The following is a 144,179-nucleotide window of genomic DNA, read 5'->3' on the forward strand; positions in this document are numbered from 1 at the left end:
AACTGTAAATGACAAAGAGTGACGTGACCAATGGTGTAACTAACACAGATTCCGGGGATGTGGCTGCCATGGGGCCTAAGGCCTGCAGCGCCTGCTGCTCTCCTGCACCCAGTACTGCTACAGCACAGTGTCACCTCTCAACTTTCAAACACAGAGTCACCCCCACTGCTGCAATCTCAGCTCAGCTCCAACTGGGCAGTGTTCACAAACAGCATCTGTGCATGTGTGGAAGCTCACTGAGGCTGGCAAAAGAGAAAAGGCCAACGGTGGGATCTGCTGTTTACGTCCAGTCTCAGTATCTCCTCTTATGGGCCTTTGTGGAGCTTATGAGTCTTGGAAAAGCAGAGACTCTGAGTGATGGAGGCTGCTCCCATTCATCTCCCTGCGCCTTGCTAGCTGCTACATGCGTTCCAGGGACCATTGGAAGATATTGCATTATACTTAATGAATGACACAAGACAGGTTTATGAAAATGAACTGATGTTTGCAGGGCTGCGACCGGATGTGTACGGGTACACAGTCGTTTGCATGTAGCCGTAGAGAGGAAAAATCATTCGATTTTTCACTCACTATCAAATGATTTTTCCTCTTGTCCCTGGTGTTCGCAGCTGTCGCGTAGCCCATGAGTCAGTCGGTGGCTGCGAGCAAAACAGCCGCTTCCGAGCGTGCACCAACGTCATTCTCCCACCCCTAGCAGGAATAAACATGCAACCATCGGCCAGCGTCTGAATTGGGACCAGGATACAAACGGCTCTGAATGGGGCACCGATTCCTATATGATTGATTGTAAGCTCTACCTTTCTATGACTGTTTTATTGTATCTTTAAAGATTGTAACTTCTTTACTTGTACTAAAAACATACATATAAAAAATAGAATAAAATGTAAAAATAAAGTACTATATCTAAGATAAAAACAGGTTGGTCATATACTATGTACTAAGTAAACACTATCCAACACATGCAGTTTTTAATTATGTTTGCATTCATTTACTGAAAGGTTCAGAATATTCAGAATAACACAAGCTTCCCTAACGATCCCTGGACGAAGGACAAACAGACTCACCAGTGTAATTATAGAATTATGGAGAGCCAGTATTACTTCCATGCAGTTCTATATCAATGAACATCACTTTTATATTTTCTAGGAGAGGAAAGAGGAGCGCTCCAAATAGTGCTTTATCTTTTTATTTTCAACACAATAAAATATCCGACAGGTACACTTTAAAATGGCATCACGTACCGCAACAGACGGTTAGGCACAACCGCGGGTGATCAACAGCATGAATTGGAGCTGCCAAGCAGCAGGATAGCAGGATGCAAGTGCTCTCACCACTCTCTCCAACACGGAGTTCAGACCGACGCCAGGCCACGCCCCTACGCGTTTCGTCACGAGGACTTCGTCAGAGGGCTGCCCTCTGATGAAGTCCTCGTGACGAAACGCGTCCTCTTTCCTCTCCTAGAAAATCCACTACCTGAGAATCCAGGTGCCCGCAAGGGTAATTTGAGGAAGCTGCCGGTCTCATTAGACCTGAAGTGCTGTGAATTTCTATTTGGAAGGAACTGATCTATTCCCGATACAAAGAAAATAGGACTTGCGCGCTAATTGGACTTTTGTTTGATCACTTTCATATTATATAAATAAACATACTTGCCTACTTTCGAAAACTAGCTTCAGGGAGATTATAGTTGGTAGTAGAATTTTGCACAGCGCCCTGTTGAGGGGGCATGTCATGCTCCTCCCAAAGCGCGTGTCTAGTTCCGTATATGGAGAGATTGTGAAAAGACATTGTGAATGTGGCACCTAGAAGCGTGGCTGTGTACTGCTACATCTGAGAGGAATCTTTTAAAATTACTGAGATCCATACCTAGATGAGCCCCAAAGCAGTTAGTAAGAGATACTATACTTGGTAAAGTGCTGGGAAATGCTGCTGATGATTCAATGTAAATGTATCTATCACTCATTCATTTTATCCCCAAAAATGTCACAGTGTAATGTGGGCTAGGTGAAATGAGGGAGATTGCTAGACTAATGAGGGAGAGAGGGAGATTGCTGTTATTTCAGGGAGTCTCCTGCAGAATGCAGGAGGGTAGGCAACTGTGTAAATAAATACTAAAGCATCCCATTAATTGTAAGGATATAAGAAGTTCCAGTGGAGTTCTGGGTTTATACACATGCATGATGAGAGTTAAATGTAAGAAAATGAAGAAAAAGAGGTAGAATATTATTATTATAAAACTAAATAAAAAATAAAATCTGGTCCATACAGACACATACTGATACACAGCATTACAGCGACACATAAACATGCCTGCAGGATATGACACAGACCGAAACACAGCATTACAGCAACACATGTTTATGTCATATCTCCCAACCTGTGAATAATGTGCGGCGGGACAAGGCCTGGCAAAAAAGGGGGCGGATCTAAAAGAAAATGACAGGGGCGCACCATAAAAGGGGAGGTGGGAGGGGGGTGTTAGTGGTGCCAGTGCGCCCGCTCAGAGAGCAGAGAGGGAGAGGAGGAGAGCAGAGAGAGGGCGGGAATGGGATTATAAATAGACCCTGGCATTTAAAGTACACAGGCCCACCTTGGTGTCAAAAGTAAAGAATGCAGTTGTGCACGTGCTAAAGACGCGCTTGATCCAGGAAAAGGGGGTGTGGCCACTCAAAAGGGGGCATTTCCTTGTGTGTAGTCTACCACACCATATACCACTTCTACACATTATGCAACAAAATACTAGACCCCATTATACTTGCCCCTTACACATGATGCCAAACGGAATGAGCCAAAATGCACATAATGTTACACGGATTTAGCAAAATTCACACAATGCCACACGGATTTAGCAAAATTTACAATAAATTCCACAAACAGGAACAAAAACTAACACTGTAATGTCCATTAAACGTTAAGCCACAAACCATAATGTCCATTACGTATTATGCCAAACACCGTAATGCCTACTGGTCTAAGCTACTGGTGTGAGAACAAGTGGAGGGCCACAGCATTACCTGGTCCACCACACCTAGTAGTAGTAGTACGTTTATTTATAAGGCGCCACAAAGTGTCCGCAGCGCCGTACATAGCAAAAAAAAAAAAAAACAAATTACAAGGTAACGTACAGGGTGTGTAGAAAGATACAGTATAAATAGGGGTATAGCTGGTAGAACTAAAATCAGCATCAGTTCAGAAGTAGGTGTCAAAATAGTCAAGGAGACCGAAGATGAAGTAGAGGAAGGGAAGAACAGGACAGGAGCACAGGTGAGGTAATGAGGTAGGGTGAGTACGTGAGGAAGGAGGGCCCTGCTCATAAGAGTTAACATACTAAAAATAGGTGGGTGGACGAACGAAATACAATAGGATAAGTAGGAACGGAGGGGAACGGAGGCAGGATAGGAGGATCAAAAGAGGTTAGGAGGAGGGATAGGCTAGTCGAAAAAAGTGGGTTTTGAGGGAGCGCTTGAAGGAGGTAAGGGAATCCGATAGCCTGATGGGTGGCGGGAGGTTGTTCCAGTGCAGGGGGGCAGCGCGAGAGAAATCTTGGACACGGGAGTGGGAGGAGGTGATTAGGTGAGAGGTCAGGCACCCAGGTCCGGCCAGTAGAAAGATACAGGGGTTATGGGCCCAGGCAGAGCGGCAGCAGTCAGAAGATGGTGGCAGAGACAGTTCCCTGAAAGTTCGCACCAGGCGTGACCGCAAGGCGGACACAGGAGCATAGAGCACCAGATTCAGGCACAGGAAGGAGAGCTGCGGGACCAAGCCGCCTACTTCAGTCACACACAGCGCCGGAGAGACAGCCGCAGCTGACCAGCAAGAGAACGGTCACAGCGTCCAAGATGGCGACCGCGGCCCAAGGACTCCTACAGCAGCACAGCAGGACCGCTGCACCCGGCCCCAGGCAGGATTCACCGATATTCAGGGCAGCTCAAAGAAGGCACCGAAGGCTTGGGGAGGAGGTACACCTTACAAAAACCATCTGCAGTAAGGGCAGGATGGTGTACAGGATAAGTGGCCGGAGAGCATGCAGGGCTGCCTCCTACTCCATTGCCACAGTGGCCATGCCCCCCCATGGGTTTAAAAATTAAATAAAGTCGGAAATGACAGTTGGGGAAAGTGCCCGGGTGCCCCCCCCCTAAATCCACCCATGACGTGGTCTACAAATCTCGTCACCCTGCAAGGCCACGCTCCATTATGCTCTGTGAGCTGCTGGCCATGCCCCTCCCCCCTCTGTCTGTGGGAATAGACACTTTGCGCATGTGCACAGTGTCTATTCACCCCTGCTCTGCTGGGGGACTCAAAACCACCCCCGCCCCCCCCCCCCCCCCACGCCAGCAGCGGAACATTGCTGGCACAGGGTGGGGTGCGGGAACGTCCCCAAAAAATTTGTGTTCCTGCAAAAATTGGGACAGTTGGGAGGTATGCTTATGTGTCACTACAATTCTGTGAGTCAGTCTGTCATATCCTGCCAGCAAGCACAGTATCTGTTCAAGTGTCACCAGGATAGTGAAGAAAATCATTGCCTCCAGCTACAGTTCTTTCCAATAGTCCAATATTTAGAGGTTAAAGCATATACAATTAATAATTAGCAAATATTTAGCTTTTATGTGGGAAGTCAAAAATAACTCACAGATATAATAATAGTAGTCACTATGTGAAAATGAGCCCCTACAGGAACTAATTCTTTGGTATGTTCCTGGCGGTATAGGCATGCAAGACATGCACAGACAAACCTCTCATTCATTCATTCATTCATTCATTCATTCAGCAAGAGAATACAATGATGTTAGAGAAACAGCAAGGGGTTCATTTACTAAGATGGGATTTCTAACAGCAGACCATTTTTAAGGATGATAATGGGTTTTCGGTAGGGATGTGCACCGGCACTTTTCGTGTTCCGTGAAACACATTTTGGGTCTGGATCTCGGGCAGTGTTTTGGATCTGGATCTGTTCCAAAACACCACAATTTTCGTTTTTCAGGTTTTGGGTTTCATGTTTTGGGTTCTGATTTTTAAAAAAAAGCGGTACTTATGTAGTATCTAGGCTGCCGATTTTTTGATTGTATGCCTTAAGTTAAGGCATACAATCAGATGCGATGCGATGCGATATCGCATCGCATCGCATCGCATCCGATATCGGATGCGATGACCCGATTTTTCCATAGGAATCAATGTTAAAATGATTCCTATGGAAAAATGGGTCCTTTTCATACCCCTACTATCCAAGTGGGCATGGAGTTGGATATAAACCTGTGGCGAGCGTAGCGAGCCACCGAGCCCGAAGCGTGGCGAGCGAACGGTATTCGTCCCCTCGCGGGGCTCGCTTCGCTCGCCACGCTTCGGGCTCGGTGGCTCGCTACGCTCGCCACAGGTTTATATCCAACTCCATGCCCACTTGGATAGTAGGGGTATGAAAAGGACCCATTTTTCCCATTGAATTCCATGTTAAAATGGACTCAGTCCATTTTAACATTGATTCCTATGGAAAAATCGGGTCATCGCATCGCATCGCATCGCATCGAATCGCATGGTCGCATGCGATGCGATGCGATCTTCCGATCCGACCCGATTTAGAAATCGGCAGCCCAGATACTACATAAGTACCAAAAAAGCTAATAAAATGCTAAATTTGCAGAATTTGGGGTTTATTTTGCTCCTACGCTATTATTAACCTCAATATCATTAATTTCCACTCAATATCAGTCTATTCTGAACACCTCACACCTCACAATATTGTTTTTAGGGCAAAAGGTTGTACCGAGGTAGCTGGATAACTACTGTATGCTAAGCCACACAAGTGGGCGGCACAAACATGTGGCTCATCTAGGAGAGGCACTGCAGCAGCAGACAGGATGGCTGTTTGAAAAACTAGGCCCCAAAAAGCACATAATGACAAAAAAAGAGGTGCAAGATGGAATTGTCCTTTGGATCTCCCACCCACCCATATCTTGCTTAAATAGGACATGCACACTTTAACAAACCAATCATTTCAGCGACAGGGTCTGCCACACGACTGTGGCTGAAATTATTGGTTTGTTTGGGCCCCACAAAAAAAGAAGCAAATCACCTCTCCCTGCACAAACTGGCTCTATAGAGGCATGATGTCGTCCTCATCCAATTAATTTTGATGAACATCATCTTCTCCACATTTTGCAGAAGCAACCTTCTACACTGCTCACTGACCTGGTTCCCCGCTGCACTAAAAACTCTTTCAGAGTACACACTGGAGGGGGACAACTCAGGTAAAATAGAGCCAGTTTGTATAGGGGCTTCCAAACTGCCTTTTTTGTCCTGCCAGTACAGGCAAGGACTGTCTGACATGTGTAATCCTCCACCACAGTGATGGGAAGGTCCGGCATCGCAAACACCAACACCCTTTGACTCTGAGTTGTTTGCTGTCTTTTTGTTGACAGCTTAACTCTCTTTTCATTTCTAGGGGGGGGGGGGGATGAGGAGGAGGTCTTAGATCGTCGTATAAAGCTGGACCACTAGTCAAGAACAAAGGCCAGGGCCTTAGCCGTACCTTGCCACTCCGTGTGGTAAATGGCATATTGGCAAGCTTACATTTCTCCTCCAAGGATTTACATTTATTTTTTTAAACGTATTCAACTTTGCCTTTTTGGATTTCACAAGCCCTCGACGATGACATTGGGCATCGGCATTGGCAGAAGACGTTGATGGCATTTCATCATCATGTTCTATGTCTTGACTAGTGGCAGCAGCTTCAGCACTTGGAGGAAGTGGTTCTTGTACTATTGGAGCCTCCATATTTTGGTTCTCCATTATCTTTCTGGAGTACAGCCACACAGCAACAGAGACACAGAAAAATGTAAAAGGATTATTATTTACGTCAGTAACCCTTATTGTAAAAAAAAAAAGAATGATTTCTTATTTTGCAGCACCGGTGTGCACACAGGTGAGGTGAGGTGAGACTTGTAGTACCCTGTCCCAGCTAACAGTCACACAGCGGCAGACACAGGAAATTTGAAACGGATTTTAAGGAATTTATTTAAGTTAGTAACCCTTATTGTCCAAAAAAATTGGATTGATTGTTTTGCAGCACCGATTATTTTGCAGCACCGGTGTACACACAGGTGAGGTGAGACCTGTAGTACCCTGTCCCAGCTATCAGTCATACAGCAGCAGACACAGGAAAATTGAAAAGGATTATTAAGAAGTCAGTAACCCCTTTATTATTGTAAAATAAAAATGATATTTTGCAATTTGCACCGACGTGTGGCCTGCACAGGTGAGGTGAGACTTGCAGTACCTTCTCCCGGCTTACACACAGCAGCAGACACAGCAACATTTTTAAAGGATTATTAATAAGTCAGAATTATTTATTAACCCCTTTATTCTAAAATAAAAATGATATTTTGCAATTTATTTTGCATTGACGTATGGCATACACAGGTGAAGTGAGACTTGTAGTACCCTGTTCCAGCTTAGTCACACAGCAGCGGACACAGAAAAATTTAAAAGGATTATTATTAAGGAATTTGGTGGTAGGGAGTGGGAATGGACACTGGAGGACAGATAAATCAATCAATCTATATGAGGCACAGGCACAGACTACAGGGATACATATATAATATACAGCACAGACTCTGTCAGTGTACCACCACACTACACTACACTACACTAACACAGTCAGACTCAGGTTTCTATGGGGGATGCAAAGCTGCCCGCAGTGCTTCGCATCCCTGGGCTAGCGCCATTCTGAGCTTGTAGCCCATGGGCCCTGATCACACTGCCGCCTCTCCAATGCTGATGTGAAGATGGCTCTTATCGGCAGGGAATTTATACAAATCCAAAACCCGCGATCTGGGATCTGAGTCTGGCAGGGAAATCGGAGTTGGACTCGGATCCCAGCTCATCCTTATTTCCCCACATTGAGTTGACAGCTGTAAATTAATTACCGCCAGTCTCTGAATCCAGCCTATTAATTGGACGATGCTGCAGCGGAACCATCCCTACTCTTACACAGGATGAATGATTGGCCATCTCTGCTCTTACACAAGCCATATTGAAAGTTCAGATTTTGGGCCTGATTCAGCCCTGATCGCACAGCCGCGCATTTGTATGGCCAGTGATCAGTTTAACCTCTGCGCAAATGAATTTTGCACGCTGTGTGAATGGATGTTTACGGCTGCGTCAGAGTGAAAATTTCCAAATCTCATCATAAGCCGCTCATCATCAAATGATTTTTCCACTGGGCACCAGCCATCGCAGCTGCCGAGTAGCCCCAGATTTACTGTACTAGCCTGGTCCTGGTTTCCAAAATATGGAGGACAAAAGGCATACCTCCCAACTTCTGTGATGTCGAAATAGGGAAAGGGGGAAAGGGGCGGGGCATATGCAAATGAGGGTGCGGCTTATGCTAATTAGCCGCAACCTCATTTTCATACGAGAATAGACGCTGCGCGCATGCGCACAGCGTCTATTCTATTAGATTGGGGGTCTCCCAACTGCCACCCCCCGCAGCGGGACAATGCCTGCCGTGGGTAGGACAGGGACTGTCCCGCTGTAATCGTGACAGTTGGGAGGTATGCAACAGGAGAACGGGTCCCCCGTATTTTGAAAATCAGCACCGGGCTCCAACAGCCAACAGTACTATGCCACAGCAGGGGGAAACTATTTATATTAGTTCCCCAGCCAAAACATGACACCCTGGCTGGTCTGCCCAGAATGGTATCTGGGGGGACTGTGGACCCTCTCAATAAAGGGGACCCCCCCCCCTCCAGGAGACACCCAGTCTGGGTGGTAGCCCAGTCCCTGGAAGGTGGACGCCGGAGTGGAGTGATGGCAAATAAAGAGTAAAATAAAGTGTAAAAAAAAGATATTGGGTTCTGCAGTAGAACTACAAGCCTCTCCTGCATGCTGGGACTTGGAGAACCACAAGTTTCAGCATGTTGGGCATTAATGAGCCCGCTGGGATTTATAATCCCACTACAAAATCAATATCAAAATAAATGACACACAAATAAAATATGAATTTATTACACCGTACACCAATGGTTCCCAAACTTTTTTGAATCACGGCGCCGTAAAGTATCAGAATTTTCTTTATGGCACCCCTAGGCTAAAATGTTTCTTACTAAGATATTTAGAAAAAAAAATAATTAAGTAAATTGTATTTATATGTCATCCTTACAGTCAGTTATGTGATTAGGGACAGGATTTGATTCTGTGCCAACAATTGTTATGCTTGGAAGCCACAAACACTTGTTTTGCCTATTTCATAGGCCATATATTGTTTGAATTGGTCCTGGATCACCAACCCAGGGCACCTCTGCAAGTGATCCGCGGCACCCCAGGGTGCCACAGTACACAGTTTGGGGGCTGCGGACATGGGGGTGCTCTGGGTACAGCTGTCCCGGGCCCCGGCCTCTGGAGGGGCCTGGGCAGCTGCCCACAGCACAGCAGCACAGTGCCACCCACACAGCCGCACACCGCCTACCCCACCCGGCGGCCCCCCAGCCAGGCACGCATAATACACAGTGCAACCTGAAGAGAGCCGAGCCTAGGATACAGAGGGGCTCGGCGCTCTGCAAGCTGCACTGTGCAGTGTGTGCTCCCGAGTGCGCCGCCGAGGAGATGTGCTGCCGCAGCCGGGTAAGTAATAGTACTCGGGGGGGGGGGGGGCGTAATGATACTGGGGGGGCGTAATGATACTGGGGGTGGCGGCTGTAATAGTACTGGGGGGGGGCGGACTGAAGGTCAGTCCCGGGCCCTGCAATTCCTAGTGGTGGCCCTGACAACTGCCCTACACACATACATACTTACCTAACTTGATCACGTAGGATGCAGTCCACTTGTCCATGTAGAATACAAAAGGATACTTGTGAAAAAAAAAAATTATACTCACCATCCATACTGCACATGACCTTCCTTCCCCGAATGCTGGGTCCCCCGTGACTCCTGTCACTGAAGGACCCGGCAGCCAATCAGGGAGCACTACAGCAGCAGCACTCCCTGGATTGGCTGAGCTCTGATGACCTGTAAATCAAGCTGAGCTCTATTTCTATTTAGAACTGGGGAGGGATACCCCGCTCTGCATAGCCGTGGGAACTTTGTGGTTTCCAAAACCACAACGTTTAATTTGGTCAAGCGTGTGTTGTGACCTAGTCAAACTTTGTGGTTTTGGAAACTGTTTAGCTGATGCTAATTTACCAGCCGTAATACATGCATTCGTACCCAATCGATCTTAAGGAGAGCATGTGGGGGCCCCTGTTGTGTGGGTACCAACTCTATCACCCCTCCTTGGATCTGGCCATAGTTTTCAGTGCACATAACCTTTGCTTATTGAACAGAATTATTACAAATATTGTATAATATGACGCTCAGATTGTGGGTGTGTAATGTGTATATGAAACCTAATGCATTCTGTGTTAGACCTGGGGCCCATTCTCTCATTATAGAAGGCAAATACTCCAAACTACGGAAACATCTGATATCCAGCATTCCTCTGGTCCCAGCCAGTGCCCAATCATCGGCCACATGGAGCTGAAATGTTTGTGTGGTGTTGCAGGTGGTGTGACGGGGTGCGGTTACCAGTATACTGATGCCGACATCCCAGCTGCCCTCACAACTGCGGCGCTGATACTCATATATCAGGATGCCAATTCTGGGATCCTGATGGGTAGTATGCAGGGCTAGCTAGCGTGGGGCCAGGGGTAGGGGGTCTAGGCACTAGTAGGGGGCTTAAGGGTAAAAGAGGTTCTGCATCAGCACCAACGTGCAGCACCTATCAGGGCAAATAGCTGTGTTTGTCCCATCAGATTGTACCCTGCTGTATGTGGGTGTGTGTGGCACTATGGCATCTATCTTCTGAGTAGATAACCCTATGTAACCCAGGGAGGAGACAAAGGGGCTCATTTATCATTTCATATTTGTGTCTAACTCCCCGAATATATCTGTTTTGGGGGTTAGTCGCAAATATTAATTACCTCCAAAATGTAAGATGGAGGGACCACAGGGGGAATCTCCTACACCTGCTGCGGTCCCTCCTGCCCTACCGGCAGTGGCATTCTCCATAGGTCTTCATATGTCTCTATAGGGGGATGCGATACTCCCCATTGCAGCCTATAAGTTACTTACCACAATGCTGGTGGGGCAGTGCACAGATTCCCCGACACCCGGCTGAGCAGTTTGCAGGGGCGGCTCCTTTTGGATACCATCGATAGGATTGCACAATGCAAGGCGATCCTGGGTGGTAAGATTGGGTCGACCTCACATCCCCCCCAGAAAGGTGGACAAGTCTCCTGCAATGCTGCCAGTCCCCCCCCCCCCCCCCCTCTGTGGCGGGTCCGTGGTGACCAAATTTGACAAATCGCATCATTGTAGCCCCCCATCCCCCCGCAGAGCAATGCCTGTATTACTGGCATTGCATGGCCAAGATGACGTGTTTGCACTGGCCACACCCCCAGTATAGGACATTACCATAAACCCCACCCCCATCATGCCCCTTTTATGTCCAGATGGTGCCCCCCAGTTTTCCAAACAATAGACAAATATGGTATAGCTGCACAGATCCTTATAGCCCACAGTACTGCACCGACCTACCATATACTTTTTATTACACATTACATTATCACAGCTGTTTAACCATTTGAGTGCCAACATCTCTGCGAGAGATGTGCAAAATACCCGCTAAAAATGCCAGAATTACTCACATTTGTTATATAGGTTCAAATAAAAAATGTTCAGTAAAAAAAGCTTCTGTTTCCTATATAAGGCAAAAATTACCGGTCATTATGATGGACAGAAATTTTTGGCAATTTTTACACCTATTTTGACAAATTCACTTGGCATTTAAAGGGTTAACACGTGAATATGGGTCAGACCAGTACAGTAGTACAACGGGAAACACTGACATTATTGGGAAATAACACATCAGACACTGATTGGCTTGTCAGGCTTTTTATTGTTGACAACAACAGATTCATATAGAGGCCGCTCAGCGACCAAAAGACTCCATAGACAGTGACAGCAAAATGATGTGTCAGACTTGCTGGATATGGAGAGAGGGAGTTGTGAAGACAGAGATTGGGGGTAGGGGGATTACCCGTCAACGGGACAGGTTGGGTAGGGGATGAGCTGTCAACGGGACAGGCTTAGGGGAATGAGCCGTCAACGGGACAGGCTTAGGGGGATGAGCCGTCAACGGGACTGGCTTAGGGGGATGAGCCGTCAACGGGACTGGCTTTAACAAAGTTACACAAACTTTAATGATTCGAGTTTGATGCAACATATTATAAACTGACTTAAGTCAAACAAACTTTTTAAAACAAGTTCCCAGGTTATGGGAAATGTGATGTTAGGGACTGAGTCCAATGTCCAGGTTATATATACATGCTGGGCATCCCGTCCTCCTCCTCCTCCTGCCATAGGAAGCTGACATCCACCCGCTTCTTGTAGATGATCTTCCTATAAAAACAAACGTTGATCAGTGACTGTTATTGTAAAGACACAAACGTTTGCCATGTACAAGTCATCTCATTATTCCCTAGCCTGCTGCTATCTGGCGCCTGCACCATGTTACTGGCCCTTACTGTGTAATTCCTCTTTGGACCAATAAGAGCGCTGATGCTGTGGGTGTGACACGACAAGGACGGCCCCATACAGGAAGCCCAGTGTACAGTGATGTGAGATTTCAGAGAGGAAATAAATCAGGGTTGCCTAGCCTCCCGAAATGGCCAGAAGGGTCCCGTGAACCACCCCTCAGAGGGGTGGGGTCCGTGGGTTAAATGATGCTAATCACGTAATTTTAGCCCCGCCCCCACAGTGCAATGCCTGAAATACCAGAATTGCACAGCGGGTGGCGTGGCTAAAATGACGCAATCACTCTCGTCAGCACTCCCATGGCTCCACCCCTACACCTACCATTTTCTCTCCGAGCAATGGCCCCACCTCTCTGCCTCACTGAGCTGGGTGCCCTCTCCCAGAGAGGACAGCCAGAAAGTCAGCAAGTATGAAATAAGTTCCTCTAATGGGGCCACACACGGAGCGATTTTGTCCTATTTTCTGATTGTATCCCATATAAATTGAGCACACATGGCTGTGTGTAGGGCCTATAGCGATAGTGATGTGTGGCCCCGTGCATCGCTATAGCCGGGAGATGTAGATATTCTCTATACGTGGACAGTGACAGATCGCTGTGTACTGAGAGATCTGTGCTGTGTGCTCTATACTGTGCGATCTGTGCTGAGCGGTCAGTGCTGAGCGATCTAGCATCGCTCAGATCACTGATAATATCGCTACATGTGTGTAGGCGGATTCAGTATTGAATCCCGGCGTTCAGAATCCCGACGCCGGAATCCCAACAGCCGAAACGTGGATCGCCCCCCCCTTGCGGGCTCGCTGCGCTCGCCACGCAGCGGGCCCGGTGCCTCGCTACCCTCGGCACACTAATTTATTCTCCCTCCAGGGGTGTCGTGGACACCCCAGGAGGGAGAATGTGTCGGCATTTCGGCAGTCGGGATTCCGGCGTCGGGATTCTGAACGCCGGGATCCCGACCACCGGGATTTTAACTGCATCCCGTGTAGGCCCTATATTTACATGACTTCATTTCTCCCTATGTAGCATTTCTCCTATTACATTGTTACACTCATTAGTATAATGATATATACATGTATGTAGGATACCAGCCCATCAGCGCTGTGTGAGAGAACTTGTGTAGCGGCCCCGGCTGCAGCAGATATGGAGATACCGGTTCTACATCACAGCAAGTGTGTAAGACAAGAGACCTGAAATCTACCCCAGCTCCAGAGCAGGGAGAACGCGTGTATTGTGTCGGCAACCTACCAGGGAGAGGAGTCACTGCTCGCAAAAGAGCTGGTGTCAGTGCTATGAAGAGACGATGTATCATCTGAAAATGAAAGACAGAATCCGATTGGTTGCTGTGGGCAACATCAACTCTTTTCATTGTAGTAATTGTATCCCTTAATATCTATGGGCTCTATGTAATAGGCTGTGAGTTCTATTACATATATATACTAGTTACCTGCCTGTCACAGAACTCCCAGCCTATTACATATATACTAGTTACCTACCTGTCACAGAACTCCCAGACTATTACATACATACTAGTTACCAGCCTGTCACAGAACTCCCAGCCTATTATATATATACTAGTTACCTGCCTGTCACAGAACTCCCAGCCTATTACAGGTATACCAGTTACCAGCCTGTCACAGAACTCCCAGCCTATTACATATATACTAGTTACCTGCCTGTAACAGAACTCCCAGCCTATTACATACATACTAGTTACCTGCCTGTCACAGATCTCCCAGCTTATTACATACATACTAGTTACCTGCCTGTCACAGAACTCCCAGCCTATTACATATATACTAGTTACCAGCCTGTCACAGAACTCCCAGCCTATCACATATATACTAGTTACCTGCCTGTCACAGAACTCCCAGATTATTACATACATACTAGTTACCTGCCTGTCACAGAACTCCCAGCTTATTACAAATATACTAGTTACCAGCCTGTCACAGAAATCCCAGCCTATTACATATATACTACTTACCAGCCTGTCACAGAACTCCCAGCTTACTACATATATACTACTTACCAGCCTGTCACAGAACTCCCAGCTTATTACATATATTATATACTAGTTACCAGCCTGTCACAGAACTCCCAGTCTATTATGTGCATACTAGTTACCAGCCTGTCACAGAACTCCCAGACTATTACATATATACTAGTTACCAGCCTGTCACAGAACTCCCAGCTTATTACATACAGTATATACCAGTTACCTGCCTGTCACAGAACTCCCAGCCTATTACATACATACTAGTTACCAGCCTGTCACAGAACTCCCAGCCTATTACATATATACTAGTTACCAGCCTGTCACAGAACTCCCAGCTTATTACATATATACTAGTTACCTGCCTGTCACAGAACTCCCAGCCTATTACATACATACTAGTTACCAGCCTGTCACAGAACTCCCAGCCTATTACATATATACTAGTTACCTGCCTGTCACAGAACTCCCAGCTTATTACATATATACTAGTTACCAGCCTGTCACAGAACTCCCAGCTTATTACATATATACTAGTTACCTGCCTGTCACAGAACTCCCAGCCTATTACATACATACTAGTTACCAGCCTGTCACAGAACTCCCAGCCTATTACATATATACTAGTTACCAGCCTGTCACAGATCTCCCAGCCTATTACATATATACTAGTTACCAGCCTGTCACAGAGCTCCCAGTTTATTACATATATACTAGTTACCAGCCTGTCACAGAACTCCCAGCTTATTACATATATACTAGTTACCAGCCTGTCACAGAACTCCCAGCTTATTACATATATACTAGTTACCTGTCTGTCACAGAACTCCCAGCTTATTACATATATACTAGTTACCTGCCTGTGACAGAACTCCCAGCTTATAACATACAGTATATACTAGTTACCTGCCTGTCACAGAACTCCCAGCTTATTACATATACTCCAGTTTACCAGCCTGTCACAGAACTCCCAGCTTATTACATATATACTAGTTACCAGCCTGTCACAGAACTCCCAGCCTATTACATATATACCAGTTACCAGCCTGTCACAGAACTCACAGCCTATTACATATATACTAGTTACCAGCCTGTCACAGAACTCCCAGCCTATTACATATATACTAGTTACCTGCCTGTCACAGAACTCCCAGCCTATTACATATATACTAGTTACCTGCCTGTCACAGAACTCCCAGCTTATTACATATATACTAGTTACCTGCCTGTGACAGAACTCCCAGCTTATAACATACAGTATATACTAGTTACCTGCCTGTCACAGAACTCCCAGCTTATTACATATATTCCAGTTTACCAGCCTGTCACAGAACTCCCAGCTTATCACATATATACTAGTTACCAGCCTGTCACAGAACTCCCAGCCTATTACATATATACCAGTTACCAGCCTGTCACAGAACTCACAGCCTATTACATATATACTAGTTACCAGCCTGTCACAGAACTCCCAGCCGATTACATACATACTAGTTACCTGCCTGTCACAGAACTCCCAGCTTATTACATACATACTAGTTACCTGTCTGTCACAGAACTCCCAGCTTATTACATATATACTAGTTACCTGCCTGTGACAGAACTCCCAGCTTATAACATACAGTATATACTAGTTACCTGCCTGTCACAGAACTCCCAGCCTATCACATATATACTAGTTACCAGCCTGTCACAGAACTCCCAGCCTATTACATATATACCAGTTACCAGCCTGTCACAGAACTCACAGCCTATTACATATATACTAGTTACCAGCCTGTCACAGAACTCCCAGCCGATTACATACATACTAGTTACCTGCCTGTCACAGAACTCCCAGCTTATTACATACATACTAGTTACCTGTCTGTCACAGAACTCCCAGCTTATTACATACATACTAGTTACCTGTCTGTCACAGAACTCCCAGCTTATTACATATATACTAGTTACCTGCCTGTGACAGAACTCCCAGCTTATAACATACAGTATATACTAGTTACCTGCCTGTCACAGAACTCCCAGCCTATTACATATATACTAGTTACCAGCCTGTCACAGAACTCCCAGCTTATTACATATATTCCAGTTTACCAGCCTGTCACAGAACTCCCAGCTTATTACATATATACTAGTTACCAGCCTGTCACAGAACTCCCAGCCTATTACATATATACCAGTTACCAGCCTGTCACTGAACTCACAGCCTATTACATATATACTAGTTACCAGCCTGTCACAGAACTCCCAGCCTATTACATATATACTAGTTACCTGCCTGTCACAGAACTCCCAGCCTATTACATATATACTAGTTACCTGCCTGTCACAGAACTCCCAGCTTATTACATATATACTAGTACAGTACTCGCACAGAACTCCCAGCCTATGGGGGAGATTCTCTAAAGCAAGAATTCGGTAAAAACCCTGTTATCTGGGTTTTTACCGCATTTTCATATGCAGCAAAACCCGCATGGCGGGTTTTCGCTGCGAGGGGTATCGCCAGCAAAAGTGGGCTTCTTAACGCAACCCACGCCGCCCCGAAGGAACCCTCGCGCCGACACACACCCCCCCCCCCCCCTTCTCACCTGCTGTGTCCAGCCAGCACAGAGCTGTGCTGCCTGGACATGTGACCTCCTCCCTGCACTGTATCCTCTTCCGGGTGCAGTGAGGAGAGGCCACCCGGCAGCAGCAGCCCCGGGTAATGGAGGGAGGGGGGAGCCGCCGGGACCCGCAGCACATCGCCGGCAAGATTGCAAAGGACAGCTCTTAACGCAAGAGCTGTCCTTTGCCATAATTATCGCATATGTTACAGCATATGCGATAATTAGGTCTGTGCGGCGGACAGGAGGCGCGGATGTTACAGCATCCCGCTCTATTACATATATACTAGTTACCGGCCTGTCACAGAACTCCCAGCTTATTACATATATACTAGTTACCTGCCTGTCACAGAACTCCCAGCCTATTACATATATACTAGTTACCTGCCTGTCACAGAACTCCCAGCTTATTACATATATACTAGTTACCTGCCTGTCACAGAACTCCCAGCCTATTACATATATACTAGTTACCTGCCTGTCACAGAACTCCCAGCTTATTACATATATACCAGTTGCTAGCCTGTCACAGAACTCCCAGCTTATTACATATATACTAGTTACCTGCCTGTCACAGAACTCCCAGCCTATTACATATATACTAGTTACCTGCCTGTCACAGAACTCCCAGCTTATTACATATATACTAGTTACCTGCCTGTCACAGAACTCCCAGCCTATTACATATATACTAGTTACCTGCCTGTCACAGAACTCCCAGCTTATTACATATATACCAGTTGCTAGCCTGTCACAGAACTCCCAGCTTATTACATATATACTAGTTACCTGCCTGTCACAGAACTCCCAGCCTATTACATATATACTAGTTACCTGCCTGTCACAGAACTCCCAGCTTATTACATATATACTAGTTACCTGCCTGTCACAGAACTCCCAGCTTATTACATACATACTAGTTACCAGCCTGTCACAATGACGGTACAACATAACAGTAATGTTGGCACCACCGGTGCGTGCGCCCAAACAAAGCAACACCAGAATGAGAAAAGTGATCAGTAACAAGCAGCCCATACATAACACCTGGGGGGATGCGGTCATCTATTAGAATGAACTTAGGTCTACAGTCATTAGGTCTACCCCACTAGGTCGACTGGCAGGAAGGTCGACCTGACTTAAGGTCGACATGGGCCAAGGTCGACATGACTTAAGGTCGAATTTGCATAAAGGTCGACATGAGGAAGGTCGACTGGTCATAAGGTCGACATGGGTTTTTCACTGTTTTTTGAGCCGACATGTGCCGACAGGCGGTATTTCATGCCCTACCATCCACTAGGGCGTGGTGGGAGAATAAAATAGTGTGCCGAGCGCAGCGAGGCACCGTGCCTGAAGCATTGCGAGCGAAGCGAGCGATGCGAGGGTCCGATTCTCATTGCCAACTGTGTCCATGTCGACTGTGTCGACATTCGGATCCAAAAACAGTGAAAAACCCATGTCGACCTAATGACCAGTCGACCTTCATCATGTCGACCTTTATGCAAATTCGACCTTAAGTCATGTCGACCTTGGCCCATGTCGACCTTAAGTCATGTCGACCTTCCTGCCAGTCGACCTAGTGGGGTAGACCTAATGACTGTAGACCTAAATGCAGTCTGACGAATGATCCCATTCCCACCTGGGGGAATCTTACCATCAAAGGGCAGGTAGGAGGCCACGCCCTCAGAGATGGCTGCTGATACTGCTGCTGCCACATCCGTCGCTTGCGCCAGTTTGGTGTCCGGCTTGGCTGGCACTTTGCCGGGCAATGGGGGCCGCGCACTGGTGGGGGGCATATACATCAGCCCAGAATAGCCACTGCTGCTGCTCACACTGCTCGTATCATCTGGAAATGAGAGACAGAATCCGATTGGTTGCTATGGGCAACATTACCTTGTTTCATTGTAGTATTTGTACCCCGTACTGTGTATGGCCTCTATGTAATACGGTGTGAGTTCTGTGCGGAGGCGCAATCTCCTCTGTAGTGGGCCCGAACATAGCAACACTAGAATTAGAAAAGTGATCAGAAACAAGCAGCCCATACATGACACCTGGGAGACGCTTACCATCAATGGGGAAGTAGGAGGCCACCACTTCATGTATGGCTGCTGCCACCGCTGCTTCCACATAAGCCTCTCGCGCCAGGTCGGGCTTAGCTGGGAGATCGCCGGACACATTGCTGCAGGGCACGGCAGGCTGCACACTGGTGGGGGGATGCACGCAGGTCGGAGGCTGCACGCTGGTGGGGGGCTGCATGCAGGTCGGAGGCTGCACGCTGGTGGGGGGATGCACGCAGGTCGGAGGCTGCACGCTGGTGGGGGGATGCACGCAGGTCGGAGGCTGCACGCTGTTTGGGTGCTGCACACAGGTCGGAGGCTGCACGCTGGTGCGGTGCTTGGCCTCTCCATTATTAAGCCTCGCAGACTTGCTTGGCTGTAAGGAGCAGAGGAAGAGACATCATGAGCTGTGACTACAGAACTCTCCGCAGTACAAGCACTTTCTACCATGGAAGCAATAGAACAGATCAGGGCGGTGGAACCAGCTGTAACATCACCACTGTGGCTTATAATGTATTGTTATAACTATTAGTACCGGCGTCAGCAGTTATAATAATATTATAGCAATGTACAGTAGCGCATGCAGGGGGGGTTTCTGAGTACCCAGAAACCCCCCCCCCCATGAGTCTTAGGACCCTAGGCTGAAAGCTGAGGGTCCCCTCTTTCCATGGGTATAAGAATTTAAAAAATCGGCCCTTGGAAACCGGAGATATCTGACTTCAAAGCAGTGGTCCCCATCCAAGCCTGTTAATTGCTCTTCTCAGTCAGATATTTCAGGTTCTGTCTGACTTAGGGCGGGATGTATTAAAATACATCGCCGCCCTTCGCCGCCCCCCCCCCGCCGCGATGCTGCCGCATATGTACTAACATATGCGGCTGGCATTGCGGTGCGGTGACGGAGGCCCCCCGCGATACCTGTACACTGGTGTGCGGGGGGGTCTCCGTCACCTCCCTGCCGCCACGCTCTCCCCTCACGCCGGGGACAGCTATGCATGCTGTCCCCGGCGCTTCCTCCTCCCCCCAGCACCCGGAAGGATGTCCGGCTGCTTCACTAGGTGGAGGCAGGGCTTACATTCCGGGGTCCAGGAGGACCCTTCAGAAAGGTAAGCCAGAGGGGGGTCGGCATCGGTGGGCGGCGAAAAGAAGCCCATAGGCTTCTATAGGGTATCGCCACCCAAAGGTGACGATACCCTTCAGTGCGGTATCATTTTTGATACATTGGAAAATGCGGTAAAACCGGGGTTTTACCGCATTTTTGATTTGATACATCTCGCCCCTAGTGTTTTTCTGAGGGTATATTCCAAAAGCTGGGACTCTCCCCCTTTAATGGACACTAGCAGCTTGTCTCTACTGTTCCCACAACAAGCAGCTGGTTACTGCTCCAGCTCCACACACCTGGTATGTAGTATTATATACTCGTGGGCAGATTGCTCTGCCTCCTGAACTCTTATCCCCTAGTCCCCAATACTATTTGGTAGGTGGGATTATCTAGTTTTTAATTCCATTAAAATCTTAGAAATATATTTCCGGGAACTGGAGATATCTGCAGTCAAGCAAGCTGTCCTCCCACCAGAAAATTATGAATAATAATAAGCCCACTCCACTATACACCCCTCCTCTGCATATTAAACATCCTCTACCACCCTGGAAGTTATGTATCAGGGCCCCTTCATTCAGCCCAATGCCCCCTTCTCCCACCTCATCTCCCACCATCTGTGCAGTAAAGGGGTAATTAGTGGAAATCAGTGATCCAGGCCCTACATGCTGAGCGTTTGATATAATACCCCCTACCACCCGCGGGACATGAAAGCTTCCCCCACCCCTACCGCTGGAGGATCAGTAGGGGCCCCAATACATTGCTATGCCCAGGGGTCTACACTGCAGTTGACGCCCCTGTATGTATATATATATGTACAGTATGTATATGTATGTATATATATATTTATTATTATTTATATACATTTGGTCTATCTATAATACTTTAACTGACCCGGCATATACTGGGTCACCTAAGTGTCCATCTCTGTGCTTTGCTCCGCCCCTCTGGAAACTCCCTTCTGAAAATCCTGCGTTTGCCCCTGATGTATAATGACTGAGAGAAGGTCCGCTCAGCTTTCTTACAGTATATTCACTAAGTTTCATATACTGTCAGTAATATGTAACCATTGTTAGGGTAACACTCGCTGGAGAGACCAAATGACCAGGTCCCTGTGCACCAAGGGGTACGCGCTAGCACACAAAGGAGGGGTACCCAGTAACTAGAACCCCCCCCCAGATTTTCCTTTAAACATCTGTGCTCGCTTCGGCAATCAAAGCCCTGCCCGTCACAGCATAATTTCATGAGTAGCGGGTCTGTGGTCATTATCTCCAATAGGACTCAAGGCACTTATCAGAACCCCTCCCACTGTGCAGGGGAGTGACAGTCATAGATTCAGAGCAGCGCTGCTAATTGGACGACCACTAGATGAATATGTGTACAGTATATGCGTATATGTATAAAATATATAATTAAATACCTTACAACTTGGACAAAATGCTCTGTTCTTGGACTAGCTTAATTATATATGACCATCGGTGTGGTTGCTATCGATGGTGATATAGCATGTGGTCATCAATGGTAGAAATCTACAGTATGTATTTGTGGTTTCAACAACCAATGGTCATCCCTTTTATGTGATTGACTGGCTCGTGATCCAATCAGTACCACGGGCACGGCAGCACAGGTTTTATGTTGCACCATCGATGAAGGCAAACCATCTGATTCTCCATCGATAGCAAAAATGTTTTATTCTACATCAGTCATAAACCATCAATCACTATGAATCATCGATGGTGGTTGTAGATCCCTACTCTTATTTTATGATTACTATCACCTTTCTTCACAAGTATCTAGTATAACACAGGTGACAGCAATCATAATATCAGAGGGAAGCCCAGGAACAGAACATTGTGTCCCTCCTGGAATTGGTCATGTTGGGAGAAACCCCCCTCTAAATGTGACTGCTCATTGGACATAATGAGAGTTGATATTAACTCTGACTCCTGGGACCTGTGTATTTCATATGTGCGCATATTACAGGGATGGTCTGACAACACTGGTCACCAGGGCGCATGGGCAGTTAGTGGCAGTTAGTGGCAGGCAGGAGGAGAACGGGCAGGAGGCATCTACTGGCAGGAGAAGGAGCACACTGCACACAGCCAAAAATGGGACACGAGATCTCCAGGGGGAACCTACATGTACGACAGCAGCAGAAGTGCTGCCGAACTACATAGCCCAGCAAGGTTTTGAGATGACGCTTCAGTGCTGTTAATGTGAGATCCTGTGAGGCTAATGGTAAAACGTGAGTGTTACTACACAACATGCCCACATTATGTGACACTGCTGCCTAGGAATTGTGCAGGGGAGGGTACAGGAGAGGTACATAATGTCACCCCCCCATCTACCCCCTAATGCTACATACAGGGATCGTCACCCACCCATGTACCACCTAATGCTACATACAGGGAGCATCACCCGCCCATGTACCCCTAATGTTACATAACTATAATGGTCCATCTAGTGGTCCTTGGCATGTAAAACACTTGAATTGCCCCCATTTTTGTTACATGGATGTTCAATACATGTAAAAAAAAAACGTAATTAAAAGTGTGGAAATTTGTGCAGATCGAGAATAACAATACAATATACCTATCCCCCCATCTAGGCTACAGAACTGGACAAATCACCCCCATATCTTGCCCAGATACACCCAATATTGGGTGAGCTCCCCCTATTGCGGCCTGTGATAATCCTCTATATGCAATGTACAATCCAAAAATATAACAGCGCGCTTACCTCCCTCCTGGGTGCAGGGATGCACATTTTGCTGCAAAGACAGCCCATTATATCACAGGTAATGCTGAAATTTAAGCGATAAATCAAGAGAGCATATAATGCACGTCTTGTCCTGACAACTCCAGAGTCTCAGGTGATGAAGTCCCTGTGTCACAGAGCACTTGTGATGTCATAATGATATCATGGGACAAGATGGCCGCCATGCAGAAAAAAATTAAAGCAAAAGAGTCTCAAATTGTGTTTAGGGATAAGTGGGGGCAGAACAGCGCACATCCCAACTGTCCTGATTCACAGGCCTCAAAGGGGAACAGGGAAAAGTACAAATAATCACCTTTGACTGCGATTTTACCTCAAACCTATGGATTTACTATTCAGCGGTTTGGAGAGTAATTGGCGGGTGGATGAAGGGGATAGGTAACAATTTTTTTTTTTGATGGAGGAAAGTTTTATTTCCTATTGACATGAATGTTATTGTACATGTTGGTAATTTACATATATATTTTGTGTATAAAAGGTTATGTCTTCCTTCAGTGTTAGTGGGTATTACTGTATATACCTCAATATCTTCTAACCAAAACATAACACCGTCATACACTCACCTCTATATACTGATAAAACATTGGGATATGTGCAGCAGTTTTACAGTTGGCAAAAGCAGCACAAAAGTAGGGATAATACAGTTACTATAAGGCGACAGAGAATGGGGGCGTAGCGCGAGGCTTAGACCCCGTGACTGTCTCCATGAGCCGTGACCCCACCCCTATTACTCATGACCCCACCCCTATGAGCCGTGACCCCACCCCTTTTATGTGCGCAATTATATGCTGTTAAGGAGGCAACAAACATTATTAGTTATACCATGGGGGCAATATTATTTAATTAATATATTGGGGGGCAAATAAATGTATAATCAGAGGTAGCAATACTTTATTAAATTGAAGGGCAATATTAAATGATCACTAATGTGGGCAAAAAAATTTAATTACGATAAGGCAATCATTATTATTTTACAGAAATATAATTGTTGCTCCCATTATAAAGACTTTTATTTCCCTGTTAGCAAAAACATAACATTGTCCCTTAGTTATTTTTTGATAAACAATACTGTTCTCTTAAGGCGCCAATCAGACCCGATTTACCCAGCAGCTCCCTGGGAGAGGTCACACAGGATTAGGCAGTTGATGTGCCAATTTGTACATGTGATAAATTCCTATGTGCAGCATATATGGGGTGACATTTAATAGAATGCGATTTTTTCGCACTTTCAAAATCGCCCATTATCGCACTTATTTGAAATCGCATTTTTGCAGCGAATTTGCATATTTAATGAGGTGCATATTCCGAAAAGAAAAGTGCGATTAAGTGCGATAATGGGGGAATTTTAGGCATGAAAAGGTGCGAATTTGAGGTAATGTGCGATTTTGTGTTTGTAAAAAAAAAAAAAAAAAGGGCATGAGGTCCCCCCTCCTGAGCATAACCAACCCCGGGCTCATTGAGCCGGACCTGGTTCCAAAAATACAGGGGACAAAAAGCGTAGGGGTCCCCCGTATTTCTGAAACCAGCCCCGGACTCTTGGAACGGTCCTGGTTCCAACAATATGGGGGACCAAAAATCTGGGGGTCTCCCGTATTTTGAAACCAGCACCAGGCTCCAACAGCCCGCGGTGTCATGCCACAGCCGGGGGACACTTTTTACATAAGATCCCCCGGCCGAAACATGAGCACCGTGGCTGGTCAGCCTTGGACGTGGTACCTGGAGGAGTGGGGACCCCCCCAATAAAGGCCCCCCCCCCCAGGCTTCACTCGTCCAGGGCTGAAGCCCGGGGCTGTTACCAGTGTCCGTGGCCAGTGGACGCCGGCCTGATAGGGTTAAATCTCACATACGTAACATTGCTTTATGCAGGAGAACTACAAATGCCAGCAGACCTCCCACACATGCTGGGACTTGGAGAACCACAAGTCCCAGCATGCGGGGCATTAATGGTCCCGCTGGGGCTTGTAGTCCACCTGTAAAAAGAATGTTAAAAAAGAGACACACACACAGAAAAGTTCAACTTTATTTAACACACATACACACACACCTCACTTTTACACCAATATACTTACCAATCCAGGATGCTCCAAAACCGGCTCACCCCGCACGGACAGCGGGCTGAATCGGCTTTCTCCAGCACAGCTAACAGCCTCTGTAGCGCTACAGAGGCTGAGAGCGTCTTCGGCTTATGCGTCTCCTCTAACGTAGTGAAATCACATTGCATCGCATCGCATGGGCCATTTTAGTGCCCTGTGATGCGATTTTTTAAAGTAATTTTTTCACTGCCAGAGCTCTCTGCCCGGCTGTTAATGGCTGTCATTTCTGCCCGGCGGCGACTGTCCCCCAGTTACCGCGAGCATGTATTCCCCCTTGGCAATGAGCATGTAATCCCACATGGCAAGGAGCATGGAACCCCTGGCAATGAGCATGGAACCCCTGGCAATGAACATGTAGGTAAGCAACACTTATGTAACATCATTTTTAATAGGCATTATGGTGTTTGGCATAATACGTAATGGAGATTATGGTGTGAGGCTTAACATGTAATGGAAATTATGGTGTAAATTTTTAATGTGCGCCTTTGGCGTGCAATGCCCATATTTATGAAGCATATTGTGCATTATTGCTCAATCTGTTTGGTATAGTGCAGGCATGTCCAAATTATGGCCCTCCAGCTGTGAAACTACAAGTCCCATCATGCATTGCCAGTTTTGCAATTAGGGAATGCTAAAACTACCGTATGTCAAGGCATGCTGGGATGTGTAGTTTCACAACAGCTGGAGGGCCACTGTTTGGACATGCCCGGTATAGTGTGTATTTTGGCTCAATCCATGTGGCAAAATGTGAATTTTGCCTTAATCTGTGTGGCATAACGTGAATTTTGACTCAATCTGTGTGCCATAGTGGGAATTTTTGCTCAATTGGTGTGAATTTTGTCTCATTCCATGTGGCATAATGTGTAAGAAGCAAGTACAGTATAAGTTACTATTGTGTTGCATTATTTGTATAAGGGGTATATGGTGTGGTAAACTTAGGTTACTACATAAAAGGTGCTGACATATTGTCTACCAAGTTTCGGTTTTCAGTATTTTTTATGACTGGAGTGCCGCCTCACCCCGCAAGTATTTTAGGACATCGGCGTCCTGCGGGTACACCTTTGGAGTGCACCCGTCAATGTATCTCCCTGCATTTTTTCTTTTGCCAGCCCCCTGCCTTTTCCAGGCATATATAATTAGTTGAAAGTAGTTACACAAATAGAGACACACCCATGAGCAGACCACCCAAACAGAACACTGGTCACGCCACCCACATTATTAGGTGCTGGCCGCAGCCCCTATTATTGCGCATAATAGGCCCTTGATCATTTTCAGCTCCAGGCCCATTTAGACCTTAATCTGGCTCTGACTGTATACAGTATAAATGTAGCCCGGCGATGGCGACCCACGGGACCACACATTGCCGTCACTAGGGGGGAGGGGGGGCTACACAAAGTGGTCTTTCCTCCCCTCGTCTGTGTTGAGTCTGTGCCTCGTCTGATGAATCTGTCACATATAAGGAAAGATTTGGGTTTTATAGGTTTCAAGATTTTCGTGTTGTTTTAAAGTAATTACAGATAGATGTACGAAGCAGTGATAAGGGAGTAGAAGTGATAAAAGGCCTGGTACTTTATCACCGGCCAATCAGCTCCTGGCTGTCCCTTTTTAAACCCAACCTGTAACTTAACAGTCAGGAGCTGATTGGCCGGTGACAAAGTAACAGGCACATTATCACTTCTCCTTTACCACTGCTTCATACATCTACCCCTTAGTTTGATAGTTTGTTTAGGCTTGTGGCATTGCTGTTGCATTACATTTCATTCAACTGAACTTGTTAGGCTTTCCTTGCCAAAGTAAGAAAATGATAAAATCAACCACTAGAGAGCAGTGTTGAGACACAAAATTATTCCCAGCTGTTTATTGCAGTTTGACAGGATATACACTGGTGTGTAAAGTCATAAAACAAAAATATAACACATTCCTGACATTGCTGGTGTGCAACACATCTACTAATCAAGTTGTGACACCGATACTAAGATATTTGTACATTGGCATCGTCCGCAAATGTACTAGGTGTCCTTAAATGATGCATCACATGCTGTTCCTTTACACCCTTGTTTCTGACTATTTGTTTTGCTTGCAAAATATACATTCACCGTTAAGGGGGGGGGGGGGGGGGGTTGGGGGACCGGCATCAACCGTATTTCCGGGAAAATACTTTTTTACTATTTATGGGATTGATATTTTCCGATGGCGTAGGCGGCAGTATGCATTCGTATTTGTACTCGAATCGGCAGCCTGCACGGATTAGTCAGACCCATGCAGGTCTCACTGCGTAAAAATTACTTGCTTAAGTGGCCAAATAATATTGGGTTCCCCCTTATTTTTAAATTTTTGGATACTTGCATCCACCGTCACTGAGTGCTATCCATGGAATATGGACAATCCAATTTCTTTCCTCTAAATAAACCTCCTTAAAACATCTTATCCGGAAGGCAATCCGAGGCAGCTCAAGACCTGCACAAGTCATCCAGGTTTACCGCCACCCCGTCAGAGGAACCTAAGTCCAGCTATGGAGTCTGTTTCTGGGACTCACTGGCCACCTGGTGTCCATCTGCTACATATTTGGAGACAATATACTTTGATGTCCATATGGTAATATGCCCTATACAATTGATCATATGTACAGTGTTAAAAACAGAAAGAATAGAATGTCCCAAGGCGCAGTCCTGAAGTCCTTGCAGCCTTAACGTTAATGGAGGATCACTGGAAGACCTCCTGTAGATATCTGTAGCTAGAAAAATAGCGTTGATGGCGCTTGACTCCTTATCATATATCGTAATGAGTTGTAGTCATAAGAGAAAAAAAACAATCTATCAGTTTCTTCTAAAATTTAATGAATAAGTGAGGTATTCAGGGGAGAGATATAGTGGTGTACCATACTCACAAGTGAATAAGTGAATAAGGTGTCAACATCAACCTAAATGAATAGTGTACCAGTACTCACTGAATACTGACTCTAAACCTCTTATAAAGGATTCTTTGGTCCTGTTCAGTTCCTTGGTGTTACATATCAACAAACTCCAATGTGGCCGCGTGTGGATACCAGAAAAGAAGGAGGTGAAATACAATGGTTCAAATCTTTTTATCGATACTTGGGTATCTCGGGGTACAGGGGAAACCACTATAGCGTACCGAACTCAAGGGTTTAGAAGTCTCCGTGTATGTAAAGGTTTCTTTACAGGGTATCACCTTCAGTGTAACCACCAATAACGTAACCAATGCGTACCATTACTTACAGCACAATCTTTAGTAAGCACATATTACGGTTTCTTTGCCTGTATTCATTGGTATTACTCCAAAGTTGATAACCTCACCATGGACGTATTAAACAAATGAAAAGGAACTGTCTTAGTGGTATATTTAATGGTTCAAAAAGGTTTACAAAAGTGAATAACAATGAATAAAATAGAATAAAAATACACTGTACCTGAGGAGTGGCTAGGGATGGCCACAGCCCAGGTAAATAGCTCAGTCACCTCAGGGTGGTGGGCACCAGGTTGATGAATTGTGTAAAAATAGATAATAAACTAATGTGGTATGTTGTGGAAATACAAGTCCCAGCAAGCCTAGACTGCATGCAGGGACTTGGAGAACCACAAGTGCCAGCATGCGGGGCATTAAAGGGATTGCTGGTACTTGTAGTTTTACAACCTACAAATAGTTATATATGGACAGTAAAAGTGTATTACATACTACGATCATTCACACACAATACTCACTTATTGGTCCATTGATGGCCTGTCTCCTGCTCCAGTAGGAGTACATTTGGAAGGAAATTAAACATACCGAGGCCCCCAGCCAATATCGCAGCATCCACTAAACAAAAAAATAACCTGACACTTATAACCAGCGGACCGGTATTAGCAGAGAATGTATTGTTTACATTCTTGGCTCCAACCCTGAACTGTGGGTTTGGCCCGTCCCCAGCCAATCAGGGCCCAAGTTTGACAGTCTGTGTCCCCTAAACACGCTTCTGTTTTTTTCTACGAGCGTGACTGGCTCCACTCTCACCTCCCGCCCACTCGTACTGAAGACGGCAGGCAGTAGGAGGAACCAGGATATATCACACTGCAGGAACGTGCAGTCAGGGGAGACAGGGAAGGCGGTGCCTCCCCTATCATTAATGATTAAAATAATACAAAGATACTTATGACTCATATTCTGTGTCATAAATATCTTCTTTATATTAATGTAATCATTGTCTTTACTGCATTATTTATTTTGGAGGCACCAAAAGCAGTGCCTCCTGCTGCCCATTAGAATAGCTGGAAGCAGGGGGTGGGCAGGGGGCCGGGACATGCAGAGGGCTGTAAAAGTCCATTAAAAAATCTATTAGAAGCAGCACCTTAACAGGTGCCTCAGTGACAAGGGAGTGCTTTCTTCCCCCTCGCTGTGGACAGTAGCGGCTATCTCCCCGCTCCCCCTATCACTGGGGTACCCACCGGGCAACAAGCTATGAAGGGGCCTCTTCCCCCCTGCTGCTGTGTACCAGCTGTCTCTAGTGTTCCGCCCGCTGACACTTTCAGGCATAGACGCCGATTCTGTGGGTGCTCCAGGGCTGCCCGAGCAGTGGGGTGGGTTGGGGGGGTTGGTGGATAGCGGTGCTGGAGGCTGCCATTGGTGTGGGTGAAGAGGGGATTGCTGGCTTTCTTTTTCCGCAGAGGAGTTGTTCCGGCAAGTCACTTCAAAATTCAGCCAGGCTCTGTATGATGAAACAATGTTACTAGATAGTTATGGCCAATTGTCACACTAATGTTACTAAACAAATCTATGTATCCCTCTTTCTGTGCATAGGGTGACCTTCTGGTGGCGCATTTCAGTCCATAGGCAAACGCGGGGGGGGGGGGGGTCGTCGCCTTGAAACCCCCTCCTCTTGGCAAGTGACTTAGGTACTGCTTTCCTAGCACGGCGCCCACGATCTAGATTGTATGTGTGGGGCTGATATCTCAAGCATCTCATGCATCTTATGTGTTTGTGCGGCATAAGATGCATGAGATGATGCGATCGACGAGATTAGCATCTCATGCATCTTATGTGTTTGTGCGGCATAAGATGCATGAGATGATGCGATCGACGAGATTAGCATCTCATGCATCTTATGTGTTTGTGCGGCATAAGATGCGTGAGATGATGCAATCGACGCGATCAACGAGATTTTTACGTTGGAATCAATGTAAAAAGCTCCCAAAGCCCCAATTTTAATTGCTACCCCCCCCCCCCTCATGGATGAAATGGCCCCCCATTGTTAACACCACCCCACTATTAATGCCTACCCGAAGCGTGGCGGTACGCATCCTCCGACCTTTTCATACCCCCACTATCCACGTTGGCGTGGAGTAGACTTTATATAGTGTGGCGAGCGCAGCGAGCCACCAAACCCGAAGCATGGCGAGCATAGTGAGCCCCGCGAGGGGACGCGGAATACATGTAAAGTAGTTTGCGGGGCTCGCTGCGCTCGCCACGCTTCGGGCTCGGTGGCTCGCTGCGGTCGCCACACTATATAAAATCAACTCCATGCCGACGTGGATAGTGGCGGTATGAAAAGGTCGGAGGACGCGTACGGCCGCCCATCGCAGTATCGCTGCGCTCGCCACGCTTCGGGTTGGCGTTGATAGTGCTGGTGGCGTTAACAATGGTTATTGGGGGCTCACGATTTTTTATCTCATGCATCTCATGGATCTCATGCATCTTATGCATCTTATGGATGCATAAGATCCATGAGATTAAAAAATCGGGTCCATCGCGTTGATTGTATGCCTTAAGTACCTTAAACTTAAGGCATACAATCAATGAGATGGGCGCCGTGCTAGGAAAGCAGTACCGTGACTTAAATTATGACAATATCACTAATATATAATATGATCAATAGAGCTGCCACCACATCATGCAGTGTACCAGCTTCTTCTACCACATTTACTGTATGTGTGGATCTGAGCCTTCACACATTGCTATGGACCAGAGAACAGCTGCCAGGAGGAAGATACAGGAGCCTTACCATGAAGTGGGAGATTGTGAGCTTAGAAAGTGCAGTACTGTTTCTATTTTGTTTGTGTATTTATTTATTATGATATGTTTAACCCTTTCCTGACCACTTATCTTATTTAAATCTTTGAAACAGCCTATACTATAGACCATCTGTAATGTAAAATATTAATGCTGTATTCCATACAGTATCCAGTGTATAAAAAGACCAATTTTTAGGGCTGTTACCGCTGCCCCAGAATACTGTACTTATGCCAATGCATTGCCGAGTAGGAGATTTTTTGTATTACATTTGGAAAACCCCTAAAAAAATCCTGTGTTTGCCACTGCAGTCCTGTAATGCTTTTGCATCAGGACTGACCTAACAGCACACATAGAAGTGTCCCCTGTACACGCTATCTCCATTCTTATCAACGTGCACAGCTCTTCACTCACCTCACGTCCGTTCTATTGAAGAGGGCAGGCTGCAGACAGAGGGCGGTATTCAATGAGGCTGATTCGCCAGGTTTTTATGGCGATTTTGTGCTGTAAGGCGAATTTCTGACTAAAACGGTGAATCACCCTATTCAATGACCAGATGGCGAATACATTTCAAGTTTTTTTTCGCCATGATTCACCGAGTAGCAATCGCTATCTTTTTATGGTGAAGTGGAAGGTGAACTTTTAAAATAAAGGGGCATGCTATTTTTATTCATGTGCTGTAAGCACATGAATACATATTTAATTAAAAAATATATATATATATATATATATTTTTTTTTTTACACAGAGCAGCCAGCAGGGGGCCGGAGCCGAGCCGCTCATTAGATATTCATATATTCACTTCACCCGATCATTACATATTCATGATCGGGTGTAGTGAATATACGCGGTCCCCTGCTGGCACCCCCGGGGGCAGCCTGTGCTGCCTGGCACCCGGGGAGCCCACCTCCCCCCCACAAACGTTCTGGGGCAGGCAGGGAGACTTCCATCTCCCAGCCTGCCACCATCGCCGCAGGAGCTCAAATTCGCCGGTCAGGGGCAGCGAGCCCCTGACTCGTTGAATACCGGAGCCGGCGAGGCTCCGGAATGCGGTGACCAGTGGCGAATGTGCAGCGAATCCTAAACAGGATTCGCTGCACATCGCCAAAATCCACATTGAATACCGCCCAGAGAGGAGATAAACATGCTGTACTTATCTCTATCTTGGATACATCTACTCATTTGCATATAACCTTTGAATTTGCATATCGCTGCTGTCATTGGTGTTTTATATCCTATACGGTTCTACATCACAAATACAATTTTAACAGCCGTAACAAGTGTACAAATGTGTTTATTATTTAACCCTTTCAGGTCCAACAGCCCTAGCGCTAGTAGCACATCCAGTGGTAATCAACTTTAAAATAAGAACATTGTTCAATATTCAATGTACACCATTTTTTAATTTAAAAAAATAAATCAATTACAATTTAAACATTTAAACCAGATTGTTTGAATTGCAAAAAAAAATATGAAATTGGACTACAAAGGGTTAATATATGTCTGATACTTAATGGGCACAGAACTTCTCTAAAAAAAAGTCCTCACTATTTACATTTACTGCGTATTACAAAGAAATGAAAAACCACGATCGCTACAGCGGATGTATTAATAATCAGTTAAGATTTATTTAATTATTTTCATTGGAATTTTTGTATTTTATTTTTGTAGAATAGATATATTTTCACTCTGTAGCTGTTTAAATGTTGTGAATGTCTTTAAGTTATAGAGCCACAATATTTAAATTGAATTAAAAGTTATGTTTTAAATCTTTGATCATTACATAACGTGATGAAAGTGTACCTCCCAAAAAGATATCTCTTTGTTAATGGACAATTGTTTTTCTGTGAGTACTAGATTATTCGATTTCTGGGGACAACTTCAACATTAATAGATTATCTCTTGGTGCCACAGAGATCTCTATTATTGTTACTTTTGGTTCTTGAACAAATATATTCTGTTTTTTGTGTTGTATACCTTGTCCTCTTTTATTCACATTAGTTATCTGCGATGCTCCAAAGTTTTCCACTGTCCATTAGAGACACATCCTTACACTGGGGACACCACCTTGCTCAACACTCCGGAACTGCGGTAACTGAGAAGACCATCAACCGGGTCAGCACGATCGAGGAAGAGATCGCACGCAGGAATGGTGAGAACAATGTCAATAATAGCAATTTGCATAATGCCATTATTACGCTAGGAAGGGCACAGAATGTACAGAATGATAGCAATGCCATTGCTTAGTAGTAACAATGAGGTGCCGCTGGGTTTGGAGCTAGGGCAAGGCCCGGTGGAGTCCAATAAGGATGAGGCATGTAGAGTTTTAAGGGAGCAGCTGACTGCAGCAATAGCCAATTGGAAAAATAAAAAGGGTATCATCCCCGGGGTAGACACGGCCAGGGTGCAAATGGGTTTGGTGCAACAGGATAAGGCAGCAGCCTTTGTTAAAGGGGGCACCTCGTGGGATGCGCTTCTGGTTCAGTAGTAGGCCATTTCCTATGCTAATCATAAAGTAGATTATGGGACCTTCATAAAATATGTTCATTGACAGAGGCAGGTATAAGGGAAAAGGACAAGGCCAGGCCAAAGGGAGGAACGCAGTCAGAGAGCTAAAAACCCATTGAGCATTGGCTGAGCGTAATGTTCGCGTATACAGGCTGTTATAAGGAGGCATACCCTGAAATAAACTGACTTTATATATCTTGTGTAAATGAAACAATGGCACAATCAGGGCAAAGCACACGCCGGGGATTTAAAAAATTATGTGATAGTGGACGCACTGTCCAGACAGAATTGGGAACTGCTCGGGGCAGCAGCGCTGCAGGCAAGCCTGACAGGCCTAACCAGCCCCTCCTGGCTTCTGCCAGATAGTCAAGCTGATTTAGGCAGACTGGTGGAGCGGTCACTGGCACAAAGGACATGGAAGACGTACAAGGCCGTCTGGGGAAGTTGCCAAAGGTTTCAGGTTATTTTAAGCTCTGAGGGAAAAGCGGCGCAGCAGCAGCTGCTTGTCTTCAGGCTGGAGCGGGTATTCTACACCAGAGTAAGCGCTACACTGGTGGGCATTGCACTTTTCAAAAAGTAGTGAGGAGAAACAAAGAAACAAAGTCATTTATGATACGCACCATGCACTTGAGGAGTTGCTGAAGATTTGAGGAAAGTTAGGTTGCAGGGTTCTTAGTACCCACAGGCAGGGCATGGCGAGAGGAGGCGCAAGAAGAGGGTTGTATATTGACCCCCGGTGAGAGGGCCGCATGCCAGGCTTAAGCTGTCGACAGCGGGCCAGTCGGCTTTGCACCAGGCGAGAGTGATCTGTGGGGGATGGCACCATAGGGGGGCATAGCCGAGGGCCTATCTTTAATAGATGAGGGTTATTGACAGGTTTTGCCTTGCCCACAGTTCTCTGTCCTTACCCTGCAACGGTAAATAAGGTAATGTGTATAAACCTGTGACCAATTAATTAATCCCATATACTGTTTCTGAGTATGATTTTGGGTGGTGGTATTAGCGAAGGTGTAACAGGGACATAGTAGACCATCCCTCTCCCCCTTGTGTTTTCAGGACTGCCACTAGAAATTGTGGGGCTCAGGACTGATTTCTGGTCCGGGACCCCTCTCTCACTTACCTCCCAGCTCTGCGCGACTCCAGCTGAATCCCAGTGCTCCCGCAGCACAGTCTTCTCCTCCACCTCCGGATGCTAGCACCCATTTAAAATAGTGGGCCAACTTGTATGCAAATCGGGGTCACGGCCAGGCAGCCAATCAGAGCGGCTGCCAGTACGTGAGCTCTGTTTGGCTCACCAGAAGGTGCCGCATTTCAAATGGCCATCAGCATCTGTAGGTGAAGGAAGAAGGAGAAGCCTGTGCTCCAGAAGCAGTGGCTGGGCTTCAGCGGTAGTAGCTCAGCGCAGGCATTCGATCAGAATGGCCGGGCCCGGGACAGCTTTGCCCGCAGCACCCCCTTGATGGTGGCCCTGCGTTTTTTCAGGCCTATAATGCAGCCAATGAGCACCCTTCTGAGACTCTCCCCACCCTACCAACTCCCCCTACCCCTGCCTATGGGACTCTGCAGGCCACAGGTGTACAGCTGGAATAGCAATTCCCCCCGCAATTCGTGGCACCCCCCGCAACTCCCGCGATTCGCGGCCCCACCCCGTGACACCCCCCCTCCTGCGATTCGTGGAACCCCGCGACCCCCCTCCCGTGGTTCGCGGTACCCCGCGACCCCCCCTAATGCGATTCCCCCCCACCCTGACCCCCCTCCTGTCATTGCGGCAACCCCCCGCCCCCGTGACCCACCCTCCCACGATTCACTGCAACCGCCCGCGCCCCCCCTCCCACGATTCGCGGCACCCACACCCTCCCGCGACACCCCCTCCCGCAATTCACGGCATCCACCCACGACCCCTCCTCCCTCCCCCCCCCCCGCGCGCAATTCACGGCAACCCCAGGATTAAATGGCACATGCAAAACACTGACAAGGCTATGGTCGACAATGAAAAAGGTTGACATGAGTTTTTGAAGATTTATTTTTCTTGTCTTGAATGTTTTCATATTCATTCTCATGTGTCGACATGGACACCAATGAAGTGCCACACTTATGTCAACATTTACATGTGTTGACCTTTCTGTGTTGATTTTTTCTTGTGGCAATTTTTTTCCAGTGACAACTATGTGAACGTCAACCTAGACATCATCAACCAATTCTTTGTATAATATATAACACCTGTTCTGTTTTACTGTAGGTGTTTTAATTTAGATCTTTTACTGCTACTATTACTGTTTATGTAAATGCATTCTGAATGACAGCAACATCCTACCATCCTTCTACAAGAATATATAACCAACTAGGTGATTCATCGCGCCCCGTGCCCCCCTCCCGCAATTCGCGGACCCCCCACGCACCCCCCCCAGCGCACCCCCCCCAGCGCACCCCCCCTCCCACGATTCACGCCCCCCTCCCACGATTCACGTCACCCCCGCGCACCCCCTCCCGCAATTCGCAACCCCCCCTCGCGCGATTCACGCACCCTCCCACGCTTTGTGGACCCCCGCCCTCTTCGCGGACACCTGCGCCTCCTCCCTCCCTTGGTTCATGGCACCCCCGCGCCCCTCCCGCAATTCACGGCACCCCTAAGCCCCTCTTTAGTCCCCTGTATACTCACACACCCCCATCACTACCCAGCTTCCTGCTCTCCTGAACCGTAACTTCCACCACTGGGGAGTCGCTGATGCTGTTTTGCCCACATGCCCCTATCATGCCTCATAGCCCAGCCTCCTGCTCTCATGCACCCTAACTCCAACCCAGTAGGAGGAGACACTGACTCAGGGCCACCATCCTGTACTCCTGTACTGCCACGGAGGACCCTCACCCACTGGCAGAAGCTGCACAGTATCTCCCACCCTCCTCTTTAGTCCCCCTTATGCCCACACACCCCTATCACTACACAGCCTCCTGTTTTCCTGTGTCGTGACCTCCGCCAGTGGCGAGCCGCTGACTCAAAAACACCCTATTATACTATTGCACACACACACACCTAAACAACATGCACACACAGCCCCCCCCACCCACAAATGTCACTGTACCATCCACACTATCAATGTACATCTTACTCTGTAACCGCTTTTTAATTAAACAAAACAATACACACCCCCTTCCAAATCATATGCTCTCTATTTAACACATTTCACCTATAACTCAAGTTGCAATACAGGCATCTTACATACAATTCTAACCATCTTTCTCATATACAAATGTTCACAAATTAAGGGGGCGCAGCCCCTTACGACGGTGTGAAGAGCGCCCGTAGGGCACGATGAATCACCTAGTTTACAGTACTTGCTGCTTAAAATAATAACAGTCAGTGCATAACAATCTGCAAGTGGCATTTGGATTATTTGGAATATTTATTATGATAACAAAGTGACAATGAAATGTATGTATTACTGATTGTGACATTTTTGGACATGATTCAGAGGATCACGGAAATGTAAACACACATATGCCCATATGCATAAAAACCCCTAAAACTTGGGTGAAGTCCCCTATTTGTATTTTGGATTGTGCTGCAGCCCCACCTCTGCAACTGCCACTGTTAAGGAAGTCCAGTAACAGAGCACATTGTCCCTCCTGGAATGGATCATGTTGGGAGGTATGCGAAATGCTCACATAGCCTTGTGGGTCCACGGTAACTGCTGCTACTGAGTGCAGCAGTCTCCTCTACCAGCAGGGGGAGAGCTAGTGCACTGATCTCACCAAATGACTCTGGGTGAGTGGAGCACAGCTCTTAAACAGCTACTTAAAGGCCCCCATACATTAGGCCGACAAGTCTGACCTAATCATCCTGGCATGTTATAAATCCTTGAAACTGGCAGGGCGGGGGGCTGTTATGGAGAGCCGGGCATTTAGTGGGTGGGGGAACTCACCGAGGGGACCACAGTGCCGGGTACTGGGAACGCAAGCCGGATGGAGGGAGCAACGGGGGCTGCGCAGGGAGCCGCTGCCTTCAGCGGGAGTAGGGGGCTGCGCAGGAAGCCGGGCAGGAGAAGACGCTGCCCGGCTGCCGGTCAGGGCAAGAGTAGAGCACTTAAAAAAAAAAGCCCATACAAATGAATGGGCAGCCACAGATGATTTAGAGAGGTCTCAGCCAATCAATGGCTTCCTATTCTTTGTATGGGTTTTTTTTTTTTTAAGTGCTCTGCTCCCACCCTTCCCGGCAGCCGGGCAGCGTCTTCTCCTGCCCGGCTCCCTGCGCAGCCCCCTGCTCCCGCCGAAGGCAGCGGCTCCCTGCGCAGCCCCGTTGCTCCCTCCACCCGGCTTGCGTTCCCAGTACCTGACGGCAGAAGCTTCCTCCTCTGCCCGGCATCCCCTGCCCGCTGACATCAACCACCCGCATGGCTCCAGACTGCACATAAGATTTGCTAAATTTAGCAAATCTTATGTGCAGCCCGTCCGACCTCCCGACTCCGATCCGATGCGCGGGATATCTACATGTGCGATTTGGGCCAATTTCACAGGCCCAATTCTTCCGAATCGGGTGAAATCATGCCCAAATCGCCTAGTGTATGGGGGCCTTTTTTTAAAGGGGGCGTGGCCACACCACCAGGATTAGGCCATGCTCTTGCCTCACCGGGCTCGGGAAAGCTCTTTTCGGCCATGGCTGACAGGATTATCTCAGTACTTGGTCCATAATTATTCTATAACAGATCAGGTATCACAGAATGACTCTGTATATTATGCACAGCAACAGATGAGGATGAGCGTGACACTAGACCTAGGTGTAACAAGGTGGCTCCTCCACAGTGACAGGAGCCTGTGACCTAGAAGGATCTGGCATTGCAGGCTGGGCTTGCTCTCAGAGTGAGGTAATTGGGGGCTGCCGGCTAGGCCATTCCCCAGCAATGACATCAGTGGGGGGGGGGGAGAGACTCCTGTGTGACCACACCCATTTTCCATGAAGCCACACCCCTTTGCCAGGTGAATTTGCATAGGAGGCACACTGGGGGATACTATTGGCCGTACCAGGTGTCACTAACCCCAGCACCACCAAAGACACTAGATATGACTTAGCATGTTGATTTACTATCCCCCTGTGGTAGACAGATGGGAGGTGCATACAGCCAAGTAGGAGGTGCAGAGCCGCAATGCAACAACTGCAGCAATGCTGTCCCACGCTCTCGTGCATGGCGCAATTTCAAGCAAATTGTAGGCAACAGCGAATAAATATTAACTTTTTTTTGTGAGTTTATATATATTAAAGGGATTTAAAACATTTTTCAAATGATTATATTTTCTGACGAGAGAATGATTTTACTGGAGGCTGTGCTCTATGTGCTTTTATTATAGCACCACGTGACATTTGTTTTATTCCCTCTTGGGGACCGTGTTGTACATTGTCACTGCCACATCATGCCAGGTCTACACCCATTAATCATTAATGTAAAGTAAGCCAATGAGATGGTTTATGAAGACCCTTTACTTCCTGGACCTAGTAACATAAATAGGACACTGATCTTCAGGAGCCCTGCAGACGAAGACGGAGCCTCTTTCATCACAGGCTTTATAATGACTGTGTCAGGATATAGCAGTAACTAATCAGGAAGGGACAGGCCAGGAAAGAAACCGGCTGCGTTTGTTTCAAGAATATTTAGTTTAGCAGCTTACAGATGGCTCGTAAGATAACAGTAACAAACTACACATCTTCTGTAGCTCAGCAGTCAGGGAGTAAAGTGGGCGGTCCGGACAGCCAATGATGCGATTCTTGCTGAATTGCATCATCCCAGCCACGCCCCAGGCTTTATAATGTCGGTAACATAGTTACATAGTAGTTAAGGCTGAACAGATTATGATTGTTATTAGTACCCCAGGATATTTTTGCCCAATAGAGTATTGTCCAATCTTATTTTAAATGAATTTATTGTCTCTGCCGACACCACTTCTCCAGGAAGAGAGTTCCACAATTTTACTACCCTGACTGTAAAAAAAAAAATTTATTTTAAGGGTACGAAATCTTCTCTCCCCTAGTCCAAACTCATGTCCACGTGTCCTAGAGCCCTTTCTCAAAGCAAAAAGGGCACCTGACAATTCATCATATTGGCCCCTGATATATTTGTACATGGTTAGGATGTCTCCCCTTAAACGTCTCTTTTCTAGCGTAAACAATCCCAATTTTTCCAATCTATCTTCATAATTCAATTTCTCCAACCCTTTTATTAGCTTTGTTGCTCTTCTTAGGACTTTTTCCAGTTCTATGATGTGTTTTTTTTAGTTAGGCACCCAGAATTGTACTCCATATTCTAGGTGCGGTCTGACCAATGCTTTATATAGAGGCATAATTACCTTTGGGTCCCTAGTCTCCATACCTCTTCTTATACAGGCTAGTATCCTATTGGCCTTTTTAGTTGCTACGGGACTCTGAGCACTACACCCCAGTTTGTTGTCTATTTGAACTCATAGATCCTTTCCCAATTCTGATTTACCCAATGCCACCCTGTTTAGGTTATAACTAGCACACTGGAGCGTAGATACATCCATGTCTGTTCTAATTACCCTGCTCAGTTTTTTGTCATCAGTGAAGATTGAAACATTACTGAGTATAGCCACCCTAATATCATTAATGAATATGTTAAATAAAGGAGGCCCTAGCACCGAACCCTGTGGCCCTCCACATAGTACAGGTATGGTATCATATCCGAAACTGCACCATTCACAACAACTCTCTGTTCTTATTCCACACCAAATTTCCTACCCATCTACAAGTTTTTACCCCAAGGCCCAGTTCCTCCAATTTATTTATCAATCTCTTATGTGATACAGTATCAAAAGCCTTGGCAAAATCCAGGAAGACCACGTCTACAGCATTTTCACTGTCTAGATTGCTGCTTACTTCATCATAAAAGCTTATTAGATTTGTTTGGCACGAGCGTTTTTATACAAGCCAATGTTGGTTATTACTGGTTATATTATGGAATTCTAAATGTTTTTGGATACCCTCCCTTAATATTCCCTGGAATAATTTACCCACTATTGATGTTAAACTTACAGGTCTGTAGTTAGCTGGATCATCCCTTTTTCCTTTTTTGAATAACGGTACTACCTCTGCCATTCTCCAGTCCTTTGGCACCTTACCCGATGAAAATTATTTCACGAAAATGTAATACAGATGGCTTGTTAATTCCTCCCTTAATTCCATTAGAACCCTAGGATAAATCACATCCGGACCTGGGGATTTGTTTGTTTTGATTTTGCGGAGCCTATTATTAATCTCATCTGTGGAGAATTCAATACTAAGGTCAAGTTGGCTCATCCCATTTGTTGTTCCTGCGAGTTCCATTGTCGGCTCTTCCCTAGTAAACACAGATGAGAAAAATGTATTTAACAGTTCTGCTTTGTCCTTATCCTCAGTACAGCTATTACCAATGATGTTCGTTAAGGGGCCTATGTTCTCTTTTATTATTCTTTTGCTATTTATGTATTTGGAGAACTTCTTGGGATTGGTTTTGCTTTCTATGGCTATGCGCCCTTCGTTTTCCCTTTTAGCTACTTTGATTACCACTTTACAAATTTTATTTAATTCTGTGTACTTAATGAACTCTGTTTTATTGTTTGTTGCTGTCCTTACTTTTTGTCCAACCATGGTGGCTTTTTCCTATTTCTTTTTATAACCTTATTGACTTTTGGTATATATTTAGCCGTTAGTGTTTCTAGCGAACGTATCAGTATATTTTTCTGGAATGTGGGAAGAAACCGGACTACCCAGAGAAAACCCACGCACGCATGAGGAGACAATACAAACTCCACACAGTTAGTGTCATGATGGGAATTTAACCCATGACCTCAGTGCTGTGAGGCAGTAATGCTAACGGTCCATGCTGCCTTTAGTGAGTCCATGTGCAGTGGGTCCCCTCTCTTAGCAGCAGGCCCTGCCTTGCATCTTAACCTGTGATAGAAGTAACTATCTGACTTTGATTATTCCTGTCTTTTATTTTTAACAAAATCTGGCATTACTCCTAAATCTCCGCTGGACACCACTGTCCACAGGGCGCAGATAATGTGCCTGTGTACAAGTCAAAATCGGGTCCATTTTATTTCAGGGTTGCCGACCCTCCCGGAATTTGCGGGAGTCTCCCGAAAATCGGGTCCTTCCTCCCGGCCCCCGGAAGGGTGGGCAACCCTCCCGGAATCAGGGGGACCCCCACTGAGCCCCCCGATCGCGGCATTTATATGCCGCAATCCGCGGGTCTCAGGGGAGGGGGCGGAGCTAAAACGGCACAATCGTGTCGTTTTAGCCCCGCCCCCTCTATGGATATCAGTTATTTCTGTTATTTGATGTAATGGGGGCGGGGCTTAATGACGTCACAGTTAAGCCCCGTCCCCAAAACTCGTAATGCAAGATTCCTCTCCAGGCTTCTACCGGAGAGGAGTTTTTTAAAGTCGGCAACCCTGTTATATTTTAACATCAAAATTATTTTTGCCCTGAATCTGTTTTATATACAGGCAGAAACGGATTTCATGCAAAGTTTGCATCACGTCAGAAAGCTCGGTAACTCTCTTGATTACTATTGCAAGTGACTTTTCATTACCCTTATATATGAATGCTTTGCATACCTGCTGGTAGAATAAAGATAAGATTGTTTGTATCATGTTTCATATATCCTTGTTATGGAAGCTATTTTCTATTTCCTGTACTCCGGTGTTACATGTGTGTCTGTGTACTTACACCATAAAACAGAGGACAATGGCACAATCCATCCAGCCCGGGCCTGTTCCCACTATAATGCTGGGTACACAATGATGGAGATCGTGAGCGGGTCATAAGATGATCGTGCGACCCACTCACGATCTGGTGGAGCCTACAACCCACTCAAGAACTACATGCTATCTGATCCCGATCCGATCGCGACCCGTACCCACTTGAATGGTCGTTTTTCAGATCCTACCTGCTGCAGGTAGGATCAGAGAAACTACCCAACGACCAGCGGGGCCGCGCATTGGATTGGGATCGGATCTGAAATGCTCTGAAATGGCCCAAATCATGCCCAATTTGCATACAATCGGTCGAGATTGAAACTAAATTGGGTCATTTTGGGCCAAATCGTTCTGGTGTGTACCCCACATAACACAGAGACCACGAGCGTAGGGCATATTTAGATTTAGAACTGCTGGGCCAAATGGAAATCACGTCTTAACAACACCAGTACAGCACACTCAGAGCGGAATTTCCCATTAGGCAGGTGAGGCATGTGCCTAGGGGCGTCACATGTTTGGGGGCGGCACTTGGATGCCTGTGATGGTACTGTCAGCCCAAAAATGTACCAATAACTGCAAAATATCCACTTTACTGTACTATATTCCATCTTAAATAGAGTGTAAATGGATAGGACATTCATATACTGCCCCTATAAACTGTCCTACTTAGTAAATATGTATTCATAATAAAAGAACATGTCACAGTTAGTGGCTTTTTTATAAATCCATTATATTGGCTATTATCAAATGAGGGCTTATAAGTAATCAATAAAAATAATACAATTAGACAGGGGGTGGGGGGCGGCGTTATTGTTGTGCCTAGGGGTGCCGTCATCCCTAAATCCGCCCCTGAGCACACTTATCAAAGAGGTGAAAGTCTATAGGGTATAGGCCACATATAACTGGAAATTTATATAAACCAAGTGTCCCGCTTTTTGTGGGAATGTCCTGGTTTTTTTTTGGACAGTCCCGTGAACAGGTGCTGTGCGCACAGAGTCTATTTTGCAGTTTGAGGGGCTGGGGGCATAGCCGCTAGACATGCAACAACAATGGTGAAAATGGGGCCACAACCCCAAAAATTCAGCCGTGCACAAGTCTGCCCGATGTTGGGAGGTATGCCAAAGATCAGGCAGACAGAACAGGTTCAAGGTCAATGTGCAGGGCATAAGGTCGGGCCATAGTTAGCCATGATAGTAATAGAAACGAAGCTTCCAAGTTACCTTTGAGGAACCTTTGGTAAAGCCGTTTGACACGGCGAAATGCGTCAGGAACCTTGTATTCCTACACTTTTACACTTTTTTCAACTAGCCTATCCCTCCTCCTAACCTCTTTTGATCCTCCTATCCTGCCTCCGTTCCCCTCCGTTCCTACTTATCCTGTTGTTTTTCGTTCGTCCACCCACCTATTTTTAGTATGTTAACTCTTATGAGTAGGCCGTACTTACCCTACCTCTTTACCTCACCTGTGCTCCTGTCCTGTTCTTCCCTTCCTCTACTTCATCTTCAGTCTCCTCGACAATTTTGACACCTACTTCTGAACTGATGCTGATTTTATTTCTACCAGCTATACCCCTATTTATACTGTATTTTTCAACACACCCTGTACGTTACCTTGTCATTTGTTTTTTTGTTTGCTATGTACGGCGCTGCGGACACTTTGCGGCGCCTTATAAATAAACGTACTACTACTACACCATCTTGGTATTTTATTTACTTTGATTTATGGACTGACCCAAACCAGCCCTTGATGTTCTTTTGGATCCTCCACCTCACACAGCACAAAAGTCAGCAGACCAAGTACAAGTACCGCCAGCTGTCCTCCATCGGTGGACTGGTATTCAAATTGACAGTCATCAAACACCGTTCCAGGAGGCAAACATTAGCGCGGGACCATATATCTTCAGGTGGACAGTAATTCCCATATAATTCAACTGTTGCCAGATCCCATAAGGGCATAGGGCCTTATTCTAGTTCATTATTTCTGACAAAATCCTTCTTAGATGGACAAAACCATGTGCACTGCAGGGGGGCAGATGTAGAATGTGCAGAGAGATTTAGATTTGGGTGAGTTATTTTGTTTCTGTGCAGAGTAAATACTGGCTGCTTTATTTTTACACTGCAATAAAGATCTCACTTTGAAGTGAAACCCCCACCCAAATCTAATTCTCTCTGCACAAGTAACATCTGCCCCACCTGCAGTGCACATGGTTTTGTCCGAAGAAGGAATTTGTCAGAAAGAGTGAACCAAAATAACCCCCATACTAGGAACGGACAGTCATACCTTTTTAAATTCTTCTTACCAGGATCCATGTAGGACTCTTGAACTAGTGCACTGCAGGTGGGGCTGATGTAACATGTGCAGAGAGAGTTAGATTTGGGTGCTTTATTGTTTCTGTGCAGGGTACATACTGGCTGCTTTATTTTTACACTGCAATATAGATATCAGTTTGATGTACACCCCCCTCCATCCAAATCTAACTCTCTCTGCACATGTTACATCAGCCCCACCTGCAGTGCATATGGTTTTGCCCAGTGTCCCGGGTTGACCCAGCAACAACTCGGGTCAGACCCAGGTTATTTGTGCGGTGTGAAAGGGGTAAAAGTGAAGCAAAGGGTTCGGGAAGAATGTTATGGAAGATCGGATATGAGGACTACTGAACCATCACCATTATTGCCATTTTGTCTGGGGATTTGGGTAAAGAAGAGACCCCACAGTAAAGGGAAGGAGAAAGAAGGGTGAGAAATGACAGGGCAGTAAAATAGACTAAGGCGCTAGTATAGGGGCAAATGATAAATGCTGATCTCTATGGAGCCTTAGGTACCAATAGCAGATAGAGATGTGCCATTATAAAACACATAGAAGTTATGCAGCATGACAAGACACATACTCCATAATGTAACACTGCAATCATATCAAAATGACTCAGCCTGTAGCTGATACTGTTCAGCCGTAAAGCATGTGCAAGCAATGTCATCACAATACATATGGATGAACGGAGGTGGGGATGCCGACAGTCAGAATACCGAGGTTGGGAATCCTGATAGGTGTCATGTATTTAGTTTTTCCCTGCATCCCTAATGCTCCCCTTAGCCAAAGAACCCCTCTATCTGTGTTCCCTGTGCCTAGCCCTCAGATCCTGCACCTAAACCTCATGCCCTGCAACCTATCCCTAATGACTCGCCACTCAAATACCCTCCCGTCCAGCCTAACCTCCATTTCTAAATACCTTAACCTCCGCGGCCTAACCCTAGCACCCGCCCCCCTTGCAGCCATACCCTAAAGGCCCATACACTAAACAATTTCCCTGCAATTTGGGCTCTTGTCCTGTGATTGCGGCAATCAATGCAGGTGAATGACAGCAGGTCCGATGCAATGCTCGGTACCGTGCGCATCGCACCAGAGCCTACGAGTCGCACCGATTGCACAAGCAATGTCTTGGATTACTTCTGAGCCGGACAGGTTTAGGAATCACATTCAAAAGGACCGCATGCCATATATCGCATGCGATCCTGCCACTCGGGACCTTCTCAGGTGGATTGAGGGTGACTTCTCCGAGGGGAGAACTCGCCCAAATGCATGGGGGAGCCTTAAGTCTCCACCTAGTGCCTAAACCGAACCATCCCCCCAGGCTAATGCTATTGCTCTACGCATAATTAGGTTTGGGATGCCGGCAGTTGGGATTCTGATGCCAGCATCCTCGTCAATGTCGGCATTCCAGAGCCAGTGTCCTGGCGGCAGTCGGGATGGGTGAGGATCGTATTGACAACAGCACTTAGGTTGACAGTCATTAGGTCGACACCGTTGGGTCAATAGGATTCTAGGTCGACATGTGTGAAGGTCGACAGGTGTCTAGGTCGACATGGGACAAGGTCGACATGGTTTTAGGTCGACTTAAGTGTTAGGTCGACATGTTTTTTTTCCCCACTGTTTTTTTTACCCGAATGTCGACACAGTTGACATTGACACAGTTGGAAGTCAACCGCAGCCCTTTGCTTTGCTCATTATGCTTTTATTCTCACACCACGCCCTAGTGGAACATGGCTCAAAAAAACAGTGAAAAAATCCATGTCGACCTAATGACCTAACCCATGTCGAGGTAACGCATATGTCGACCTACACCCATGTCGACCTTGTCCCATGTCGACCTTCATCCATGTCGACCTTCCCACCTGTCAACCCAAGGGTGTCGACCTAATGACTGTCAAAGGTGCCCATACACGTTACAATTATTGTATACAATATTGTATACAATATCTCATCGCATATCGGTTTTGCGATGAGATCAGGGGCAAGATGTACTAAAGGGAAAATGTGGTAAAACCCCCGTTTTACAGCATTTTCCTATGTACTATTACCCGACCGCCTAATCACCGCAGTATAGGGCGATAGCCTAATGAAGCCTATGGGCTTCTTTTCGCCGCCCGACGCCTCCGCCGAAAAAAACCCCTCTCCCCCTCCCTCTCTTACCTGGTCCAGGTCCTCCTAGTAACACCTTCCTCCCCCTAGTGACGCAGCCGGACGTCCTTCCGGCTGCAGGGGGGAGGAGGAGGCACCGGGGACAGCTTGCTTAGCTGTCCCCGGCGTGAGGGATGCAGGAGGGGGCAGAGAGGTGACGGAGACCCCCCGCACACCACATTCCAGGTATCGCGGGGGGCCTCCGTCACCGCATCGCGATGCCAGCCGCTTATGTTAGTACATATGTGGCGGCATCGCGGCGGGGGGGCGCAAAGGGCGGCGATGTATTTTAATACATCCCGCCCCAGATGAGATGAGATCTAGTACAAAAAGTATGTGCAGCACATACTTTTTGTACTAGATCTCATCTCATCTATCGCAAAACCGATATGCGATGAGATGTGATATTGTATACAATTGTAACGTGTATGGGCACCTTACGTGCTGTCGACAATACGACCATTTCCCGTCGGTATGCCGGCATCCTGTCATGGTGCCATACATAAAGAAGTAAGCTTTTGGTACTGCTTTCCTAGCACGGCACCCACGATCTAGATTGTATGTGTGGGGCTGATATCTCAAGCATCTCATGCATCTTATGTGTTTGTGCGGCATAAGATGCATGAGATGATGCAATCGACGCGATCGACGAGATTTTTACATTGCAAGCATCTCATGCATCTTATGTGTTTGTGCTGCATAAGATGATGCAATTAATGCAATCTACGAGATTTTTACATTGGAATAAATGTAAAAAGGCCCCAAAACCCCAATTTTAATTGCTAACCCCCCCTCATGGGTGAAATGGCCCCCCCATTGTTAACGCCACCCCACTATTGACACCAACCCGAAGCGTGGCGAGCGAAGCGAGCCCGCGAGGTGCGGCGGTACGCGTCCTCCGACCTTTTCATACCCCCACTATCCACGTCGGTGTGGAGTTGACTTTTTTTAGTGTGGCGAGCGCAGTGAGCCACCGAGCTCGAAGCGTGGCGAGCGCAGCGAGCCCCATGAGGGGATGCGGAATACATGTAAAGTAGTCCGCATCCCCTCGCGGGGCTCGCCATGCTTCGGGCTCGCCACACTATATAAAATCAACTCCACGCCGACGTGGATAGTGGGGGTATGAAAAGGTCAGAGGACGCGTACCGCCGCCCCTCGCGGCCTCGCTGCGCTCGCCACGCTTCGGGTTGGCGTTGATAGTGCTGGTGGCGTTAACAATGGTTATTGGGGCTCATGATTTTTTTATCTCATGGATTACATGGATCTCATGCATCTTATGGATGCATAAGATCCATGAGATAAAAAAATCGGGTCCATCGCGTTGATTGTATGCTTTAAGTACCTTAAACTTAAGGCATACAATCAATGAGACGGGCGCCGTGCTAGGAAAGCAGTACCAAGCTTTTTATAATGGACTTGCAGGCTTATCTCTGCTAATAAAAACCACCCAGACACCACAATAAATAACGGGTGGTACTTGTTTCCTAGAACGTCCACAATCGGGGGTAATCGTGTACCTTAACTTAAGGTACACGATTACCCCCAATGGACCCGATTTCCTTGAAATTAGGTTCATTTTGCCGGCAAAGGAAAAATCTGGTCCATCGCGTTGGTCGGGTGCATTAACATGGCACGCGATGCGACCGACGCGATGGACCCGATTTTTCCATAGGGTTCAATGTTAAAATATTTTTAACATTGTAATCGAGAAAAAATGGCAAATGGGCCAATATGGCCCATTTCTTATTGTATATGCCCCCCCCCCCCCCCCATTGAGAACGTCACCCCACGATTGACGGCAACCCAAAGCGTGGCAAGCGTAGCGAGCCCGCGAGGGGTGGCGGTACGCGTCCTCTGACCTTTTCATACCCCTACTATCCACGTCGGCGTGGAGTTGAGAATATAAAGTGTGGCGAGTGCAGCGAGCCACCGAGCCCGAAGCGTGGCGAGCGGACGCGTATACCCGGGCTCGGTGGCTCGCTGCGCTCGCCACACTTTATATTCTCAACTCCACGCCGACGTGGATAGTAGGGGTATGAAAAGGTCGGAGGACGCGTGCCGCTGCCGCTCGCCACGCTTCGGGTTGGCGTCAATCGTGGAGTGCCGTTGAGGGGGTTAAAATTGGGGCCTGGGGAGAATTTTACATTGAATCCAATGTAAAATAGGGTCTCAGGGACCTTATTCACATTTCAATCAATGTAAAAATCGGGACCATCGCATCGGTCGCATTGCATGCGATTTGGTCGCATGCGATGCGATCGATGCGTCCGACCCGATCAACATCGGTGTGGCCGTTCTAGGAAACAAGTACCATACTTATATATGGAATATTCATGTAATGTGGCCCTTCATCAGTGGAAAGAAAATAACACTCAAGGAAGCCTCGACGGCGCTCGAAGTCGCAGTGGAACGCAGACAAGTCGCAGCTACACGCAATGCGTTCCAGCGCGCTCCCGGCGACAGCAGCCTGACAGAGCCCCGGGGAGTGCGCGCCCTCGTCAGGAGGCTGCTCCGGGAAGTGAGAGCGGAGTGTGGGCGGATTGTGTCAGGCGCCGCTGCTGCTGCATAACAGTCCTGATTTTATTTCCCTCGTTGGAGTCGGGATGAGGTGGTCGGGGGTCTCCCCGGTCTGGCTGCGGGCTGCGCTACTTCTGCTGCTGGCGGTATGCTGCTGCACCGTCTCCGCGGCGAACGAAAACAGTGAGTGACAGTGCGGGTAGTGGGAATGGACACGAGTGGCGTGGGATGGTGTCAGTGGGCAGGACACGTGTGAGGAGCAGCAGAGTGCCACTGAGCTCACACTCTTATTATTACTGTGGAGGAGATGTATCAAGCAGTGGAGAGAGATAAGGTACCAACCAATCAGCGTCTGCCATTTAAAGGTTGTGTTTGAAAAATGACAGTTTCAAGCCTGCTGATCAGTACATTATCTAATTGTCATTATTTCAAACACAGCCTTTAAAATGACAGATGCTGATTGGTTGGTACTTTATCTCTCTCCTGTGTTTGGGGGGTTGTGGATATTTAATGGTTATGGTTGTTTTGCTGGTATCGGCTTTCTGATACATATTTGACATCATATGGCAGTGATTTGAGGGGGGTTACCGTTTTTTTAATGTATGTGTCAGTCACAGCTGTATGTGTATGCTTCACACACTGGGCCTAATTCAGTTTTGTAAGACAGCCCAGTTTTGTAATCCAATGGTGGGTGTTATGCCCATTCGCCTAATGAGTCCTGCGATCCTGCTCACTGTGCATGACAGCCTGATTGCCTGTTGGCTTTTGGGGACACGTCTCGCACATTTTGGGGAGAGCGCCACAAGGCCTGGGTCTGCATTTGCCAACGCAGATTTCTTGGCCTCTTTCCTGAAGTTGCAGCAGCCACTCTGCGTAACCAGAGGGTATTGGCTGCATGCAGGGTGCGTCTATTTACACGAGGTGCCTGCTGCTGTTTTAGCATTTGTTAGCAGTGGCGTATTTATGATGGGTGCACATGGGCCCCTAATTCTAGGGAGCCCCACACAGCGCACACCGCTCCCTTTTTTTTAAACCACTGCCATTTTTACAGAGCTCTGCATGTACGCATCTGAGCCTGCTGTATGCTAGAATCTATTTCCTGTTTCAATGGTATCAGATTTCCATGGTGTGAGTACTACCATCAGTTTGTGATGGATACCTGCTAACCGGTTCTGTTTCCTATGGCTGACTGAATTCAGCTGTGGACACCCAGCTGTTCGCATGCACGAAGCAATATCTGTTTCTGAGCACAGTCTAGCATTGATGGTTATGATGTGATGGATAGTCACATCGCAGGATTTGATGTCGGAACTAATACCCCATTCACACCAGAAATGCAGGGACAAACCCGGGAATTCAGTTCCCGGGACAAGCAGGGACATTCCTGGGTTTGGACCCATTCACACCAGAAATGTCCCTGCATTTTCTGGTGTGAGAAGGGGGGCGGGGAGGTGGCGGGATGGCGGCGGAGGTGGGTAGAATACTCACCCCGGTTGCTGGTCCTCCGTGCAGGCCAGGGATCCACACAGGCGGCGGCGCAAATGACTGGACAGGCTGCGGATGAAGATGACTCAGCTCTCCGGCGTCCTCACTGCTGCCGGAGAGCTGCGTCATCATCCATCGGCTGTCCCGTCATTTGCGCCCGCTGCCTGCATTAATTCCCATCGGACAGGACACGGAGGACACGGCAACCCGGGTAAGTATACCCTGTACCTTTCACACCAGCCAGGTCCCCGGGTTGAACCCCTGGGACAAACCTGGTACCTAGCCGGGTTGAAATTTGCCCGGGATTTTGTCCCGGAAACCTTTCACACCAGCGCTAGTACCGGGTTGTTCCCGGACTCAACCTGGGAATTTAGGCTGGTGTGAATGGGGTATTAGCGTTATTTGTTGCTGAGCTTCCGATGTCCATCCGTCCTCTCCATCTGACTTACTAGTGCACTTTGTATACTTTAGGTCACCGATGGACGACTTCACAGGCTGCACTTGTCTGCCCTCTATCCTTCAAATGGGCTGCAGAGTTAAGCAGGCCATACATTACTGCGATGTATCACAGCAGTGTATTGCCACCCAACCCCCCGCGAGCCTCCTGGGAAGGTCAAATAGACTGCAAGCAAGACCATTTTGTCAATATGTACATTGTATTTGGCCATAGGTCAAATAGCACATCTTCAAAATCGTCCATGAGCCAGAATTGCACTGTGTATACACACCTTATTTCTACTTGCAATACCGAGCTTACGGGGCCGCGCATCTGTATCGATTGCAGTGTTAACACTTCAATTTACTATAAGATTTTGACTAGTCAAAACTGTAATGCGGCAGACATACATACATACATACAGTAGGCGATCGTAGCCCTATTTCTAAGCGAACTGACTAAATCCTTTAGAAATGCAGCACAGATGGCTCTGTGTGTAGGCGCGACGGCGATGCGCGGTGCCACCCATCGCCGGGCTAGATCTAAAGTATACTGCATGATGCAGTATAAATCTAGTCATCGCCAGTGATCTCTCACCGAAGAACACTGGCCCTGACAGATCGCTCAGCACACATCGCTGTGTGCTGAGCGATCTGTGCTAAACAGTATCTCTCAGCACAGAGACTTTCTCTGCCCGTGTATATGGGGTTTAAAGGCAAAATTGTATTTGAATAGTAATTTTTAATTGATACATTAGAACCATACGACTATCTATCTGCAGGCCATATCTAAATAAATCATCTATAAGCTTTCAGTAACAACCATGGCACAAGTAAGAAGGAACTATGGGATGCAATAGGGGCCTCTGTGTCTGCTGAAGGGTCTGAGCAGCTTTATCATTCTTCAAAATATCATATCAAAAGTGATAAAATGGAGAGTGATAAACAGCCAGCCAATCAGCTCCTGCCTGACGTTTTTCAAACACAGTATGTGACATGACAGGCAGGAGCTGATTGGCTGGCTGTTTATCACTCTATATTTTATCCCTTTTTAAGCTTAGAGAATCTGGCCCATAGTCCGGTTTGACGTATGATCTGGCCGACACACTGTCCAATATGCATCAAATTGAGCAATATGTCATCTGTTATGTAGGCTTTGGCCGACATATCACTCAGTGTGTGCCAAAGCTGGATGTTTGTTTTATACCCCTACTAGGTATCTCTCCCATCAAAATGATGGAATACCATAATGGTAATGTCATCTCTGGGCGGCTGACAAACACTTAGTTTGCTTAGGTATATGTTCAATTAGTGTTGGATCCATTCCGAAATTCGTCTGTCGGAATGGATTCGACACTACCTATTCAAATCAGCGGCCAAATCCGAATGGCAGATTTGGCCGCTGATTGCTGCTTACCCGGCTTTCGTCGGAATGGGGTTAGCGGCTGCGGGAACTGGGACGTAGGGTGGGTGAGCGTGACGGGAGGGCGGCGCTGGGCTGAGCTGCAGCTGCTCACCAGGTGCCTCTATCCAACATCTTTTCATGTCTGATTGAGATTGACGGACACTGGCCGAAACCTGTTGGATTTGGCCGCATTTTTTTCGTCAAAATCAGGTGGATCCGCGGCTATTCCGCCAATCCACCTGAACATTCCGGCCTGTCAGGAAAAAAAACAGCCAGGATTGAATAGGTGGAAGCCCTTCTGACCTAAATCAGTCGGAAACGGCCGTCTTTCCGAGAAGACGATAGTTTTGACTGTAATTAATTATACCCCATAGTCAGGCGCCATCCTTGAATTCCCATAGAGGTGAGAAGTGACCTTTTATTATATAGGATTGGCATTTAAATGCTTTCATCACTGACTGACATACAGATGGAATGCCTGCCTGCCAGCCTGCAGTATCGCCAGATCTCCTGAGTTGGCACAGGCTGGCGGACAGGAGTGCCATCTGTCTGGGACTCGCGAGCGTCTCACACAATCTGGGGAGCAGAGCAGGGCGAGTGGGGGCTACGGGGGAGCAGCGGGTAGTTTGAGGAGGGCTCGAGCCCCCTTCTGTCAGATGGCACACAGCGGCGATTGACAATTCTATCGCCAGGAGCAGCTCCATTGAGGGCTGCTCCATCTATACACCTACTTAGTGTTCATTCTAGCACCCGCCATCTTTAAAAACCCATGCAGTTCCTGTTCCCTGCCTTGTGTGTCACTGTCTGCTTTGGTGTTTCTAGCACAGGTCTGGTTTGTATAGCAGTGCTGATATACAGACCACCCTGTGCTAGAAGCACTACAGCAGGTAGCGGCACCCCAGGCAGGGTAGAGGAACTGCATGGGTTTTCAAAGTTAGCGGGTGCTAGAATGAACACTACCTACTGTACAGCATGTTTAGGATACGGTTGTATTGTCGACCCTACTTAGGTCGACACCGTTGGGTCGACAGGGTTCTAGGTCGACATGGATGAAAGTCGACATGGGACAAGGTCCATATGGTTTTAAGTCAACAAATGCGTTAGGTCGACATGGTTTTTTTCACTGTTTTTTGAGCCGACATGTGCCGACAGGTGGTATTTCATGCCCTACCATCCACTAGGGCGTGGTGTGAGAATAAAATAGTGTGCCTGAAGCATAGCGAGCGGCTGCGGTTGACTTCCAACTGACAGTTGACTGTGTCGACATTCGGGTAAAAAAAAGTGAAAAAACCCATGTCAACCTGTCTACTTAACGCATTTGTTTACCTTGTCCCATGTCGACATTGACCCTGTCGACCTAATGACCGTCGGATCGACAATACGATCCACACCCGCATGTTTGGCTTTGTGTTAGAAAGTATTGTCACACTTAGTAATTGTTGTCATGGTGCTTATAATGCACCTGTAGCGATCCCATGAATACAGAATACTCACAGTGGCTTTGTAAACATCCTTTGCACCCCTGGCAGCAGAGCGTGATGTGCAGGACAGGAAACCAGTGATAGATCGGAGGCCTGGGAACGAGGAAGTCATTTGTCACTGCGCACCTTGTTTATCACGCAGATCACAAAGGAGACGACTGTACAGTGTTCTGCTTCAGCCATAAATTAGGCTCCAGTGTTACAAATCAGTGGAGTGTGAGATCATAATAAAACTACAAGCGTAGCATTATAGATTTATTCCTGACAGGTAGGCGCCATTCTTCCCGGTCACAAATCTGCGACATGCGGCCTAGTTTGTTTGATTTGTCCCTGTTGTAAACCAAATAATCTCGGTAATGTTTATTCGGGGTGGTCAAAGATAACTGTCCCCAGTGGAACGTTGTCGGCATTCTTAAATAACCTCGTGCCCTGTAAACATGGGCCATTCTGTGTGTGCCTGCTCACATGACTGTCCACATGTTGTCCTGTGGGACAGTGATTTACAAATAATCTGCCAGCAGAATGTGGTGGTGTGATTGTAGCCACATGCCTCTTGTAATATAGGAATTATCTGCTGAATGGTATTATTTATCCAGTGCTTTGAGAGAACCGTCGGTACTAGTTCTCTTCTTCTCATCATCGTATATAGTTGTCGGCCAGCCTATATCACAGCCGTCATTGCGTAGTTGGAATGACATGATCTGGACTCTGAGCTTGTATTATGTAGTGAGTGGTCGGTATTTACACAGAAAAGAGAGAAGAGTGGGTGAAATGACCTTTTATTACCCAGCTGGGGTGTGATGTCCTGAGGGATGGAGATCTCAGGCCTTGCTACTTTCTAGAGTGGTCTGCCTGTGTCCTGGCCTTTGTTGTTGAGTTTTTGACACTTTTGTGTAAAATGTGACACTGCGTAATCCCCCCCCCCTTATTTATTGTCTGTTTATGCACCCTATCCTTAAACGCCATTTTATATTATTATATTTGTTGTCAAAATAACTACAGGTCGAGTATCCCGTATCCGAATATCCGTTATCCGAATTATTCCGAAATACGGACATTCCAGAAAGTGAAAAAAAATTTTTTTTTTGCTAAAAACTCACTGGGGACATATGTAACAGCATCACTGGGGACATGATATGTAACTGGCACTATATATGTGCAAGACAATGATTGCTTGGCATTCAAATTCAGTGCTGAGATAGTACACACATTTTGTTTCACGTTTTGAAACCTTGTTTTTTGAACAATTAAAATATATTTGTGTGTATTTTATGTGGTAATAAAATATATTTGTGTGTATATTATGTGTTTATACAGCATAAATGCAAGATACTTCAAAATACATCATTGAAATATTAAAATATTCCGAAATACGGAATAATTCGTTATCCAAAATTCTCCTGGTCCCGAGCATTTTGGATACGGGATACTCAACCTGTACTAGTATATTTTTGGAGTGTGGGAGGGAACACTTTTTTTTTGGGGGGGGGGGGGGGGGGGGTAAATAGTAAGGTCCATTCTAAGTTTGCTTCTCCTACAGATCATTATCCTTTCCAGTACATCTCTGGAGGGAAAATAAATATGCCATTGGGCATTGACAAAGTGAGCCTTGTACACTGCAAATGACAGGCTGAGGATTTCAATGAAAATAGCAGCACATGGAGTGACCTCCCAGTGTTACCTATCTCATGTCATGTGACTGTGGTTGCCATGTTAGTTCAATTCAGTTAAATGAACACAATTATTTATTAATTTACAGTTTCTTATATAGCGCAGCATATACCGTTGCACTTTACAATTGTATAGTGTTCCTTCTATGAACTAAATGGGGCAGGGCGCTGCTGTACAGAGGCAGCATAAGAGGGGCAGACCGAGTCTGCCGGCATCACTAAAGGGGTCGTGCCCAGGCCGCGGCATCACTAAAGGGGGCGTGCCCAGGCCGCGGCATCACTAAAGGGGGCGTGCCCAGGCCGCGGCATCAATAAAGGGGGCATGCAGAGTCTGCCGGCATCACTAAAGGGGGCGTGCCGAGGCCGCGGCATCACTAAAGGGGGCGTGCCCGGGCCGCGGCGTCACTAAAGGGGGCGTGCCCAGGCCGTGGCGTCACTAAAGGGGCAGGCCCGGCCACGATGAAGTCTCTGAGCTGCCGGGGAAGCGCCGGGCATCGCCATCTACGGCGGCACTTGGCTTCCCCGTGGCGCACCGGCGGGACAGGCAACAGGCTCTTTTAGCGGGGTGCTGCTAGAGGGGCAGGGCGCATTTTGCCCTCTAAAAATAGGGCAGGGCGCAGCGCCCCGCTAAAACAGCCTGGTGGGAACACTAATTGTAAACAATAGTGATTAAACAAACTGACATAGAGGGAGGAGGGCCCTGCTCGCAAGCTTACAATCTATAGAATGGAATCAAATCATGTCCGACCATGTCCATTTCCAATTTACGGTGAGCTTGGCACCGTATAGACATGTGTAAGACCGCTATGTAAGGGTTCTCCTGTTTGGCTGATCTCTGCACAGCTTTGTATAACAACATATCGCTAGCAATTGAATCGCCCAATTTCATCACCCCAAGAATCTTATAGCCTGCCACAGGGATTTATGTGAAGAAGAAAAAATGATACCTATCTTAAATCGCTTCCTTTAAAGTAAAGGTGATTTTAATACCATGTATGAGCTGGAATATTCAGACAATGTGTATATATAGCAAATTGACATTTAACAGCCTTTTTCTTCCTATTCAGTATATGTCATACGCCAGATGTGGCTGTTTGTCGGCGTAGTGGGAGATTTCTGTTGTATGTTTATTTCCCCAATAACCATATTTGAATTGCTTTCACTTGGAGTTATATCCGCACTTTACCACAGTTAAAAATAAAGCATAAACAGTTTTTATGGATCTGTGCTGCTGCATCACATTATCTGCCTCATTCTTGCTTCTGAAGTGCTATTTATAGATCTGTATGATCGGGAATGAAACGCATGTTGTTCATGGCACCAAACCTAAAGGCCCCAATATACTTGTCCTATTTTTTGCGGCTCAGACAAGTCAGACCCGATATTCCTTGAACTTCACCGGCAGCTCCTCGGGAGTACTCGCACGCGATTTGTCAATTGATGTTCCATTTTTTTAAATGTGATTTGTTGCATGTAAATTGTAAGCTTGCGAGCAGGGCCCTCCTACCATTTGACTGTAACTACTTAGGTTGTTTTATCCCTATTTCTAATAATAAAGCGCAACGGAACCTGCTATGCTGTATAAGAAACTGTTAAATAAAAAAATAAATGGACTGCAGGGAATCGCTTCGGTGATGTACCGCTGATGGGTCGAATTCCGATTAATCCTATATGCTGCAGGTCTGACCTCCGAATCAGGTGTGCATCAGATCCAACCAGAACACATGCGATTTGGCCACTTCACCTGATTTCTCGGCCCAATCTGTCGGAATCAGGTGAAAACAGGCCAATTTGTACCAGTGTATGGGGACCTTAAACTCCCTACTTCCTTGCACTCTCCCCTCCTGGTTGAGTCCAGTTTCATCCCTCCACAAGCTTTTGGTGTATCTGCCCCTTCCATGTATCCATTTCCTGTAGGCTCTGCTAGCTACTGCCCTGGGTACCCCTTGCCTATGCCATAGGAATTGTACCCGGCTGTGCACAAGTACAACTGGTAGGCTAAGGTGGTCATCAGCGTGGAGAGGGGGTGAGTTGCCCACTTTGTGCTCTGTGCAGAGATCTGCTACCAGTGTTGTGGGGGTGCACGCTTTAGGCCATGTACCTTCTGGACCCTGTGCCTCCAGGTGCACCACCTAGAGCAGTGTTTCCTCAACTTGGTCCTCAAGTACACCTAAACAGTTCATGTTTTCCATGTCACCTGAGAGGTGCACAGGTGTACTCTGTACTCCCTGACACATTTTAAAAGAACCACAGATGGCGCTAATAATTTCACCTGTGATTCTGTGGGGAGACCTGAAATATGTTCACTGTTGAGGGGTACTTGAGGACTGTTTGGGAACCTCTTCCCCAGATCTCGCTCTCCATGGAGGAGGGGGGAGAGTATCATGACACCTTACCCCTGCACCTTGGGCTGAGGAATTTCCGGACACAGCCCCCCCCCCCCCAACAATTACCCGTTTTTGTCTGGGAAAAAATAATAAATCTGGGGAGAACACTGAATTAGAATTTTTTTTATTTTATTTTTTTTAAACAAGGGAAGAGTTAGTGCAATCGGGTGTTTGTGCAGAAATATTATAATGGATTTGATAAAATACCGGCACCCAATCTATAACTTGCATTGTTTTACATGAGAGATATTCTGGAAATGTTTCTTCAGTTTTGAAAGACTGCCTGAGAGATGGTGAGAGTACATCCAAGATGAAGGCCAAAAGGGCATTCAATAACACATGGTGATGGGGTGAAATCCTGAGTAGGGCATCAAACTTACCTGTTGTATGGTGTCCCACATTCCGCTGCACATCTGTCCGCTTTCCTGCTTGTTTATTTGGACTGTGCTAGCATGAGTTTAACAACTATGCCAATGGCACATATGAAAAATATCAGGCATGGGAAAGATCGATCTTTTCAGTAGGCCATCCAAAGACTCGGATGAGCAGGAGTGGTCTGGTTATAGGGACAAGTTGGGATGCGTCAAGTGGGGATTCCAGCCACCACAATACCGATGCCAACAACCGGCAGACTTGCGACAGAATCCCGACATCAATAAGGAGGCGGACGTAAACATGTAGAGCAGGTTAGGGTTAGATTGAGCAATTGGGTGGTTTGGTTTAGGCTTGGGGGGGGGGGTGCAGGGAGGGAGCGTTGGAGTTAGTCCCTAGAGGGGGGGGGGGTTTAGGTGGCAGTATACAGGGGTTAGGCTTAGGTTGCAGTGTTAGGATCATGCTGCGGATAGGGAGGGTAAGGAGAAGGGAAGTATACTTACCTGACCACTGTCTGTATTTCTCCATTGGGATGCTGACGTTGGTATATTGTATGCCAGCATCCTCACCACTGGTCATCCCTATGTATCTCGACAAGTGGACAATTTACCCATCATTTTCAGTCTGATTTTGTTCATGGAGGACACAAGATCATGTGTCTGAGGGGTTTATTACAGCGTTTTGAGCAAAGATTTCAGTGTATAAAGGAGATGTTTGGGGATTGGAGCCTAAGAGTTGCACAATGTTAATCCCTGGTGATGGAATGTAACAGGTGGAATAAAATCCTGCCAGCGCCAGTGTAACATTGTTTATATTCCTGGTCTGCTAAGGAGATTTAACTACACTTAGAGCAGACACCTATATTCTTGTAATGTACTATCCGGTGTCCTGTGAGCTTCTGCGATGTGTGGTTGGACAGCAGCCAGGGCTGTACCCGGCCAGGGAGAAGTGTGCACTGTAGGTTGGGACCGTTTGTATAGTGTTCCCAAGAACCAAGAGTCTGTCCTGGGGGTGAGGGAAGTTATTAGGGATTAAAGAGGCCTCCTCACACTTTCTGCTGCATTTTTGTTATATGAGTATTTCAGTGAAGCGATAGAAATGAATCTGTTTTACCTAGAGTGTGTTGTACATGCGGATTATCTGGTCTAGCAGCTTTTCCAACATTACAAGCCGAGATTAATTCCAGAAAGCAAGACGTAATGGAGCCGGTTATTTTTCCTGCACCTATTATATTAGTTTTAACCACATAACAATACCCGGGAGCTATGTCCTCAAATGTGGGAATAATTAAAATTACCTCGATGCTTGCAGCTCTCCATTCACGTGGATCATACCCAACTCCACACCAAATGTAGCTTAGGAAACAAAGGAGACACAGCACCATAAATAGAATGAAGCGGGTTAACAAACAGCGTCTCAATACAGGAGCTGACTTAGAAGCGCCTGCCGCTCGTGTCAACCCAAATGGATACTGGATGACGTCACCACATCCTTGTCCTCTCCGATTAGGCCACGGGTGAGATTGTGGATGTAGGTGCGGAGTTGCTAATATGGGCGTTTGCGCAATCCTGCGGTCGCCTCAGATGCGCAAGAAAGTCACCTTATGCACAAGACTCTCCGAAGATTTCGGAAGTGTTCTGCATGTTGGCCACCACGTTTTCACCCACGCATGCCCATATCACAGAATGTGCGTCAAGTCCTTTCACGGGAGCGTAGTCCCTCAGTTAGTGCTGTTTTTCGTAATGCACAGTATGCTGAAATCCATGAGTCTGTGGATACGACCAACTCCAGGCCTATTGGCTGAAAATATTGTCAATTCAATAGGAATAATTTGAATTAGACAGTTGCCTAGTTACTGACGCTCTGTAGTATTGGTTTAGCTCCGCAGCTGTGCCGCTCTGCCTTGGGAAACCATTTGATACCATGGATTAGGTAGAGCCTTTCCTGTCATACTAGCGTATGCCAAAGTTTTGAGTACATAAAAAATAAAACTCTATGGCATGTGAGGCAGTGCCTCCTCGGTCTCCTCCTTTTTTCCCCGCACATCTCTGATCAAAACTCCTCCAATTTCCATCAGTAACAGCTGCACCTGTGTATAATGCCCATACTTTTCACAGTAGGAGACTGTAAAGTGGTTCACTTTGGCCTGAAAAACAGGCCAACTGTCGGCGGTGGCTGGCGATGATGCGGTAGTGTGGACCAGGGCTCCATCGCTCGGCCATGCGCACTAGGAGATTTTGAGCTCAAAGTAGCTCAAAATGGGAAAGCTGAACTACTTTGAGCTCAAAATCACCCAGTGTGTACGAGCCTTAAATCTGGCTCAGGGACTAGAATTCACCACGCCGCTTGTTTGAGACCACAACGCCCCCTTGTGCTCATGCTGCTGAACTCCGCACAATGAGTTGAGCTATGTCATTGAAGAGGGCAGAGGACACTGGTTTTGATTATTGTAACTAATACCCATACAGGGATCAGATCACAAGGATCGCCAGACCCAGCAAAACCCCACCCTCCGAGTGGCAATCACAAGTTGCCCTACCTTTAAGTCACCAGCTCTTGCATGTCCTCCTAGAAAAAGAAAATTGGTGCCCACGTCCCTTACAGGTGTATAACCCTGCACCCTCTGATGGGGGCTTATTAGGGTGGCCAATACCGGGATTGGCAGGGTCCCGGGATTTTGCCCCAAAATCTCCGGGATTGGACTCTCCAATCCCAGGATTTTGGTATTAGACAGCGCATGCGCAGTCTAATGCCAGGCAGTGTCTGAGAACTCACTCAAACGCTGTCCCGACCCGGCGCGCAGCTCTGCACAGCGTGAAGACACCCCCGCACCACCCACAGGCTGCTCCGTCTGGCCTGCTCCCCAGCCACACCGCCCGATGCAGTATGTAAGTGGTCGGTTGGCGGGGCATGGGAATTTTTTTTCTTTTAATTAGGGATGCCAGTCCCGGGAATCCCGAGATTGAGCATTTTCAATCCCGATTCCTGGGATTGAAAAAAATCGGCATCCCTAGCGCTTATGCCATTTGGTGAACCCTGCCCTGGGATGTGTACAATGAGCTGTATAAAGATCTAAAAGTAGATCCAGTTCCCTTTTACATGTTCTACTAAAATGATCAACCCTGGGCCTTATGGTGGAGTTACAGTATCTTGTACCGAGTGGAGTTACCTTGTGACTACCACATAATGACAATTGTCAGACCTGAGCTGTTGGCTAACTGAGCACCTTGTTCTGTTACCAGTCAAACGTTGTACACCATAAAGATTTATGTAGACTAAATGTTCCTTTTACTGCCTTGTTTTTTATATTACTCACCATAGATGACACATATAAAAGTGATTTCTAGGCACTCAATCTCATCTATTACTGCAATGACATCTTTATACAATACTAACTGCTGTAGTAACCTGAATTACTATACATAGACTTGTTGGGGCTGTTTGGGAACTGGTGTTATACTGTAGGTAACTTGCTGCAGCCAGTCCGATGACTTTGTTGGACCTTTTTCATACTTTACCATTCACAGACCTTTTCCTGTGTCCACTTTTATCATGTTGGTTTTGGCTGATTTTGACTCTTGACCAATCGTGGAAGACCTATTGACAGTCTATATAAACAGTCTTTCTAATAATATACTACGAGGTTTATCACTCACTGATGATAAATGGGGAACTTTATTTATTTATTCGGTACTTGTGTAGTTTGAGCGTCTGATACGCTCCTGTGTGTCAAACAGATGGAGTGTCTCTCCGCCGGTGCCAGCATGATCCCTTCCAGCGGTGTGAGAGAGGGGCTGACTAGGCTTGCCAGGGACGCTGGGGACAGAGATGCAGTTCCCGGCAACAGTACGGTAGTTACTTGTGTAGTTTCACGGTGGCAGCCTACGTTGATTAGCTTAGGCTGCCGCCGTGAAACTACACAAGTAAGGCAGCCGTTGGGCTACGCTGATAACCTAGCTTAGGGTGCCGCCGTGAAACTACACAAGTAAGGCAGCCGTTGGGCTACGCTGATAACGTAGCTTAGGCTGCCGCTGTGAAACTAAAAAAGTAAGGCAGCCGTTGGGCTATGCTAATGGGCTGCCACTGAAACTACACAAGTACCATTTATTCTTTCTTTGAGCAAAGTAATTTTCAGTCTTTATTTTATTAATTTACTGTGCGAGGAATTTTATCATCTTGGCATAAATATATATCCAATGGTTGCATATATAGTATCTGCAGATACATAACAATTCTGCTGTTTAGTAAACTCCGACTTACATACAGCTCACATACTGACTATCTGCAGTGAGGTGCGAACGTTTACATTGAAGGATTTTGTGGTCCTATACGTTAAAGTAAAACCTTAATAGATCATCAATTCAGATTCAGTTGGGGATACAAGCTTAATTTGCATACTGGCCGTGATTGGTTGAGTAACCTTTCTGTGCATAATGACCGGGAACCATAGAGAACATTATTCACTGTATTATAATCCATGCTGTTTGTATTAATGATGTGTCAGGCCTGAGTTAGGGATGACCATCGATGATTCCAAATCCTCAAAGGTTTATGGCCGATGTTGAATACTTTTGCCATCGATGGGGGGAACCATATGGTTTTCCTCCATGCTTTGCTGTGTTTTTTTTTCAAAAGTTCCAGACGCCTGCGAAGTCCCGCCCCCGTGTTTTGATTTTCCCACAGTCCAATAAGTTAAACAAAATGGATGACCATAGGTAAAAATATCGATGGTCATCCAATGCATAGTTTAGCACTATCGATGGTCAGTTGCACTATTGCCATAGATGGCAAAGATGGCCGTCTCTAGCCTGAGGGTGTCTTAGATGGCACCATGCCATACTGCTAATAAAGCAGGTACCCCAACCCCCACTGATGATTAGATTAGTAGGCAGGAGGTGGTAACAGTGATATTTGTTTCTTCTCAGACTGGGAATGTGGCATCTGTGTGGGGGCGCCATAACCAAGTATCAATATTTATTTTCAGTAGTTTAAAGATGCTCAGGAACAGGCCTGGCCAACTGGTTGCTCTCCAGCTGATGTGAATCTCCACATGCCACCATTTTATCATTCTCTAATCGCAAAACTGTAGCTGGGCATGCTGGGACTTTTAGTTTGACAACAGGTGGAGAGACACAGGTTGGCCAGACCTGTTCTAGGATATAGCCTATGGTTCTTGCAGTGCAAAGGCTGTCCAGAAAATCTGAATGAATAAAGGCCAGATGTACTAAGCTTCAATAGTGATAAAATGGAGAGTGATAAACAGCCAGCCAATCAGCAACTACCTGCCATGTCACAGACGGTGTTTGAAACATGTCAGGTAGGAGCTGATTGGCTGGCTGTTTATCACTCTCCATGTTATCACTTTTGAAGCTTATGGCACCTGGCACTAACTGTCTTTCCTCGGGAATCTGTGTAACCGCAGATAGGTGTATGATTGATATTAGGAGGGTGCGACATGGACACTTCTCTTTTTTTTTTATTGTACTCTTAAATTCTTATCATATGATTGCTGGGTTATGTCTGATAGATTAAATTGGTTTATTGTGACTTGTGGTAGACAGGGGTGGGGTATATTGTGTACTACTTCCATTTTGGATCTATACTGATCTTATGGTGGTGATTTAATTATCTGTAGCCCCAACTAAAATGTATGGAAGCTCTTCAATTATTTCCATGGGATTAGCCGCATCCTAATTGCACCCAGACTCGCAACCAGATTGCTATGATTGACAGGGGCTGACGCTTAATTTTATACTGCTTTACCCAGTTCACATCAGCCATTTTCTGTAGCTCAAAGGCTCCAAAGCCCATTTGTCTTTTGCATGATCTTCTCGATGATCGCCATTAAATCCACCAATTAGGACAGCTCTCTGTAAAATCTTTTATAGACCTCTACCAGCATTAGACACCCTTGGGCACCTTAGGCATAATGTAAGTGATCATCGGAACAATGGGATGTTTGGTTCATGAAATTTCCACCTCCTCATCCTTTCTGTATAGTTTTCTCATGCAACCCAACGTAGTGTCTGGGACTATAGCCCCATACGCACTAGAGGAAATAGCAAAAGAGATCGCTCAGAAAGGGCTGTCTGAGCGATTTCTTTTGCTATACCTTCTAGTGTGTACACTCAATATCTTTAATGATTGTATGCTCCTACGCATCTTTCACGACCCCTGACGTCTTCTTTACATGCTGGTCCATTTCGCTATATAGCAAATGACCTGATGATGTCACTGAACGATAAAACCGTTTACCGATATCAATCAGTGTGTACACGTAATATCGGCCACCCACGGCCAATCTTTTAAACGATATCGGCCATGGCCAATATCGCTTAGTATGTATGGGGGCTTGAGACGTATAAGATTTATTGTTTTGAGTCATGAAATCTGCCCATCCATGTCCAGTCTACTAGATAGCCAAGTGTAGCGTCTTCATCCAAGCCTGCTGCTCCTTCTTTCTGCAGCCTGTGTTCTCCTCTTCCTCCTCTTCCTTCTGCCTCCACTAAGAACCCTGGGGGAGTGGCCAAACCTTATTGGCCTGGGTAAGCCTGGAGCATTTCCTGGTAAACATGATCTCTAAACAAACAGCTTTACAGTGATTACATTGGATCTTGTGGTTCCTTGTTGTAAGCATGCAGCTGAATCGATGCAACTAGATGAGATTTAGCATGGTCGTATGCCTCTCGGCCACATCAACACTTGCAGCTGCTTGGGTGTAACTCAGCGGCATCAGGGCTTTGGGCGGGATGTATTAATACACATCGCCGCCCTTCGTGTAACAGCTGCCGCATATGTACTAACATATGCGGCTAGCATCGGGTCTGCGGGGGCCTCTGTCACCTCCCGGCGGCTGCCAGCGCCCCCCTGCGTCTCATCCTCCCCCCTGAAGCCGGATGTCCTCCCGGCTGTGACACCTGGGGGAGGAGGAAATCAAAGGAGGACGGGAGGGGGTGTGGGCGCGCGGGTGGCGAAAGAAGCCCATAGGCTTCTATAGGGTATCGCCACCCAGAGGGTGGCGATACCCTACAATGCGTTGAAGGGGCGGCGGGGTTTTAATACATAGGGAAATGCGGTAAAACAGGTGTTTTTACCGCATTTTCCCGTTAGTACATCCCACCCTTTGGGCGGGATGTATTAAAATACATTGCCGCCCTTCGCGGCCCCCCGCCGCGATGCAGCCGCATATGTACTAACATATGCGGCTGGCATCGCGATGCGGTGACTGAGGCCCCCCGCGATACCTGGAATGTGGTGTGCGGGGGGGTCTCCGTCACCTCTCTGCCCCCTCCTGCATCCCTCACGCAGGGGACAGCTAAGCTGTCCCCGGCGCATCCTCCTCCCCCCTGCAGCCGGAAGGACGTCCGGCTGCGTCACTAGGGGGAGGAAGGTGTTACCTTCCGGGTCCAGGAGGACCTGGACCAGGTAAGAGAGGGAGGGGGAAAGGGGGGTCGGCGGGCTTTTCGCTGGAGGCATCGAAAAGAAGCTGGCGATACCCTACACTGCGGTGACGTGGCGGTCGGGTAATAGTACATAGGAAAATGCGGTAAACCGGGGGTTATACCGCATTTTCCCTTTAGTACATCTCGCCCCCTGTCTGTATGATATGTGGGGTATGGGCCAGTACATGCAGAAATCTGATTGCAGACAGTAATGTGGCATTTCCTCCTCCTTTTCAGTGTTACTTGATGGGATGCTGCAGGGTGCTCTAGTATTGTCATCTTCATCATTGCACTTCTGTGGAAAGGTGCTACCTGTTTATGGGCCAGATGCACTAAGCTTCAAAAGTGATAAACAGCCGGCCAATCAGCTCCTGTCTGTGACATCGGAGGTAGGAGCTGATTGGCCGGCTGTTTATCTATTGTGTTGTGTATAAACCACATATATATATATATATATATATATATATATATATATATATATATATATATATATATATATATATATATATATATATATATATATATATATATATATATATTAAACAACGTTTCCAAATGCTACAAATCGGTCATGCACCATCCATAAGTAATCATTAGCTGAAATATTGCTTTATCAAGAACTGCTTTATCATACCTCCCAAGATGACCCTCTCCAGGAGGGACAGAATGCTCTATTTCTGGACTTTCCACCAAATTAATGATTGCCATCACCTGTTTTAAACAGGTTAATGGACAAGTAAGGTGTTTCACCACAGGTGATGGCAATCATACATTAAGAAGGACGTCCAGAAAAAGAGCAATGTGTCCCTCCTGGGGAGGGTCATGTTGGGAGGTATGCTTTATCAGTACCACAACTTTTGGACAGAAAAGCATGTGTGGAATTTTTAGGCGGGAATTGAGTTCAGTACATCTAGAACGGTTGGGCAGAGGCACTCGGTGTCTCTGACCTCGCTAATTTTACCTTAAACCCCGTTCTTGTCTTTACTCTGCCTTATGTCTGCTTTCTCATTCTAGGTACCGATGTCCCTGTTCCTCTTCCTACAGCTTCATCCAATGGCACATCCAATAAAACTACAGTGGCTCCCACCACAATGGCTGCCACTACAGCAAAGACCAATGCCACTTCTCCCACCGTACCCCTTACACCTACCAACTCCTCTAAAACCATCCCTACTCCTAAGCCGCCTCCTGTTTCTCCTACTACTGCAACAACACAAGGTAACTTTCCTTCATCTGTATAGCAAAGAGAAAACAAAGTGCATTTTATTTATTAAGAGGTTTATTGCAATTGAGTCTGAGAACATTGTGGTTAATATGATAAATAACAATATTGGCTTCCTGGAGAGAACACCAAGGCCATCCCCTTTGTCTATCCTATATGTTTGACAGCTTTTGTTGAATCTTTATTCCTGAATGTAACTGTGACCCTTGTGAGGCTAACACACGTAAAGATAGCTCACCACACAGATTGAAGATATTTTTTTCTTACAGTCTCCTAGGTAACAAGTTCCACGCCAATGGTGGCCAAACCAGTCCTCGAGATCTATCAACTCTTATATTCATACATGTGCAGCATTCATTCAGAATAAATTTTACAGATCCACAAGTGGTCTGGAAAAGATGAACTGTTGGTAGATGTCGAGGACTGGTTTGGACACCCCTGCCCTACATACATTGAATTGTGGTTTACACACATTTCCCATATTAGTTTTATAATTGATATTGTATTCTCTGCCCCCTTAGATCTGGAGGACTTTTTTAACAGTGTTTCCATTGACAGTGACAGACGGAACGCTGTGCTTTTCTAGTGTTCATTCTAGAAATCGATAACTTTTTAAAAACCCATACAGTTCCTCTTCCCTGCCTGGGGTGTCGCTGTCTGCTGTAGTGCTTCTAGCACAGTGTGGTCTGTATATCAGCACTGATATGCAAACCAGACCTGTGCTAGAAACACCACAGCAGACAGCGACACCCCAGGCAGGGAAAAGGAACTGCATGGGTTTTCAAAGTTGGCGGGTGCTAGAATGAACATTACTTTTCTGTAACGTTTTGTAGTATAAAATAAATGGGTTTTGAGTTCCTTTCAGCATCGGAATGGTCTCTATTCTGGCTTTTTGCCTTTTGGTATCCAGATTAGATCCAAACAGCTTTTTTTATAGCTTTCAGTTTTTATTTTGTCTTTCCTTTTAAATATTATAATTGAGGATTATAATAAAACTGTCTACATCTAGGCTTCTCTTTGATAATCTGGGCTGGGTGTAGCTTCTTGTGTACCCCTCTTACAATTCTCTATATTGTACTTCTGGGCCGATTCAGGATCATTCGCAGTGATCCAAATTCTGCCCCTGCCCTGACAGTTGGGGTTTGCACATTCACATTTTTGCACAAAGTCCGACAGCGAACGCCCGCGGCGGGTTACACAGTCTGTTCTCAGCGGGAAGGGATGACCGGGGGCGTTGGCGGTGCCGGGCCGTGGGAACGCCTTGTGTTTTATTGGCATCCCCATGAAAACGCTGGGCATTCCCATGGGTACGCGGCCTGGGCGATGCTCGCAGCTTACTGAGAGAACCTAAATCGGGGCCTTATTTTTTCCAGTATCTATATACTGTCTGGATCTGGACTGTGTGTGATCCCTGCCTTTTTGTTTACCACCCCCTTCTCTTTCTGGGCCAGATGTACTAAGCTTCAAAAAGTGATAAAGTGGAGAGGGATAAAGTACTAGCCAATCTATTCCTAACAGACATGTTACCGGATTTTTTTTTTGCAAAATGACAGTTAGGGGCTGGTAGTTTATCACTCTCCACTTCATGGGGCAGATGCATTAAGCCTGGTGAAGAGATAAAGTTGAAGGTAATAACGCAGCAGCCAGTCGGCTCCTAATTTACCTTTTTCAAACCCAGCCTTTAACGTGACAGTTAGGAGCTGATTGGATGCTCTGTTATCACCTTCCACTTAATTACTTCCCAGGGTTTAAGATATCTGCCACGATCACTTTTTGAAGCTTGGTACTTGTGGTCCGGTGTGTTTTGCTTGCTACAGAGTCATACACGGATTTGCACATGTCATATCAGTCAGTGCAGATTTTTGTTACATCTGATTGCGACATATTTGAGCAAAAAGGCACACAGGTGCATCTGTATGTAGCCTATTTTCTCTGTTATGTTTTTGACCTGTGACCGCTTTCTTCTACCCATCTATTATTCCTGTTCCTGAAAGCATGAACCTACGTTTCCAGCCACCGCCTCACCTGTCTGTAAGACTATATACATTGAAAAGGCATCCTGCCCTCTCTGTCATCATTCGTCATTAAAGCTATTGCCTTTTACTCCGTTGTCTATATTTAGGATTTACAGCCTGTATACCTTGTCGTAATCCTTCTATTTTCAAATAAATGTCATCAAACTCTTTGCAGCTTTACTCGCACATTACTTCTAGAATGTTGTAAAGTTTTCACTGAGGTTCCGGCAGATTTCCAAGTGCTTTATATGTCACGCAGTGCAATAATACGCTTTATATGTCACAATAGGGAAGCATTATGCAATATCACTTCTGTTCCTCTGCCTGCATCTAGATACGTTTGTTGTTTATCCTGGCCTGCGCAGTGTTTGTTCCTGGCCCTCCTATGTTCCACCTGTATTCTGTGTCCTGCATTCTACCTATCTCTGCCCTGCAGCAGTAGGAGCTGCGATGAGGGGCGGATGCCAAGTGGAAGCGGCAGCAGAATGAAAAAAAAAGTCAAAAGACTGGCTATCCATTGATTGGCGGCTAGTCTTTTGAAAGTGTTTATTACATTCTGCCGCTTCCTGCACTTGCCGATCAACGCTGCCCTCCGCGCCGGTGTGTGCCAGCGGTGAAGCCCCGCCGGCACACACCTACTGTGCGATGTACTGCTGATGGGTCCGATCCCATAGATTTTATGTGTAGGTGGTTCAATCACCAGGGTCCGACCTGATGCGGTCAGGATCTGGTGAAATCATCCCAAATATTACTAGTATATGGGTACCTTTTTTCGTCAATATATGATGTGACTTGCACCCCTTTCACACCGCCACAATGATCCACCCTATTCAAAGACTGCTCACCACCGCTTGGAGATGTTGTTGTCTCCAAGCGGCGGTAGAGGGGCGGGCCTGACAATAACCTGGGTCCATCCTGCAGTGTGAAATTCATGGGCCGAATTCAGAAATATATGCACAATTGATGGGATATGTACATCTGCAATGCTTGCCAATCGGCGCAGGTGTAGGATCTCCTATAGGAAACGCTATGATGCCGCCTCTATTCTCACGCCAACTTCCATTGGGTTATGTGTATAAAGACTCAGTTGCACACAGATATTGTCACGTTGTGAGGAAGATGCTACACTGTTCAGCCACCAAATGTGTACGAGGACACCTGTCTCCCTGCGTGTATTTAGTCTTTCCCTTCCTGTGTCCGCCATATATGCCCTTGGTAATCCCTGTGCCGCCCCTACCATTCTCTTATCATGAATGGGTGCTGTACGTACCGTATGTACTGCTGTTCTCTGTGCGTGTGTGTTCTCCGTCATCACCATTATCTTTTGTTTGTGAGATATCGCCTGTCGTGGTCAGATTAAACAAGGAAGATAGGAGACTTACTAACTAACGAACGTATAGTAAACAAACAGAATGCAGTTTACTGGCAACAAAGTTTAACAATGTGATCGTGCTCATAACGTCTCCTGTTACAGGGCTCGGCGGGTGCGTGGAAACATGAATTCGGTTTATCTGGTTTTTACTGTACTAAAACATTAACCTTGTACAGTAGTAACCAGATTCCTACATGACATAAATGTCAGTTACTGACAGAATTGCACTAAAAGTAGATTTAATGGTTCATGCGTGCTAGCTAGTTCTTTGTTCATGAGTGTAAAGGACCTTGGGATTGGAATGGAACAATTGTGCTGGGTAGTGTATGGTTCCTGTATCCCTGTACTAATTCTAATGGGGTGTATGACTAGAATTGGGCAGGGTGAGGCATTCGGTACAGAAACTGAGTTTATGCCTCAGGTGAAATCCAAGCTTTACACTGACTGACTACTCTGCCAAGTGGTGATTTATAATTGGTCCATGTAATTGGACGAACTCTCTCTTCTAGGTGGGTGTGATTTGGGTAGGAGGTTACTCCTTCCTGGAACATCAAAAGCAGGTGTATTTATCTGCCTCTAGGTTATAATGGGGGTTTATTTGTTAATTGCCTTTGGCTGACTCCTCCCACTCTACCCCTAGGGCAAGCTACTCGCTGCAACCACTAGACACTTAAGCATGCAGATAAAAATGCTTGTTACATCAGGCTCCTGCCACCAGCACTGAAAACCGCTTGTCCCATACTGCTTCTTCAGGCATACAGAACTACCGCTTTCTGGATGGTGGCCTGCTAATTCTTCACTAGTCACTTCCTGAAGACTTGTGCCACGCTTGGTACTGGGGAAAGGGATTGAGCTTGGCCACTCTGGGTTCAACAGCAATACATACAAAATGGTTCAGACGTACCCCACTCTCAAGACGATCCGGTTGTTCAGTTCCAACAGCCAATACAGGAGCGGGTAATCCAGCCGCTGTCTCTGTAATGATCCATGTGCGCTCAGATTGAAGGGTTTACCGTGGTATTTTCTGGACAGAGGGAGTGTCACCCCCACTGTGGTCATGAGCATGCCTGGGCAAATGGCCCTGCCTGTGACTAGACTCTAGAACCTGGTAAGAAGGGAATGGGTTCTCCCAAAACTTACAGAAGCCTGGGAGTGAATGGGTGCTGGGCTTTTGACTTCAAATCAAATAAGATGGCTAGTGCAGGAACTCTTTCAGGTCCAACGTCTAGTGCAGGCATGTCCAACGTTGGCCCTCCAGATGTTTTGAAACTACACATCCCAGCATGCTTTGCAATAGTTTTAGCATTCTCTAATAGCAAAACTGTGGAAAAGCATGCTAGGATGTGTAGTTTCACAACATCTGGAGGGCCAACGTTGGACATGCTTGATCTAGTGTATGATAAAGCACTGGGTAAGAATGACTAATACCCCTTTCACAGCGCCGATTTGGCAATTACCCGGCATTTCTGTGCAGTCGGGCCCCAATTCACACCAGATGCAAATTGCCGGGTTAAAGCTTTTGAAACTATTTATCACAATAAGTATCTTTATATATGGATGCGATTTGATAAATTTGATTTATACCCCATTCACACCTGAAGCAAATTCCTGGGTGAAATGGTCAACCTGGGTCGCCTGACCCTAGTAAAGAGCAGTGTTGGCAACCTGGAATTTAAGACCCGGGTTGACCCTTTCAAACCAAAGAAAAACCCAAGTTATTCAGCAAATTACCGGGTTGAGAAGCTTTAACCCAGTCATTTTGCTTCAGGCGTGAATTGAGTATAAATCAAATTTATCAAATCGTATCCGTATATAAGATACTTATTGGCATAAATATGCCCATTTAAACTCTTTATTCTAGTTTTTAATTATTTCACAGTTATACTGTTCTTTCAAATATTATTGACAAGTGGTATCATAAGTATTTATGCTTTTTTTTTTTTTGTGTTCCGTAAATACAGTAGAGCACAAACTTGAGGCAGCGCTGTAGAGAATACTACACACAATAATACACATTCCCTCACTGACAACTCTGACCAATTCCACTCTGACATGGGGAGAACACGAAACTCCACACAGATAGGGAACTGGTTGGAATAGAACCCATGACCCCACTGCAGTCAGGCAGCAAACCATTGCACCACTATGTTGCCCAGAATATGAAGTGTCCACGCTGGGTTTTCTTGTCTTTGTGGCACTTTACATTGCATCTTAGGAAAGTGTTGTAACTCTAATGACTACATGCGGCTTATTATCTGTGTCCTACACATGCTTCAGAAAGGATCTGACCACACTGTAATCACAAAGGTAAGTGCACGCAGAATGGTTTCTCTGCCATTCCATTATTGCTTATTGACATGTATAGGAATAATACAAATACAGAGAGTTCCGCTGTGATTTCTGGGGTCTCTTCAAGCACATGTAACTGGAATATGAGTGCTTATGGACTCCATAAAGTTAGTGTGACCTTGGATGCAAAGTAAAACCAGCCTAGAACACTCAAAGGGCCATATGTACTAAGCTTGAAAAGTGATAAATTGGAGAGTGATAAAACACCAACTAATGAACTGCTACCTGCCTTGATACAGGCGGGTTGAAAATGACAGTTAGGAGCTGATTGGCTGGAAGTTTATCACTCTCAATTTGAAAGCTTTTTGAGACTTAGGGGGTTATTCAGGTTGATTCGCACCAAACCCCGCCCGGCGAACGCACGCCCCCCCCCCCCCATCCCCCCCCCCCCCCCGCCGCCCCGGCAAAGTGCGGCTTCGCCCGCACAGCAGCGAATGGATGTTTTGCATAAACATCCATTCGCTTCGCTGGGGTGTCCGCCCACATCACTCGATGGTCACCGACCATCGAATGATGTTTAGCGTGCACGCATATATAAGTGACTTTTCAGTTGCGTATATATGCCTGCACGCTGGCGTGATATGGGCGGGCAGCTGACATCCGGTGATGTCCGCTACCTGGCCCACACACCCGCGTCACTGCCTCATTACCATGAGAACGCCCAGCATTCTCATGGAAACGCCCATGGAACGCTGGGCGTTCCCATATGGTAATGGGGCAGCCCGGCGCTCTCCGCCCCCCCCCCCCCCCCCTCGCTGCCATGGGTGCGTGCACCCGGGGACCCGAAAGGTCGCCGTGGGTGCACGCACCATGCACATGCGCAGAAACACGCCTGCGCAGACGCACAACATCGGTACTGCGTGCGAATGCGCACAGTACCGATGAAATCTGAATAAGGCCCTTAGTGCATCTCAGACTGGGATTGTCAGTCAGACTCTTGGAAAGTTCATGGATAGACCAACCTGTAGCCAGTCTGAGCCATAGTATGTTCTCCAGTATAGACCATCCTGTAGCTAGTCTGAGCCATAGTATGTTCTCCAGTATAGACCAGTCTGAGCCATAGTATGTTCTCCAGTATAGACCATCCTGTAGCTAGTCTAAGCCATAGTATGTTCTCCAGTATAGACCAACCTGTAGCCAGTCTGAGCCATAGTATGTTCTCCAGTATAGACCATCCTGTAGCCAGTCTGAGCCATAGTATGTTCTCTAGTATAGACCATCCTGTAGCCAGACCGAGCCATAGTATGTTCTCCAGTATAGACCATCCTGTAGCCAGACCGAACCATAGTATGTTCTCCAGTATAGACCAACCTGTAGCCAGACCGAGCCATAGTATGTTCTCCGGTATAGACCATCCTGTAGCCAGACCGAACCATAGTATGTTCTCCAGTATAGACCAACCTGTAGCCAGTCCGAACCATAGTATGTTCTCCAGTATAGACCAACCTGTAGCCAGTCTGAGCCATAGTATGTTCTCCAGTATAGACCATCCTGTAGCTAGTCTGAGCCATAGTATGTTCTCCAGTATAGACCATCCTGTAGCCAGTCTGAGCCATAGTATGTTCTCCAGTATAGACCATCCTGTAGCCAGTCTGAGCCATAGTATGTTCTTCAGTATAGACCATCCTGTAGCTAGTCTGAGCCATAGTATGTTCTCCAGTATAGACCAACCTGTAGCCAGACCGAGCCATAGTATGTTCTCCAGTATAGACCAACCTGTAGCCAGACCGAGCCATAGTATGTTCTCCAGTATAGACCAACCTGTAGCCAGACCGAACCATATTATGTTCTCCAGTATAGACCAACCTGTAGCCAGTCCGAACCATAGTATGTTCTCCAGTATAGACCAACCTGTAGCCAGTCTGAGCCATAGTATGTTCTCCAGTATAGACCAACCTGTAGCCAGTCTGAGCCATAGTATGTTCTCCAGTATAGACCATCCTGTAGCCAGACCGAACCATAGTATGTTCTCCAGTATAGACCATCCTGTAGCCAGACCGAGCCATAGTATGTTCTCCATTATAGACCATCCTGTAGCCAGACCGAACCATAGTATGTTCTCCAGTATAGACCAACCTGTAGCCAGACCGAGCCATAGTATGTTCTCCAGTATAGACCAACCTCTACCCAGAACCAATCCTTAGTATGTTCTCCAGTATAGACCAACTTGTAGCCAGTCCGAGCCATAGAATGTTCTCCAGTATAGACCAACCTGTAGCTAGTCCGAGCCATAGTATGTTCTCCAGTATAGTCCGAGCCATAGTATGTTCTCCAGTATAGACCAACCTGTAGCCAGTCCGAGCCATAGTATGTTCTCCAGTATAGACCAACCTGTAGCCAGTCCGATCCATGGTATGTTCTCCAATGTACACCAACCTGTAGCCAGTCCGAACCATAGTATGTTCTCCAGTATAGACCAACCTGTAGCCAGTTCGAGCAATTGAACATTCTCAGGGACACAACAACCTGTAGTCAGTGCAAGCAATAGAAAGTTCTTGTATGGACCAATACATTCAGATGTTACATTTATTTCCTCCTTAAAGCATGTAATGTTTTCTTATAGGTCTCCTGTTATTACTACTGTATATATTTATTACATTTTTATCCTTAGTGCAAACCAGAATAAAATACAAATGTTGAAAAAAGCTAAATAATCTATATATAGAATGTGATGACATTAGAAGATATGGGTTGTTGGATTCATGGATTATATTGCCTTGTACTTTATTTAATTTATCATTTATATTTTTGTTATTATTTTAGCTCCACCCCCAGTAAATATTTCCACAACGACTGTGGTCAGTAAAGGAACGGATAAACCCACAACTGTGGCTTCCACTTCATCCAGCCCTGTGACGAGTAGGTATTCTGACCAATGCTTCATGTGCCTTAATGATACGCATGTGCGTAACTATATGCAGGTTGAGGATCCCTTATCAGAAATGCTCTGGACCACAAGCATTTTGGATAAGGGATTTTGGTACTTGTGTATTATCACGGCGCCCATCGCATACCATAAGGCATACGATGGTATGCAATGCGATATTGTGCGATGTTGTACAATGTCATACAATTTTAAAATTGTATGACATTGTATATGGCATACAATGCGATGGGATGCGATTAAAAATTGTATAAGCACCCTAATGGGTGCTTACAATGTTAAATGCACCCCCACGCCACCCCCCACTATAAACGTGAACCCGAAGCGTGGCGAGCACAGCTAGCCCGCAAGGGGCGGCGGTACGCGTCCTACAACCTTTTCATACCCACACTATCCACGTCGGCGTGGAGTAGATTTTATAAAGTGTGGCGAGCGCAGCGAGCCACCGAAGCGTGGCGAGCGCATAACTTCACAGGTATACGCGGGGCTCGCTGTGCTCGCCGCGCTTCGGGCTCGGTGTCTCGCTGCGCTCGCCACACTGTATTAAATAAACTCCACGCCGATGTGGATAGTGGGGGTATGAAAAGGTTGTAGGACACGTACTGACGCCCCTCGCGGGCTCGCTGCGCTTGCCATGCTTCGGGTTCACGTTTATAGTGGGGGGTGCATTTAACATTGTAAGCACCCATTAGGATGCTTATACAATTTTTAATTGAATAGGGGTCTAAAATCGCATTGCATGCCATCGGCTGTATAGCATGCGTTGCGATAAAAACATTGCGCAATCAATATCGGGGGCGCCGTGATAATACACAAGTACCGGGATTTTTTAAGATTTTTGGATACTTAGATAGTGGTTACCCTCAATAATTTAGGGAACGTGGCCATAACCTGCATTCTTGAAGGTGAGATACATGGATATTCTAGGTGTTCACTCTGCAATCATTCTAGAGCCGGTCTAGCAAAACCGATTATTATATTCAAACTCAGCACCTCAAAGTTACCCCAAAATAATGGCTCACCTGTTATCACTAAACATTAATGGTGGGGATCTGTAACTCTATGGTAAAATGGTATAGGGGTGGAGTAATTGGGAGATGGGGTACTATACATATTACCACCTTTGTCGCTGCATGCAATTCTAGGAAATCAACAGTCCATAGATGCAACCACATATTTCCAACTAGCAGTCTTGTGTTCCAGTCGTATTATTGTAGCCCACTATTTAGTGCAGATTGACATTAAACAGCTGCAAAAAATACCCCCCTCCCCCACGTTCTCTCTTGTATGTATTTGTAAGATACATTTACGTTTATTTGATTTTTTTTATTTTACTTACCTCGTAGATGTGATGCCCTTTCTAATCCCCGCTAGAACGTCATTAATTATACAATTACTTATTTGTACAGCCCCCAAATGCTATAACCGTACAGAAGAATGTGCAGAAGGGAATTTCTGCTTTGGTAATATCTTCCATGGATGTGTAGGGAAATCATTGGTTGAAGAGAAGGGGACAGCTAGGGATGCCAATCCCGGGGCGTTTTTTCAATCCCGGAATTCGGGATTAAAAAAAATGCCCAATCCCGGAATTGGCTTCCTTAATATAAAAAACCCGCCTCTGCCTCCCCGCATATTTACTTACAGATGCGTGGTGCGGCCAGGAGCCGGGTGGGTGGGCGAGCCGGGGAGACGGAGCCAGGGTGGGAGGACGAGCTGGGTTGATGGAGCCCGGGCTGGCCCGCTGGTGGGTGAGCGGGCTGGTCCACTGGTGGGCAGGTGTGCGGGGTGGTCCACTGGTCAGCCTGGTCCACTGCTGGGCAGGTGGGCGTCTAGTCTGTTGGTGGGCGGGTGTTTGGGCCGGGGACAGGACGGAGGCAGCCTGCGCAGCGTGACCTCTGACGTCGTCACGATGCGCTGCCCGGGATGGGAGAAGCCGGGCAGCAGCTGAGCACCCGCTCAAATGCTGCCCAGCATTAGACTGCGCATGCGCAGTCTAATCCCTAAATCCCCGCATTTTGGGGCCAAATCTCGGGATCCCGACGATCCCGGGATTGGCCACCCTAGGCACAGCCATGTGTGTCAGAATTGGCCACAGATATGGTTCCTTCAATGTGTGCGGCAGAATTGGAAACAGACCTGGATACCAAAACTTCCATGTATGAGGCAAATTGGCCACAGATCTGGTTACCAAACAACCAGGTATCCAAGCGTAATTGTCCCACCGGCAGAGGCGATCCTTTAACCTGCTGGAAGCCACAATCAGCTGACTGGATGCGCGTCATCGATGATCAGCGATCTGTCGGCGGATTGGGGAAATTAAGCATGTAAATAAAAACATATTACGCATGTATAATACCCAATCCCCCAACGCGATCTTCAGAGGATTGCACAATACATTACAGTATAGACACTTTTACTTTGTTACTGTTTTTTGTTCTGTTTTTTTTTTATCTTATTTACATTTATTGTAATGTAGTTGTTTTTCTTTTTTTTTTTTTTAAACAGGTTCTATGTCTGCTGCACCTCAAAAGATATCTGGGTTTGACTTGGGAAGCTTCATAGGGGGCATTGTACTGACACTGGGAATCCTGGCGGTGCTGTACTTCGGGTGCAGATTTTATAATTCAAAGAGAGGCGTCCGCTACCGCACCATGTGAGTATCATCCTTTCTTTTTAATCACCAGAAGAGAACGCAGCGTTCCAGATGGAGCTCAACCTGAACAAACGGCTCCCATATTACTAAAGGCACATTAAAAAATGGCTTGTACCCTTTGCATTCCGTTTGGTACAACTCCTCTATGGTCTTCCAATCTTAGCAAAGCTGTATACACATGGTGCAATATGAGCTTCCGATGCAGACCTATGGAATGTGTACACATCTTGCGATGCCGATGCTTGACCCCCATGGGTTTGGCATCGTAGTGTAGTGTTCTAGTTCAATCAAAATAGGCCATAGTCAAAATTTCAAGTATACATAGTCAGTATTGTAGGGTTCTGGTCTCCAGGGTGTTCAAGTGAAATTGAATATAGCCAAAACCCCAATGAGAGTCAAGCCGTTGCTCAAAGCAACCAGTCAACTTCTAAATGTAATTTCAGACATTAGGGCAGATGTATTAAGCCTGGAGAAGAGATAGACTGGAGATAAAGTAGAAGGAGATAATGCACCAGCCAATCAGCTCCCAACTGTCATTTTAAATACAGCTGATTGGCTGGTGTATTATCTCCTTCCACTTTATCTTCAGTCTATCTCTTCGCCAGGCTTAATACATCTGCCCCTCTGCTAGGAAAAAGACAGAAGCTGATTGGTTGCTTTGGGCAACTGCTCCACTTCATCTCTCTACATATAAGGCTTGAAACACCTTCCCATAATGAACAATGGTACTTGTTTCCTAGCACGGCCACAACGATCATAATCGCGGTCATCGGGGGTAAAATCGGGGCCATCGCGGGCATCGCATGCGCAAAAAAATCGGGTGCGATGGGCCAGACGCGATGCCCGCGATTTCCCCATAGAGAACAATGTTAAATGCCTCAATTTACCCGCGATGACCCCGATTTCCCATAGGAAACAATGTGAAATGGATCAATTTACCCAAATTATCATAGGGAACAATGGTAAATGGGCCAAAAAGCACCCCTGAACATTAAAATGTCCCCCCAAAAGTACTAGACGCCACCCCGCGATCAACGTGAACCCGAAGCGTGGCGAGCGCAGCGAGCTCGCGAGGGGCGGCGGTACGCGTCCTCCGACCTTTTCGTACCCCCACTATCCACGTCGGCGTGGAGTTGAGAACAGAATAGTGTGGCGAGCGCAGCGAGCCACCGAGCCCGAAGCGTGGCGAGCGCACGCGGATACCTTCACAGATATACGCGTCCCCTCGCGGGCTTCCCAGGTGTCCATGGCGACGCGGACACCTGTGAAGCCCGCGAAGGGACGCGTTTACCTGTGAAGGTATCCGCGTCCCCTCGCGGGGCTCGCTGCGCTCGCCACGCTTCGGGCTCGGTGGCTCGCCACACTATTCTATTCTCAACTCCACGCCGACGTGGATAGTGGGGGTATGAAAAGGTCGGAGGACGCGTACCGCCGCCCCTCGCGGGCTCGCTGCGCTCGCCACGCTTCGGGTTCACGTTGATCGCGGGGTGGCGTAAACTACTTTTGGGGGTACATTTCACTGGTCAGGGGGGTTTTTTGGGGTTTCTGGCCCATTTACCATTCTTCCCTATGATGATTTGGGTAAATTGACCCATTTAACATTGTTTCCTATGGGAAATCGGGGTCATCGCGGGTAAATTGAGGCATTTAACATTGTTCCCTATGGGGAAATCGCGGCCATCGCGGGTGGACCATTTAAGCATTTTTAGGCGCACACGACGCGACCGACCCGATTTTTCACTGTTTTCAATGCATTTCAATGGAAAAATCGGGGGCATCGCGTCGGTCGCGTCGCAGGCCACTAAAATTACCCCCGATGGCCAAGATTTGTGGCCGTGCTAGGAAACAAGTACCTGAACAATTTTGAATTGTCAATGTATGTCGACCCAATGCTTGTAGACCTAGTGACCGTATCCCATCTAAAATCACAACTATGACTCACCTGCAACTCTTATATAATGGAATGTCTTTGTGGTCTGCATAGCCGCTGCCAATCGTAGGGTATGTGCACCTCATTCGGACCTGTGACTTTGCATAGATAATGTGGGAAGCATGCTTCTGGAGGCGATGTAAGGGTCTATGTACTAAGTATCATAGAGAGAGTGAAAATGGACAGAGATAAAGTGCCAGCCAATCCGCTTTTAACTGGCATGTTACAGGGTGTGTTTGAAAAATGAAAGGAGCTGATCGGTTAATATTGTATCTCCTGCCACTGTTTGTCTCTCTCTTGGAAATTGGATTGACCATTGATTTGCATTTCACAATATTTTTGGTTTGGACCATCAATGGTTTTTCACCACTGGTAGCTGGAGATGATTGATGGTTGACACATCAAGTTAACATCCCAAGTATCAAGATGAGGAAAGGAGAAAGCATGTTTGAGATTGGTGGAGGAATTTTCATTGATGCTAAAAAAAAAAAAAAAAGCGTGGGGGGAAGGTATTGTGTTATCATACTAAAGTCTTCTCATACGTAACCCTTTGAGTGCATCTCTCTGAGAGCTGTGCAAAATATCTGCTAAAAATGTCAGCGTCTCTCACATTTGCTATATGAGTTCAAATTAAAAAATGTTGTGTAAAAATTGTATCCATCGGGACCCCAAAAATCGCGTTGATCGCATGCGATGTGATTGACGCGATTTTTACATTGGAATCAATGTAAAATGGTCCCTGAGACACCAATATTCATTGTTTCCCAACCCTGATGGGTCAAATGCCCCCCCCCCCCCCATTGTTAGCGCCACCCCACGATGAACGCCAACCCGAAGCGTGGCGAGCGGCAGCGGTACGCGTCCTCCGACCTTTTAATACCCCCACTATCCACGTCAGCGTGGAGTCGATTATATATAGTGTGGCGAGCCACCGAGCCCGAAGCGTGGCGAGCGCAGCAAGCCCCACGAGGGGACGCGCATTACTTCACAGTTATTACGCGGGGCTCGCTGCGCTCGCCACACTATATAACATCAACTCCACGCCGACGTGGATAGTGGGAGTATGAAAAGGTCGGAGGACGCGTACCGCCGCCCCTCGCGGGCTTGCTGCGCTCGCCACACTTCGTGGGGTGGCGTTAACAATGGGGGGGCATTTGTCATGTAAAATACCCATAAGGGTGGGTATACAATGAAAAATCGGGTCCATTGGCCCATTTAAGATTGTTCCCTATGTAAAATCGGGTCTGTCGCATTGCATGCCTTAACTTAAGGCATGCGATGGACGCGATTTTTTCATTGTCGGGGAAAAGGCTAAAAATAGCCCTAAAATCGCATCGGTCGCGTCCATCGCATACCTTAAGTTAAGGTATGCGATCACCTATGATGGACGCCGTGCTAGGAAACAGGTACCAAATAAGATTATATTTCCTATAAAGGGGAACATTACAGGTAATTATGATGATTAAAAATGTTTGCTTGCCAATTTTCACACCAATTTTGACAAATTCACTTGGCATTCAAAGGGTTAAATCAAAGATCGTAAGCCGCTTTACTGAGACATCTTGTATATGCAAACATTCAAAGGTTTTGGAAAGGCCCATTAAAATGCAGTAAAATGACCCATATACTGTAGTAGATGACTCAGCCACTTTAGTAAGACAGCTCCACCATTTAGTAGGAGGGCAGAACCTACCCCTCTCCCCATTCCTGTGTTCAACAAAGCAAGTATTATATTTTTTTAATGTTATTTGTTATAAGTGCACATTTATTTATTTAATATTTTTTGTTCAAGTGCCATGGTAGCTGTAAAATAGATGAGTGTGTAGGTTTTATCTTTGCAAGTACGTGAATTTTAGCATGAGCAATACTGTGATGTAACCAGCAGATGGCGCTGTGTTACTGGTTTCTAGGGCTTGTTGGGGGCGGGGGAAATGTGTTTTCATGCTATAAATAACCAAGCACTTCTGCAGAGAAATGAAAGTGGCTGGGGAGGGCTGCTATAAGGAAGTGAGTTATTTGGGCTTTGTACAAAATCAACCGTTCTATTCTACATGCCAATAAATGAACCTTTTTGTAATATGACAAACTATTTGGTTCGGTCCGACTGTTCAGTGTAGTAATAACAATAGGATACGTTTTAAAACTCGTTGATAAATGCTGCTCCAGCCAATCAGCTTCCAACTGTCATGTGTTTGAAAAATGACAAGAGCTGATTGGCCGGAGCACCATGTATCATACACAACACGTTGCATATGATAAAACTCAATGGGTAACTCAGCCCCTAAATATTTTCAAACTAGGTGATTCATCGAGCACTACGGGCGCTCTTCACACCGTCGTAAGAATTTGTGAACGTTTGTATATGAGAAATATGGTTAGAATTGTATGAAAGATGGCCTGTATTGTAATTTGGGTGTCTGCGAATTGCGGGAGGGGGGGTCGCGGGGGGTGCCGCGAATTGCGGGAGGGGGGGTCGCGGGGGGTGCCGCGAATTGCGGGAGGGGGGGTGGCGAATCGTGGGAGGGGGGTGGGCGGGGGGTGTGCCGCAAATCGCGGGAGGTGGGGTCACGGGATGGGGTGCCGAGAATTGCGGGGGGGGTGTGTGCCGCGAATTGCGGGAGGGGGGTCGCGGGGGGTGGGTGCCGCGAATCGCGGGAAGGGGGGTTGCGGGGGGGTGTGACGTGAATCGCCACAAGAAAAATCAACACATAAAGGTCAACACATGTAAATGTTGACATAAGTGTGGCACTTCATTGGTGTCCATGTCGACACATGGCAATGAATATAAAAACATTCAAAAAATGAAAAATAAATCTTCAAAAACTCATGTCAACCTTTTTCATTGTCGACCATAGCCATGTCAGTGTTTTGCATGTGCCATTTAATCCTGGGGCTGATGCGAATTGCGGGGGAGTCGGGGGGGGGGGGGGGTTGCGTGTGTTTTTGCCACAAATCGCGGGAGGGGGCGCAGGGGGCGCTCACCTGGTGGCTGTGGAGTATCAGTGTCTGTGGAGTATCAGTGTCTGGGCAGCATGGGGAGGCAGAGGGTGTCTGGCACTGTGGGCTCACTGGGCTGGTTCTCTGTCATGTGAGTCAGTCATGTGAGTCAGAGGCTCCACCCAGCGTTATACACACACTCACACACTTTGAGTGACAGATGTAGCCAAATATATAAGAGATATGTTTTTAAATAAATGACGTTCCCCTAATTAGTGTAGTGCGTACCCTAACTTTGCTCGGGAGGCGGACATTAGGTGACGGTATTCTGGCTTGCGCCATGCATTATTAGTCTTCAATAATCAGTACTTGCCCCAGTGGAGCTTACAATCTGTGTTCCCTATCACATTGACTGACCAACATACGAGAGAATGTTCTTTACAGCAGCCAATTAACCAAACAGAATGTTTTTTTTTTGCTTTTTGGGAGGAAACCAGAGTGCCCTGAGGAAACCCATGCCAAAAACACAGGGAGAACATAAAAACCCCACACAGATAAGTGTGGTTTGATCTCATACTCTCAGTGTTGTAAACCAGTATTGCTAACCACTATGCCAGCCATGCTGCCCAGAATAAGGGCTATTTCACACGCTCCGGCTCCTGCCAGGCGGCGAAACCCCGCACAGCAAAAAGCCGTGCCGCACACCGTAGTTAATAATGGACACAAATGTGTCCATTCACAAGGGACGGCCACGGTTGCAGCTGGATCCCACCACTGGAAGGGACTGCTGCCGGGCTGTGGCCATCCCCACCATTGTAAACTGCTGTGTGCGGCACGGCTTCCTGGCCATGCGGGGTTTCGCCGCCCGGCAGGAGCCGGAGCGTGAGAAATAGCCCTAAATGTCCTTTTATATAGAATCATACCGGAGTTGATTTAAACAAAAAACAAAGCTATCGTAACCCTTTTTTTTTCTTTTCATTTGCAGAGATGAACATGAAGCCATTATTTAACGCGGAGGTGTCGGGCAGTGCGTAATAATTTCCCCCTTAAATTGTCTCCCTTCTCTGGAAATTGGCTTGCTTCCTTGGAATAAGTTTGACATCTAATCTGCAATCAGATCAAGTTCTTCTTTATCTCTGTGCATAACCGCGTAATACACAAGACTTTGTTTTAACAGAGACCTTATAACAAGTGCTAACCAGACACACACGAACAACCTCTTTGTTACTGCTGTACATAAACTATAACTCCCAGTGCTTTGAAGCTTGTTGGGAGCAGTAGGTCAATAATGAAAATGCTAATCCGCGGACAGAACCACTTAATAGAATAGCAGTCACGGTGGTGACTTTAGAACAGTGTAGGCATAGGCAGTGGTGCCGAGAAGGGGTAGCGGGTACTCTCCAGGCCTGGGACTGTTGGAGTGGTCTGGAGAGTCCCGATGCCCCCTCTTCCCCATTGTAGACCACAGCACTTGGGGGAGAGAGAGAGCTGACTACAGCTGCTGCAGCAGCCTCTTTCCCCAGCCCAGCACACATGCTGCATTGTACCATAACCCCCCTGCAATCGTCCTCCCCCCAACCCCCACTGAGAGTTGCTGTCACTTGTTCTTAACCCAGCACCCCTAATAGTCTTTGTTACAGACTTTCATTGTGACCCGATTCTGCTCCATTTCAGGTTTTGCTAGTGATTTCCCTTTTCCCACTGAATTTATCTAGGCCGCAGTAATAACTGATACTAATAGATTCGTTAAAGGGCTTACACCTTACAATGTATATAATGTGTATATTGTAATGTAGTGATTTATTACCTATATTCCAAATGCCTCTGATGGCTTAATCTACCAAAAGGTACCGGAGAACCGCCCAGGTGTACGTCACATAAACCTCATTTGCTGTTATATAGCCCAGGTTACTGCATTCGTTTATACTACTGGGAAGATTGTCGAGGAACATTGTGTTCTAGATGCAATGGGTTCTATAGGAAAGTTTGCCAACTGGGGCTTGTTACACTTTATTGCTACTTTTTGCTTGACATTGTTGTGGATAAAATGTTACGTCTGGCATCTTGCAGGTTACAAATTGATCTTGGCTTGTTTATTATAATCTCTGATTTTTGTCTTTATTTGTTGCACCACTGATCATAAAAAAAAAAAAAAGCTGCGTTATCAAACAGCAAAAAGATAAACAGGTGTTGCACTATGTGCTAGGTGATTGGTTACTTTTATTTCTTATGCACCTTAGGTGAGGACATTAGTTCCAGCTCACACCTTTCATGGGTTTCCTACACCACCTTCCATCTGACTGCCCAATAGGATAGCAGGGGGGGTGTATAAACAAGGAGATGGCCCGGTAAACCTCCTTCTGTGTCATCCAATAGTAAGCTTGCCACGGGACGTAGCAGTGCACTCTTTATATGCTATGCATTTATAAAATGACGTTCGAGCCTCCTTTTTAAGTTTGCACATCGAGAATGACCATAAGTGACTTGACCAAAATGGAATTATTCCAGTTCCAACATTTATTTTTGAAAGCCATTCAACAAAAGCGAGGACTTAGATGTGTATATTTCTAAGAGCTGTACTAATTTTAGGGACAGGTTGTTTTATTTCTATTTGGAATATGTTTCTGTTTTTTTTTAAATAGTGAAATTGCATGACCTCTCTGTATGTACTCTGTATGTAACTTTAAGAAGAATTTATATTTTTAATGTACCTTTTTTGACTTGCTTAAAAATAAATTGAAGATATCGTTGATCTGAATTTCCTGTAAAATAAATGAGGTTGATTTGCACTATTCTGAATCTGTGATCGTCAATTCCGTGTCTTTCAAAGTGTGTGTTGACATTGAGTTCGTCCTTCATTTTTGGAACTTCTATGCGGAGTTACTTTTGAAGTGGGCGGGACGAGATAAATGAACCAGTAATATTTGAATGTTCCCAGTAGCGCATCCTGGGTAGGCAGTGACTAGTCAGCATTGTGAATGTGTCAGTGAAGATGGGACTCTTAAACAGGGCGGTGTATCAAACCTATAGACAACAAGCTGAGATGTTTTAATCAGATTCTAAAGATGACTTGGGGACCCATGATAGTTCACATTTTCCAGGTCATTCATCGGTGGAGTGGTCCTTGAGGACTGAGGTTTGGAACCACAGAGTTATCTAGTACATTCTATAAAATGACAAGTAGAATATGGTTGCCATGGGCAACAATTCCGCTTTTCCTCTTAGAGGTTTGATACATCTCCCACATTTCTATTGATCGTTCAATAATATTTATTTATTAATAGTTTCTTATATAGCGCATACATATTCCGCAGCGCTGTACAGAGAATATTTGAACATTCACATCAGTCCCTGCCCCAGTGGAGCTTACAATCTATATTCCCTACCACATGTACACACACACACAGACATTCTAGGGTTAATTTTGTTAGGAGCCAATTAACCTACCAGTATATTTTTGGATTGTGGGAGGAAACCGGAGTACCCGGAGGAAACCCACGCAAGTACGGGGAGAATATACAAACTCCGCACAGTTAGGGCCATGGTGGGAATCAAACCCATGACCTCAGTGCTGTGAGGCAGTAATGCTAACCATTACACCATCCGTACTGCCCCAGGGCTACTGAGTAATTCTGTGGGGCCACTGACAAACTACTGTTGAGTTTTATTGTACGTTCTTTCATGAAGTGTTCCAACTTCAACAGAATTATCCATCATAAATGATTGTGCTGCCTAAATGGAACAAAAAGGGTAACGCAACCAGGTGGATGCTTTTATAGTGTGATTGTACTGATAGTCATTTAGAAAATATTGTATTCTACAAGGGTTTGCTGGGGCCGAAATGCACAATTCTGCATTTAAAAGATTTTTTTATTTGTCTAAGTTGAGTTAAGCAATGAATCGAATACCTGTGTATATGATATTTGAACATTGGGAAATGTTAATAAATACGTTTATATATCCAGCTAAGTCTCTGTAATTGTATAGGAGGGAATCACAGGCTTCCTGCTATGGTGTAATGCAGGGATTTCACTGGTCTGCTATTTCTATACTTTCACAACTGTTTCGCTGTATTAGAACATTTGGAAACCAGATGCCTTTGCTATATAATGAGGCCAAGTTCTTGGCAGTATAGCGACTGCACTTAGTCTGTGTTCCTCTAGGTGTCACTGTAGAGCAATAATTAGGTTTTAATTGTTTTAGAATTGTGTTGAAATTAAACTGTCTATGCTATGATTTAAAACCTAGCTTAGATACTGTATACACACTAGACCAGGGGTCCTCAAACTATTTTGCTCTGGGACCCCATCAGACAATAAAAGTAATTACAGGACCCCAGCAAGTTACTGCAGAAGGTCAACACATCAATAGATTGTAAGCAGGGCCCTCCTACCTCCATGTCAGTTTGACGGAATATGCTGTGCTATATAAGAAACTAAATAAATAATAAATCACTTGTTAGGTCAGCAGACAGCCCATACATGGCAGCATTGTGGAGGCACAACATGATGGGAGGAGTCTGAAGTAACAGACAATTACCCTGACCTTTCAGACTCCTTGAATCATTGACTGAGATTAGAAAAGTCATCAGCCTGATGGTCAGCAACATGGACTCGTGACCCCATGCTGAGAAGGTCAGGACCCACAGTTTGAGAAATGCTCGTTAACAATATATCCTTAATTCAGGCATGTCTAACGTTGGCCCTCCAGATGTTGTGAAACTACACATCCCAGCATGCATTGCCACAGTTTTGCTATTAGAGAATGCTTAAACTATTGCAAAGCATGCTGGGATGTGTAGTATCACAACATCTGGAGGGCCAACGTTGGACATGCCTGCTTTATATCGTCTAGTGTGTACACTCCATATGGTTAGTGTGTATGTGCTGTATATCATTTGTCCAGGAATCTGCGGCAATCATTGACTAGATCACAATATCGTCTACGGTTTATGGGGATTTATAGCACACAAACCACTGGTAACCTAGCCTCTGAAACAATAATATGGTAAGCTCTTTTAAGCATTGTTCTTTCCCATATAGTCTCGGTTCTCTTTATGTGAGCTGGTGCTGCTTTATATGCCTGTAACTAGAATGATAGAAGCCTCACGTAAGCTAAAGTATACATAACTAAACCTCGTGCTTTGTCTCTTATCAATAAGATTAATAACCGGTTTGAGTTGTGCATTAGTTCTTGGTTGTTATGCTTTTGTTTGATATTTGACGCCTGTAACGTGGAAGTAGATGAGATCTAGTCTTCGTTTTATTAGCCCACAGTAACAACGCGGGATAATAAGAGAACATGTATATAAAACACAGTGTTCATTCTAGCACTTTGCACCTGTCCCTTACACCCCCTTCACTTTGCAAATGCTGGGTCGCACATGTGATTTGGACACTGGTCCGTCCTGGGAATGACCCAGCATTTGCGGTGTTTGGCTGCTTACAGCAACCCGGCTTACTGTCAGTTCGCTGACATCATCCATTTAATTTTTATCGGCCACCGCCTGTGTAGATCAACGTGATTTTGGGAAATGTCCATCAATGTTCCAGGGCCCTCTCCTAGGGTCCAGCCTTCCATCCCCTTGATTTCAACCTACCCCAAGGAGTGGTCCCCACACAGTGTGGCACAGAACACTGACCGCCATACTTGGCATCAGCTACCCTAAGGAGAGGCCTCTGCACCCTGTTACACTGACCACCAATTGCCTCAACTTAAGAATAGGCCCCCGTGTTGCATTAACCACCACCGCTGCATTACCACCTACACCAGGGAGAGTCCCTAGCATCGACCAGTGCCCTGTCCCCAGAATTCCCATGCACGCTTGGATCACCACACATGATCCTCCTAGCCATCGGATCCCATCTGAAGGCTCCAGTCGGCTACCTTCTGATCTGGGGCCGGCTTGGAGAGCAGCATCTATAGAATCCGGCCTTTCCCCCAGAGTCGCAAGTAGCGTTTGAAAGTTACCGCCAACACTCTGTTGATCGGGACTTGAATTCAAATGGCACTGCTGCTGCTCTGCCTCTACTTGGAGGTGGGGGTTACTGAGGATCTCTACACCTGGCTCATGCGCCCTCCTGGTGGCTCTGTATCTAGAGTGCCAGTCTGAGGGCCATAAACATGCTGACACCACCATCGGGTGGGGAGACTTCATGATTGGCTGGTTCTGAGACTGAGTACCGCCTTCGCACTTCTTTGGGTTTTCCTTCATACCTCCCCTGGGACTGCGTATTTTGGTCTCAGGAGCCTGGATCAAAGGACTTTCTTCTCTCAGACCCATATCGGCTACTATTGTTACAATCAGCACGTTTATATTGCTGGACTCTTATTACTGTCCCCACCATTGGCATCAATCACTGACACTATGTTCTGCTTTTACATTTTCTCCCGGTAGTCCCCACTGTACGGTATACCTTTTACTGACTCTCTCTGCAGGCTGTGAACTGTGGGGGTCATTCAGACCTGATCGCTTCTCTGCTAATTTGCAGCGCCCTGTGATCAGAAAGCCTCTGTCCGGTCAGAGTGAAATCCTGTCCTGTGCAAGGGTGGGAAAGGCCTGCAAAAATATCGCCGATCGGCAAATAGCTGTAAATCCATTCGTAACTCACTCACCATCAAATGACTTTTCCCAGTCTGTGTGTAGCCCAGGACCTATTCGACCGGTGCGATAGAAGCCGGCTGATCGCGGCTGGAACTGACTTAGCAAGCCTTCCCTGAAAATGCCTGGGCATGCCTGTGTTTTCCCTGGCACTCCCCAAAAAATGTAATCTTCCTGTCAATCAACTTGTGTACAGCCAGCGATAAAGAAAGACGCTGGATTTTATTGCAGAATGGACTCACGCACGTGTGTTGCGATTGGTACGCATGCACAGTTCGATAATCATCCGGCCTGCGAATTCACAGCTCAGGGATCAGGTCTGATTGACCCCCTGTATCCATTGACCCTGATCTCCGCTACAACACCCCCCCACACTGTGGAAGTCTAGTTACACACACGCCATTTTAGGATAGTATGGCCGCCATTTTAGTTCGCAGAGTTGCGCAAATAAAGTTTCCATACCCGAGTATGTGTGACAAAGTGGACCAGAAGAGTAACCATACTATCACACATAAATTCATAATCACATACTGACACTAAATAAAATATAGTTAAAGGTTTAGAACGCCACACATAGCTTAGTTAGCCCTGCATACATCTGACTGTATCATGTTTAGTACCGTTCCGTTCCGTTCATTGTGCGAAGTATTCCGGTCATTGCGAATATTTCGCAATATACACGGCTCGATAGTTATGGACATAATCCATATTCCAGAGACAGTTTCTGTTGAAAGTATGTAACAAAGGAATCCAGATGAAACCGGTTCTTATCACTGCTGACGCCGAAACCCTCAAACAAAGGACTCTTAAAGTTCACTCCCCTGGACCTAGCCAAACCAGGTGTATCATTTTTCCCCCCAATCACAGCTGACCGGACATACGACCTCTGACCAATGAGAACGGCCTTTGACCTCCCCTTTCTGACCCTATAAGATAGGCGACCCAGAGCAGCTTCGGTCACTTCGGCACATCTACCTTTCCCTGACTTTCTACCGGACTATAGTTCAGCCCTGAACGATAGTGAGCTCTGACCGGACTGCGCTTCGCATATTTGATGAGACGGTAAACGGTTGCATTCACGGTATTTATTCTTATTGTATTGTTGGCTGGTTGTGTCTTGTATCTGTATTCTTTCCCCCTAGCAGAGCCTGTTTAGTATTCATTGTTAGCATATTGTATCACTTGTTATACCTGTTTATTCTTATTTCTGTAACCCCCCTTTTGTCCATTAGGGACTTAAATACAACCTTTTTACGGAGTTCTTATCTCCTTATTTCTATACAGTGGTCGTGTCTGTTTATTCGCATAATAGCGATAAGGTATAGTACGGACACTGTCCTGTAAGGTATATTCGCAGATTAGAGACAAAGTACTGCGAAGGAATCTCTTATTAAGGTATTGGTTCTTGGTGTTCAGAATACAATAAAAGGTACGCTACGCTGCGCTACGTTTTGTTCGCACGTAGTTAGGTATAAAGGGTACGCAGGTTGCGGACTTATTACGTAACCTGCGCTTTTCACTTATTGTCTCTCTGGTCATATTTAATCGCCATTAACAATTGGGGGCATCGTCCGTCCGCTCCACATTCCAGAACTCAGTACCAGGCGTGCGACCTGACCTATACCAGCAAAAGGGTGGAAGTATTATCCATTGCTGGATAGGCCAGGTCCGCGGCGGTGCGGGGTTTGGGAAGTGCTAGCGTCGAACCCGGAGCACAATAAGTGAAAACCACGTGTTTAAAGCATATATTAAGTATTTAGTAAACTGTACTTCTGCCTGCCACAAGTAGTTTAACGGGGTATAGTGTCTTGAGTTGCTTGTTCATTACAGTATATGTACCACGTGCGATAAGGTTCGCACACGTGGAGTCTGTGTTTATTATAGTACATAGAGGATCCCCTCTGTGCAAAACTATAACTTTTATTGTTAGTTACTGCAAAACCAGGGACTCCGCCACGTGGCGACAAGTCCTGGGCCTTTCGCAGTAACGTAAAGCGTCTATTGTGTATTACGCAAGGTGCGCGCGCACGTGCCCACATCGGGAAAGTTTCGCATCTTTGTACGTGATTTACGGATTAAGTGCGGGATTTTTTTCGCATCTTGATACGTAACTTTCGGACGGAGTTAAGGGATTTATTCCACATTTAGGCGCAATTACTGCGTATAGCGAAACCCGAGCGCAACCTTGAAAATACACTATAGAACACGTGGGTGGCCGATTCATCGGCGGCCTGTGAACAACGCACGTACACACGTGGCTGTTCATTGGTACTGCACATGCAGCACACATAGGAACTCAAAGGTGAACAGTATTAAACCACTAGCTTTATTTAAACAGTATAGTAATATACTGCGAATGAGGCGGTGATTAATAAAAGAAAATAAGTTTTTTTTTCTTTTTGTTCATTTTTTTAAAAAAAAAAACAAGCAACTCAAGCATTATTTTAATAGATTCCTATAGCGTATTATAAGGGATTTATACCTGCATAAGTATCTAGTGAAAAGCTACCGGCCTGGGAAGATTTTCTGTACAGAAATATTTCAAAAATAAGCATAAGACCAAGGTGTAACTAGCGCCCAGTGTGAAAAATAACTGAGGCGAACGAGTGTGTGACGGCACGACTCAAGCGCAGTGTAGTCCAGTGTAGGACAGTCCAGTTAGGACAGGGTGTACGTGCCGACGTACACATAGGAACTGCCCCTTCAGTGGAACTAATTCCGCTAGGAGGGTACAAGAAGATACATCGGAACCCAGTGATCCGATTAGCTACTTTAGAAAATCCAGTTTCTGGGGGCACAGGAAAACAAGTTTGTTGTGCCCTGGAGAAATTAGGCCACACCTTGTAGGTCAACTAGACGTGCGTGGCTAGTTGAGAGCATTGGTGATTGAGTAACATTACCTCGCACATTGGGCTTCACGCTTGATTGCGGAATAGTGCCAGTGTGTGGAGAAGTGAGTGGTTGGGGAGCTCTCAGACAAGTAATAACCCACCGGTATCTATTAAGCTGTGAACGTTTATTCCTGTAATTATGGGTAATAACGGGTCACGCTGTGATAACGTGCATGTTAGGGAGGAAGCAAGCCGGCCAAAAGGATCGGCGGCTTTTATTATGTGCAGGAAGCACGGTGAACTCGCAGTTGTTTACCAAAATAAATGGAGAAAAATGACACAAGGCAGCAAGTTAGAATTTCCCAGTGTTGGTAGCTTCGATCCAGAAATCTTATCGGCAGTAAAAGATGAAATATGCCTACTCTCCAGTCGTAAGGAGAGAGTGAAGCATATAGATATTCTTAACATGTGGCAGAAGGAAGGACAGGAACAATGGGGAATCAGAGGTCTGGTGATACCAGATGCAATCAGCCACAATAAAAATGCAACCGCTGCCACAATAGAATCAGCTCCCCCACCCCCATATGTGCCGAAGGGGTTAATAACTCATAAGAAAGACATAAGTAATAATGTATCCGTTACTAACTTGTACCCTGTCTTATCCCCTTACAAGGAAACCCGAGAGGAAAACGAGCAGCTGTTGGCACTGGCCGTCTCCCATGCAATAAACATGATTGAGGGAAAAGCTCAACCCGCTGTTGAGGCCCCAGCACAGGAGGAGACGGCTGATGCCAACAGCGTAGTATTGGACTCAGGTAAGGATGCACTACACAGCACAGACACGGACGACTCCCAAGCAGGTCCCAGTAATGCGGATGTGGTACAAACATATCCTATGCGCACACTGGAGGTTTCCTATGGTAAGGCAGACAGAGAGGGTGTGATACCTACCAGAAAGATGACCATGCTAAACCCATGGACACGGCTAGAGCTGCGGTCCATCATTTCAGATTTCCCTGATCCTAGGAAAGATCTGGCTATGTGCCGGAAATTTGTAAGGGATCTGGGAAACTCTGATGAGCCCACCAACAAGGATTGGAGAATCATGTTGAGGGCCTGTCTCCCCACTCACATAGACATCCCGAAATTCATTCAGGATAGTGGATTGAAAGTGGACAAGGAGATAAATGATGAGATAAACCAGGAAAATATTCGCCTAATCAACTTGCAGTTGGGAGTGTATTTTCCTGCAGCAGTGGAATATAGCAAGATATTCACTATCAAACAAAAAGATGGTGAAGTAGCTAGCGAATATTTCAACCGGGGCTTGCTGGCGGTATCAAAATACACTGGTGTCTCCGAGCCTAAGGACGACCCCCACCTGAGGGAACTGATTGTCTCTGTGCTGGTGGAAGGGCTTAGCGAAAACCTGAGAACCAGAGTCCAAACTTCTTTCCCAAATTGGCGTGGAATGACAGTGGATGCCCTACGGGAATCTGCTGTGGACCACGACCGTAACATTAAGAAGCACAGGGAACTGCAAATTGACAAACTGATGATGGTTAGCATCCAAGCCCTTTCAAATGCCCCAAATAAAGCTGAACACCAACGAAACACCAGGGACACAGGCAGAAAGCCCATTATTTGCTACAACTGCAATAAGGAGGGACACATGGCAGCACAATGTAGGTCAGGAAACCCCAGGAGTTACAGAACACATAGGCGAGAATGGGAATCTCACCAGGGTGAGACACGGAGATACCCAGCCCCTAGACAATGGGAGGAGACAGACAGGTCACGCAACATGCCTCCTCCCCATCTGATGGCTGACACTGTGCTAAGGGCAACCCAGGTCAGACAATAGGAAACAGGTCATACCTGTATCCTACAGCCAGTTAGACTAACACAACACCCTAGAGAGGAACCTCAGGTGAAAGTTGATATAGCTGGAGTAAGGCAAACCTTTTTGGTTGATACAGGGGCGGCCAGATCTGTTCTCAACACTCCTCTTCATTTGGGTTTCACTAACAAATCAGTAGCAGCAATTGGGGTAACAGGAAAAATACAACATTACCCACTGACGAAACCAGCGGAGGTTACATTCGGGCCTCTGCATACCAAACACTCTTTCCTGTTGGCTGCAGCGGCCCCGACTAACCTCCTGGGTAGAGATTTACTATGTAAAATGGGATGTGTCATCTATTGCACTCCTGATGGGGTATTCCTAGACACTCCTAAAAATCTTACACAAGAAGTGCAAGATATGCTGGACAGTCCTCAGAGGCTAATGTTGTATTCCACTGTTGTAGAGTCAAATCCATCTAGGGTAGCTGAAATTACAGCACAAATACTGGGTTCCCTTTGGACTAAAGATGGACAGGATGCTGGGCTGATGGCAAATGTAGCTCCAGTAGAGATCCGCTTAAAAGAAGGCAGGATAGCCCCAAAAATACCGCAATACCCTTTAAAACCTGAAGTTGAGCTAGGAATATTCCCAGTGATCCAACGATTGCTCCAACAGGAAATCCTAGTTAGAACTTCCAGCACGGCCAATAGTCCCATCTTTCCTGTGAAAAAGAGCGGGGGGAGGGGCTACAGACTAGTGCAGGATTTAAGAGGGGTAAACAAAGTAGTTGAGAGCCAATTCCCCGTAGTGCCAAACCCAGCTGTCATCCTAATGCAAATCCCACCTCACTGTACTCATTTCACAGTCATTGATTTGTGTTCAGCGTTCTTCTCCGTCCCTTTGCACCCTGACAGCCAGTATCTGTTCGCCTTTACCTACAGAGGAGTACAGTATACCTGGACACGACTACCCCAGGGATTCATAGACAGCCCCAGCATCTTCTCCCAGGCCTTGCATGATTGTTTACAATCCTTTCAACCCATGAGTGGTTCGATACTGATACAATATGTCGATGACTTATTGTTGTGTTCTGAGTCACTGGAGTCATCAGTGGATGACACTAGACAGCTACTGATGCATCTCTCAGAGACAGGACATAAAGTATCAAAGGATAAGCTGCAATTATGCCAGACCAGGGTTAAGTATCTGGGCCACTGCCTTACCCAAGGGCTGAGACACCTCACCGACGACAGAATCCAAGCGATTCAGAACATGGTACTGCCACAGACCCAGCATCAGATCCGTACGTTCCTAGGCATGTGTGGATACTGTCGCAATTGGATCCCAGGATTCTCTATTCTGGCATTACCACTACAAGAGATGGTTTCCTCAACTAAGCCAGATCGGGTCTCTCATACTGAGGAATCTGAGCTGGCTTTCGAGGAACTAAAGGTGAGCCTAACAAAGGCCCCAGCACTGGGAATGCCAGATTATGGGAAACCCTTTGAACTGTACGGAACTGAATCAGGTGGGTGTGCGGCAGGAGTACTTGTACAAAAACATGGTGATGCCAACCGACCAATAGCGTACTACAGTGGCCAGCTGGACACAGTAGCACGCTCACTCCCAACTTGCTTACGAAGTGTGGCTGCAATAGCACAACTAGTAAGTAAGAGTGAGGACGTAGTGTTGGGACACGATTTAACTGTTCATGCTCCCCATGCTGTCTCTGCCCTCCTAAATTCTGCCCAAACACGTCATGTGTCCTCAGCACGGTTCACTAAGTGGGAACTGGCGCTGATGGCCCCAGTAAATATTACCATCAAAAGATGCAACACACTAAACCCAGCCACATTCCTTCCTCATGTGCCCTCCAAGGCACAAAGGGTGGAGGGTGATGGGAATGTTGCTGAATATGGTAAAGCAGAGTTTAGTGGGGGTGAGGACAAACATGATTGCATGACCTACCTGAATCAGACCTTCACAGCACGTCCTGACATAAGCGACAGCCCATTAAGTGAGGTTGACATAACCTTATTCACAGATGGTAGCTGTCATAGACAGACGGACACGGGAAAGCTGTGCACAGGCTACGCAGTAGTAGATGGAGAAGGTATTGTGGAAGCTGAACCCTTGGGACCACCTCACTCAGCACAAGTAGCGGAACTGGTGGCACTGACCAGAGCATGTGAACTGGCCCAAGGAAAATCAGTCAACATATATACCGACTCCAGATATGCTTTCGGAGTAGTCCATGATTTTGGAGCCCTATGGCGCCTCCGAAATTTCATGACGGCGGCTGGCACACCAGTGGCGCATGCGACATATATTAGGAGACTTCTGGGAGCTATTCAGCTTCCAGACAGAGTGGCTGTTATCAAGTGCAAAGCTCACACATCAGAGAAGGACCCGGTGTCACTTGGTAACAGCCGCGCTGATGAGGCAGCGAAAAGGGCCGCATGCCCTGTAAATATTTTCACCCATCCTACCAACCTTTGTACACTGAACATGGTATCCACATCCAAACTGATAGACATGCAGAATTTGTGTTCCCCACAGGAAAGAGCAGTATGGAAGTCGAAGGGATGTGGCCAAGAGTCCACCGGACTTTGGAGAGATGGACACGGGAAACCAGTGGACCACAAGGCATACCTTCCTAGTCTAGCCGAGGCGGCCCATGGGCTGACACATCTTGGGAAGGAAGGTATGTGCAAGCTGGTAAAGGCCTACTGGTGTGCACCAGGGTTCGCTTCTCAAGCAGGTAGAGTGGCAATGTCATGCCTCACCTGTTTGAGGAAGAACGTTGGAAAAGCCATCCCAACAGAGCCATCCCACATCCCTCCTACAGAAGGCCCTTTCCAGGTAATACAAATCGACTTCATACAGTTACCACCCTGTAGAAATTTGAAATATGTTTTGGTTTGTGTTGACATGTTTTCCAGCTGGGTGGAGGCTTTCCCCGCTGCCTCCAACACTGCTACCTTTACAGCAAAGAAAATATGTCAGGAGTTTGTCTGTAGATATGGTATCCCAAAGGTCATTGAGAGTGACAGAGGCACTCATTTCACAGGAGAGGTCTTCCAAATCATGTGTAAACTCCTGGGGATTAATAGTAAACTTCATACTCCATATCGTCCCCAGGCGAGCGCCAAAGTTGAGAGAATGAATGGTACTATTAAGAACAAATTGGGTAAAGTTATGGCTGAAACAGGGTTGTTATGGCCAGAGGCACTGCCTATTGTGTTGTATAGCATTAGGACCACTCCCAGGACTCCGCTCAACTTGTCCCCCTTCGAGATATTGTTTGGTCGGCAGCCACACATCATGATAGACCCACAGGATGATCTCAAATGTAACAATGAGCTAACTGTACAGTATATCCTAAAGCTAAACAAACAGCTAAGGGAGCAACAAAAGCAGCTGAATTTACTGAACCCTGATATGCCTACCGAGAATTGTCATAATCTTAAACCAGGAGACTTTGTTATGATCCGAAATTTTTTACGCTCAGGTTGTTTGATAGACCGTTGGGAAGGACCGTACCAAGTTTTGTTGACCAGCACTACATCAATTAAAGTCGCAGAGAGAGAGACTTGGATACATTCGTCCCACTGCAAGAAAGCCAGTAACCCGCAGTCCCAGTGTGCAGAGAGCGAAAGAGAAGAAGTGTCGCTAGAAGCATTGTTTCGGGAACACTGAGAAGCAGCCAAGGTCAAGCAACCTGAGCGAACAAAGGTCTAAGAGCAGAGCAAAATAAAAGTTCCCTGGTAGAGATGATGGAAGGACTCCAAGCAACAGGTTCACAGTTATGCATATATGTCTTTGTTTTCTTTCTGTGTTCTTTTCTTCATCCAAAGATACTCGGTGGCTGCCACATTCTAGAGCGATCGGAGCGGAGTTCTGACAGTGTAATAATGAACCCAGATATGGGTGAGGTAGAATCCCTAAACCAGCTTGACACTTTGCCCATGACAGGAGAAGGTAAAAGGTATGAGGAAAACGTAGTTCAAGGGCTATGTGATGAGTTATTGTCTGGTGAGTACTGTGTCTGTAGATATTGTCAACCTAAAAAGGAAGAAGAATGCATCCAGCGATGTCAGTCGACAAGTAAGGCAACTACCGGCCGACATCCCTTGAGTGATTACCACTCACTAGTGGGTAAGGTTTTAAACCAAACAGAATGCTGGGTGTGTTCACAAGTGCTACATAAAAGGAGTAATGTAGGCCTAGTCCCATATCCGCTTAATATTTCAGAGATAAGCGTATTAAATAAGGGGAGGCCATTGGATAAGAGATACCTGTATACCAGGTCCCCTAGTCTTAGATTACACCCATACCAAGTGGATAAATCCCTGGTATGTATGAACTTCTCGAGTTCCAGAGCGATTGGTACTTGGGAAGTGACATGGCATAACCAGACAATAACTTACTCCCTGCGTCCAGATGGAGAGCCTATTGATAAGGAATTGTTGTTAAAGATCCGAACCAGTGGGAGACATTATAAATATGTTTACACGGTGAAGAAAAGTAAAATGATGGCCGGCAGAGTATCAGCCGGCTACTGTAATGTAACCCTACAGCCAGAGATCTGTGAGGAACAAGTCAGGGAACAGGGGACGGGGATGTTCTTATGGATAATGTGTGACAAGATCATGAAATACTCTGTCCCTTATTTTCTCCCTGACGATGTTTATTATATTTGTGGTAGGAGGGCGTACAAATGGCTCTCCATGAACTACGTTGGTATTTGTTATTTAGGCAGAGTGTTACCTGAAGTGATGACCCTCACACATGATGAGATGATGAGCATACACAGAGGTATTTCTCCTCCTTACACTCATACCCATTATGACCAAATCCATAAAAGGGATTTAACAATCAAGAAAGAACCCCTAGCTTCTGAAATGATACACGAGTCGTTCGGTATCCAACTCCTCATTGCTTTAGATATCACCCATACCGCCAGAGGAGTCCTAAATTTTAAATATATACAAGCATTAGCCAGCTTGGTAGATAACATCACTGAGATTTATGATGACACCTTTAGATACACTGGGAAGGAGTTGCAAGCATATAAAAGAGAGCTAGTCCAACATCGGATGGTATTGAACTATCTGACAGCTATGACAGGAGGATATTGTGTCACCCTCTCTACACAGTTTGGGGTGAAATGTTGTACATATATCACCAACAATACTGAAGACCCAGAAGAAATCATCGATCATCGGATGGATGAGATTCTTCAGCTTAAATGGGAATTTAGAAGGGAACATAATATCAGCCTGGCAGAAATAGGTAACAAAGTTAGTGAATGGACCTCCTGGTTGAATCCAATGCACTGGTTCTCTGGTTTAGGAGAATGGGCGCAAGGGATCATAGCTAGCATAGGAAAACTCCTTCTCTGTATCGGTGGTGCCATCATAGTCTTTGTGCTATTGTTCAAATGTTTAAAGGTGGTGACCCGGGGAAAGGCAAAACGTACCGAAATCTTGAGTGTAAGAACGAGAGATACAGAGGAAGACCAGGGTTTGGTATATGACCCTAGAATCGAAACCACCTCCCTTTAAAGAAACCATATTTTGTGAACGTGTATATGTTGTAACCACCCCTGTTTTTATTTTTATCCCAAAATTGTACATTATCCTTCGTGACCCTGAGTAGATTGTTCGATAAATGCGGCCCATCGTTTATCCATGATCCTGGATCGGCCAAGAGCAGATGGTTTACTCCCCTTATATGTTTAATTCATATATCCCAATTTCTCTGTTAGGATTATGAATTTCTGTATTGCTGTGTAAAATGTTTTGTATTGTAACAGTTTTATATTTACTGTTAAAGGGTGGACTGTGGAAGTCTAGTTACACACACGCCATTTTAGGATAGTATGGCCGCCATTTTGGTTCGCAGAGTTGCGCAAATAAAGTTTCCATACCCGAGTATGTGTGACAAAGTGGACCAGAAGAGTAACCATACTATCACACATAAATTCATAATAACATACTGACACTAAATAAAATATAGTTAAAGGTTTAGAACGCCACACATAGCTTAGTTAGCCCTGCATACATCTGACTGTATCATGTTTAGTACCGTTCCGTTCCGTTCATTGTGCGAAGTATTCCGGTCATTGCGAATATTTCGCAATATACACGGCTCGATAGTTATGGACATAATCCATATTCCAGAGACAGTTTCTGTTGAAAGTATGTAACAAAGGAATCCAGATGAAACCGGTTCTTATCACTGCTGACGCCGAAACCCTCAAACAAAGGACTCTTAAAGTTCACTCCCCTGGACCTAGCCAAACCAGGTGTATCATTTTTCCCCCCAATCACAGCTGACCGGACATACGACCTCTGACCAATGAGAACGGCCTTTGACCTCCCCTTTCTGACCCTATAAGATAGGCGACCCAGAGCAGCTTCGGTCACTTCGGCACATCTACCTTTCCCTGACTTTCTACCGGACTATAGTTCAGCCCTGAACGATAGTGAGCTCTGACCGGACTGCGCTTCGCATATTTGATGAGACGGTAAACGGTTGCATTCACGGTATTTATTCTTATTGTATTGTTGGCTGGTTGTGTCTTGTATCTGTATTCTTTCCCCCTAGCAGAGCCTGTTTAGTATTCATTGTTAGCATATTGTATCACTTGTTATACCTGTTTATTCTTATTTCTGTAACCCCCCTTTTGTCCATTAGGGACTTAAATACAACCTTTTTACGGAGTTCTTATCTCCTTATTTCTATACAGTGGTCGTGTCTGTTTATTCGCATAATAGCGATAAGGTATAGTACGGACACTGTCCTTTAAGGTATATTCGCAGATTAGAGACAAAGTACTGCGAAGGAATCTCTTATTAAGGTATTGGTTCTTGGTGTACAGAATACAATAAAAGGTACGCTACGCTGCGCTACGTTTTGTTCGCACGTAGTTAGGTATAAAGGGTACGCAGGTTGCGGACTTATTACGTAACCTGCGCTTTTCACTTATTGTCTCTCTGGTCATATTTAATCGCCATTAACAACACCCACACCCGAAAAAAATACTTTCATAAACTCATCACAAAATGCCCTATTTACCCGCATAACTTTCGGACATGCCACAAAATGTTCTCACTAGCCCCCAAATACCTTCAGATTGCACTCAAAAATCCTATGACCCTATTATTGGGAGAATCAATAAAGATTTAATCATGTTCCTCTTCTGTTAGATTGATGGAGTTAATAGGTACTTGGCCAGGACTGAGTCATTGTCCTTTTTATTATTATTAATTTTAAATACAGTATGTACCTGAGCAAGAAAATAAAGGAAGATGATTCACCTATTCCCATACACGAGTAGCGTCTGGAACTGGGTTTTTGTTTCCCTCTGGGAAACTGATTTGTTATTTAATTTGCCTTGGCAGGACCGATTGTGGTAAGTACCACATTTGTGTGTAACGTACAGCTGCTGGCACCATACCCAGCCGAGTAATTTGCTCCACACCCATCTAAATTCCCTGCGGGCACAGCACTTGTATAACCACAGGTGTGCACTCTTGTTGCCATTATAAGTCATTTATACCCCCTAAATCCGATCAACACTACTGGCACCAGGTACAATGCACATCACTACATATACGTCCAAATGCGGGAAGCTTCAAAATCCACCCCATTAATAATGTACAGTAGGATGAGGCCTAGTTCGCATTGCACCACCTCTGGACAGATGGGAAAGTAGTATTTATTTGCTGGGAGAATAGTGTCTATCTGTGATGCTCTCAACATCATACTGTACTTGCCTTTTTTACGTCCAGTTCCTTCGGGCAACCTGAGAGTAGAGGTATAAGGGCAGGCCTGTGCCCTAGCTCTGTACAATGCCATGATTCCTAGAACAGTAGGTTAGTATGCCCTAAACACCCCACCTGAGATCTCTTTCAATGTTCTTGGCTAATATTCCGGAAGTACAGATGTCGTCTTGGTTTGAACCACTGGCGTCAACTGATTTGAAGTACCTCACATGGAAGACTGTGGTGGTTCTGGTGTCGGCTGGACGTGTGTCAGAGTTAGGTGCTTTATCTTGCAGGAGTCCTTATCTGGTGTTTCACGCAGATAGGACAGAACTGAGAACAAAACAGCAGTTCTTGCCGAAGGTTGTTTCGCTTTTCCATCTGATCCTGGCTATTGTGGTTCCATCTAGCGTGGGTCACTCTGGGATTCCGTTAAGGCCTATGTAGGTAGAACGCCCAGCCAACGCAAGACTGATTGTATTTTTGTGCTTTATGATGGGTTTGTGCTACCATCCGTCAGGCTTATGGAGCGGCCGACTTAACGGTTCCACCTTCTGTGAAGGCTCATTCCACTAGAGCGGTGGGCGCATCCTGGGCGGCTGCTCGTGGTGTGTCGGCTCTGCAATTATGCAGAGCTGCTACTTGGTCGGCTCAACACATTTTTGTAAATTTTTACAAATTTGACGCCCTGGCCAAAGAGGATACCCAGTTTGGGCAGGCGGTGCTGCAGCAGTCTACGCACTTACCCCCCTCCACCTCCCCCCCCCTTCTGGAAGCTTTGGGACATCCCCAATGTATTGAGAACCCATTATACCATATGAATGATAGTGAAAATAGGATTGTAATACCTACTGGTAAATCCTTTTCACGAAGTTCCTATGGTATACTGGGAACCCGCCTCTGTGAGGAGTTCTACTGCCTCTGGGTTTAACTTCAAGGTGTGAAGTATTTTGGCTTGTTGTCCACAGTGCAGGAGGCCGGCGGCCATTTTCCTGTAGCCGCGGCCGTGTTCTGGAAGCCGCGGCCAGCGCAGGAGGGCTGCCTGGAGGAGGTGGATGGTGATCCAGTGCAGCCCGCAGCCAGTGACTGGCTAAGCGGCCCGGGGGAGCAGGAGGGCCGCCAGCTCCCACCGGACCCCCCCCCCCTCCCCTGCCGAGTATCAGCAGCAGATGGAGATACAGCAACAATGGTGAGTTGCTGGTGGGGCATATGTGTTTCTGGCACTGTGGGGGCATTTCTGGCACTGTGGGGGCATATGTGTCTCTGCCACTGTGGGGGCATATCTGGCACTGTGGGGGCATATGTGTATCTGGCACTGTGGGGGGAATATCTGGCACTGTGGGGGCATATGTGTCTCTGGCACTGTGGGAGCATATGTGTCTCTGGAACTGTGGCGGAATATCTGGCACTGTGGGGGCAAATCTGGCACTGTGGACATCACATTGTGCGGTGTAATGGGCATAATGGTATGGGGCGTAATGAGCATTGGGTAATTGCCATCACAGTATGGGGTGCAATGGGCATCAAGGTGTGCGGCATAATGTGCAATTAGCATCACAATGTGCAATCTGCAGGTACACAATACAATCAAGGTACAGGCCACGTCCCCTTATGATAGGCCACACGCCTAATTTTTCAGCGTGCCTCCGGCGCACACAAGCATTCAGTCTTCCGGAGAGATGGGGGGTATGGGCCAGTGCTCTGGACTTGCCCCCTAGGCTAAAAGTTGCCAGCCAGCCCCTGGCAATATAGATATCACTTTGAAGTAAAACCCCACCCAAATCTAATTCTCTATGCACAAGTAACATCTGCCCCACCTGCAGTGCACATGGTTTTGTCCATCTAAGAAGTATTTTGTCAGAAAGAGTGAACTAGAATAACCCCCTAGGTGTGAATAACCCCCTGTATCCATTGGCCCTAATCTTCACTACAAACCCCCCCAAATAAAAATAACTCCTCACAAAATGCCATATACACCCACATACCATTCGGACATGCCACAAAATGTTCTCACTAGCCCCCAAATACCCTCAGATTGCACTAAAAAATCCTTTGACCCTATTATTGGGAGAATCAATGAAGAGTTAATCAAGTTCCTCCTCTGTTAGATTGATGGGGGTTAATAGGTACTTTGCCAGGGTTGAGTCATTGTCCTTTTTTATTATTAATTTGAAATAAGGATATGATCAAATAAAGGAAGATGATTCACACATTATTCCCATACACCAGTAGCGTCTAATACTGTTTTTTTTTCCCTCTGGTATTTTAAAACTGTAAAAAATCAGGGTCCTACACATTTCAGACCAGTTTTTTTTTGCGGTCTGAAATGGTACCCACTCAGCAGTGAGCACTATTGGTCCCCAGTGCCTGCATATTTAATGAGCCGGCTGCTAATTACATATGCACATATGTAATTAGCCGCTCATTGCATATGTAATGAGCGGTCGGCTCATTAAATATGCACTGCGCTGGCTCAGATGGACCAGCGCAGAGGGGACCTGGCTCAGAGGGGACCCCCCCAATGTGTTTAAGAAAAACCCCATCTGTCGGCTCCTGCTTATAAAAAAAATAGTGACTTTCGGAAAGACTGTTTGAAAAAACTGTCTTTGGTATGGGGGCAGCCATTTTCCGAAAGTCACTTTTTTTATAAGCAGCAGGAGTCTGCACAGCCGGGATCCGCAAGGCATGAGGTACCGGCTGCACGGGGGGCTTCTTAAACACATTGGGGGGGGTGTGTGTGTTAACTGTAACACTCTGTCAGTATGTTACAGGGGGGGGGGGGGTTTGCTGAAGACCGCACTGGCTTTGATTTCGGCACTTAAACGGTAATATCCTGTTTAAGAGATGCTGTGTGAAAGGGGTTTTACCTGGCAGACCCATTTTTAGAAACGTTTCAAAATACCTGGTCAAAGCCAGTTTTACGGTCTGAAAGCAGCATAAGTCATTTATACCCCCTTAAAGAACAGATTCACACTACTTGCAAGGGCACCAGGTACAATGCAGTATATATACGTCCATATGGGGAATGCATCTAGATTTCCGGGTTTGCGAATACAGTGGCAAATGTGCATAGTTGACAGTAAATGTCACTTAAGCAGAATATATATGAAGATATCTATTTTATTACGCTGCATTCAGTGCCGTTCTTACCAAGTTCAAGGGGAAGCTTCAAAATCCACCCCATTAATAGTGTACAGTAGGATGAGGCCTAGTTCGCACCACCTCTGGACAGATGAGAAAGTAGCATCTATGTGCTGGGAGAATAATGTCCATCTGGGAAGGCTCTCAACATCATACTTGCCTTTTTACGTCCAGTTCCTTCGGGGAACCTGAGAGTGGAAGTATACTGTAAGTTCAGGCCTGTGTCCTAGCTCTGTACAATGGCATGATTTCCAGAACAGTAGGTTAGTATGCCCTAAATGCCCCATCCCTACCAGCTCCTATAAATATTACTGTTTAGTAGAACAGTGGTTGCAACACCTGGCTTTCAAGTACCACCAACAGTGCACATTTTTGTTTTTGGTGCCGCCAGCTGTTGGAACCACCCTGTGGAAACTGCTGTTGCAGCCTCAAGCTTTTTTATATATTAGAGCGGAAAGCACCAAGTGGCAAAGACAACGGTGTTGCAGCTCCATCACTCCCCCCTGGTGCTGCGACACTGGTGACGATGTCCAGTGTTTTGCGGGCGCCGGAAAAGCATAAGCTAACTATTGCTTTTCCGGGCCCTGGACCGCAGTCGGACAACAGGAGAAGGTAAGTGGTGGTTCAAAGGGAGTGATTCTTTAATGGACAAAACCATGTGCACTGTGGGTGGGGCTGATGTAACATGTGCAGAGAGAGTTAGATTTGGGTGGATTGTGTTAAAACTGAAATCTAAATTAAAGTGTAAGAATAAAGCAGCCAGTATTAATCCTTCACAGAAACAAAATAACTCACCCAAATCTAACTCTCTATACACATGTTACATCAACCCCACCTGCAGTGCACATGGTTGTCCACTGAAGGAGTTTGATTTTGCAAACCAACCAGAATCACCCCTAAAAATCCTTAGAGTTGGAGACGCTCTGGAGATGATGATGGCGAAAACCAGGTCGCTCCCATCTTTCGCTAGACCACCAGGGAATATATCTATATGCTAATATTGATACACGTGTAACCAGGTAGCCCTGGAGGGGGGAATATCAGCATTGGGGAGGTAGGCTTTCCCCGTTGGCCCCTTCCCCAGCCGAGGGCATTTGTCTTGAGTTCCCGCTTTTTCTGGGCTGTTAAATAATACCCTCCTCCTCCCCCAGTCAGACACTCAGACAGTGCTGGTTTCAGAGGTCACATGAGGTTGTGTCCAGTGTCCTGTATACCTTTCCCTGGGGACAAGTTATACAGCACTTATCCTACCAACCTTTGTGGTTTGCATAGTTGAGTCAGTGCCCAGTTATATGCATTGTATGCGGCTTGTTGCTGGCTACTGTTGTTTGTGTTCAAACTCTGCTGTAATTATTTTGCTGTCCTCGTTTTCACCTCTTTTTCCTTATACCAGGTGTTATTAGAGGTTATGTTTTACCTTGAATTTTATTTGTAACGGGTGCCATATTTGCATATTATTATAGGTGCTGAGGTGTTTAACTATGTCCAAATACAAGGCCTCTAAGGACAAGTCGGAGTCTGGGGCTCCTGTACTGGTTTCTTACAGGCCCTGCTCAGTCAAGTTAGACTGCAGGATTTTGTGCTAGATGGTCTCTGTTTAAGGTGTTATGCGGCATGGACACTTAATACGGTGACTACCTGTCCTAGAACCACCATGGATGGCTTTTTTGTTAGTCAAACGCTTGTCCGTGCCTACTCTGTCTCTACAGCAGGTGCTGCCTCAACAGTCTCAGGCTTTGTGTCAGCCCCCCCGAAACTGCTATACACTGTAGGAGGGGGAGTCAGCAGCCACAGAAGAGCTATCGCCGACTTTCAATGAACTGATTCAAACTCACAGGGGAGGAGTGGTGCGCTCTTGGGTCCAGGGGCCCGGCGGCAGATGACTCCATTGATGACTCCAGAGTTATGTCTCTGCATGGAAGTAGATAAATAGAACATAAAAAAGTGTATTTATTGGGTAAAATACAGCGCAAATTTAATACCATTGAAACTAATGTGCTTATGGAGTGCAATGCTTAATACTAATTATGTAGTCATGACCAGGGTTGAAATGCTGGGTTGCTTGACCTGGGGTGGTGCTTTCACACTGCTCCTTGACCTAGGTTGGTGATGTAACGACCCAGCAATAACCCAGGTTGAGAGTATAGTCTGTAAGGGGTATTAGCGTTGGCATCTAATCAGGAGGAAAACTGGGAGATTTTGGCTAACCTAGGAGATTTTGACTAGTGAAAATCTGCCATAGTCTCACCATGTGTACACCCCTTAAATTACTACAGCCTTACTCACAAAGGGCGGGATGTTGTAACATCCGCGCCCATTATCGCTGGCTACCGCATTTTTAATAACGGCATATGCTATAACATATGCCGTTATTCATGCAAGGGACAGCTCTTGCGGTAAGAGCTGTCCCTTGCGATGCGGTGCCAGCGCTGGACTTCCGGGTCTGTGACCCGGGAGTCCATCTGCGCATGCGCAGACCCCGGCGCCGGCCGCAGGGCACGCTGGGAGGGATCCGTGACGGATCCCTCAAACAGCGCTGCGGTAAGAAGCCCATAGGCTTCTGCAGGGATTCGCCAGCTTTAGCTGGCGATTCCCTCCGCAGCGCTGACACTGCGGAGGCGCCATATAGCATATAGAGATGCGGTAGAAACCCCGAAAACGGGGTTTTTACCGCATTTCTGCTATATAGCATCCCGCCTAAAGTCTTAATCGCAGCACTGTCATCTGTCACATCCTCTTATGACCACATGAATAATATGAGACATTCTTGCTCAAATCAGTTTCCGCTTAGATACAGAAAGCTCCTTGTAGCCACTGTAACAGGATAAGTGGCTGAGACTCTCAGAGCAACCCATGTATCTGGGTACATTCCTATCATATTTACCATTTTTATATCAATCTGGCTAACAGGAGATGGCACTGCTGGGCTCAGGGTATGGCACTGCTCTAGCACAGGGTTGCCGACCCTCCCGGAATTACAGTGAGTCTCCCGAAAATCGGGTACCCCTTCCGGCCCCCGGAAGGGTGGACAACCCTCCCGGAATCAGGGGTACCCCCCCCCCCCCGATCGCGGCATTTAAATGCTGCAAACCGCGGGTCTCAGAGGAGGGGGCCGAGCTAAAATGACACACTCGTGTTTAATGACGCCACTGTCAAGCCCCGCCCCCCGAACAGGTAATGGAAGTCTCCTCTCTGGGCTTCTCCCGGAGAAGAGCATTTCAAAGTCGGCAACCCTGCTCTAGCAACTCGAAATTGTAATAATGCCACTGTATAGGTCATTGGTACGACCTCACCTAGAGTACTGTGTTCAGTTCTGGAGGCCATATCTCCAGAAGGATATAAATACATTAGAGACTGTACAAAGAAGGGCAACTAAAATGGTGCACCGCTGGGATTTATCAATGTAAGGGCGCAGGGACAGGGCTCTGAAAGGAGCCCGTCCCTGCGAAGCCCTGACCCCTGACCCGGAACCCGGGGGGTCTGTGCATGTGCGGTTATGTGCGACCACGCTGACCACATGCACAGCCCCCCCAACCATCATAACCTAACAGGGCCGAATGTCCAGCGGCAAAACCTACTTTATGGGGAGAATGGGCTGCCCGGTTGCTATTCAGCTCTGGCAGCTGTATCCATTGCACAACAGTAAAAGGATTTTTAATTGTGTAATAAAATGAAAAACTCCCTATAATATTGGGATATAAAAGAATATCTTTAAAACTCTTGTGTAACGGGCATAGGTGTGTGCAGCACATTTTATTAGGGGGTTCACTGTCAAAGCAGTGTGCCTAGCACCACCTATTGGGCATGTCTAACACCGCCATTGGGACACCGCCAATCAGGCGTGCACTCACTACAATATAAAACGTCTCTCAGCCACAGCGTAATCTCCTGCATATTTCAGTTTTAATCTTCTAATTGCTCTGTGTAACAGTACATGCAAATAAAGTCAAAATCATATATTTATGACACAGGTTTCTAGTGATATGGCAATGGTGTAATACAATTAATAATGCAAAATACACATAATTGATTGATGGGTGCTTATTTTAATGGAATACAGGTCTAAAAAGCAAAAGTCTTTGGTAAAAGGTATTGCTGGTATTACTAGCAGCAATAAGTGTGGGGGTGGGGGCACAGCATTAGGGGGTGCCTGTGCACCCTTAACACTCAATGTGTGCACGCCTATGGTAACGGGTCAGATTACTGGGAAAGGGGGGAAGCTGTGTGACATGTAATACAGTATTTCTTGGATTAAGGGGTTCACCGGAGCAAACCCCTGGTGGACATTTCGTAGCATCATTCACCATCTGCAAGACTCGGCTGGAGGCAGTGTCTAACTGCTATTAGCTGCTCATCGGTGCGACCCCCTCATCAGTGCAACCACACATCACTTTGACCACTCAAGTTGGGCATCTGTTACACAAAATATAATCAAAATAAATCGGTGCAGGGTGTGTACTGTGTGCGGGGCTTTAGTGTCATTTGTGATTGTTTGGGGCCTGATTCTGGTTTACTCGCAAAGGCAAACTCAGTCCTTAATGGACAAAACCATGTGCACTGCAGGGGTGCAGATGTAACCTGTGCAGAGAGAGTTAGATATGGGCGAGTTATTTTGTTTCTGTGCAGGCTAAATACTGACTGCTTTATTTTTACACTGCAATATAGATCTCACTTTGAAGTAAAACCCTACCCAAATCTAATTCTTTCTGCACAAGTTACATCTGCCCCCCTGCAGTGCAACATGGTTTTGTGCATTAAAGGAGTTTCCCTTGCAAGTGAAGCAGAATCAGGCCCTTCATGTAACTCACAGACAATGGCCCTTATTCTGGTTCCCTCACAAAGGCAAATTCCTTCTCAAATGGAAAAAAAACATGTAACCATGTGCACTGCAGGGGGGCAGATGTAACTTGTGCAGAAAGAATTAGATTTGGGTAGGGTTTTTACTTCAAAGTTAGATCTATATTGCAGTGTAAAAATAAAGCAGCCAGTATTTACCCTGCACAGAAACAAAATAACTCACCCAAATCTAATTCTCTCTGCACATGTTACATCTACCCCACCTGCAGTGCACATGGTTTTGTTCATTTGAGAAGGAATTTGCCTTTGTGAGTGAACCAGAATAAGGGCCAATGTCTAGGTTGACAGCAGAAGGTTGACACAAGCAAAAGGACCCCCAATTAGTCACAATTTACCCTTCCCAATCGGAGTCCACGTGGAGGATAAAGTATGAAAGATTCCACAAAATGAAAAGAATCATGAAAAACTGATGGCATAATGGTCTAGTGGTGACTTACCAGCAGCGCTTCTGGCAATGTCGATAACTCTATCCCTTAACCCTCCTACTAGTGTTTAACCTATAGCCCATAGCCTGGCCCCTTCCTCAAGGCCTTGCCCTAACCATGCCCCTAGTGTCTAACCCTCCCTTACCACAGCCTAACAGTAACCCCCCCCCCCCCCCACACACACACACACACACACACACACACACACTGCCAGTCTGTGAAGAATGTTGGCATATAGCATATTGACTGCTTGCCAATGAATGGAGAAGCTATACCCAGAAAGCAGCAAAACAATGAAGATCTAATGGAGAAACTGACATGGCTGCCACAGAAACTAAGCAGGGTGGGGAATACATTGTAATTTCAAGCTAAAGGTGCAAATCGGCGGGGGATGCAGTTAAAATCCCAGCGGACGGAATACCCGATTTTGTGTTCCTCCATAGATACTTCTGCTCCATCTGTGTTCTGCCATCGATACTCCTGCTCCATCATCGTATTTCCGCCATCGATACTCCTGCTCCATCAGTGTTCTGCCATCGATACTCACCATCTGTGTTCCACCATAAATACTCCTGCTTCATCGGTATGTCCTTCATCGACATCATCGGTGCTCCTTCATCTATACTTACCATCATCGGTGCTCCTTCATCTATACTTACCATCATCGGTGCTCCTTCATCGATATTCATTACCATCGGTATGCACTACTTTGGTGAGAGGTATATCTATCAAAGATTTTGGCAAAGTCTTTTAAAATGAAAATCTCCTAGTGTGTATGGGCCTTAAGACTTCTTTGAAGAATAATGACAATAACAACTTGTTACACTTTGAAATAAGAAAAGCAATGACTTCTAAAGGTCCACACACATTTGGCGACTATGCCCAACGTGTATGGACAGCGATGATGCCAATTATCGCTGCAGGGAAAGCCGCTCAGTGCATACACACTGAGCGACTTTCCCCCTGCCCGGCGCCGATGGAGGGGGGAGGACGGCTTTGCATAGCGCAGAGCTATGAAAGCCACTCATCTGCTGGTATTACCAGCAGATGAGCGGCTTTCCCGGCAATGATGCGGGAGCGCGCAGCAGCACTCACCGCTGGGGCACACACACTGGGCGGCTTTCAGCTGAAAGTCGCCCAGTGTGTATGGCCTTTAGAATCAGTATGGCAGTCTATGAAATACTTGCACTTAGAATTATAAAAATTATTGCTTGGACGTAGAAATAAGAAATAACGACAGTCTGAAATACTTGAACTTTGAAACAACAATTTCTTGGACTTAGAACTAGAAATGACGATAGTTTCAGAAATACTTGAACTTTGAAATAAATATCTTGGACTGAATCCTGATGGCTTGAAGAATGACACAGGGGAGGAACCAAAAAGGACAAAGGTAACACTGGGTCATCCACTAGTACAGATAGTACCAACACCAACAGAAGTAAATATGTCATCAGCAAGTTTGCCAGATTTTGACGTCAGGAAAGAAGCTCTGGCAGGCTTATCAGAGTGACCAGCATAGGCCTAGGGAAATCTGCAAGCTCCAGGTAGTGCACAGATGAAGAGACACTTTGGACTGACATCTCTCTGGTCAGAAAGGCCAGGCTATATACCCAGGGCTATCCTCCCATAGGCTGAGAGTCAGAAAACAAATGAAAGGTGTGCAGACTGGCATGCAGCACTTTTGCCCATATCCAATATGTCGGCACCAGCCTCCCGGCACAGACTAGAAACCAAACCATACAACTCCTGCATGCCGCTGCAACTGGACCTCCGATGAGACCACCAACCTCCAGCATGATGTCAGACCCCCATCCAGTGCAAGGAGAGCCACCACTGAGCGGGTGAGTAGTGCACCCGCCGGCGGAGGTGACTCTCTCTCCCCTGGACACTAGTCTCTGTGCTCCATCTCTCTTATGCTTATACTGACCAACTGGCTGTCCTTTGACCCTCTCACATCCTATTCTCCCCCTACATGTGGAATAGTCTGGAAGAACTGGTTTAGACTAGAATCTCCCCCACTCACTTTATAAGAATCAATGGCTTTTTAAAACTTACACTATCCGTTAACCCCTGCCTTTCCAGGGTGCCACATTAACAAGGAGAGTGCATCGGCCGTTAGGTGCAGCATACTTGGGGCCAGATTCTCTGAGCTTCAAAAGTGATAAAATGGAGAGTGATAAACAGCCAGCCAATCAGCTCCTGTCTGACATTTTTCAAACACAGTCTGTGACATGACAGGTAGTTCCTTCAAATTAAAATCAGTTATATCCCCTACTTTATCTAATTAGTGTGATAATTATCCCCAATAATTAGTGCAGTTCCCCATAACAACTCCTAACAAATACATGACGGATAGGAGCTGATTGGCTGGCTTCTTATCACTCTCCCTTTTATCACTTTTGAAGCTTAGAGAATCCGGCCCATAATGTGAAAAACTAAGCGATATCGCACCATGTCTATGCACCTTTAGCACTACAGTATATGATATTGGCAGCTTTATGTGCCATAAAGGAGACTATAATAGGGCATCCTATGCAAACACAAGCGCAAGCTGATATATTTGTAGAAGCTACTCCAAATCCCCAAAAAAACAAAACAACATATGTAAATGAATACAACCTAGGAGAAGTATTTCCATGATACAAAAGCATACAGTAAAGAGTAAAACACATCATAAAGAAAACAGGTTGAGGCTCGATAATCTTTGGCTAGTGCAGGGCTGGGCAACACAGGCCCTCCAGATGTTGATTAACTACACATCCCAGCATGCCTTGCATCAGTTTCAGCATGGCCACATAGCAAAACTAATGCAAAGCATCATGGGATGTGTAGTTCATTAACATCTGGAGGGCCGGTGTTGCCAGCCCTAGGCTAGTGGGACTCTGGATCATTAAAGGAACCTACTTTGTGGCAATCTCTTATATATTTGGCTACATCTGTCACTCAAAGTGTGCCTGAAGCTGTAACGCTGGGTGGAGCCTCTGACTCACATGACTGACTCACACGACAGAGAACCAGCCCAGTGAGCCCACAGTGCCAGACTGCCAGGGTCTGCCTCTCCATGTTACACAGCAAAGACACAGCTACTCACCAGACACACCAGGTGAGCGCCCCACACCTCCATACCTCCCAACATGACCCTCTCCAGGAGGGACAGAATGCTCTGTTTGTGGACTTCCATCTTAATTTATGATTGTCATCACCTGTTTTAAACAGGGTAATTGATAAGAAAGGTGTTTAAGCACAGGTGATGGTAATCCATAAATTAAGAAGAAAGTCCAGAAACAGAGCAATGTGTCCCTCCCCCCCCATTCACGGCAACCCCACGATTAAATGGCACATGCAAAACACTGACATGGCTATGATCGACAATGAAAAAGGTTGACATGAGTTTTTGAAGATTTATTTTTCACTTTTTCAATGTTTTCATATTCATTCTCATGTGTCGACATGGACACCAATGAAGTGCCACACTTATGTCAACATTTACATGTGTTGACCTTTCTGTGTTAATTTTTTCTTGTGGCGATTCGCGGCACCCCCCGGCGACCCCCCTCCCGCGATTCACAGCACACCCCCCCAATTCGCGGCGGCTCCCGCGATTTGCGGCCCCACCCCGTGACACACCCCCTCCTGCGATTCGTGGCACCCCGCGACCCCCCCCTCCCACGATTTGTGCCAACCCCCTAGGCCCCCCCTTCCTCGCGGTACCCCCCACCCCCCGCGACCCCCCCTACCGCGATTCCCCCCCCTGTCATTGCGGCAACCCCCCGCCCCTGCGACCCACCCTCCCACGATTCACTGCAATCCCCCGCGTCCCCCCCTCCCACGATTCGCGGCACCCACACCCTCCGACGACCCCCCCTCCCGCAATTCACGGCATCCACCCACGACCCCTCCTCCCGTGATTCGCGGACACACCTCACCTCCTCCCCCCCCCCACCCCCGCTCGTGATTCACGGCAACCCCAGGATTAAATGGCACATGCAAAACACTGACACGGCTATGGTCGACAATGAAAAAGGTTGACATGAGTTTTTGAAGATTTATTTTTCTTTTTTGAATGTTTTCATATTCATTCTCATGTGTCGACATGGACACCAATGAAGTGCCACACTTATGTCAACATTTACATGTGTTGACCTTTCTGTGTTGATTTTTTCTTGTAGCAATTTTTTTACAGTGACAATTATGTGCACGTCAACCTACACATCATCAACCAATTCTTTGTATAATATATAACACCTGTTCTGTTTTACTGTAGGTGTTTTAAGTCAGATCTTTTACTGCTACTATTACTGTTTATGTAAATGCATTCTGAATGACAGCAACATTCTACCATCCTTCTACAAGAATATATAACCAACTAGGTGATTTATCACGCCCCGTGCCCCCCCACCCCTCCCGCAATTCACGGACCCCCCGCGCACCCCCCCCCCACGATTCACGCCCCCTCCCACGATTCACGTCACCCCCCGCACACACCCCCCTCCCGCAATTCGCAACCCCCCCCCCTCCCGCAATTCACGCCCCCTCCCACGCTTTGCGGACCCCCGCCCTCTCCCGCGATCCGCGGACACCTGCGCCCCCTCCCTTCCTTGATTCACGGCACCCACCACGCCCCTCCCACAATTCACAGCACCCCTAAGCCCCTCTTTAGTCCCCCGTATACTCACACACCCCTATCACTACCCAGCTTCCTGCTCTCCTGAACCGTAACTTCCACCACTGGGGAGTCGCTGACTTTGTTTTACCCACATGCCCCTATCATGTCTCATAGCCCAGCCTCCTGCTCTCATGCACCCTAACTCCCACCCAGTAGGAGGAGACACGGACTCAGGGCCACCATCCTGTACTCCTGTGCTGCACAGTATCTCCCACCCTCCTCTTTAGTCCCCCTTATGTCCACACACCCCTATCCTGTTTTCCTGTGTCGTGACCTCCGCCAGTGGGGAGCCGCTGACTCAAAAACACCCTACTATACTATTGCACACACACACCTAAACAACATGCACACACAGCCCCCCCCCCCACACCCACAAATGTCACTGTACCATCCACACTATCAATGTACATCTTACTCTGTAACCGCTTTTTAATTAAACGAAACAATACGCCCCCCCTTCCACATCATATGCTCTCTATTTAACACATTTCACCTATAACTCAAGCTGCAATACAGGCCATCTTTCATACAATTCTAACCATCTTTCTCATATACAAATGTTCACAAATTAAGGGGGCGCAGCTCCTTACGACGGTGTGAAGAGCGCCCGTAGGGCGCGATGAATCACCTAGTGTATTATTAAAAGTCCTTATATGTGGTGAAACACGTGTCGGGCGGCTAGCCTCTGCTAAGCCACAACAGATAGAAATGCATATCAATTTAAATCAATGAAATGTGTGTTGGGGATTGAACTAGGAGATTTATATACAGTATATTACAAACTGGGGGAATGAGGGTAATTATCAGGATTAAATAGGATTGAGCTGATTAATGTAAAATAAAGCCTACTGGGAGATCACAGCCCACAGTTGATTGCCGGTCCAGGCAGGAACCACGGGCTAAGTAAAACCCAGTGGGGGACACATAATAAAACAGTGGAGTGAATACTATAATCCTATAAGGACATAAGGAAATAAGGACAGGAGTCCCTCACCCTCCTCTCTCAAAACCCCACCATACATAATTTCCAATCACACTCTTAAGGTGCCCATAAAGTATGTGCTGCACATAATTTTTGTACTAGATCTCATCTCATTGCATTGAAAAACCGATGCAATGCGATCTAGTCCAAATTTTATACAATAATTGTACTGTGTATGGGCACCTTAATACGATCAAGTAGAATAAACTGATGCTGCTGTCAGACCGCAAAACTGTCTTTGACCAGGTATTTTAAAACGTTTCTAAAAACGGGTCTGCCAGCTAACACCTCTTTCACACCGCATGTCTTTAAATGGTATTTCAGTGCAGTTTTTGTGCTTGAACAGTATTTCAATGCAGTTTTTGTTCCTTCACAACACTGAACCCGTTTTAACCCATAGAAAACAGTGGATGAAAAAAACGGGTCTGAAACGGGTAGGACCCTGCTTTATTACCGTTTAGAAATACTTTACCAGTTCAATAGAACCGGTAAATTCAGTCTGCGCCATTCAGACTGCACAAATTACCATTTTAAAACGGTAAAACAATGGCAAAATAACGGGTAAAAAGGGAGGTCTGAAAGGGGCATAAGAGTTTGAAATTAAACTGTATTTATTTAAAGAATCTCTCTGGGCTCAGTGCCCGGAATCCTGAGTAGAGTGAATAAAAATTGCAACATAGCAACAAAGTCAGGAGACGCTATTGCAAGAAAACCCAAAGACAATCAATAAATTACAGTGGCATTTTGTAGATCCAGAGCCAGTGATTTTAACACTATCACTTTCTTTTCTAGAGCACATTTTATTTATTTATTTATTTACAGTTTCTTATATAGCTCAGCAGATTCCGTTGCGCTTTACAATTGTAAACAGAAATAAAACAAACAGGGTAACAACATACAGACATGGAGGTAGGAGGGCCCTGCTGAAAGCTTACAATCTATAGGTATATAGGAGGGAAACACAAGGACAGGCACCAGTAATAGCATAGCAGTCCCACCAAGTTACAGGTCCAGAAGGGAAGCTATATAATGCATAAGTGCCTCAGAGGGTTATGCGTGTAGAACTTAAATATGATAGGCTTGCCTGAAGAGGTGTGTTTTCAGGGAACGCTTGAAAGTTTGGAGGCTAGTGGAGATCCTGGCTGAGGGGTGATACTCTGCCACTGGAATTTGTGGAACACGTCGTTTGCCCGGGGTGGGCATCCTACTATGCTACTGTGTGGACTTATACAGGTTTCTGCTATCACTGCTGTGTGGAGAGTGATAGTTTTGTGATTTGGAACTGTGATGCTAAAAGGACTTGAACTGCTACCTGGATGTTTCTATGCTACATTTTGCCTCGTGTTCCTGTCTTTATCTACTTGTGTGTGCTGTGAAAAAATAAACCGTATTTTGGTTTCATCTGCTCGGTGTCTGAGTGATTGAGGACCCCGTAACCTCACACAGATGATACACAACTGTACCTTTCCTTTGCTCCTGGCACTGATAACACAATAGCAACCTTAAATGGCTGCCTAGCTGAGCTCCAGGAGTGGATGAGTGCCAGTTGGCTGAGACTGAACCCAGATAAACCAGAGGTCCGTATGATAAATCACAGGACAAGACGGCAGCATACAGTGGGAGCCACTGCCATCTATGTCCATAATAGGATTAAGTGAGTAATTGGATTACGCTGCTAATCCCCTATTCTATTGTTCTATGTATTGTATTGCAGCTGAGAACAATAGAATAGCCATGGCTAGCCATGGTGAGCCATGGCCAAAGGATCAAAGATGAAACTGGCTACTACTGTAACCAACTGACAGGTCTTACGCTGGGTCACAGCACTAAAAACTCTGATCATGTGCAGAATCTTGGTGTTGTCCTGGATAGTGGCCTGACACTTAAACATCAGAGGCCAAATGTAATAGGGTGAGAGTTTCAGAAAGTGAGAGATTTGGGGAGAGTTTTCCCATTTTTTTTAAAGCAGCAATCAATTACATGGCAAATCAACCTGGTTTTGCCATGTAATTGATTGCTGCTTTAAAAAAAATGGGAAAACTCTCCCCAAATCTCTCACTTCTGAAACTCTCACCCTATTACATTTGGCCCCTTGTGTCAGCCACCATCAAATCCTCATTCTATCATCTAAGAAATATAGCCAGAATCAAGCACTTAATTCCCTCAGAAGACCTGCCTAAAGTCATTCACGCCTATACATTTATATATATTTATATCATCACGCCTAGACTACTGCAATGCTCTCTACCTTAGTCTCCCATCAAAAGAATTGCACCGCTTGCAGCTGGTACAAAATGCAGCCGCCAGACTATTAACTAACCAGCTCCGCTCCTGCCACATAACTCCCATTCTCTACTCCCTTTACTGGCTACCTGTAAAATGGTGAATTGTTGGTACTTGTTTCCTATCTGGGCGCCCACGATTTTAATCGCGGGCATCGGGGGTAAAATCGGGGCCATCGCGGCCGATAAAAAATCAGGTGCGATGGGCCAGACGCGATGCCCGCGATTTTCCCATAGGGAACAATGTTAAATGCCTCAATTTACCCGCGATGACCGCGATTTACCATAGGAAACAATGTTAAATGGATCAATTTCCCCAAATTATCATAGGGAACAATGGGAAATGTGGCAAAACACCCCTGAACATAAAAATGTCCCCCCAAAAGTAGTTGACGCCACCCCGCCATCAACGTGAACCCGAAGCGTGGCGAGCGCAGCGAGCCCGCGAGGGGCAGCGGTACGCGTCCTCCGACCTTTTCATGCCCTACTATCCACTAGGGCGTGGAGTGAGAATAGAATAGTGTGGCGAGCGCAGCGAGCCACCGAGCCCGAAGCGTGGCGAGCCCCGCGTGGGGACGCGGATACCTTCACAGGTAAACGCGTCCCTTCGCGGGCTTCCCAGGTGTCCGCGACGCCATGGACACCTGGGAAGCCCGCGAGGGGACGCGTATAACTGTGAAGGTATCCGCGTCCCCTCGCGGGGCTCGCTGCGCTCGTCATGCTTCGGGCTCGGTGGCTCGCTGCGCTCGCCACACTATTCTATTCTCACTCCACGCCCTAGTGGATAGTAGGGCATGAAAAGGTCGGAGGACGCGTACCGCCGCCCCTCGCGGGCTCGCTGCGCTCGCCATGCTTCGGGTTCACGTTGATGGCGGGGTGGCGTCAACTACTTTTGGGGGGACATTTTTATGTTCAGGGGTGTTTTTGCCACATTTCCCATTGTTCCCTATGATAATTTGGGGAAATTGATCCATTTAACATTGTTTCCTATGGTAAATCGCGGTCATCGCGGGTAAATTGAGGCATTTAACATTGTTCCCTATGGGAAAATCGCGGGCATCGCGTCTGGCCCATCGCATGTCATTATAATGACATGCGATGTACCCGCGATGCCCGCGATGGGCGCCCAGATAGGAAACAAGTACCGAATTGTTTTCAAGATTGGCTTACTCACTTTCAAGGCCCTACGACCCCCTGAATTCATCTGGGGGTCGAGCTTTCAACTTTGTTGTGCCAGCTCTATGGAACTCTCTTCCTCGCACAGTGCGAGAAGCCCCCACAGTAGAATCCTTTAAAAATAGACTAAAGACGTACCTATTTACTCAAGCATTTTACTGATATCTACTGATAAGCTTGTTTTGTATTTTGAGCTGTAAAGACAATGGTAAAGCACTTTGAGTCCTATGGGGAGAAAAGTGCTATATACATATCATTATTATTATTATTATTATTATTATTATTATTATTGAAGAATAAGTAGTGAGAAATGGCAATTAGACTTGGCAGTTACCAGATCATTCACCACTTTAGTCAGTGCTGTCTCAGTGGAGTGTTGGGAATGAAAGCATGACTGAAGCGGGTCTAATAGGGTGTGAAAGTTAAGAAAGTATGTGAGGCGAGAGTAGACAAGTTTCCCCAGTAGCTTGAATGGGAGCTGAGAGATAGGACAATAGTTAGAGAGAGAGAGTTAGGGTCAGAATTGTGTTTTTTTTTCAGAATGGGAGTAATCACTGCATGTTTGAGCAAAGAAGGAAAAGTACCAGTAGCAAGAGAGAGATTGCAGATTTTAGTTAAAGTTGGGATAAGAACAGGAAACAGAGTTTTCATGACTTGTGCAGGTATAGGATCAAGAGGAGAGGTAGTAGAGTAGGAGGATAAGAAGAGTGTGGAAACTTCCTATTCATTTGTAAACTCAAATGAAGAGAAAGTGCCAGAGGTTTTAGGTGGGGAAGAAAGAGGGTTAGAGGTTGTGGAAGAGCATACCATTTCATCTCGGATTTTATCAATCTTGTCCTTAAAGTAGGAGGCAAGTTCTTGTGCTCTGATGGTAGCAGGTGGGGGAGGAGGGGGAGGGTACAGAAGAGACTTAAATGTGTTAAAAAGTCGCATGCGAAGAGATGAGAGATTGGAAGTATGTTTGTTTGGCAGTGTCCAAAGCATTGCAGTAGGAGTGGTAGATAGACTTATATGTGAGGAAATCAGTCAGATTATGAGATTTACACCATTGGCGTTCTACTTTACGTGACTGAATTCATAGTTGTCTTGTCATTTTGGTGTGCCATGGCTGGCATCTAAGCGTGCGGGGGGGGGGGGGGGCAATGGGTAGCTGGAGCCACTTCATCAAGGGCTGTTTCAAGAGTCTGGTACAGGTGGGAAACAGCAGAGTCGGGAGAGGTAAGTGTAGGAATTAGAGAGAGCTGTTGTTGCAGAGAGGTGGAAAGTTGTGCAAAATTAATAGCATTAGTATTTCTGCGGGTTAGAGTAGGCTTGCATGATTTCAGTGTCAGTGAGCTTGGGGTAATGGAGGAGAACGAGAGGGCAATGAGATTGTGATCAGAGAGAGGGAAGGGAGTGTTAGTAAAATCAGAGACTGAGCACAGCCTGGTGAAAACAAGGTAAAGGCAGTGGCCTTCCTCATGAGTAGCGGCGTCGGACCACTGGGAGAGACCGAGAGAGGAGGTTAGAGAGAGGAGTTTGGAAGCATGCAAAGATTGTGGACTGTCAATAGCAATATTGAAGTCACCCAGGATGATGGTGGAGATGTCAGAGGATAAGAAGGGTGGGAGCCAGGCAGAGAAATCTTCCAGAAATTGAGATTTTGGGAAGCCCAAGTGGGCGATAGATAGCAGCAACACGCAGAGAGAAGGGTAAAAAAAATCCGGTACTTATATACTATCACGGCTCCCATCGCATGCCATCGCATGCCATATAAAATGGCATGCGATGCGATTTTACCGGATTTTTAACGCATTTGTGCAAAAATCGCATGCGATCGCATGCAATGTCATTTTTCACAGAAATCATGGACATGTGTTCAAATCATGTGAAATGCACCCCAAATGTCATTTTTCACACTGTATCACCTCCACTATCAACGCCAACCCGAAGCGTGGCGAGCGCAGCGAGCCCGCATGGGGCGGCGGTACGCGTCTTACGACCTTTTCATACCCCGACTATCCACGTCAGCGTGTAGTTGAGAATAGAAAGTGTGGCGAGCGCAGCGAGCCTCCGAGCCCAAAGCGCGGCGAGCCCCGCGAATACCTTCACAGCTATCCGTGTCCCCTCGCGGGCTTCACAGGTATCCGCGTGCGCTCGCTACACTTTCTATTCTCAAGTCCACGCCGACGTGGATAGTGGGGTTATGAAATGGTCGTAGGACACGTACCGCCGCCGCTCGCCACGCTTCGGGTTGGCGTTGATAGTGGGGGTGATACAGTGTGAAAAATGACATTTGGGGTGCATTTTACATGATTTGAACACATGTCCATGATTTCTGTGAAAAATCACATGCGATGCAATGCGATTTTTCCCTGTGCGATGCCCATCGTGGGAGCCGTGATAGTATACAAGTACCAAAAATCCTAATAGAGTGAACTTCAAATGATGTGAATGTGAGTGAAGGAACTGGTGGTAGAAATGAGTAAGTGAAGGATATACCTACCCCACCTTCTTTGCTGTTACCAGGCCTGGAGGTGTGGGTGAAGTGGAAACTACCATGTGACAGTGCTGCAAGCGAGGCTGTGTCTGATTGTGTGAGCCAGGTTTCTGTAATGGCCAGCAGGCTGTAGTTGTGAGAAATGAAGAGGTCGTGGATGGATGTTTATTGCAAACAGAGTGTGCATTCAATAGGGCACATTTAAGTTGCTTGGTGTGTGGTGGGAGGCATGTGATACTTATGAGGTTAGCTGAGTTTCTATAAGGCTTGGAACCAGTTAAACCTGAGTGGGACAGGTGTTAGGGGCCTGGGTTTGGTGATATGTCACCAGCTAATAAGATTAGAAAGGAGAGATAGATAAAGGTGGATGTTTGTGGTTTTTTATATTGGTGGCACCCTTTTCTTCTTCTACTTCTATATACATATTTGGTTGTTCTGGACAGCACCCCCACAAAAACAAACCATATGGTAAAGTGCGGAATATAAGCCTATATTATCAGGCAGAATATACAGTATACTGTAAGTGTTATTTTCTCTTATATTATAAATTACCAGAGGAATGCAATGATAAGGTAACGGAGCGTGCCCACCAAGAGATTATGTGGATGAGAAGTTGTTATCTGGACGGCATTGAGAAAAAAAAATATTGAAAACATTTTTGCATCTTTCATGTTTACTGTGCCAACGTCACCAGACTCTGAACAAATACTGTATGTTCTAACTTTCAAATGAATGGGAATAAAAACTGCAATGCTGCTTCCTGCTTGCCTGGAAGTCTTATTTAGTGGACAAATATTATATTTAGCTTTCTCGGCAGCTGCAGGTTCCAGAACGTTTGTAAATGAGGAACTGAAGCAACTGTCCTGCAGCACAAAGATTACTTCACTGGAGAAATTACAACAACTTGTTGGTTATTCATGCCTGGTTCTAGTTAATAATTGAATATGTTATTATTAAAGGGCTTGAAAAACAACAAGATTAGCTATACCCACTCTCCGTCAAACCACACATTTAGACCCTCTTACAAACCTGCCGTTTTCATCTCAAAAATATTTCCAGGATCAGACCCTTTCTCATCCAGGATGCTACCAAGACCAACTCCTTGGTCATCTCTAGACTGGACTTCTGTAATCTCCTATGTGTCATCCCTGACAATTGTATCCCTCCACTCCAATCTATCCTCAGTGCTGCAGCCCGGCTCATCTTCCTCACAAAACATACGATCTCCACCTTCCTTCTCTTAAAAGCCCTTCATGGTCTTCCCTTCCCTTTCAGAATCCAATTCAAGCTTCACACACTCAGGGGTAGATTTATTAAGCTCGGTGAAGTGATAAAGTGTCAGGTTTTTATCACCGGCCAATCAGCTCCTACCTGCGGGAAGACGCAGTAGTGTATGGCCACCTTAAGACTAAAACCAAAATCCTTGTTAAAATGAACACTTGAAGTAGGGTTTCACGTTTTTATAGAACAATTATGTATTCTAGACCTTTGCAGAGGATAAATATGACTTGCTGTGAATGATATCATTTATGATTGGTTGTTCTAACGTACGATATATCACAATACTATGGTTCTGGTTGATAGATCTGGGGGGTGACATTCTATGGGATGCGATTTCCGTTTTTTTGCGGTAATTAGACCACAAAATGGCGATATCGCATTTTCCCATTAAATCGTTAATTTAATGGGATGCGCTAAGGGACTGAAATCGCATATTATGTGCGTTAAGGTATGCTGAGTAAAATTGCGAGATTAATTCGCATTTTTATCGCATCCAGATGTTTTCGTATAGAAAAGTATACAAGTCGCTTATTTAATGCAATGCGCATTTGCACATCGCATTATTTAGGTGCCTAATTTTCGCACTTATTTCAGACCAGGGTCTGTTAGGCGAATTAGCCAGAACCCTGCACAGATCGCAATGTTCTGTGCAGGGTTCAGCTGTAAAAAATAAAAGAAAGGGTTAAAATAAAAAAAAAAACGAGCGCGGGGTCCCCCGCCCGAGTATAACCAGCCCCGGGCTCACTGAGCCGGTGCTGGTAACATAAAATCAGGGTCCCCGACAAATAGGGGTCCCCTTGATTTTATGAAACCAGCACCAGACTCAAGGTCCGGCGCTGGTTCCCAAAATACGGGGGACAAAGTGACTAGGGGTCCCCCGTATTTTAAGAACCAGCACCGGACACAACCAGCCAGCAGGGTAATGCCACAGCCGGGGGAAACTTATTATATAAGCTCCGGCGGCCAAAGCATTAACCCCCTGGCTGGTCAGCATGGGCAGGGGTCCTGGGGAAGTGGGGACCCCCCCAATGAAGGGGTCCCCCCCCTCCAGGACTTACCAGCCCATGCTGATAGTCCGGGGCTGTCCCCGATGCCCCTGGGCGGTGGGCATCGGGCTGATGGCTTGTGTAAAAAAAGAAGTAAAACTATTGTTTTATACTGGCGAACTATGAGTCCCAGCAAGCCTACCCCGCATGCTGGGACTTGGAGAACCACAAGTCCCAGCATGCGGGGCATTAAAGGGCCCGCTGGCACTTGTAGTTCAGCAGTACAAAAAATAGTTAACAAAATCACACTGACACACTGTAAAATAAAAGTTTAATACATACAAAACACACACACACTGATACTTACCTACCTTGAGCCCGTAGGTCGGTCCCTGGATCCTGGGTCCATCCTCTGGGGCTCCAGGGCAGAAGAGTCCGGTTCCGGGGCCTTGGTCCTGGTTCCGGGGCTGGTCCTGGGGTTCCGGGGCTCCTGGGCTGCAGAATCCGGGGTCCGGGATCCGAGGTAGTCCCCAGGGGTACCTAAGGAAGCAAATCCAACTCACCTGGTCCCCGGCGACGACCTCGGAACCCTCTCCGGTGACAGCGCTGCTCCCATCTGGTACCCGGCTCGCAGGACTTTGACAGGCGCAGAGATGTTTCCTCCTCGGCGTCTCTGCACAGAATGATTTCTTGGCCAATCAGGAGCCGAGAAAGTCGGCTCCTGATTGGCCAGAAATCATTCTAACTAGAGACGCCGAGGAGGAAACATCTCTGCTCTAGATGCGCTGAGATGTTACTTCCTCGGCGTCTGTATTCAGAATGATTTCTGGCCAATCAGGAGCCGACTTTCTCGGCTCCTGATTGGCCAAGAAATCATTCTGTGCAGAGACGCCGAGGAGGAAACATCTCTGCGCCTGTCAAAGTCCTGCGAGCCGGGTACCAGATGGGAGCAGCGCTGTCACCGGAGAGGGTTCCGAGGTCGTCGCCGGGGACCAGGTGAGTTGGATTTGCTTCCTTAGGTACCCCTGGGGACTACCTCGGATCCCGGACCCCGGATTCTGCAGCCCAGGAGCCCCGGAACCCCAGGACCAGCCCCGGAACCAGGACCAAGGCCCCGGAACCGGACTCTTCTGCCCTGGAGCCCCGGAGGACGGACCCAGGATCCAGGGACCGACCTACGGGCTCAAGGTAGGTAAGTATCAGTGTGTGTGTGTGTGTGTGTGTGTGTGTTTTGTATGTATTAAACTTTTATTTTACAGTGTGTCAGTGTGATTTTGTTAACTATTTTTTGTACTGCTGAACTACAAGTGCCAGCGGGCCCTTTAATGCCCCGCATGCTGGGACTTGTGGTTCTCCAAGTCCCAGCATGCGGGGTAGGCTTGCTGGGACTCATAGTTCGCCAGTATAAAACAATAGTTTTACTTCTTTTTTTACACAAGCCATCAGCCCGATGCCCACCGCCCAGGGGCATCGGGGACAGCCCCGGACTATCAGCATGGGCTGGTAAGTCCTGGAGGGGGGGGACCCCTTCATTGGGGGGGTCCCCACTTCCCCAGGACCCCTGCCTATGCTGACCAGCCAGGGGGTTAATGCTTTGGCCGCGGGAGCTTATATAATAAGTTTCGCCCGGCTGTGGCATTACCCTGCTGGCTTTAAAAGGAAAATTGCTATTTGTGCGCCAATACTTTTTTAATGGGGAGGGGAGCAGCTCTGATAAGGTAAAAAATGGTAATAGGATAAAAATAGAATCAAAGCACTGGGAGCAACTGGAGTAGAAGTGGATAAAAAAAATAAAAAAAAAATAAAAATTAAATTAAATGAACAAAATAAAAAACACAGACAGAAAAAACAATTGGCAACAAGTAAAAAAGAGTTTTAAAGTGAAAGGAGAGAGATAAGGTAAGTATGCAATACCAATAGAATAAACAACGGCTTTTTATGTTTAACCCCTTCATGACAGAGCCAGTTTGTGCCTTCATGACAGAGCCCTTTTTTTCAAATCTGACATGTCTCACTTAAGTGGGGATAACTTTTTTTTGCTTTTACTTATCCCAGTGATTTTGAGATTGTTTTCTCGTGACACATTGTACTTCAAGTTAGTGGTAAATTTTGGTCGATACAGTCTGTGTTTTTTTGTGAAAAATACCAAAATATCGTGAAAAAATGGAAAATTTAGCAATATGCAAAATGTCACATTTTCTGCTTGTGAGACAAATAATCATACCACTCAAAATAGTTAATAACTAACAAAGACCATATGTCTACTTTATGTTGCAATCATTATTTCAACCTCCTTTTCATTTTTTTGGACACTAGGAGGCTTCAAATATGACTAGCAAATTCTCAAATTTTCAAGAAAATTTCAAACACTGATTTTTTTAGGGACCAGTTCAGTTCTGATGTGACTTTGAGGGACTTGTATGTGAGACACCCCCATAAATGATGCCATTTCAAAAACTGCACCCCTCACAGTATTCAAAACAGCATTTTGGAAGTTTGTTAACCCTTTAGGTGTTTCACAGGAATTAAAACAAAGTGTAGGTGAAATTTCAAAATTTCTTTTTTTTTGCAGAGTTTCAATTTTAATACATTTTTCTAACGAATACAGTAGATTTTACTAGAGAAATGTGACTAAAAATTGATTCCCCCAATTCTTTTGTTTTCAAAAATATCCTATATGTGGCCCTAGTGTGCACGTTGACCAAACCACAGGCTTCATAATAGAAGGAGCACCTACTTGATTTTGGAGCCTCCTTTTTATGAGATTTTTTTTTAGGCACCATGTAGGTTTCTAGGCACCATAAGTGCTAAAAGTTAGGAACCTCCCCCACAAGTCACCCCATTTTGCAATCTACACCCCTCAGGGAATTCATCTAGGGGTATAGTGTACATTTCAAACCCCAGGGGTTTCACCAATTTTGGTACAACTGGGATGTGAAAATGGAAAATTACATTTTTTTACACAAACATGCAGTTCTGGCTCAAAATTTTTCATTTTCACAAGGAATGAAGGAGACAAAGCACCCCAAAATCTGTGCCCCCATTTCTCCCGAGTACGGCAATGCCTCACATGTGACCAAAAAATACCAGTTGGGCGCATGGCAGGACTCAGAAGGGAAGGAGTGATTTTTGGATTTGGCAGCACAGATTTTGGTGGAATGAATAGTGGGTGCCATGTTGCATTAGCAAGACTCCCAAAGCACCAATACAGTGGAACCCCCCCACAAGTCACCCCATTTTGCAAAGTACACCCCTCAGGGAATTCATCTAGGGGTATAGTGTACATTTCAAACCCCCAGGGGTTTCACCAATTTTGGTACAACTGGGCTGTGAAAATGAAAAATTAAATTTTATTTACACAAAAATGTACTTCTGGCTCAAAATTTTTCATTTTCACAAGGAATGAAGGAGACAAAGCACCCCAAAATCTGTGCCCCCATTTCTCCCGAGTACGGCAATGCCTCACATGTGACCAAAAAATACCAGTTGGGCGCATGGCAGGACTCAGAAGGGAAGGAGTGATTTTTGGATTTGGCAGCACAGATTTTGGTGGAATGAATGGTGGGTGCCATGTTGCATTAGCAAGACTCCCAAAGCACCAATACAGTGGAACCCCCCCACAAGTCACCCCATTTTGCAAAGTACACCCCTCAGGGAATTCATCTAGGGGTATAGTGTACATTTCAAACCACCAGGGGTTTCACCAATTTTGGTACAACTGGGCTGTGAAAATGAAAAATTACAGTTTTTTACACAAAAATGTACTTCTGGCTCAAAATTTTTCATTTTCACAAGGAATGAAGGAGACAAAGCACCCCAAAATCTGTGCCCCCATTTCTCCCGAGTACGGCAATGCCTCACATGTGACCAAAAAATACCAGTTGGGCGCATGGCAGGACTCAGAAGGGAAGGAGTGATTTTTGGATTTGGCAGCACAGATTTTGGTGGAATGAATGGTGGGTGCCATGTTGCATTAGCAAGACTCCCAAAGCACCAATACAGTGGAACCCCCCCACAAGTCACCCCATTTTGCAAAGTACACCCCTCAGGGAATTCATCTAGGGGTATAGTGTACATTTCAAACCCCCAGGGGTTTCACCAATTTTGGTACAACTGGGCTGTGAAAATGAAAAATTAAATTTTATTTACACAAAAATGTACTTCTGGCTCAAAATTTTTCATTTTCACAAGGAATGAAGGAGACAAAGCACCCCAAAATCTGTGCCCCCATTTCTCCCGAGTACGGCAATGCCTCACATGTGACCAAAAAATACCAGTTGGGCGCATGGCAGGACTCAGAAGGGAAGGAGTGATTTTTGGATTTGGCAGCACAGATTTTGGTGGAATGAATGGTGGGTGCCATGTTGCATTAGCAAGACTCCCAAAGCACCAATACAGTGGAACCCCCCCACAAGTCACCCCATTTTGCAAAGTACACCCCTCAGGGAATTCATCTAGGGGTATAGTGTACATTTCAAACCCCCAGGGGTTTCACCAATTTTGGTACAACTGGGCTGTGAAAATGAAAAATTACATTTTTTTTACACAAAAATGTACTTCTGGCTCAAAATTTTTCATTTTCACAAGGAATGAAGGAGACAAAGCACCCCAAAATCTGTGCCCCCATTTCTCCAGAGTACGGCAATGCCTCACATGTGACCAAAAAATACCAGTTGGGTGCATGGCAGGACTCAGAAGGGAAGGAGTGATTTTTGGATTTTGGAGCACAGATTTTGGTGGAATGAATGGTGGGTGCTATGTTGCATTACCAATACAGTGGAACCCCCCCACAAGTGACCCCATTTTGCAAACTACACCCCTCAGGGAATTCATCTAGGGGTATAGTGTACATTTCAACCCCCCAGGGGTTTCACCAATTTTGGTACAACTGGGCTGTGAAAATGAAAAATTACATTTTTTTACACAAACATGCACTTCTGGCTCAAGATTTTTCATTTTCACAAGGAATGAAGGAGACAAAGCACCCCAAAGTCTGTGCCCCAATTTCTCCCGAGTACGGTAATGCCTCACATGTGACCAAAAAATACCAGTTGGGCGCATGGCAGGACTCAGAAGGGAAGGAGTGATTTTTGGATTTTGCAGCACAGATTTTGGTGGAATGAATGGTGGGTGCTATGTTGCATTAGCAAGACTCCCAAAGCACCAATACAGTGGAACCCCCCCACAAGTCACCCCATTTTGCAAAGTACACCCCTCAGGGAATTCATCTAGGGGTATAGTGTACATTTCAAACCACCAGGGGTTTCACCAATTTTGGTACAACTGGGCTGTGAAAATGAAAAATTACAGTTTTTTACACAAAAATGTACTTCTGGCTCAAAATTTTTCATTTTCACAAGGAATGAAGGAGACAAAGCACCCCAAAATCTGTGCCCCCATTTCTCCCGAGTACGGCAATGCCTCACATGTGACCAAAAAATACCAGTTGGGCGCATGGCAGGACTCAGAAGGGAAGGAGTGATTTTTGGATTTGGCAGCACAGATTTTGGTGGAATGAATGGTGGGTGCCATGTTGCATTAGCAAGACTCCCAAAGCACCAATACAGTGGAACCCCCCCACAAGTGACCCCATTTTGCAAACTACACCCCTCAGGGAATTCATCTAGGGGTATAGTGTACATTTCAACCCCCCAGGGGTTTCACCAATTTTGGTACAACTGGGCTGTGAAAATGAAAAATTACATTTTTTTACACAAACATGCACTTCTGGCTCAAGATTTTTCATTTTCACAAGGAATGAAGGAGACAAAGCACCCCAAAGTCTGTGCCCCAATTTCTCCCGAGTACGGTAATGCCTCACATGTGACCAAAAAATACCAGTTGGGCGCATGGCAGGACTCAGAAGGGAAGGAGTGATTTTTGGATTTTGCAGCACAGATTTTGGTGGAATGAATGGTGGGTGCTATGTTGCATTAGCAAGACTCCCAAAGCACCAATACAGTGGAACCCCCCCACAAGTCACCCCATTTTGCAAAGTACACCCCTCAGGGAATTCATCTAGGGGTATAGTGTACATTTCAAACCACCAGGGGTTTCACCAATTTTGGTACAACTGGGCTGTGAAAATGAAAAATTACAGTTTTTTACACAAAAATGTACTTCTGGCTCAAAATTTTTCATTTTCACAAGGAATGAAGGAGACAAAGCACCCCAAAATCTGTGCCCCCATTTCTCCCGAGTACGGCAATGCCTCACATGTGACCAAAAAATACCAGTTGGGCGCATGGCAGGACTCAGAAGGGAAGGAGTGATTTTTGGATTTGGCAGCACAGATTTTGGTGGAATGAATGGTGGGTGCCATGTTGCATTAGCAAGACTCCCAAAGCACCAATACAGTGGAACCCCCCCACAAGTGACCCCATTTTGCAAACTACACCCCTCAGGGAATTCATCTAGGGGTATAGTGTACATTTCAACCCCCCAGGGGTTTCACCAATTTTGGTACAACTGGGCTGTGAAAATGAAAAATTACATTTTTTTACACAAACATGCACTTCTGGCTCAAGATTTTTCATTTTCACAAGGAATGAAGGAGACAAAGCACCCCAAAGTCTGTGCCCCAATTTCTCCCGAGTACGGTAATGCCTCACATGTGACCAAAAAATACCAGTTGGGCGCATGGCAGGACTCAGAAGGGAAGGAGTGATTTTTGGATTTTGCAGCACAGATTTTGGTGGAATGAATGGTGGGTGCTATGTTGCATTAGCAAGACTCCCAAAGCACCAATACAGTGGAACCCCCCCACAAGTCACCCCATTTTGCAAAGTACACCCCTCAGGGAATTCATCTAGGGGTATAGTGTACATTTCAAACCACCAGGGGTTTCACCAATTTTGGTACAACTGGGCTGTGAAAATGAAAAATTACAGTTTTTTACACAAAAATGTACTTCTGGCTCAAAATTTTTCATTTTCACAAGGAATGAAGGAGACAAAGCACCCCAAAATCTGTGCCCCCATTTCTCCCGAGTACGGCAATGCCTCACATGTGACCAAAAAATACCAGTTGGGCGCATGGCAGGACTCAGAAGGGAAGGAGTGATTTTTGGATTTGGCAGCACAGATTTTGGTGGAATGAATGGTGGGTGCCATGTTGCATTAGCAAGACTCCCAAAGCACCAATACAGTGGAACCCCCCCACAAGTCACCCCATTTTGCAAAGTACACCCCTCAGGGAATTCATCTAGGGGTATAGTGTACATTTCAAACCCCCAGGGGTTTCACCAATTTTGGTACAACTGGGCTGTGAAAATGAAAAATTAAATTTTTTTTACACAAAAATGTACTTCTGGCTCAAAATTTTTCATTTTCACAAGGAATGAAGGAGACAAAGCACCCCAAAATCTGTGCCCCCATTTCTCCAGAGTACGGCAATGCCTCACATGTGACCAAAAAATACCAGTTGGGTGCATGGCAGGACTCAGAAGGGAAGGAGTGATTTTTGGATTTTGGAGCACAGATTTTGGTGGAATGAATGGTGGGTGCTATGTTGCATTACCAATACAGTGGAACCCCCCCACAAGTGACCCCATTTTGCAAACTACACCCCTCAGGGAATTCATCTAGGGGTATAGTGTACATTTCAACCCCCCAGGGGTTTCACCAATTTTGGTACAACTGGGCTGTGAAAATGAAAAATTACATTTTTTTACACAAAAATGTACTTCTGGCTCAAAATTTTTCATTTTTTAACAAGGAATGAAGGAGACAAAGCACCCCAAAATCTGTGCCCCCATTTCTCCAGAGTACGGCAATGCCTCACATGTGACCAAAAAATACCCGTTGGGTGCATGGCAGGACTCAGAAGGGAAGGAGTGATTTTTGGATTTTGGAGCACAGATTTTGGTGGAATGAATGGTGGGTGCTATGTTGCATTACCAATACAGTGGAACCCCCCCACAAGTGACCCCATTTTGCAAACTACACCCCTCAGGGAATTCATCTAGGGGTATAGTGTACATTTCAACCCCCCAGGGGTTTCACCAATTTTGGTACAACTGGGCTGTGAAAATGAAAAATTACATTTTTTTACACAAAAATGTACTTCTGGCTCAAAATTTTTCATTTTCACAAGGAATGAAGGAGACAAAGCACCCCAAAATCTGTGCCCCCATTTCTCCAGAGTACGGCAATGCCTCACATGTGACCAAAAAATACCAGTTGGGTGCATGGCAGGACTCAGAAGGGAAGGAGTGATTTTTGGATTTTGCAGCTCAGATTCTGGTGGAATGAATGGTGGGTGCTATGTGGCATTAGCAAGACCCCCGAAGAACGGTGAAATGATGAACCTAATAATCCATAGATGTGTGGTATATTTTGAAACACTCCTTTATACATAGGCCGGGTTTGTCGGGGCAAGTTTCACAGTGGAAAATAGTTTCCTTTCTTATTCCCTTTTTATAGCAAACTTTGCACCTTTTTTGTGTCCTGCCCTTTCTTGCAGTGGAGGGGATTTCGTTGGGAAAATGCTGCCCTGGTACAATACGGGGGCCAGTACTAGAAGTACTGGGGCCCTCTGCCTGCTGGTTCCCAAATATTAGGCCCTTTATGACTTCCTCTTGAAAGTGCATAAATGTCCCCCTCTGGCCGGTAGAACGGAATAGCACGTAAGCGTTATACAGTGCCATCTGGATGATATACACGGCCAGCTTCTTGTACCAGATATTTGTTTTCCGCAGGGCACTGTACGGCTTCAGTACCTGATCTGAAAGATCCACTCCGCCCATGTACTTATTGTAATCTAGGATACAATTTGGTTTTGAGGTGTGGGTACTGGTACCTCGTACAGGGATGGAGGTGGTACTGTCTCCATGAATTGTTGTCAGTATAAGGACATCCCTCTTGTCCTTATATTTGACCAACAACATATTTTCGGTGCATATTCCCCTGCTTTCACCCCTTCTTAGTACTTGGGCAATGTGCGTTTTGGGGAGGCCTCTTTGGTTCTTGCGCACAGTACCGCAAGCTGCTGTACCTCTTGAACCAAGGGCCTTAAACAGGGGGATGCTGGTGTAAAAGTTATCCACATAGAGGTGATAACCCTTATCCAGGAAGGGGTGCATTAAATCCCAGACAATTTTTCCACTAACACCTACGAGGGAGGGGGGGCATTCTGGCGGTTCAATTCTTGAATCCTTCCCTTCATATACCCTAAACTTGTGGGTGTACCCTGTGGTGCTTTCACACAGCTTATACATTTTTATGCCATACCTTGCCCTCTTACTGGGAAGGTACTGGCGGAATTTAACCCTTCCTTTAAAATGTATAAGGGACTCGTCGATACTAATACATTTATCAGGGATGTATAGCTCTGCAAATTTGGCACTGAAATGATCAATGACCGGCCTGACTTTGAATAGCCTGTCAAAGGTGGGATCATCACTGGGTGGGCACTGTGCATTATCGGTGTAATGTATAAATTTATGGATTGCCTCAAAACGAGCCCGAGTCATGGCCATACGGTAAAATGGGGTGCTGTACAGAACATCTCTACTCCAATATTGCCTAATTTGTGGCTTTTTTACTATGCCCATATGAAACACCAGACCCCAAAACGTCATCATCTCTACTGCATCTACAGGGGTCCACCTAGCAAATGATGACGTGGGGTTTTGAGCAATAAACTGCTGGGCATATAAATTAGTTTGGTCCACCATTAAATTTATAAAATCATCAGAGAAAAATAATTTGAAAAAGTCAATTTCTCTGAGACCTGTGGAATCAAATTGGATTCCTGGCATGGCCAAAAACTCAGGAACCTGGGGCTCAAAATTGTCTGGTGGTGGGGTCCATACGAGATCAATTATTGGGGGGGGGGGGTCTCAGCTGCTCTACGGGGGCGTCTTTGAGGGGGTCCCTCATCACCAGAGGAGGAAGAGGAGCTTAAGACGAATCCTTCAAATTCCCCGCTTGCCTCACTGGCTGTGTCAGAGTCAGAGGCAAGCATGGCATATGCCTCCTCCACTGAATACATTCTTCTGGATGACTGGGATGACATTTGGGATGCCATTTGGGATGCCATTTTTATTTTTGTGTTACTGGTAGTGAAATGTTTCAACACGTGTATAGTGTAGGGGGGGGGGTACAAACTTTATTTCAACCCGGGGGGTATGTAGTGTGTAGTGTGTATGTAGTGCAGAAAAAAAAAATACTTTATACAAAAAAAAAAAAATTGAAGGGGTTAAAAAAAAAAAAAATTGAAGGGGTTAAAAAAAAAAAAATTGAAGGGGTTAAAAAAAAAAAAAAAAGGTCCTGCACCAAAAATTGAGCACAGATGTTGGTCAGTAACGTCCGTCACTGAACAGCGCTCAAAGGCAACAGGAATTTGATAAAAAAAAAAATAGATCAACCCTGTGCCGAAAAAGCTGATCAGTGATGTACGTCACTGATCAGCGCACAGTGGCCACAGGACACCCACAAAATCACAGTGTGTGTAAAAAAAAAATTAAAAAAAGACCCCACAGCACCCACAAAAAAAAAAAAGGTGATCAGTGATGCGACACTGATTACCAGTGAGGGGCAGCAGGTGCACAACCTTTGGTGCAACTGACAGTGCAACTGGCAGCAACTGACAGGTATATATAAAAAAAAAAAACTCTGCACCCCCAAAAAGTTGCTGATCACCTCAGATATAGTGATCAGCACAAAAGGCGGGGGCAGCAGACACAAAATTTAGCACTCTCTGTCACTATCTCTCACTATCTCTCTCTATCTCTCTATCTCTCACTCTATGACACTGCAGCAGCAGCACTGACAGTTATATATATGAAAAATAACCCCTGCACCCCCAAAAAGTTGCTGGGGGTGCACAAAAGGGGGGCAGCAGACACAAAATATAGCAGTCTCTATCACTATCTGTCACTATCTCTCTCTATCTCTCTATCTCTCACTATCTATCACTCTATGACACTGCAGCAGCAGGGCCGGATTAACAATGGGGCTGATGGAGCTACAGCTCCAGGCCCATTCTCCAAATAGGCCCATTCTGTAGCTGAGGGCCAGAGCTTTCCAACGAGCCCAGCCCCGTGTCGGTAGCCCCCCGGGAACTGGAGATACCGACAGGCAAACCTGGAACGTTTTCCCCATAGGATAACATGGGACCCGCTAATTCCGACCTCCACCCGGTTCCAGCGGCTGCCAGTTTCCCCTCCGGCATCACAGAAGCTTGAGGTTGATCTCAGTCGAACCCAAATCGCTGGGCCTTCAATCTGATACCTGGTCCATATGGGTTCATTGGTTCTAGAGATATTGCGGGTAAACCAATTTTTTTTCATTTCTGAAATGTAATTTCATGGCTGTTCATGTTGTTTGACAGATTTCTCTGGAACCAAATGGCCCAGTTTCACGGGACCAAAATCATTTGAAGCCTACATGTAAATCGGTCAGGTGGTTCCGAAGATGTAGCTGCTTGTTTAAAGGGGGACGGGGGTTGTTTTCTCTCCCCCTCACACAAAAAAATGCAGGGACTAGGCTGGTGTAAAACGGTCCAGTCATGATCTTGGGGCCATATTCCCGGGTAAATCCCTGCATTTTCTGGTGTGAAAGGGGTATTATTTCAAATAGCCGGGACATGCAGTGCTCTGAATACAGCCAGGCAGCCCCCTGCTCTCTGCCCAGCTGTCAATGGCTGTCATTACTGCCCGGCGGCGGCTATCCCCCAGTTACCGCAAGCATGTATTCCCCCTTGGCAATGAGCATGTAATCCCACATGGCAATGAGCATGGAACCCCTGGCAATAAGCATTGAACCCCTGGCAATGAACATGTTGGTAAGCAACACTTAGGTAGCATCATTTTTCATAGGCATTATGGTGTTTGGCATAATACGTAATGGAGAATATGGTGTTTGGCTTAACATGTAATGGGCATTATGGTGTAAATTTTTTATGCGCGCTTTCAGCTATTTATGAAGCATATTGTGCATTATTGCTCAATCTGTTTGGTATAATAATGTGTATTTTGGCTCAATCCATGTGGCAAAATGTGTATTTTGCCTTAATCTGTGTGGCATAACGTGAATTTTGACTCAATCTGTGTGCCATAGTGTGAATTTTGGCTCAGTCAGTGTGAATTTTGGCTCATTCCATGTGGCACAATGTGTAAGAGGCAAGTACAGTATAAGGGGGTTACTATTGTGTTGCATGATTTGTATAAGTGGTATATGGTGTGGTAAATTTAGGTAGCCACATAAAAGGTGCTCCACATAAAAGGTGCTGAAATGTTGTCTACCAAGTTTCGGCTTTCAGTATTTTTTTTTATGACTGGAATGCTGCCTCACCCCGCAAGTATCTTAGAACATTGGCATCCTGCGGGTGCACCTTTGGAGGGCACCCACCAATATATCTCCCTGCATTTTTCTTATGCCAGCCCCCTGCCTTTTCCAGGCATATATAATTAGTTGAAAGTATTTACACAAATACAGACACACCCATGAGCAGACCACCCAAACAGAACACTGGTCACGCCCCCCACATTATTAGGTGCTGGCCGCAACCCCTATTATTGTGCATAATAGGCCATTGATAATTTTTAGCTCCAGGCCCATTTAGACCTTAATCTGGCTCTGTGCAGCAGCAGCAGCAGCACTGACAGGTATATATATATATAAAAAAAACCTGCGCCCCCAAAAAGTTGCTGATCAGTTAATTTATACTGATCAGCACAAAAGGGGGGGCAGCAGTCAGTTATATAAAAAATATATAGCACAATCTGTCACTATCTCTCTATCTCTCTCTCTCTCTCTCTCTATCTCTCTCTATCTCTCTCTATCTCTCTATCTATAACTCTATTACACTGCAGCAGCACAAAATATAGCACTCTCTGTCACTAGGCCTCTCTATCTCTCTCTCTCTATCTCTCTCTCTCTAACTCGATGACACTGCAGCAGCACAACACAGCACAACACAGCACAGGATGTCACAAGATGAAGCAAGATCCCAAGCAGTGATCAGGTAAGTATTGAGCAAGGTTCTGGTCAGTATATGGCGGCAGCTGGGCACGGTGACCGCACTGCACGCTATTCCAGACCGGAATGGCGTCTGCAGTGCAGTCACCGTTAGTTTAAACCCCCCTCCATGGCTGTGATTGGTCCGTCGGTCCGACGAACCAATCACGGCCTTTGGGGGCGGGCGGGGTGAGGTGGGGTGACACCAGTGTCACCCTTACACCCCGCGGTGATTGGTGCTGTACTTTACAGCACCAATCACCTCCGATCCCGTGTCACCGGCGAACGTTATTCGCCGGTGACACAGAAAACGCTGTGAATGGCTGTTCACACTGAACAGCCAATCACAGCGATCGCCGACGGGGGGCGGCATCGCAGCCCCCCCTGGGCATGCAGGGACATGTCTGCTGTCAGGGACAGCAGACATCGTCCCTCTGTCACTGCGTCTCTAGACGCAGTGACAGTTTGAAGTCATGACGTATATATACGTCATGTGTCGGGAAGTACTTCCCGGCCATGACGTATATATACGTCAAATGTCGTGAAGGGGTTAAGCTCTTTTTTGAGAATGTGGCAAAGTCTTTTAGCGAGTGTTTCTGAGACCTTTCAGTACAGTGAATAGCTGACTAGCCCTAGCTAAGATACCGTGACGGGATGCGGCTTTCTCTCCACGTTCGGAGTCCCGTGCGGCGGCTTCCGGCTTCAGCGCTTGTACTTCCGGCAGACGTGTCTCTCGCTTCTGACGATACCCGTCATGGTATCTTAGCTAGGGCTAGTCAGCTATTCACTGTACTGAAAGGTCTCAGAAACACTCGCTAAAAGACTTTGCCACATTCTCAAAAAAGAGCTTAAACATAAAAAGCCGTTGTTTATTCTATTGGTATTGCATACTTACCTTATCTCTCCTTTCACTTTAAAACTCTTTTTTACTTGTTGCCAATTGTTTTTTTCTGTCTGTGTTTTTTATTTTGTTCATTTAATTTTATTTTTATTTATTTTTTATTTTTTTATCCACTTCTACTCCAGTTGCTCCCAGCGCTTTGATTCTATTTTTATCCTATTACCCTGCTGGCTGGTTGTGTCCGGTGCTGGTTCTTAAAATACGGGGGACCCCTAGTCACTTTGTCCCCCGTATTTTGGGAACCAGCGCCGGACCTTGAGCCTGGTGCTGGTTTCATAAAATCAAGGGGACCCCTATTTGTCGGGGACCCTGATTTTATGTCACCACATTAAATATGCGCATTTTGACTGAAAAGTGCGATTTGTAAAAGTGCGATTTGCGGCGATGTGGTGCGCGAATAAAACATGCGCATTTAGCGCACAGCATAGAATGTCACCCACAGTGTCTAGTAAGACAATCAATAGGTTGAGCCCCAATAGGTCACCAGGTTCAAAATGTTGACGTGCAATAGGTGGACAGGGTCAAAAGGTCGTCATGAAAAGGGTAGACACAAGATCGACATGAGTTTTTCACAATGTTTTTATAATTTTTCATCTACGTGGACTACAGTTGAGAACAATAAAGTGTGCCAAGGAATGCAAGGCACCTGGCCCCAAGCATGGAGAGTGAGGCATTACACGAATTGGGGTCCATGTCAACAGGTGTCGACACCGACACCAAAATTGTGAAAACTCATGTTGACATTTTGACCTGGTCGAACTATTGCATGCAGACCTTTTGGGGGCGACCTATTAAGTGTATATCTAATACTACACACCTGGGCGCTTAGCAGGTGACAGCCGAGGAATAAAAGGCCTCATTTATGCCGTGCATGCTAGCTATCACCCGTCCCGATGTACTGTACTGTGGGGGTGGGGTGGGGGGGAGGGGCTGTGCCAATGTAACTTACTGGTGGAACCATTACTTTATGTACATTGTACATTGTACAACAGCGCCAGCTGGGCAGCCTAAAGCCAAGGTCTCCTACACGCCACAAGCATCAGATCCTACATGCCAGATGTATAACCATCATTACATGCACATGGGCAGTATGATTGCTGCTGAATGCATATAACTATCGGCACTGTGTACAGATCTGAATCGGGCTGTCTGTTTCAAGTAGGCCTAATACCTGTGTCACATTTAAAGTAAACGGACTGCCCACATCAAGTGCATAAAACCGATGTGGTGTGTCCAAATTTATTTAATCCTATCAAGGGATATTGGGAGTGTGGGCAGACGGCTATATCTTTATCGGGCCACTTGTGAGCTTCTGGCAGGAACCTATGTTGCCTGGTGGAAAATCCACCTCTGCCGTGTCAGTTCTGGAGACCAAATCCATGCATGCATGGTCATTAATAATGTCTTTCGGTGATGTCAATGGGTCCTCCCGTTGACCATGCATTTCTTGACCTTCTGTAAATTGAGTTGCATGCATAAACAACAGGGAGGAGTTACAGACCCGTGGGATTGTGCATCGTTTGTAGCGTACACACTATGCAATATTTTACACAATATAGTTTAGAAGGGGTCAAATTAATTATATATATATATTTGTTAATTGTGTATGTGTGTAAGAGTGTATGTGTCTTTAAGCACCACACACACACTAGCCGATTTGCTCAGGTAGCATTATCGTTAGTGATATCACCGGGGCTCCCAGGCGAACAATATAGCGCATACTCACCGAGCGATATCCTTTAGTGATGTCACTAGCCCCTGCTGCTAGCATGCATCGCTGACACTATAGCCAACATTGTGCATGCAGCACAGGTGACGGGGGGGGGTCTTCTCATTCATATCAGTAATGATATATGGTCTAGCGCATCGGTTCTCAAACTGTGGGTCCTGACCTTCTCAGCATGGGGCCGTGACTCCATGTTGCTGACCATGAGGCTGATGTCTTTTCGAACGAGTCTGAAAAGTCTGTTTAATTGTCTGTTATTTTAGACTCCTCCAATCATGTTGTGCCTCCACAATGCTGCCGTGTATGTACTGTCTGCTGACTGCACGTGTGATGTGACGACTTTCTGCAGTAAATTGCTGGGGTCCTGTCATTAATTTTACTGTCTTATGGGGTCCCAGAGCAAAATAGTTTGAGGACCTCTGGTCTAGCGTGTATGGGGCTTTGCAGCTTGTGTGTGTACATATATGTACCCTCATAATGTAGAGTGGTAGAACCAATAAAAATAAACTTGAGCAAAACTACTGATTCAGCATTTAATTTAGTCTGTAACCACAACATTACTCTGCCATACATCCCAACATGACCCATGCCAGGAGGGACAAACTACTCTACTTCTGGACTTTCCTCTTAATGTATAATTGTCATCACCTGTGTTGAAACGCCTTTCTTATTGGTAAACCTGTTCAACACAGGTGATGGCAATCATACATTAGGAGGAAAGTCCAGGAACAGAGCATTGTGTCTCTCCTGGAGAGGGGCATGTTGGGAGGTATGCTTTTGCCCTGACTATTGTTTCTGGACCCCAATCTAATGCAATCTACATACCCCTTAGAACTTCACAGTCAATCCAGATTCTGCATTGACGATCAGAATCGGTCAATAATTTTCCAGGATACAATAGAGAAATTGCAGACAGAATCTTGGTTGCTATGGGCAACATTCCCTTTTCATTTTTAGAAACTTTTGTAATGTACCCTTAAATGTTGTTTATGCAGATTCTGGATGGACTGTGACATTCTAAGGGGTATGTAGATTTACCCCTTACATGGGACCGTCTTAAAAGCGAAGTGACTGACTTGCAAGAAAAAAATACTTACATTTCCGTTGTCTGATATAACTGAAAACTGAAGTCAAAGCCTTTATTATACCACAACTGATGGATCTGATAAGGACAGTATACTACAATGTGGTTTATGTGTGATTATATGCTGTATATGCACACTTCTGTGCTAGAAACATCTTTTGTAACTAAAGAATGTTCTGACATATTATAGGGCATACACTCGGTTAGATGTAGTCCATTTTTCTATTCAATTTTAGTCGTCCCCGTCCCCCCCTCTCGATATTAAATCAAATAGAAATATAGACTGTGCAGGCAAGACTACATAGTATAGCTCTGTACTATATAGTCTAAAGCGAATGCGTACATGGCACCATGCGATTCGATCGGGATTGAATAAAAAGTACATTGCACCGTTTGTACACTACTTTAGTGTCAAAGGGCCTTATTCTAGTTCATCCTTTGACAAAATCCTTCTTAGATGGACAAAACCATGTGCACTGCAGGTGGGGCAAATGTTACTTGTGCAGAGAGTTAGATTTGAGTGGGGGTTTTACTTCAAAGTGAGATCTATATTGCTGTGTAAAAAAAAAGGAGTCTGTATTTTCCCTGCACAGAAACAAAATAACTCACCCAAATCTAACTCTCTCTGCACATTTTACATCTGCCCTCCTGCAGTGCAGCATGGTTTTGTCCATCTAAGAAGGATTTTGTCAGAAAGAGTGAACTAGATAAGGCCCACAGTCTCACATAACCAAAACAGAATTACTCAGCATGATTAACAGATAAACAGCATGAGCTATATCATGTGATCCATGACAAACTGTAGAAAATAGTTCTGGGAAATAAAATAATCTCAAATAACCTTCAGGCAGTTCATGTGCTACATAACCTAAAGCATTTGTTTACCCGGTAACATTTACAGCCTTAAATTCTTCACAGACCCCTAAAGGTTGTGCTTTATTTAAACACGTCAACTGAAGTAATTCTTTCACATACCTGGTATAGAGATTAACCACAAGCTTCCAAAGATATTCCAAGTGCGATATACAAACAAAATATGGGAGGTACTTCCAAAGGGTGCATCCTACATGAATTGGGGGTCAGTGACCGGAGTCATCTTTGCCTCTCTGTACTACGGCTTGATGTGCTGCCGCAACTCCATGGGCCATTATTGAGCTTCAGTTGTCATTGCACACTAAAGGTCCATACACCCTGGGCGATTTTGCCCAGCGTGTATGGACAGCGATGATTGCTATCATCGCTGGGGGAGGCTCTCCGCGCATACACACTGAGTGGCTTCCACCCTGCCCGGTGCTGTCAGCGGACGGCTTTGCATAGCGCAGCGCTATGCAAAGCCATCCACAAAGCCGCTGCTGGCAAACAAGCAGATGAACGGTTTCCCCGGCGATGATGCGGGAGCGCGAATCACTGCTCACCACCGGGCCATACACATTGGGCGGCTTTGAGCTGAAAGCCGCTCAAAACACCAAGTTTGAGCGTCTTTCAGCTCAAAATCGCCCAGTGTTTATGTGACTATAAGATTCAGCTCTTCATGTGCAGAATGCTACCAGTGTGACCTACATAAAAAATGTAATGAAATGTTTTTCTACTCTGTATGCACATCTGGATTTAGACCCAATTAACATCAGGCTCTTAGGGGTAAATGTCCTGTGCTGGAAGTTCTACTGAAGATATGATGTTGCCCATAGCAACCAATCACATTGTATTATCTTACAAGGTGCTACATAAATAAGTAGAATCTGATTGGTTGCTGTGGGCAACATCCAGTCTTCATTAGAACCCCCATCTTAGTAAATTTACCCCTTCGTTTTTATTTCAGTGTTTATACCTACAGGGCTACTTTGCGGGCACCTTTGGCAACTTGTATAGTCGCCGAGGTGTTGCACAGGGGGTGGGGCTGATTAAGGCGGGCAGGGGGCATTTGCATGGGGATGCCCAGCGTTTCCGGAGCGTACCCACGAAACCGCTGGGCATCCCCATACGGATGCATCCAGGCAGCGCAAATATAAAGTCAGTCAAGACAGCAGGGGAAAAATAATTTGATGGTTGGCGGCTATCGAAGGATTTCAGCCTCGTCTACACCCTTGCGAATAGATGTTTATGCAAGACATCCATTCACCGGGCAGGCATTCGCACACCCGACAGTGTTAGTTGGCTCGCTAAGCAGCACATTTACTTAATAATAATTGAATATAACAGCAACAGGTGGCCACCTGGATAGATGAAAAAGCACAATTCATATATAAAAGCTATCAGGCTCGGACTGGCCCAGTGGGCCCTGCTGATTTTTGACCCCACCCACTTGTTGAGGTGGACGGGGTCTGACGGAAACCTTTATCCCCGGTCCCCCGCTGGGCGTGTGGAGCACGCTGAGCCGCTGCCAGAAGCTCGAGTGGGTGGGGGAGGCAGTGGAAAGGCCGGAGTGGGGGAGCTGGGAGGAGCCCAGACCAGCGGCTGCAGGATGACGGGACGGCTGACGTTATGATGCCCGCTGCGCCATGATGTCACACACCGGACCTGCCCACATAGTGATGTCATATGTCAGACATGCCCCCGGTGGGCCCCTGCCCTTCCAGTCCGACGCTGAAAGCTATTAGAGCTTTCTAATAAAAAATAGTTTCTATTTATAAAAAATTCTACTAGCAACTAAGTTGAATCTGTGTAGCGCAGTACCAGTACCATCAGTATGTCCTCTTTTTATACCATTAAGATCAAGAGATGTGTAATTGTACAGG

The 144,179-nt window shown here is 46.1% G+C and overlaps 1 protein-coding gene across 2 annotated transcripts; it reads left to right on the forward strand.

Moving 5' to 3' along the window:
• Positions 1 to 22,374: 22,374 nt before the first annotated feature.
• Positions 22,375 to 86,237, forward strand: TMEM123 (transmembrane protein 123). 2 transcript variants are annotated; one of them, XM_083170062.1, is made up of 6 exons: positions 22,375 to 22,553; positions 33,184 to 33,334; positions 67,096 to 67,299; positions 75,803 to 75,898; positions 78,429 to 78,576; positions 84,429 to 86,237. In XM_083170062.1, exons 2-6 carry the CDS (start codon positions 33,193 to 33,195, stop codon positions 84,451 to 84,453), a joined length of 615 nt encoding a protein of 204 aa, XP_083026188.1. In that variant the 5' UTR covers positions 22,375 to 22,553; positions 33,184 to 33,192; the 3' UTR covers positions 84,454 to 86,237. The 2 variants fall into 2 exon arrangements, with proteins under 2 accessions (XP_083026188.1, XP_083026189.1); XM_083170063.1 differs by lacking the exons at positions 22,375 to 22,553; positions 33,184 to 33,334 and adding an exon at positions 49,386 to 49,587.
• Positions 86,238 to 144,179: the final 57,942 nt, after the last annotated feature.

Source organism: Crinia signifera, chromosome 2, assembly GCF_055691185.1.
Source record: "Crinia signifera chromosome 2, ASM5569118v1, whole genome shotgun sequence".
NCBI classification, from domain to species: Eukaryota; Metazoa; Chordata; class Amphibia; order Anura; family Myobatrachidae; genus Crinia; species Crinia signifera.

What these genes read in the sequence shown, in the direction of transcription:
- TMEM123 (XM_083170062.1), top strand. Translation starts at nt 33,193, where the DNA reads ATGCTCCAAAGTTTTCCACTGTCCATTAGAGACACATCCTTACACTGG. An exon ending in AGAGATCGCACGCAGGAATG is followed by an intron (nt 33,335 to 67,095) that starts GTGAGAACAATG and finishes TTCTCATTCTAG; the next exon opens with GTACCGATGTCCCTGTTCCT. An exon ending in GGCGTCCGCTACCGCACCAT is followed by an intron (nt 78,577 to 84,428) that starts GTGAGTATCATC and finishes TTTCATTTGCAG; the next exon opens with AGATGAACATGAAGCCATTA.